Below are 144179 nucleotides of genomic sequence, written 5' to 3'. Positions count from 1 at the left end.
ATCATCCCCTTTGGTTTTGCTTTGTTCGCCCTAAGTTGGCAGGGCATGCCCAGACGTGGGTCCCTTGCTCACTTTGCCACTGGATTCAAGCTAGCCTGGCTGATGACGGCTGATTAGCCATAAACCGGTCCCAGGATGCTTGTTTCCAGTCCAGGGAAGGCATGGCTTGGCAGTTCGGGCTGGACTGTTCCCATGAGGCACAGGGTTAGACTGATTTGTATATGGCCATGTCTGAACTGGGGTGGCAGAGTGAGCTAAAGAATGATGATGGACTAAACCCAGATCAGTTGACTGGGGGTGAGTGCTTGCATTGTTCAACACTCCGTCCATCATCCCCTTTGGTTTTGCTTTGTTCGTCCTAAGTTGGTAGGGTATGCCCAGACGTGGGTCCCTTGCTCACTTTGCCATTGGATTCAAGCTAGCTTGGCTGATGACGGCTGATTAGCCAGAAACCAGTCCCAGGATGCTTGTTTCCAGTCCAGGGAAGGCATGGCTTGGCAGTTTGGGTTGGACAGTTCCCATGAGGCACAGGGTCAGACTGATTTGCATATGGCCATGTCTGAACTGGGGTGGCAGAGTGAGCTAAAGAATGATGATGGATTAAACCCAGATCAGTTGAATGGGGGTGAGTGCTTGCATTGTTCAACACTGCGTCCATCCTCCCCTTTGGTTTTGCTAAAAAGAATATAGACAGTACCTATCCTTCAGAATTCGGACGATTTCAATGAATAAATATCTCGGACTTGTAATAGGGTCCAGATGAGTATATCTATGATAAATTCAGAAAGAGGAAAGTACTCCCGCCGTCATCATGGGTTCTAGCGTCCCTACTCTACCCTACATACTCAGAATGAGTAGCAGTGTAAAATAAATTAACTACACATGAGAGCGGGTCTATGTAGCGATGAGAGGTACCATTGCATGGTGGTACTGATTGAATCCTTGGAGAAGGAAGTCTTTGGAGGGATTGGGGCCCAACAAATATTCTCACACCATGTGGTATCAGCACTAAAGCCAGCCCTCTCGGGGACATAGCTATAATTCCTGCAGCCTGTGCAGTGTCTCAGGCCCTGAGGTAAAAGCACTTCAGCAGCTGATTGTGGGACAGCTGGTAGGAAGGCATAGTCTATAAACATAAGGATTTAATTTTATTGTAATCAGTGTTTCTATAAAAAAATTATTTAAATGTTTCCAGTTGATAAACAAAAAAGGAGCCCACATAGAAATGCCTACATAACATGATCAATATGTTCTATTCCCAGAATCCTCTAGTGCCACACTGTGACCTGCCAGACAACTGCTCCAGGCTGGAACCTTGGATGATTTCTCCCCCATTCTTTGAAAAATAGTATTTTCTTAACAGTGATTTTCTGTGTGTCTGTGTGCATGTATATGTAATTTCTGTAGCTGGACCCTAGCCAATAGATAGCAGAGCACGGTACACGGTCAAAGACAAAATGTAAGTCTGGACACCTGTGCCAAATATTTGAGGGATATGTTTGCCAACATTTCACACAACACAGCGCAGTAATTGAAGTTGTTGTGCTGTATTGCATTAAATGGAATTTCAAAGATATGATGCATTAGAATTGGAATTGAAAGGTCTGACATGCAAGTTATGGAGTGAACCCTCACATAGGCTCTCTATTCACCCCCTATTCAACCTCTTCATCTCTTGGTTCCTTTATCTCTATCCGTTCCCTCCTCTCCCCTACCTAGCCATTTGTCTCTGCCACTCTCCCCCCACATAATTTCTCTGAGGTCCTCCAACCTCACCTTTTATGTCCCCTCTCCCTTTATAGGTCGAGCCTATCCCATTCCGCAGGAATGGATAGGGGAGAATTTTAGTGAGCAAAATAGTTCTCAAACCATCGGGCGGATTTCAAACAGTTCACGTGAAATCACGTGAACACAAGCACGCGCATTTCCCCACATCAAAGCCATCAGCCTCCCTCCCACAGGCTTCCCCAGCGTGCGCAGTGCGCGCTGGCCTCACTTCTCCTCCCCCCTAATTGCTTGAACTTTCACGGCTACCAGGCCGTGAGCTACATCAAAGGGTTCCGCTGCCCCGCCCCCTGCTTCACGGCCGCTTCTCATTTCTGCCCGTCATCACATCATCAGCCTCCCTCCCACAGGCAGCTTGTTTTTTAAAGAAGACTTGTTTAAACTTGTTTCCCTTGTTGTTCATTGTTTATTTATACACATGACATGCTTCTTTACATTACGGTGCCCGCTTTTGTATTTATGCATGACATGCTTATTTTCTTTTGCAGGGCGTAAAAATACCTTTGAACAATTCAGCGCGGCAGACATTTTACGAGCTCCGAGCATTCAGCTCAAAGCTCCATCTCCCCGTAGGGTGCCCTCCCTCCTACCACCAAAAACAGTCTGTCTATTTAACTCTCCTTACACGCCCCCCCCCGGCTGCCGGCTTAAGTAGTTCTAACGATTGCCTTTGTAATTTTCTTTTTCTTTTTGATTCCCACTGTTTATTTAATTTGTGCTGATCGATATCTTTTTTTGTAGGCATGGCAGTGGCAAGACTCGAAACCGGTTTCCAAGTACGAAAGTCGGCAGCTCTGTACTTTTCACCACGTCCTGTTATAGCGCATAGTTCTTTTTTTTTGGGGGGGGGGTGCAAATTCAGTTTATTCATGCGCTTGTTCGTACACTGGGAGCTGTGTATGTTGAGCCTCCCACCAAAACTCAAACCCGGTTCCCCAGCCTTTAAAGAGGACTACTCCAGCTGTTACGCCACATCCTTTAACTTTGTCCACACACTCCATATGAGTGCGTGCTTTTAAACTCTGTTGCCTGTTTTTTATGTTTTATTTTGCACTTTAATATGGTGCGAACTCGACCTGAAGGTTTCGGAGTGTTTTACATGAGGATCGAGTTGCATTACAGATGGGCACATACGGAGAAGATAAGTGATTTGTCCAGAATCAAAGGCTGTTGTCCCGCCAAGACTTGAAACTAGTTTGGAGAATAGGGTCTGTGTGTGTGCCGGGGGCGGGAGGAATGGGCTGCCTCATTGTTTATTTTGTAAGCAGAATCTGCTTGAGTTATGGTGAAAATACCATCTTTTGCGACCTCCCTCCTACCACCAAAAACAGTGTCTATTTAACTGTCCTTCCACCCCCGCTGTGTACACGACATGCTTATTTTCTTTTGCAGGGCGTTTAAATAACTTTGAACAATTCAGCGCGGCGGACATTTCACGTGCTCCGAACATTCACCAAAAACAGTCTATTTAACTCTCCTTTGTTAGGCCATCGATCTCACTTTTGGGAATGTTTTTTGAACGGTGTTCTTTAAATGGTTATCCTGGGTGCACGTAACGTGTATGTTACAGCACACTTCACCCGTAATTTAAAACGGAACCCCCATAATCACTGCGTTTTTAAACATAAATTTGCTTCTAGTAGTTCATCCCCTCCACTCCATCCATCCATCCATCCCCCCACTCCATCCCCTATCCATCCATCCCCCACTCCATCCCCCATCCATCCATCCCCCACTCCATTCATCCATCCACCTCACTCCATCCATCCATCCATCCATTCATCCCCTCCACTCCATCCATCCCACTCCATCCATCCCACTCCATCCATCCATCCCCCACTCCATCCCCCACTCCATCCATCCATCCCCCACTCCATCCATCCATCCACCCCCACTCCATCCATCCATTCACCCCCCACTCCATCCATCCATCCATTCACTCCTCCACTCCATCCATCCATCCACCCTGTCCATTCACCCCCCACTCCATCCATCCACCCACCCCACTCCATCCATCCATCCATCCATTCATCCCCCCCACTCCATCCATCCATCCCATCCATTCATCCCCCCCACTCCATCCATCCAACCACCTCACTCCATCCATCCATCCATCCCCCACTCCATCCATCCATTCCCCCCCACTCCATCCATCCATTCCCCCACTCCATCCATCCATCCATCCCCCCACTCCATCCATCCATCCCCCCACTCCATCCATCCATCCATCCATCCCCCCACTCCATCCATCCATCCATCCCCCCACTCCATCCATCCATCCCCCCACTCCATCCATCCATCCCCCCACTCCATCCATCCATCCCCCACTCCCTCCCCTGCCCCACACTCCATCCCCTGCCTCACACTCCATCCCTCGCCCCACACTCCATCCCTCGCCCCACACTCCATCCCTCGCCCCACACTCCATCCCTACCCCCACATTCCATCCCTACCCCCACACTCCATTCCTCGCCCACACTCCATCCCTCGCCCTCCCTCTATCTCTCGCCCTCCCTCCCTCTATCTCTCGCCCTCCCACCCTTTATCTCTCGCCCTCCATCCCTCTATCTCTCGCCCTCCCTCCCTCTATCTCTCGCCCTCCCTCCCTCTATCTCTCGCCCTCCCTCCCTCTATCTTTCACCCTCCCTGTATCGATCGCATCACCACAGCATCACTCAGCACCACCACAGTATCACACAGGGGCACCACAGTATCACTCAGGGGGCACCACAACATCACTATGCGCTACCACAGCATCACTGAACGCCACAGCACCACAACAGCATCAATCTGTGCAACCATTCAACAACAACTGGTTCAAATATGTTCTCTCAATGTTTCAAGCTTTATTACAAATGTCACAAAAAGATGTTAATATTTCACTTCTATTATTGGATTTTCATCACAATAAAATACACTGAACATAATCTTCACAAAAGTTATTTACAAAAGTTTAAGCTATTGCCATTTAAAAATTACAATAACTTTTATTTAAGTATTAATTTTTTTAAAAAATTAAAAGCAATTGTTATTTGTAATATCGATACATCTAAGTCACGTAAATACAACACATATTGCATTACAAATGCTATAGGTGTCACATTTGCGAAAGTTAAAAGTATTGGCATTGTAAATGACAAAGCTATTAATTTCGCTATTTTCAAAACCAACACATAAATTTAAAAAATTGTCATTTACAATACCAATAGCTCAAAGTTTCCTAATGCGAGACCTATTGCATTGCAAATGATTGTTCCTCTTTTTAACCTTCTCTCTGTCACCCTCATTATCTTTCTACATCTGTTTCTTGCTCTTTTCTCTGCTCTATATTCTTCTGTTGTCGTCTTTTTTCTTTTCACCATCTGTTCTTTCATTCAGCTGGCAGTCTCTCGCTTGCTTGCCTTACCCCTCTCACTGCTGACTCTCACTGTTCCAACCTCTCAGCATGTAGCCTTCGCTCCTTTCTCACCATAATTTCCCTCTCTTTTTCACACTCTCTTGTAGTCCTCCTCCCTGTGAGCTCTAAGTCTATGTTTAGCAACCGAGCGATGCGTCTGGCGCTAGCATTTATGGTACGCGGTTAGAATTGTGAAATCTGCCTCTTATGTTCGCTGTCAAATTCTGCTTGGAGTGTATATATTTACTTGTTTTTTCATCTTTAAATCTGTCCAGCTATTTGTGAATGTTTGCTCAACACTCCAATGTGTAATACAAACTAAAGAAAATAAACCAGCTATATAGAATATTTGAACTGTGCTGGAGGAGTGTGAATTGTTATGTTTTTTGTAGACTATGCTTGTTGACTATTATGGTTGGAACACTTTTGAGATTAGTGATGCTCAACCATATGGAACATCTGAACTGTGTGGGGTGTGTGCTCAGTGTTCTGTTTAAAGTATTCTGTGGATGTTTCTGCTGCTTTGCAATGGAATCAGTTGTTTTGTACATAGCAATTTCTTAATGCTGCATGCATCTGAACACCTATATTTATGCTTTTTCAGCAAAATCTGTTCTTCTATGGTAAGTGTATAAGGACAGCATCTGGGCAGCTTAGAGTACAATAAAAGGATGACTACAAAAAACAAATCCTGAAGGGGGTGTTTGGGACAGTCTCATAAAGGAGCATGTGAATTACCAGTTTATAGGATACGTAGACTCTGGGTGGCATGACAAGAATATATTACTATCTGGGTACTGCAATACGCAGTGGATTGCTTGAGGTGGGACATATTGGAATGGAAGAATACTCATGGATGTCTCATTACTTTTCACATAGTTACCGCTGTGCAAGGAGTTGACTGTCTCCCCATCTGTGGACGTCCAACCGTCAGTGGTGCATGAATACGCATCATGTGTCATTGATGAAAGCTCTCTTAAACTCATTGTGATCTGAAGACATAACCTAGTACACATGTCTTAACCATCTTTCATATCAAAATAACTGGCAGTGACTGTGCTAATCTCCCCAGCTGTAAACCACTCTACCTTCCCATTCAAACATAATTGTATCGTAGCAGGAATTATTGTACAATTTGGAAGTAAGTTGTCTGAATGTTTAAATTGGACATATGAGGCACATTTCTGAATCATCTGTAGGCCCACTTGAGACAAGCCAAGACAGTTTAATATATTTACAGGGGCATATAAACGCTGTCAGAGGCTTTCATCCACTAAATCCTCCTCCACCTCTGCCACCATGTAATTTATTCACTGATTCACAATATAAGACATGTGAATCAATCTTGGTAATGCCGCCTTTAGCCTTCATTCTTTCTACGTCAAAAAAGTGGGAACTGATAATGGCAAAATGTTCCTCTTTAACAGAAGTAATGAGATAATGAGCAACAGAACAACATGTATCTCCTCTACCACACCACCCAAAAGAACACTCAAAATGTACCAACTTCACACCCTTACACAACCAGCCTAGGATTAAGTGCACAAAGTCTTACAAACTATCACACACATATCCCAGCCTCATCATGTGTTTGGGTTGAGAAGGTGTTGGGCAATAAAGATGCATTTAAATTTGTTTTCGGCTTGTCACAAGTGCTATGTGTTCAAAAATAGAGGTCAAATGTTAGGCTGTATAGTCTGACAAATTTCAGCTTATTACTTTAAAATGTGGATTGATGTTTACAAAATTCTCTAACTTTGCAGTCAAAAATTAAATAGTTAAGTGGACTAGTTGGCAGTTTGTGGTAGTGGTAAAAGGCATGTGAAAACGGGCTGTAAGCAGTCAGTTTTTTTGTAGCACACAACAACTTATAAATACCTGTAAATGAAATCTGCAAATGTTTCAAAACATATCAGTAGTTAAGAAATCACAAATGGACCACTTGTTTGTAATTCAGAAGCGTGTTGGAAACAGAGTTTTAATAGGATCAAAACAATCAAGACAGTATACTTGTTGATGTTCAAATTATACATATTTGCTGAAACCACATTTCCACACACTATTGTTTGTGCGCTATATCGTTTTGTCACTAAAACTGCATGATGCCATTTCGCTGCCAATTCAATGCAAAATGTTCTGTATGTAAAACACCGTGCCTCCTTCTGACCTACAATAATGCTTCAACAATGTATACAGTTTCTAGTCTGTAGCACACTTCTGTGCATCAATGAGAATCTGGAGTTTACAGCTCACGGAAATGATACAGCCCTATCAGAATACTATTTCCCGTATACAGGTAAAATAAAGAGTGCTGATATCGGGCTAGACAGGGCCTTTAATAGCAATGTCAACTCCTATCTAGCCACTTTGGCCCACAATAATACCATAACACTCAGCAATCTGCATCCAATTATAGCTCATGCAGGCTAGTTAATTACTCCCTTTTCCTGCTTAATGCTCTTACCCTCACACAAGACCTGTCCACTATGGATCTGTCCATCACTCAGTACAGTACCAGCCCCATAATCCCGGATTTGTGAAGCACTGCAGATCACCCGCCAGGGTCTCAAAGAGCTGAAATGTTGGCATGGGGAGATTAAGTGATTTGCCCAGAATCACAGAATGTTGACGCTGATGACGAGTCTCAAACTTGGGTCCCACCGGTTCCGAAGTCGGCAGCTCCAGCCATTACGTCACAAGCAGTCATCACCAGCTGAACAGACATGGAATTCCTGAAGTGATCTGACATATAAAGCTGACCATTCGGAGGACTGCACTCTAGTCCAGCACTGCAGGTCCCAATTAGCTACAGTCTATGCGTGCTGCTTTACGTCTCACAATGGTACTCAGATCTTCCAGACCACTTCTCTCACCAAACATGCCTGCTCAGGACCTTGAACTGTAAATAAGCTTTCCTGTTTTCAGTTTCTATTTTTGGTAAATTCTGGTGGGGTTTTTTCAGTGATTTCAATACCTTAAAAAAACAGTGGTTATCAGTGCTTACACATTTGCGCGCCATTAAAAAGAAACAGAAACAGTGTTTTTCTGGTGTTAATGGAACATTTTGCTTTTATTATTGCTTGCTTTCTGCACTGATAGTGCATGGTATATAGACAGTGTATGTACAGTGTATATGAGGTCCAAATACACTTTTACAAATCAAACTTATCGCAGTACATCATACAATACTTCTTCAGTGACTCTTTGGTCATGCACGCTCACTCTTTCCTTCCCATGTAAACTTTTATCTGTAAAAAGGCACTCTCAACATTGGCACTTGCGAGTGGCAACGGAAAATAGCCAGTACACAATTTGCTAACTCTGGCTACTGGCATAGCTTCCCATGCCAATACTGGTGCACCTGAAGATTGTGATTCTCTGCGAAAGGTTCTGCAACTTATGCGTTGAGATGGGCGCATAGGCCTTCAGAGCTATTGAAGTGGTAAAAAATGAGGCACCACTTTTGAAACTCCGAGAACATCTCCTTTTACTGAAGGGGTCTATAACTTGTGCAGAGTACCACAGTGAGGCTTCATTGACTTCAAATGCCATGGTTGGTAAAGGGCTATTTCTCATACATTGTAAAATAAAAGTTCCTTCATTGCTCCTCAACATTTCTTTGCTTACCAAGTGGCAAGCACTCTAACATGGAACATGTTGCAGTGCCTAAGTCACTAAAAGTGTCACCCAGCTTACTCTCAAGGAGATGTTTCACATCTACACGAATTATGCTGGATAATTGGTATACAAGGGTGTTTTCAGACTATTATTTTTTTAGTATGTCCACTACAGCAGTCATGCTTTCCTGTAAAAATCTAAGAATGCAGTACAGTGTACTTTTTTTCAAATCACTATCAATATGTGACCTAAGATCCTCACATTTCTTGCCATTTGAATCATCACTCAGCAAAAGTTCTGTAAACGGTTGCCACATGGATAATATAGCATTCATGGCCTCTAGGACTGCGAACCACCAGCTAAGTGACACAGTTCGGATGACTCTTTCTTTGATGGCACACAAAGCACAAATTGAGAAATATTTGCATTTTAGTTTCTGGGCATAACACGACAGTGCACCAGAAAGGACTAAAACGTCAATAGCATTCGTCATTAACTCTGAAGATTGTAAAGATTCTTTCAGCATACCATCTAACAAGTTGCAAGGATCTCTTACAGGGAAGCACTTCAGCACAGGTATCAATTTCGACAGGTCATCACACAACTTTTTCATATATGTAGCTGAATCACTACAAATACAAACAATATCACTCCAATCTTTGTTGAACTTGGTAAGAACTTTTTTGCAGCATCATTCCATGTGGCACTGCATTCCATGCTTTCCAAAAGTCTGGTGTCATGTTTTCACCAGTATCCCGGTTGCTTTGTGACTGCACTCTTTTCACATATACCTGTCACTATACCTTGCATTGAATGTTTAAAGCCTGGGGTGTTTGGCAATTCCCCTACTATCAATACTGACTCACTAGAAAATGGTGGTGATGTATCAAAGGGTGTTTACCTACTCTCTGTGGGTAAATGCGATGCTACATATTGGAAACGATTCCTATGAAAGCCACATTTTTCCTATCAGTGAAAGACTCAAACGTACCCAAATATTCCACTATGATTTTGATATTTCCTGATTCTCTACAGTTTATAAAATAAATAAACAACACCTAAAACATGCTTCTAATCCCTCTATGTATAGACCAAAGACCACAAAACTGAAAAAAGGAAGGAGAAACAATATTTTAGTAACATCCATAAACAACAAAACTCAAGCAGAGTAAGTTTAGCCCAGTCTTTCTTACCGCTACCTAATATAACAAAGTTACATTGTATTGGCTCATTCAGGAAGAAATAAAAATGACTTTCACTCTCCTTCTCCTTTCTTTAAATGGCATTTAGTTTGTAGTTGTGCAGGTTTTTTTTCAGTGTTTATATGTTTACACTGTGGAGTGTTATTTCCCTTCTGGTGACTTTTATCAGTTATTATAGGTTTAAACCTAAAACTGGAGCGCCTAACTGTAAACAAAATATCAGACTAGATAACCCAGTGCAGTAACCATATAAATAAATTATGATGCTATGAAATACCGCAAAAAGACCTGCACAGTTGCTCAAAGCTGCATGTATACTGAAAAAACGTGAAGTGTACGAATGTCTCAACTAAATATAAACCTATTTTGACTTGCACTTATGTTGGTTGTCTATTTGCTTACTTATATACTATTGCACAACCTCCTCTGATGTGTGTGCAAAACTTACCTTTTGTCCTGAATTTTGACCTTCTATCCTGAATTTTTGTCCTGAATTTTGACCTTTTGTCCTGAATTTTTACACTCACCGTCCTGAATTTGCACCCATGCCAGTTGGTCACTCTACGCCTGAAGCTCTGCTTTTATTATACTTCGCACCCCAGGTTGTTGTAAACCAGAGGCAACATTGTGGAAGGCAAGACAGCTTTTGGTCCCCAGCAGGCCAGGTTCGACAAATTCCCTAAGCTGATACTCACTGGAAACCCCAACCCCAGCAGAAACGAGATCAGGCTGGCAGAAAGCAGAAGATGGGAAATGCATAACACGGACACAGCAACTAACCGTAAGGCCATTAAAAGCTCTCAGCCGGTTCTAGAGATACATGTAGGTGAAGGGGCTCTGACATGACCCTGCTGTGGTAGAAGCTACCAAACACGGTAGACACACTCCCAGGTGACGGCTTTCGGTGATGGAAGACTCAGCGTGTGACCTGCTCTCCGAAGTACACAAACTAAGTTCCTCAAATAACTCCCTCCAGACACAGTGACCTGGTGGGGTTCCCTGAAGTGGTGGAGGGTGCCCAACCAGAGCACTTCCTTACCCAGTAGATCCAAGTCTTGGACACCAGCGTGCAGACCACACGTCATCGATATCCCTTAGCCATTGCTTAATGTGGGCACTATATGGATTGTTGTTGTAAACATATTTTTGTTCGTACTGGGCCATGTACAGAACTGCCATCTCCGGCGCAAAAGGACATCCCATCGCTGGCCCCTTCACCTGCAGGAACAGCTTGTCCTCAAATTTGAAGAAATTTCTTTTCAATGCCAGCACTGCCAGCCTTCTAATTAATTCTGTTGGTACCCTGTGGGGACGAGGTCTCTTCTCCAGGTAGACTTCTATAGCCTCCAACCCTTCTTGTTGAGGGATTTGCGTATATAATGACGCGACATCCATTGTCACCAGAATCTGAGTCGTGGGATCTGGGAAGGATCCGTTATGGCCTTAGAAGAATTCCACGAATGGCTAAACAACCGGAGTCCTGACATAAAATTCAGTCTGACACACAACCGCAAGTCACTTCCATTTTTGGACGTCGAGATGAAATACACGCCGGAAGGGTTGATGTCCTCCTTGTACCTCAAAAAAACGGATAAAAATAATGCGCTGCATTATAAAAGCTATCACCAGAGAAATCTTAAAAACAATCTCCCCTATGGACAGTTCCTAAGGGTGAGACGAAATTGTGCAAAGCTGCAAGACTTTGAGACACATGGAGAAGCATTATGTAAAAAAATTACAAGACAGAGGATATCCTCGTAAGTTGGTAAAGCACTCTATGAAAAGAGCATGTTGGACTCCTAGAGAACATCTACTTGAGAAAAACAAAAAAAACACCCACAGACCGGATAGAATGTCTCTCCACGTTTGGACCCCACACGCATCCTGTTAAAAAAAATTATTCGCAACCATTGTCATTTGGTCGAAGATGCCATACCCAGTATTGGACCACCACTGTTTGCTCTTAAAAAAACCGAAGTATAGGGCAACAGATCACTTCCACTCGGCCTGTACCAAAAAAAGATAATCAAAGTACACTGTTTGGTCTCAGCCCAGTCAAAGGGCATCATAAGTGTGGAACTTGCTCTGTATGCAATATCACAATAGAAGGCACACCATTTACTGATGGCAGAAAATTCTGGCGCCATGATCAATTTACTAATTGCAAATCCAAATATGCAATTTATGCAATCTTATGTCCATGCCAAAAGATGTATATTGGAAAAACGACACAAGAAGTACGCCAGCGAATCATCCAGCATCGCGCAAGGATCAAGAATAAAGTATTAACGGCGCCACTGGTCTCCCACTTTCTAGAACTAAACCACAGTCCTAATGATTTCAAGTGGACAATCCTGGCAGTAATAAGGAGGTCGGCAGATGCGGGAGGAGATCCTGATGTACAACTAGCGCAAAAAGCTTTTTTGATCATGAAATTTGATACAGCTATGACTGGTTTGAACGAACTATCCGAAATAAGTAACCTGTGAGAATACACATACATGAACTCATGCCCCTGGAGGGCTATCAACCTTGAGTAGCCATGAGTACCATCAGAGATCGCACTCGAACATCGAATGAATACTAAATTACAACCACTCATTTCTGGCCGCCCAAAAGCATATCGTATATAATTTTAGGATTCAGAACAATTAGTTAACCCAAGGACTAAATTCCATGTATCGTTTTCCATGGCAATATGCGGTAAAGCTTGCACTAACAAACTCCAAATACCATCAGCCACTGCGAAGGTACCGGGACCGTCGCTCACACTGTTTATTTAAATAAACGCATTGGTGCATATGTCCCGACCACGTGATTTGCGTTTTTGTTTCAACTTGGACGACTAGGAACAAGATTGCAGCCGGAGAGCGGTACACTCGATGAAAGTAAGTTTAACATTGGCGAGCAGATTGAAAACCAAACAGTGTGTAGCAAGGAGGAACGGCTGGTGTAATATTATGCCCGCGGTATCTTATCATTGCAGAACTAAGAAAAGATAAAGGGCAAAGACCGTTGACCATGCGATTGCGCGGAAGCGGAGCCAGCGGTGCCGCTGCAAGAAACACGCCGGAGCCGCAGCTCTCTGAAGAAACACGCCGGAGCCGCAGCTCTCTGAAGCTCCGAGGTAGTTGTTTTTCCTAAAATATGCCTGAAGAGTGACTGACTGAGTTGGTGGAATATTACAAGGTATTCTATGTCATTTCCAGCACAGTGCGACCGTAACGTACAACACTGCATCTCCAGGCAGAAGTGACTATTTACAAAAAAGAATGGCCAAAGGTATGGATCAATGCTTACAATACCCTGTTCTGGCAAATAAATGTCATTAAAAAAATAAGATACTGAATGTCCCCCCACTTATTAAATTCCAGAGTCCCTGCCCTCCATTGCACTGTAGACAGCAGTTTTGGAGCAAAACAAGATAATACAGGTACTGTCACAAGCAATAGGAGTAAGAGTCTGGTTTTAGTTTAAAGATGTATTTAAAAGTCTCCCACTGACTGACACCAATTCATATTATTTTATGTTTGACAGAGTAGGCCACCTCGAGTCCATGTCCTGAGGAGAACCCTAAAAACAGAATCAGGGTTCGAAACGCGTTGACCTTATGCTGGAATATGAACTGTATTGGGTGCTACAGTAATGTAGTTTGAAAAAATTTCCCCTGCAAGCAGACTGTTATAAAATTGTTTTCCAGCATAATTAACAAGCTAGCCTGTATGAACTATTATTAGGCCGCTTGTTTGTGTATTTTACATTAGGACTGGTGCCCCACAAGTGAAATCAATTGAGGCATCTCTATCCCGCCCCCAATTTGTCTATGGTGTGTACATGAATGTTTTTTCATTTATGATTGTGTGTAATGTGTTTTTGTATTTATGGTGTAAAAAGTCTTGATAATTGTGCCCTGTTTTTGGTCATATGTAAATATTTCAAAAAATGTGTAAATGAGTAAAAAAATTACTACAATGATGATACTGCCCGCTTAGGATTATTGGCTAGGTGTGGTATATATAAAAAAGTATGAAATGTATCTATCTGGCCATCTCTTTTGTTTAATGAATTAGTGTGGTCTAGGCCAGGTAGCAACCAGACCCAAGCCTTCATTGGTTCCTACCCTAGGAGAATGGGGCGGGTCGGAGCCGGGTAGGCTACGGAACGGTGCCGAAAAGGCTCCAGCTTGACCTCACACGAGGCAGCCACCTGCGTAGAGAACTGAGAGGGGCTCGGGAAGGCACCCCAGCTTACACCCGCGGCACCGCTAGGGCCGGGGAGGAAAGCCTTTGGTGCCGGAAAGGCGTCGGCCCAGTCTCTGGCAAGGCTGCTGCCTGCCCAGAGGACCGAGGGGACACGGGGACAAGCGGCGAGTCCCGGCGACCTCCTGCGACACCACAGGGAGCCCCGCGGTGCTTTGCGGCAAGGCAGGGGTGCCATGGGTCTAAGGGGGGAACCCTGCAGGGCTGCACCTCGCTGACACCACACCCCCACAACCTAAAGCCAGACTCATCTGCGCCGAAGCCACCAGCGACTCCACGGAAGGCCCGGCGCAAGGTAAGGGATCTGCGGACGTCTCAGGGAGAGGAGGGGGGCCAAAGAAGCCTGCAGAGCCGTAGCGTAGGCTTTTATTTGGGCGGTAGTCGCCCAACACCAGGAAACGGCGGGTAGGGTGGCGACGGGCTAGGCCACACGTCCCGAGGGGAACCCGCACCCTCTGCCGAACGGGGCCAAGGCCTCGGAGACAAGCTGCAGGACCTACCAGCGGGCGAGTGAAGCCCTTGGGGCCGTTGCGAGGGGCAATGCCGCAGTCGGAATCTGCAGGTCCTGGCTTCTGAGGTAGGGGCCGGTCGCTGGGACGAGACCGACCTGGACAAGCGGGCCGACAGCAATTTCATCCGCTGCTCTTGCTGGGACTTCGGTTTGAGGTGCTGACAAGCGTCACAGTCCATAGAGTTATGGTGCTCACCCAAACACCACATACAGATAAGGTGAGGGTCCGCCGCCGACATCTGATGCACACAAGAAGTACACATCTTGAAGCCCGAAGGCATTCGCACACTGTTCCTCATTGCAAAAGTGTGAAAAGAAAGCCTCAAAACAGGGCCTCAAAACAGGTCAGGACACAATCTGGATCCGCGTTGCTCCCGGAAAAGAGAAAAAACTGACGTCAGCGGGTTGGGGCTTATGTGACCTTGCTGATGTCACGCCCGCGGACTACGTCAGGGCGGAGTCACGTGGTACCGCCCACCGGCGTGCAAAGATGCCGTGGCAAAGAAAATTTTATGGATCCAGTCTCACGCCTGAGGATAATTCTACGTTAAGGAATCTGCGGCTAGTTAGCTTTATCAGATCTACAGTTTATCTGCATTTCAAAACTACAAACAGACAAAAGATTGCTCTGGATCATTAATCACCAGAGTTATCTGGACATTTTTACTGTTGTCTTGCATTTGTGGCAGAGCCTGTCATGAAAATCATATAAACGATTTAAATGAAATATACATGGCATACACAAAGTATGTGTTTTGCTGGGCCCTCACAGTTTTTAAAAATATGAACAAATAGTCACACATTCTCGAAGCATGCATGAAGTCCTCTCTATCTTCCTTTCTATCTTTTCTGTGCAGCTCTCACCCTGTCTTTTCACCATGTTACATAATTCCACTACACAAATACACTACACCTCACACAATTCCACCTCATGCAACTCCACAATAATTCCAAATCAACCCACATAATTCCACACCACATACATCCACTCCACTCCAAAACACATAGAAAAAAGACGTTGTCATTTACAATGCCGATAGCCTCTCATTTATTATAACTTTTCAACATGCAGCACAGCAGCCACAATGCTCTACAGCATAGTTTACAGACACTGGTAGAGCCAAGCTCTGGCTAAATACTTATAAGGTCCCAAAGGAGAGACCAACTGGCTATGCCAATGCTGGTTTTAAATTGTTTCAACAGGAAATGATTTCTCCTCATCCACGTGAACAATGTGGTGTTGCACCACCCTACAACTGCAGGACAGGCTGACCGACCATTGTGTGGGAAAACTTTCACAGGTCCATCTCTATAGAGGAATAATCCAGCGGATGTGCCCAGTAGTCCTGTCCTGCGTCCGGCTGCTATGTTATCAGGTGTCCCTGGGTTTGAGGTTATGTCCTGGTCTAATTCATTGTGTATGGGGTGTGCTGGTCACAGCTAAAGCAGAAGTGCTGATGGTATAACCTCTGCTCTTTTCTTTTTAGAGTTAGTGATTATCCATAATGTCCTCTGAAGGAGACTTCAAAAGAGCGCCTGCTCTATTTGTGAGTTGGCTTTGAATCTACTCTGAGCTTGGAGTCAAGGTTGTGGAGTCGTTCGGCCTCCTTGGTGCCTTCTTGGCCTAAACGCTTTGGTCCTCAGCTTCAAGCTTCCTCTGGCATCGAATTCGTGTTTTCAGCATTAAAGTGTTCAAGTGGGCGCTGAAGAGATTTTGTTGGTCAGTGATCAAGGTATGGTACTCCCAGAGCCATTCTTTGCATTGGAGCAGGGGTCCCTTTTGAGGCGAGTCCCACTAGGAAGATCATCATGTGTAGGAGCTATTTAGCTATGTATATGTAGTAATCACACTTAAATCAGGAGCTTCAATAAATGCTTTATTTAAGTAGAGAATTATAAAGTGCATGCAGCTCAGTAAAGGACCAAGTGGGAATGAATAATAACATTCTAGTATTCACAGTTAAGTACAGACATTCTTGTGACATCCCCATACTTCTAGATTCCAACCCACCTTAAAGAGATATACAAGTTACTACACATCTCCTTTCTTAATCAAACAAAAATAAACAGAAAATAAAAAACGAAATAACCCAAGAAGAAATTTCAAAAACGAACAAACTCCTCAAATTTCTTTGGAGTTATTATACGTCTTCCAAACTTGCTGGATTTGTTTTTCACACTGTTCTCTTTAGTCACGACTCCATTCTGCAAACCAAGTTCCCCTACATTCACATGATCATCGGATTCAATCCTTTCGGAATCAATCCCCAGCTCACCTCCACTACTACACCTCTCCTGAGGAACTTCAATACTCACTCCAATCTCTGACCTTGGCGTAATCAACATGTCCCGTGGAACAAAATCCAACAAATGAGAAGCAGAATCCTGAACTCCAGAAAGGGAGCCAGAATCCGGAAAATCAGAATTCTTAGTCACATCTTTTCCCTTCTCAACAGAAGGCAAAACATCCATCCACCAATAATCTTTCTTCCCTTCCATAACACAAGTCTTCTTTCTAACAATAGAATCATCTGAATTGGAAATGCAACTCATATGATGGACACTATCATCATCCAGCTCAACAGGGCTTTGCATAACTTTAGTCACAATCCTAGGATCAGAAAACCTAGACTGTAACTTGCTCGACTTTTTTCCACATTTAACCCTGACACATTGTCCAACCTTTATACAAACTTCTTTGGTACCATGTTTGGCATCAAAATAAAGTTTATTTTTACATTGAGAGTTGATGATGGCTTCCTTCACCTGTTCACAATCCCAGTCGTACTTTTGACTTCTACCCATCCATCCAGGATTAATCCTGCAATGAGGAAGCCTTCCACGCATTAATCCAAAAGGACTCTCCCCAACTGTATTTGCTAACTGTAAGACACCTTTCAAAACTCTATTAACTCTCTCTACAACATAATTACCTCTAGGATGATACAGAGCAGTACATCTCTGTTCAATGCCTGTATTATCCATAAACTTTATCATCAAATCTGATTTAAATTGAACACCATTGTCCGTTAAAATGGAAGCTGAAAATCCCTCTCTCAAGAAACATCTTTCTAAGAAACCAATTACACTCTCAGTGTCTACCTTCATGACGATTTCAACCTCAATCCACCTAGAAAAAAGATCAACTAACACTAAAATATACTTGGTAACACCATCTTGCCAAACCATAGGTCCCATGATATCTAAGGCAACATGTTCCCATGGTAAATTAGTACAAGCAAGTGATGACATAGGGGTGTTGAGTGTCTTTTGCACTTTGTCTGAACATTCACAATTTACACAAGCAGGTACACATCTTTCGATCTCAAAGTCAATTCTTGGCCACCAGTACAATGTTTCATGTTTCTTTTTGTGCGAGACACGCCCGGATGTCCCTCATGGCCAATAGAAACAAACCTTGCTCGTATACCTCCTAGGCGGCACCATTTTTTCTCCCCTACAAATAAATTCACCATTAACACTTAATTCATCACGTACCTCCCAAAATGCTCTTAAGTCTAATTTAAGTTTGCAATTATTAGACCAACCATTCGTGATCCTGTTTTTAACATTCAACAAAATGTCATCCTTCTTATACTCTTCTTCCCAATCATCCTTACGTAAACCAGTAGTGTCAGTAAACACTCCAGCAACACACAAAAATCACACCACGGGTCAGGATCAATTTCCTTGAGAGGTAAAGAAAGTCTATTGAGAATATCGGCAATAACATTTTTAGCCCCAGGGGACATATTGTACTTCCTACACAAAATCTTGAAGTCTCATTGACATTCTAGCAATTCTTGCCGAAGCCCTCGAAAGACCCTCAGTAGTAAGCAGTTTAGTTAACGGTTTGTGATCAGAACGTAAAATAAATTTCTTTCCCCAAATACATTTCTTAAAATGCTCCATGGCCCACACACAAGACAAAATTTCTTGTTCTATCACGGAGTACTTCTCTTCCGTGGGAGAAAGAGAACGTTACGCAAAGGCTAGAACAACCTCTTTACCCTGCTCAGAGATTTGAGACAGAACACCACCCAAACCTGTGCCTCTGGCATCAGTAGTGACAAACGTGTTTGAGAGAGGATTACATCCTTGTAGTGTAGAAGCACAAGCAATAGCTTCCTTGATGTTATCAAACGACCTTTGACAAGCGTCATTCCATACAAAGGTAGCTTTGTTTTTTATCAGTAGCCGCATTTCGTAAGTTTTCTATGAGAAGTTGTTAACAAACTTCGAATAAAATCAGGCCAAACCAAGGAAAGATCTAAGTTCATCCTTTGATTTACAGGAAGGGGTGATGACGATGGCTTCCACCAGATTGCTTTTGGGTTTAATGCCTGTTCCACATATTTCGTGACCTAGGTATGTAACAGACTTTTCGGCAAATTTGCATTTGCTGCCCTCAGCAATCAAACCATTGTCTCTAAGAATAGTTAAAACTTCCCTAAGGATGGCATCATGCTGTAATCTATCTTTTCCTATTATCAATATGTCATCCTGAAAGAATACAACCTCACGAATGTGAACGAACAACTTCGACATCAGCCTCTGGAAAACTGCAGCGGCTGATGCCAACCCAAAAGGCATGCGTTTAAACCTGTAACAGCCAAATGGTGTACAAAACGTGGTAAAATGTCTGCTCCCTGTGTCTAACATTACTTGGCGGTACGCAGCAGAAAGGTCCAAAGTGGAAAACTACTTAGCATTTCGTGTTAAAGATAACATTTCATCAATTCTGGGAAGGGGAAACTGGTCAACCATATTGTTATTTAGATATCTTAAGTCCACACACAAATGAGCCTTCCCATTGGATTTTCGAGTAACGACCAATGGAGAAACCCATTTGGCTGCTTCCACAGGTTCAATGACGTTATTTTTTAACATTTTCTCCAATTCCCCTTTAACTTCCTCTCTAACTATAAAGGGAATATTTCTTGCTTTATGTATTTTCGGAACAGCCCCGGATTTGGTGAGTAAAACCCTTGAGTTTTCCCATACTGTTGGCAATAACTTCCAGAAACTCTTGTAGAACCCACTTTCTAGTATCCTCACCATAACAAGACACAAAAACTTGCTCCGTACTGTTCTGATCAAGGATGATGTTTAACAACTTTTGGTCTTTCCACCCTAGAACTGATGGTCCTTCCTTAGCTATATAGAGTTTCCCAATTGATTGCCTTTCCTTGAAACTAAATATTAAAGTTCTAAAACCCAACATGTCAATTTTTACCCCGTAAAACTCTCAGCAGAAATGTCATTTTGTTCTAACCACTCACCAATATTGTTAATGAAATGATTTTTCCACACATCTTGGGAAACAATGGTAAAGAGGACCCTGAGTCTGCAGCCAATGGAACTGTAATGCCCCCAAGAGAGACTAGACATAAGGGTTTTGAAGAAGAATTACTTGTGATATTTAGTACCACTTTTTTCTTTTGGACACACTTAACCTGCACTTCATCATCACTAGAGCTTGAGAGGCTTTCATTCTCCTCTTCTTGTACAGAGGCAACTTTTTTTTAAGACTTACGTCTGTGAACCCTAGAGAAATGCCCAATTAAGCCACATTCCAAACACGTTGCAGATTTTGCAGGACATCTCTCATACGCTGCAGAGTGTGAATAACTACCACATCTGTAACAAATCAAATTACCATATTTCTTTTGCTCAGTATAATCTCCCTTCCTTCATTCAACTTTCGCACCTCTGTAATTTTTATATGTAGACTTTTTTCTACAATCTTCCCCACAACTCCTTTAGAATCTTTTTTATCCTGAGAAAGTGTGGCTTTTGCACAACGTTCCGAGGTTCCGCTTTTTTTACCATTGCAATAATGTCCTTCAAACATCCTTCGCCTTCCACCCATAACTTATCCTGTAAGCTCTTGTTCTTAGTATACCCGACAACCTGGTAACGAATGAACTCGTCGTGTAGTTGTGCAAATCTACACTTACTCGCAATTTTTTTTAATGCAGACACATTCTTCAATTGTTTCATGTTTCTCCTGCTTCCTGTGAAAGAAAGTGTGCCTTGTAACAGCAATACACACTGAAGGAGAAAAGTGGTAATCGAGATCTAAAATGGCCATTTTAAAAACATCCATATCACCCTCACTTCTCTCATGCTTATGTAACTCATTAAATATGCACAACCCATCAGGACCTAAGGAATATAGCCACATCCTTTTTTTCCTTTCAGGTGAGAAAGGTCCACTGACATCTTCTAAGTTTGCAATGTAATTAAGAAAATATTCTTTCCAGTCTATCCACAACACCACAGGTTATCCAGGTGTTGGCAAAAATTATTTTGGAGAATTGATGTGCAAGTTTGACAAAGTGACATCTCCTGCAGCGTTTGTTCTTGATGAAGTTGCATCAGTAAATAACAATAATAATAGTAATAACAATTTCTCCAAAACGCAGAAAACCGCAAGGCGAACAGTACCACAATAGTTCCACAGGAGAATGCAGAAAATCCCAAAGAATACAGTACAAAAATAGTTCAAAAGGAGCATGTAGGGCTAAATCCTTCACCTATCAACTTCAAGTAAATAGTGATGCATGCACTTGTAAATATAAATGAAAAAAAAACAAGCAGTCAAATATAAATACCGTAATAGGAGGTTTCCCGAAATGCGAACTCTGTTAATAACGGCACTTTAGTAAAATAAAGCATGTAATCCAACTTGTCCTTGCACCACGGAGCGTTATTCGTCACAGGTAGAGAGAAAAAAATACCTTGAAAATGGCTTCCATGCGTGTAGAGCAGCGTAATTATGTAGAAGCGTACAGTTCTCTTTCTTGGTTTATGAATGTGTTCCCTTGACTTATGACCTGCAGTTGAGGGAATGCGCTGACAATAGATTCTCTGCAGTCACGGAGCAGCAGCGCAGCATTTGAAAAATGTTTATCGCCGTTGATTCTAAAAGTAGGTAAGTGTAATCATGTAATTAAACAAATACTTACTAAAAACACAAACGCAGTCTAAATCCACCATCTTCTCCCGTCAAGTGCAATGATTCCAGGGTAGACACATACGAACCGAAAGAGATGTATCCCGATCAGCTCAGCGTCGTCCCGCTTTCGTTCATTCAGTGAGAATCCATCAGGAAATGTGTGCTGATCTCGTTTTCTTCTAAATGGGTGCCCGCTCGTCGCCAAATTAAGTGTAGTAATCACACTTAAATCAGGAGCTTTAATACATGTTTTATTTAAGTAGAGAATTATAAAGTGCATGCAGCTCAGTAAAAGACCAGCTGTTAATGAATAATAACATTCTAGTATTCACAGTTAAGTACAGACATTCTTGTGACATCCCCATACCTCTAGATTCCAACCCACCTTCAAGAGATATAAAAGTTACTACAGTATACTAGACCATAAATGTAGTCTATGCAGACCAGGGTTTGCTTTTCATCAGACATTGCAAAACAAGTCAATATGTGCCACGGTGGGATATTTTTAATAAAATCTGCTGCCTATGGTCAAACCTGTATGCACTTTTAATGGCAAACACGATTTATTGTGCGTTTTAACTGAGCACTTTTGTGATTAATTATATTTAATCAAATAAAGTACTGTTTGTTGTTGTATGAACTGACTCAGCACGAGGCAGTGGGAGTTGTGCCCGGTCTTGCCAGTTTGTCTCCTGGGTTACCAGAGGACCCAGCACTTTCATCATCAGACTAGAGCCCTCGAGATCTTGGCAGATGGAGACTCAGGATTGTCCTGGCACTGGACCATGGAGTAATACGTCCACAGTATGCCCATTTGGTGCCAAATGGTCTTTTTAGACCTGAAAGAGTTGCATGCTGAACAGGCACTTTTCCAGGTAAGCAGAGGTTACAGAAAATTACAGGTTTAATCACAGAAGCTTGCTGTTGCAGGAGGATCAACATTTTAATGTTTTTTTCCACAAACACCCCCCCCCCTCCAAACAACAAGTCATTCTTTTGTGATCTGCCTCCAGTTCTGAAGCAGTCAAACAGTGATAAATGCTCAATGGTTTCTAGGGATTTGTCTTCCGATAGTAGGGATCTAAAAGGAAAATACTACTTACCAGTATGCATCTGTTCTTGACATGTAGAGCTGCAGAGTTACACACTGTGCATAGATCGCCACCTAGTGTTGGGCCCGGATGTTTGCAGTTTGTTGTTGTCCTAAAAAGTTCTTTGGAAGTCACGAGATAGGAGATTCCTCCTTTGGACCACATTGCGCATGGGCATCGACTCCATCCTCAGATTGTTTTTCGCCATTAGGCAAATGATGGAGCTTTGCAAGAAAATGAAGGATTTTTTTTTAAAAACATATTTTATTAATATTTTATCACCATACAGACCAAAATTTAAATCACATCACCCATATCTATCAAATATGTCTCCATAGTTCCTCCCAACTAATCCCTTGGTTCCCTTCCCTCCCGCTTCACTCAGTGTGGGCACATTCCAAAAATACATAGCCAGCTATAAGGACATCATTTGCTACACAGTTCGCATACCAATAATCACATGTACGTTTCCTCATATATTAACCCTCACCCTCTCTTTGTGAATCTAGCAGAGCCTGTACCAGTACCTCCCAAGCTCTCGCCAATTCCAGAACCTTTTCATTATCTGTTCGCTTGGCCTGTTGAAATCTAATGACGCTCTCACTGCTAGCCCATTTACATAGTTCTGCCCTCCATCGCTTACTTGATGGACCTTCTTTTGACTTCCAGTGCCAGGTTATCTCCCGTTTTGCCAATAGTAACCCCAAATCAACGAATTTGTTAGTTATTTTGGTTTTAGTAGTGTGTGGATACCAATGCAACAAGCATGTAGCCTTATCGTAGCCTAAATGTCTATCCGTTATGTCGTGCAGGAGTTCCCCTACCTCCACCCAGTATCGCCCCAAGATCGGGCAGTTCCAGAGCATATGCTCCAGTTCCACACCCTGTGCTAAACATCTAGGGCACGCTGCATCATGCACCTGGAAATATTTCCGGATCTTCCCTGGGGTCAAATAAGCTCGGTGTAATATGAAAAATTGCACTTGCTGGAATCGGGCATTCCGGTTCCCCTTCCATGTTCTCCTAAGAATGTGGCCCCATGCTGCATCTGGTATTGGCCAGCCTATATTCGCCTCCCATTTCAATGTAAGATCCTCTAATGGTCGCAGTCCTTCATGTAACATCCTAGACTGGAGACATGTCACTGCTCTAAAAGTCCCTGCGGTCATTACGATATATTGGCAAGCCATCGTAGTCACCGGTTCCGTCTGCCCTCCTTTCCAGTGTTCCCTAATTGCCGCTATTACCGCTGCATGAATCAGGAAGCCACCTTCTGGAATGCCATACCTCTACTGTATCGCCTGAAAGGGCAGCAGTCCCCTCTCGTCGTACAAATCCCCTACCATTTGGAGTCCTAGCTGTTACCATTCCATGGGGGAAGTCCAGTCCCCATCATGTGGTAGTGCTGTCAGCATTCCCAATGGGATTTCCGGTGCATGGGGGTACGCTACCCCGCCCTACGCTGACTCCTGTTCCAACACAACCTCAGGGTTCTCTCTTCCACTGTTAAGTCCCGCAAGTCAAGTTTTTGTTGTAAGACTATATACGATAAGACATGCCTTTGTATTACTGTGCCTCGCAGATGCTCAGGACCCCGAAATTCCGCCGCAACGCCCTGTGTAAGAACCTGCAGCTGCGCTGCTAAATAATAAAGCTCAAAGTCAGGAACCGCCATCCCGCCTTCCGTTTTCGGCCTCATCAATGTTGCCAGCGCTACACACCTCCGTCCATTCCCCCACAGAAACCCAATAGCCAACGTCCGGAGTTCTTTGAACATGCGCAGAGGGATTCAGATTGGCAGGGTTCTGAAGTAATAAAGCAGCCTAGGCAAAGCTACCATTTTAAGTAGGGCCACTCTCCCCACTACCGAGAGGGGGAGTGTCGACCAGAATGCCATGCTCCCCTTCAAGGCACTTATACAGCGCCCCACATTCCCTTCCAGCATATCTGTTGTGTCGTGATAAATTCGAACCCCCAGGTAGGTGAGACACGTCGGCTCCCATTTTATTTCCTTAGGCAGTGGCGGCGGATGCGCACACAGCCGTACCGGAAAGAGGCATGTCTTACCCCAGTTCACCCTCAGGCCAGACAGTTCTCCAAATCGTGATAGCATTGATATTGCTCCCTGTAATGCCTCCTCTGTGTCCTCCAAAAACAGGAGCAAATCATCTGCATATAATGATATATACTGTGGCACGCCATTTAACCATGGCCCCTCAAATATTTGTCCTCATCTTGCTTTTACTGCAAGGGGCTCAATCGCTAGAGCAAATAACAGCGGAGATAAGGAACACCCCTGTCTCGTCCCCCGCAGAACTGGATACTGTGTGGATATCACCACCCCCAATCTCACTCTAGCCTTCGCTGAAGAATACAATACCCTCGTCCAAGTCCCAAACTGCTCTCCCAAGCCGAATCACTCCAGCACCCTGTGGAGGAATGCCCATTCTAGGCTATCGAAAGCCTTTTCTATACCAACGGACAGGACCGCCGGTAATTGTAAATCACGATGGTTGCCTCGCAGAACCCTCACTAACCTGCGTATATTCGAAGATGTATTCCTAGTTGGAATAAACCCCGCCTGATCCATATGTACCAGCGTGGTCATATGAGGCAGTAATCGGGTTGCCAATATCCGGCTCAGAATTTTGTAGTCCGTTGTCAACATAGATAATGGTCTATAAGAGGTCACATCTGTATCGTCCCGTCCTGGTTTGAGGAGGGGAATAATCAGCGCCTCTCGCATCGACGCGGGCAAGTGGCCCAACTCCCTGGCTTCTGTAAACACCTCTAGCAATCGTGGTGCCAAAATGTCCACATATTGTGCATAAAATTCTATGGGTAGGCCGTCCAATCCTGGTGTCTTATTTCGGGCCATGTGTTTGATTGCGCTCCGGATCTCTGTCAGTGTTATATCTTTCCCCAATAGCCCAGCTTGTTCCTCTACTAGTCGCGGAAGCGGGACCTCTGCTAAGTACTCATCTATTTCTGTTTCTTCCACTCCCAAGCTACACTTGTACAGGGATTCATAATAGGTTAAGAACCGTGACAGCACCCTGTCCGGCAAATAAACCATATACCCAGTGGCTGTCTCTATGCTCATGACTGGGTCCCCTCTCGGAACTGGGTCCGACAACCGTGCCAGCAGCGTTCCTACCTTGTCCCCTTCCGCGTGGACCTTTACCATGTAGCTCTTGTGATCAAAGCTTCGCAATCGCTCGATCTCTGCCGCTGCCGCTTCCTTTGCCTCTAGTAGCTTCGCCTGCAGTATCGGTTGTTCTGGTCTTTGTTTCTCTATCTCCCTCAGGTTTCGCACTGCTTTTGCAACGTCATTTAACACCACTTTCCTCACCCCTGAGTATTTACTAATACAAAGCCCTCGTAGCACCACTTTCAAGGCATCCCATTCTACCGCTCTAGTAGAGGCTGTCCCTTGATTTTCTTCAAAATATCGTTCGATGCCCTCTCTCACCTCTGCTTGGAAAACATGGTCCTCCAGCGTCTCCGGACGGAGCCGCCAGGTAGGTATTGAAGATCTTGTCCGCAGCCAATTAAGAGACAACATCTGTGGATTATGGTCGGATATGGTCCTAGCTAGATACTCAGAGTGTACCGCCATATGGGCTATTGAGTGAGAGCATAGGATCGCGTCTATCCTAACATGGAGCTCATGTAAAGCCGAAAAAAAGGAATAATCCCTCTCACGAGGGTGGTGTCTGTGCCATACATCAGCTTGCCCCCATCTGTCCTGCCAATCTGCCCTGCTTTTGGCCAGCCAACGAACTGGAGAATCCACTAGTGGAGGATGTGACCTATCAAGAGCTACGTCCGTTATCGAGTTAAAGTCCCCCCCCCACTATCGCTGGGCCGGCCAGATAATGCGCCAGCTCTCCTGACATTCGATCCAGGAAGCGTGCTTGATCCACATTCGGTGCATATATACTACTGAATACAACATCTCTCCCATACAGCCTCCCTTCTACCGCTACATACCTGCCTTCCGGGTCTGAGATATGGTTCGTAGCCTGGAAAGGGACCCCTGCTCTCACCCAGATCAGCACTCCCCTGGCAAACGCCGAATACGACGTGCTACACACCTGGCCACGCTACCTGCGTTGCAGCGCCTGCACCTCTGCCTTGGTAAGATGGGTTTCTTCAAGTAGGGCTACCTGGATTCCCCTTCTCACCAGATAAGCATGGACTTTGTGGCGCCTCGTCATTGTGTTCAGACCCAGTATGTTCCATGTGATACATCGCAATTCAGGTAGCGTTCCCATTGTGATTGTCCCACAGCTCCCAATTCCTCATTCTACGCTTGCCCACACCAAGGCTACCCCCCACCAACAACCCCCCATTCAACAAACCCCCACCACCCCTCCAGAACAGGACCTAATATTAAACTAGGACTATAACAACTCACACAACTATACCCAGCAGTAGTCACTACTGGCTTGCCTTAAGGGCAATCGGGGGTTGCTCGGTCCCAACAGGCAGCTACGCCAGCCCACGGCTCCGCTGCTCTACGATCCCATATGTAATTCGCAATACCTGTTCCCTCTCGTATCGTTCCCGGGCGCAGTTTAATGCCTAAACTCACTATATCAGTGTACCAACTGCCTGCGTCCTCCCATGCAAGTTACTCATCCAGCATGCCTTCCGCAGTTCCAGGCGTGACATCCGGACCCTTAGTGCTATCCGTTTCCGATATCTCAGTGTCTGAACGTATCTGGTCTTCGTCCGAGTCAGTCCCTACTGCTGAATCATTCTTCTGCAAGCCGGTTATCGCTGACGTTGCTGCCAATGCTCCCTGTCTGTCTGCTGCTGCTTGTGATACCAATTGTTTCCACAGACTCCTGTTCCTCCTCCTCAGTCTCTATGATTTGCGCATCTGAGGTGCTTTTGTCGGTTCAGATTGTCGTTGCCCTCTGTGGTCCGTGCCCGCTCTGTAGGTCTCTAGCCATGCCCACGCTTCCTCAGGTGTGAAGAAGAACTGCGTTATGTCATCCACAATAACTCAGTTTTGCAGGGAAAATCAATGAGTACTGGATCCCTTCCTCCCTAAGCTCTTTCTTAACGGCCAGGAACGAAGCGCGGCGTCGCTGAATCTCCTGTGTATAATCCGGGAATATTGTTACTTTGCTGTTCCCTACTGTGAAGGGGCCGGCCGTGTGCGCTCTTTGGATCAACAGGTCTCTGTCTTTGTAATGGAGCAATCTGGCCACTACTGGTCTGGGAGGATGACCTGGCAACTGCTGCCTTGCTGGGACCCTGTGCGCCCTCTCAAGCGTGAAGGAGGAGGACAATCCCTCTGGTGCAACCACTGTTTGAAGCCAATGCTCTAGGTAGCCAATCATGTCACCCCCCTCCATTTTCCCCTGGGAGACCCACGACGCGTATGTTATTGCGTCTACTTCTACTTTCGGAGTCTTCCGCCTTCTTCTCCAACGCCACTATGCGGTCTAGAGCATCCACCATCCTGACCTCCAGGGCAGCGTGCGCCGGCGTCAAGTCTTGGAGGGCATTCTCATTTGACTTCACTCTGTCTGCCAGTTTTGAGTGGTCCGCACGAAAAATCCCCAGCCCAGTCGCCACTTGCGCAATGTCTTGTTGGAGGGCTTCTTTTGTCGCCGCTATGGCTTCTAGGATCCAGTCAAGCTGTTGCTGCAGCCCTGGTATTGTTTCCGCTGCCCCCTGCTCCGCCTTGCGAGTGTCGTCTGTGTCCGCGGCCCCATCTTTCTTGCCTTTAGGCTTCATCTCGGTCAAAGGACTGCTCCGCGACCTAGTACAGCCTGTTTGTTTCCCCCAGTGCCCGGCCTCTTCTTGCACCTCCGCCAAGTGGTCAGTATTCCGTTAGGCCCACAGTGCCCGTTCACAGCAGTCCCCGGAGGTCCAGTGGAGTACATAATCAGTGTCCGATTCCTTCTGGAGTGCTCACTGGGTCTATAGCCGCATCAGTGTGTTATTTCAGTGGCCAGTTCCAAGAGAGTGCTCCACTGTATGAACCCTCCTCGATCCAGCACCATCAGTGGGCTCAGATTCCCGTGCCCTGCAAGCATGTTCCGCTAGTCATGCGGTTCCCAGCTCAACATCTCCTCCTCCGGGTTGTCCGGTCCTCATTCATTCACAAAGTCCAGAGAATTGCACCCTATTCGTAACCTGCTGAGGGGCGAACAATTCACAGGGTGATTAAGAACCCTCTCGCCCAGTACGCTGCCCCTCTGGGCACCGTAGGATACCCCTCAGGCGCCGTTCATTCCAGTTATGGGATGCCCCGTCCTGATGTCTAAGTCATCCCCATTGGAGGGATGTGCCTTGTGCCGTGGTCGCCCTTCCAAGCCATCAACTCTGTGCCGCCCCCGGAGACCGCTGCCTTCCACCTCTTGCTCTCGCTCCGGGACATACAGCGCTGCGCGCCTGACTCCCGCCCCCACCTCCGCAGTGCAGGGTTCAGGCACACCGCGCCACACTCACCCGGGCTGTGCTGTCGGGCTCCTCAGCGGCTGCTCCGCCTTCTGTACGTGGCCCCCTTCATGCAATTCCGCGCTGCAGCACCACGCAGGGTCCTCTGGACTTCGCTTCCTCCTGCTGCCAGGTTAACGATCCCCGTTCCTTCAGCAGCACCACTGTAAGGCAGCACCCTGGGGCCAAGGTGACTTCTGTGGGAACAGCTTCGCCGTTACAGCGCTCCGTTAGTGCCTGCGAGCATTACGACCCCTAAGCTGCTTCTCAGCTGTCTTGTGTGTCATAGGTAGTCCATCCGCCCTGCTCCCATTTTGAGGACTTGGTTTCGGTTTGCTGGCCGCCCAGGGCTACGAAGTGCCGGAATCGCCGTTTGCTTTCCCCACGTCGCTCTTCAAGCAGGGCAGTTCTCCCGTCCACTCGTGCTCGTATGCCTTCACTGCACTAGGCACACGGGGTGCTCCTCGTATCGTAGGGCCATCACCGGCCGAGCTCCGCCGCCATTTTGCCGTTCAGTCCGATTTTGCTCCGCTGCACTAGATCGCTCATTCGGCCGTACAGATGGCTCTGGTCGCCCCGCATTCATACACCAGCGTCTTCCCTGCCTGGAGCGCTGGGTCTCGTCGTCGGGCATGCAGGATTATCAGGATATTTTCTGGGATCAGGCACGGAGCTCTGAGCTCACGCCGCCGCACCCATCGGCGCCCAAGCCACGCCCCAAGAAAAGGAAGGATGTCCATGTAATCTGTATCTAATTAAGATAATACTGGAACAGACAAGGGTAGCCGGGGAGGCGGTGGGCATGTGCAACCCTGCAGCTCTACATGCCAAGAACGGATGCATACTGGTAAGTAGCATTTTCTGTTCAAGGCATATGAGCTGCAGATTACACACTGTGCATAGATTGTATAGCAGTACCCACTCTTAGCGGCGACCACCCCTATCTGTTGCAGTAGTTTGAAATAATGTTTTGAGAACAGCCTGGCCCACATTAGCTTGTTGTTTGGTTTGCACATCTACACAATAGTGTTTTGTGAATGTGTGCGGTGTAGACCATGTAGCTGCTCTGCAGATGTTGTCTAGGGGAATGTTCCCTAAAAATGGCATTGAAGCCCCTATTTTCCTTGTAGAGCGGGCTTTAGGAGTAACAGATAGCGTATGTTTAGCTTTGTGGTAACAAATCTGTATGCATTTGACAATCCATCTAGCTATCCAAGATTTTGAAATGGGATTACCTTTGTGTGGTGGTGAGAGACACAAAAAGTTGTTTTGTCTTAAAAAAGGGTTGTGTTCTCTCGATATAGTATAGCAATGCTCTTGACATCTAGGGTATGAAGAGCTCTTTCTGCTACGGTCTGTGGCTGCGAGAAGAAAACGGCAGTTCCACAGATTGATTGAGGTGGAAGGGAGAAATGACTTTGGGCAGGAATTTTGGATTAGTGCGTAGATTGACCTTATTATGATGCGTTTGCAAGAAGGGTTCTTGAATAGTTAGTGCTTGTAGTTCACTAACTCTTCGCAGAGAAGTAATAGCTACTAGGAACACAACCTTCCATGTTAAAAATTGTAGTTCACATTTATGTAATGGTTCGAAGGGAGGTCCCATTAGCCGTGTGAGAACAATGTTTAAATGCCACACAGGTGAAGGTGGCACTCTGGGAGGAATTATTCTCTTAAGACCTCCCATAAAGGCTTTAATAGCAGGCACTCTGAACAGAGATAGATGCTGTCTGTTTTGCAGATATGCTGCTATTGCAGCAAGATGCAGTCCATTGGACGTGTAGGCTAGGTTAAATTTTTGTAGGTGCAGTAAGTATCCTATGATGTGTTGAATAGACACGTCTAACGGATTAATATTATAGTTGTTACAATATATTACAAAGCGTTTCCACTTGGCCGCATAACATGCTCTAGTGGTTGGGCGTCTAGCTTCTTTTATGACATTCATGAATTCTGGAGGAAGGTTCAGATATCCGAATTCTAAGACCTCAGGAACCAAGTAGCTAGGTTGAGCTGAGCTGGGTCAGGGTGCCTGATATCTCCATGGTTCTGTGTTAAAAGGTGTGGAGACCCGTATTATTTTTGGTGCGGTACCACAGACAGTTGTAGCAGTGTGGTGTACCATGGCTGTGTGGCCCACATTGGAGCAACTAGGATGAGGGTCAGAGAATGCTGCTGTAGTTTGCGTACAACTAGTGGCATGAGTGGTAGAGGTGGAAAAGCGTACGCAAATATGTTTGACCAGTTCATCCATATCGCATTGCCTTTGGACAGTAGGTGTGGATATCTGGCGACTAAGCTTGGGCATTTGGCGTTTTCGTGAGTGGCAAAGAGGTCTATCTGAGGTTGTCCCCACATCTGAAAGAATGGTTGAAGAACTTGCGTATGAAGTTCCCACACGTGGGTCTGTTGTGTCTGACGACTTAACAGATCTATGGTATTTTGTATTCATGGAACATGTTGGGCTAGAAGGAATATGTTTTGAGGTATAGCCCACCGCCATATGTCCTGAGCTAGTTGAGAAAGTAGCAGGGAGTGTGTTCCGCCCTGTTTCTGTATGTAATACATGGCTGTCATGTTGTCCGTGGGGACTAACACAGCTTTGTTTGATACTTGTTTTTGGAAAGCTTTCAGTGCTAGGAATATAGCCAGTAACTCCAGGTGATTGATATGGAGTAACTTTTGTTGTGGTGTCCACCAGCCTTGCATGGGGTGTTGCAGTAGGTGTGCTCCCCAGCCGGAGAGCGATGCGTCCGATGTCAAGACTATTTGGGGAACTTGCTCTAGGAACGGTCGCCCTTTGGAAAGGTTTTTGGTGTTCCACCACTGCAGAGAGTGATGAGTCCGATCGTCTACCAACGCTGGGTCTGTTAATTGACCTTGAGCCTGGTTCCATTGACGTGCTAAGCACTCTTGTAGAGGACGCATTTGAAGTCTAGCATGGGGGACTGTGAAAATGCAAGAGGCCATCATCCTTACGAGCTGCGTGAACACTCGTGCTGGAAGGGAGTGTTGTGGCTGAAATTTTGTGAGAAGAGTTTGCATGCTGGCTATCTTTGCTGGAGTGGGATAAGTTGAGGGTCCCTAGACAATGGTTATGCATGGGGTGATCAACGTAAGCTAAATAGACAGTATGTTCTTTGTCCAGCCGGACAGAATTTATTTAATCAATACTTTTTAGTCTGAAAAATATTTAAGCGGAGCGCGACCTGCGACCCACACATACAAACAAGAAAACACAATAGAAGGGAGGGGGTTCAGGCAAGAAGAGAAAAGGTCTGTTTTTCACTGATCAGCAAACTTGATTACGCATTAGTACCATTGTGCATTACATTCATAATATCAAGTGCCATATGGTACATAGGTGTCGACGTTTTGATCCCTTAACTCAAATACATGGGATCCTCTTCAGGACAGCAATAATGAACATGCCTGTCTAGTAGCAAAAAATATTGCTACCTTTACATAGAGGTAATATACATTTCAACAAATTACAAGAAGTATGGGAGAAAAAGAGAAAAAAAGAAATAAAGCTATTAAAAGCAATTGGGCAAGTACAGACCAAGTTTGGGCAAATGGTGTGACTTTATATACAGGCACACGGTGGGGGAGGGGAGGAAATGAGCGCTAGCCATACCATGTCGTGAAACTTCCGAGGAGAGACTGAATTTCTGAAAAGACAAGGCGCGTGAGTGGGGACCAGGCCGATAATTAAATAAGTGCGCTCATGAGTTTGTGTGAAATGAGAATCTTTAAAGCGAATTAGGAATAAGGAGATACAGATCGGGATTTAAATTGTGCAGAAGTGAGGTGAGAAGAGGGACGTTTAGCGTGATAAATACAATACGATCACATTCATGAGAATCATTAAAGCGATTAAGGAGATAGTCAGATGGTGTTTTATAAAAAATGCAAAGGCAAGGTGAGAGGAGTATGCCTAAACGATAAGCGCTGCAGGCGCGTAGAGCATATTGCCTGAACCATGGTGTTAAATGGCCATGGCCCGATGGCTATGCCGCCAGGACTAGCGTGCAGAGAAATCAAGCGCAACTGGGACGTTTGAGGCGTGATAGGGACCAATTGCTGGCAGGGTTGAGACGGCGTGGCGAGTGAACAAGGAAACAATTTGCGAGGTTGCCGAACGTCCGTGGGAATGGTTTATTTTGAGGCGAGGTAGGGGCTGGAAGATAACACGGGTGAGACGGCGCATGTGAGAGAGAAGGAGAACAATAGCAAGGTTACCGGAGGGCCGTGTAGATGCACTTCCAGTTGTGGCGAGGTTCGAACAGTGTGTGAGTCTGGCAACAGATAATGCCGGATGGTTTGATTTGGGCAAGTACCTGCAGGTGAAAATAGAGGTTACGCTAAAAGCCTGTGGTGATCTTAGTGTATCAAGGCTAAGTGACAGTGTGTGCTCACCCAGAGGTTTCAACAATCTGGAATTTATTACGTTTTACATGGCTGAAATTCCAATTTGTGATTGGCCGTTGCTGATAACAAAGACCACCTTGTAAGGGCAGCACTTCCTCCTGCAGTTTCCAGGGGCACCTTAAATGAGTTATGGGGACTTCCCACTCTTGTGGGCCATGCTAAATGTGGTGACGTTGTTGCATGTGATACTATTGAGGGTAAAACATTCACCTATGAGACAATCAAGTACGAAAGGAGACATTTTACCAATTGTAACTCTTCAAATATAATTTATGCCATTTTTTGTCCCTGTATGAAAATATATGTGGGACAAACACAAAAAGCCAAGCTACGGATCGGACAACCTCGCAGCAGGATCTGCTGCAGGACTCCGAATGCTCCACTAGTAGACCACTTCCAGGCTTTTGGACACAGTGCACAGGACTTCACCTGGACAATTATCACTGCAATTAAACCTCCGCCAAGAGGCGCAGACATCACACAATAACTGAACAAAGAGGAACTAAATTGGATATTGCGCACAAACATTATTCGCAATGGCCTCAATCGCCTTGAGGACTGGACTTCTCTACTGTAAATTCCTGACAGTCCTCCACCAGTTTATACAAATGCCAGTGAAGCTCCAACTCCTGGTCCCTGCAACCTGGCCTTACAGCAAAAGCAATCCTTTTATAGGTCTCCTTGACTGTATCCTAATCATTGCTTTTACCTTTTTATATGTCTCCTTGAATGTACCCCAATCATGGCTTTCACCTTTTGAAACCTTCGGTTACAACGCATATTACTGCAACTTGGCAATTGTGTAATACTGTTATTTTTGCTCATGATTATGATGGATTATGATTGCTATCTGGAAATCATGTAATTTTGCTATTATGCTTACGCTTAAGATTGACTATGTCTGTGACTCTTTGCCTGCATACTGTATATAGACATGTTTGTGTTTTATTAAAAGCTTGAATTTGTAATAAGACCGTTCCATGATATGTCATTACAGCAAGATTCCATTGTCAGGGCAAGAATAACATTAGAATCCGGATACAACAAATACTTATATCTTTTCTCCACTCAAGGAGTAACCGCTCTAGCAAGTTCCTTGAAAGCTTTCTTACCCTGGTACAGTATGCTGGGAAGCTACAGGTTTGCCTTCTGCAATGGCCTCAGGCTTGAGAGGAGGAAGCATGATTCCTCTCTTCCTTTAGCTGGACCCCATACATGTCTGCCCTCTTGATTAATCCAGTGTACATAGACAAGTCGTCCGAGGGGGTGAGGCCCTCAAGGCATATCTGTCAAAACCCTCCTGGGGGATTCAGCATCAAGATCTGCCATTCATTGTCGAACTGACCCGGTCTCTCCATTGTGGAGGTTTCGTTCTCTTTGTAGTCAAAGAGGGCTTCCTGCGCCACTTCGTGCAGCTCCGGCATGGAGGACGCCTCGATGTTGGGTAGGTCCATCATTCAAAACCCTTGGCTCAAAGGGTTTCGTGGGGATGCAGAACACCTTTAGGGAGTCCAACTCCTTTTGAGTTGCAGGAACGCCACCATTCTGGTCTAGAGTCAGTATCTTTTCTTCTTGACCTCTACCAAGTGTTTGGCATCAGTGGTAATCTATGTTGGAGGCCCAGTTGATGTAGGGACATTTCCTCCTTCTGGCTGTGGTACCTGTGAGGAAGACTGCAGTCGGTTCCTCTACGAGGTGCACTAGATAGTTGCCGAAGCGCTCTTCAAGAGCACATTGTACACCACCACGTCGTCCAGCAGCGAAGGCCTCGAAGTATCCATGTCCACACCTTCCTCTTTGGAGTCACATCAAGATCTTGCTAGTCTTCCTTCTGAGGTCTTTAGTCTACAAGGATGGTAGTGCCCCTCCTCAAAGAAACCCTGGTTTCTTCATGGGTCTCTGGTATGGTGGGAGGATTTAGAACCCAAATGGCCTTGCTAGGGTCCGAATCCCCTTCAGTGCTTTATCAAAATCCTTCTTCCTCTGAAGGAGTGTTGCCTTTTCAGCTTAGAGACATGTCCTTTTCCGTTAGACCTCGAACGTTTGCTGTTCAATTTTGTGTGTCGCAGAGTTTTTCCTTTAGGAGTCAAGTGCTTCTTGCCCATATGCTCCTTCTCCTTCACCCTTTCTCCAATAGTCTCCTGATGGGTATTGAAGGTTTACCTTCATCGGTGACCAATTAGAGTCAGAGTCCTTGGCCAGGTTGTTAAATTACACTGCTTAGTGTCGGCTTCTCTTAACACCTTCCTCTGAGCCTTCAGTCTTTAGATGTCAATTACCTTTTCTTCGATGTCTGTTGCCCCATCTCAAGTCAGTTTAGTGTTTTCCTCCTTGTCGCTGATCAGGCTGAGGTCTTGAAGGGAGGGTTGCTTTTTTCTGCCTCCACCATGATGTAAAGTGTTCAATGTTGTTTTTCCCTCACACCTCCAGTTTTTGGTTGGAAATCCAAGCAGGTCTCACACCCATTGGTGCAGAGTTCCCTCAGAAAGTAGAGGTTGCTGACCCCATGGGGATATTTCTGGGTGAAATTGTGGTGGGACGTGGGGTAGAACTCCATTTCCTCACGTGACTCCACTTCTGTACATTCTCCGTTTTCATGTTCTCCTACCAGTCATGTGTTTTTTAGTGGATGCCCGTTATAGTGTCACTTTGCACAGGAATTTCCACGGCACGTCAGGTATCACAAGTAGATAAACATACCACCAAATGGTGTTAGACGAGAACAACCCCAGAAGGGGGCTGGGAGGAGATTGAAGAGACAATTCTGGACCCAACCACTAAATGGGGGAATAATGGACAGCATGTGAATCCAGAAAAGATTCAGACTGCAAAACCTATTTTTTTCTCCTTCAGTGTCACACATTAATATTTAAAAGGGCTTCCTTACTATAGGAACTAAATATTGATACCCAGTAACCCATTGCTCAAAATTGTTTCAATAAACCCTGATGAAAGCCTTTATGAATAAAGTATGATGACAAACAGTGATGACAGCTTTTCAGCTAAGGGTTCGACAATAACATTACCAATGTATAGGCATGTTATGCAATACCACAGTTTATGCAGAGTCCACCAACAATGAAAACCCATGTAACTAAGTCTTTAACTGATAAACACGCTAAGTAATTATTAGTACACTATGTACCACTTCACCATACACAAATTTGCTGGCCAGTGACTACTACATTTGCTCTCGAAAAAGATGGGATGCAGGTATTGATCTCTCAAAAATTTGAAGCCACCCCTTCTAAAATGTTGCCCAGTATATTATGCTCCTGGTCATCAAGAAGACAGAATTAGACGAGCCATTAGAAAATGTTGCCTATTTTACAGAGTTGTACGTGATAAAGGTTTTACAGTTTACTGGAAGGCAGTGTGACTGTCTGTTGCCTCTTCCAATAGCATGGAATAGAATAAGTAGGAGCGAGGTATCCGAGAGAAACGTTCCTCAATCTGGGCTAAGTCAGACAAGTTGCCATTAAGCTCCTGCCCCAGAGGTTGCAAGAGGTAGGCGAACAAGAATGCAGTTTGGAAGCATTGTTAAGATGCTGTCCTCAAGGCACGGGTACATCTGTTCCATTTTGGTACATTCCCAAAGGAATGTTTTATGGGTTAGGATCATGGCTTTTAATAGGGATGTGCACATATATAAGGACTGTTGTACTTTCAGTAGGTTTATTGCTCATAACCATCTTCGGGGACGTGCCATCACCACAGCTTGGAAAAAGGAAAAAAAGCTGGAAATAGGAGAAAATGTTAAGTAATAGTGTCACAGGTATTTAGAAGACTGCTGACATCTAATCAGTGGGATTAGCCAACAATTATAGGAAGCTGGCTCTGTGTATACTATACCAAAGTGAGGTATAGTGTGCACAGAGTCCAGTGGAGCCCCAAAGGTAGGCAGAGGTTAAAGTAGATAGCACCTTACGCTCTATTTCTATATTTGTGGTAGTGTGGTCGAGCAGTAAGGCTGTATCAGAGGGTAGTGTTAGCCATTTGCTGTACACGCAATTGATATCACACACACTCAAAGACTGAACTTCAGACCAAATGTTTTTTGTATAATGTAGGAGGGTGGATACCGGACTATGGTTACCGCAGATTTTTTGCCTTGTGTTTAGCTGGTTTTCGACTTAGTTGGCCTGGGACCCTGCTAATCAGGGCCCCAGGCTATCTGCTCTCTTTAAAATGGACTCCATGTACCCTAGGTACATAACTAATTGGATTTTGGGTCACCTTATGAGCCCCTGTACAGTGTACTATAGGTACCCAGGGCATAGGTGCATCCAAGGCCTACCAGGGGCTGCAGCATATCTTTTGCCACCCCTGGCTGGCCATCCAAACTGACACAACTGGCTGATCACTCAGCTGGGGCAAGGTCGTGTAATCACCCCTTGCTCAGATATAGTATACCTATATCTAAACACATATATACCTATAAGTCACTCCTATGGCAGGCCTTAACAATCCTGGAGGCAGAGTGCTTGGTTTTATGTGAGGTGGTGCTCTAGCATGAGCTGAGCCTGTCTGCAGCTTTCAGAACCATTTCCCTATAGCTGTTCTGAGATACTGCCATACCATATACTCTTAAGTGCATTATAACCCTTGCGGTTATTGCTAACTTTGGTTTGGCTTTATCAAAACATGTCGTGTAAGGTGTCATACACTTGGGAATACTACCCCCTCGCCAGTTCTGGCGACGGGGGTAGAATTCCACCCTTCTAGAGGGCTAAGACATGTGGGTAACAGTAAACACGGTTAAATCTAACCAGAGCCTCAGCATCACAAAATGGATGCTGCTGCCACAGACACGGGTCTGGCCTCCTGCTGCTGACCGAAACTCCGGCAGGGGAGGCCTGGACAAATGGTATCCTGTCACAGGGAGGTGTTACACCACCCCAGACAGGAGATAGTGGATTGAGCCAGGCAGGGCGAGTGAAACTAGACACTGCCTGGGGCGCACAAGGCTCCCCATGCATAGCCCAGTTCAAACCGGTCCTGGGGCACTCCAGCCCCAGCTCTGGCGCGAAACTGGACAAAGGGAAAGGGGAGTAACCACCCCCTTCCTGGGTCCCATCCATAGGAGGGACCTAGCAGGTAATCCAGCCCCTTGATTTGGAATAAAGGTTGGAGCTGTGTCCATAGAGATTAGATTATCCTGACTGAAACTTTGATACAGAACTCTGGACCCTTCGACATCCCACTCGTTGTGAAAGACTGAAGAATCTCCCTTGTGGTCAAGGAGTGACCACCCTGTGCAAACAGGCACCATCCAGCGCCCAACGGTTTGCTTTGTTGCAGCTCCCGCCGGAGCTCGAGCGACAGAGATCGACAAGAACCGGATTCCCAGACATCCAACAGCCCGATCCACAGCAAAGCTGAGACCCGTGGAGGCGACATGGGACCGGCCATCTTGAAAAGACTGCGAAGTGCTGACAGTGCAGCTCCCGAGGCACCCTCGAAGCTGTGCATTGGGGTTTGAGAAGCCCGAGCAGCTCGTGCACCGAAGATCACCCCTCCACACTCACAGAGTGCTGCGTGGGGCCCTTTTGCATTTTCCTGCTCGACGCGTCTGTCCGGTCACTTGCCCGTTGGCTAGTGGCCTCTACGACGACGAAACTACGTAACTACTCTGCTAGTCTGGTTGCTCCAGACTGGCCCTCGCTCCCCTGAAAAGGAGCAACCTCTCTGACCTTGCTGGTCAGAGTAAGAAGCGATCTTCAAATCCTGGGTGGGTTGCCTTTGCCAAGGCCTGTTGATTCCGATCCGGAAGCAGACACTGCCGACAGCGAGAGCCTTCGTGGGACAGCTCGTGATCCACTCCTGATCATCGTCGATGCCCCCGAGTTCACCTGGCAGCAGAGTCAAGCTTCTAGACAACCACCTGATTGCGGCCGACATCGCCTGGTTCCTTCCTGGTCCCATCCTGGTCACTGGCTAGTGACCCAGACTCTGTCCCCTCTGCTTTCAGGTAGTCTACATCTTCGATCCACCCTTGGATCCACCCGGACTCTTCTCTCCTGGCCGCCTGCAGCATCTCCAGGCTCCATAGAACTCCATGATGAAACCCGACACACTTTGGCACCTATGCACCCGCTTCCTGTGGGTGAGGTAACAATCAAACACCGGTGCTCCTGTAGTGGTTTACACCTCTAGTGTCCTAGTTTAAAGTGGCTAAGTTCTAGTCCAGTCGGAAGACTTCCAAAACAGTAACATTGTAACTTTTACGCAGCATTGACTTTGCATTGGTGCATGCGTGTGCTTTTAGCGCTGCACCCGAATCCCGCGGGCTACTCCCGACCTAACTGCTGTTAGTCCAGTGAAGTCCCAGCGATTCCCAAGGCCCTAGGCCTTACCACTTTGAGAAGTGGTTCTTATACCACTTATTTAGTATATGGTTTAAGTGGCCACCGGCCCTATCCATAATTGTGCAACTTTTGTATGTTTAACTGTGCTTTTGTTTAAACGCTTGTGCCTCTGCCCTCATGAAGAGTACAGAGGATTATTCTAGTAATAAATACATATATTTTTATAATATATAACTTGTGTGGTGTCCTTTCATTTGATATTACAGGATTGCATATGGTAAATCAGCTGGCTTCACATGCTCTCTTGAGTAAAGCCTAAGACTGCTTAGTCCATGCTACCCCTAGGATAGCTTGTCTATAAGGTTGACTTTACAACCACCACCATAAGGGTTGTTTGGACTGATACAAGGTGCTCACTAGAATAGTGAACATCATACATCAGGCCAACTTCTCACATATAAAAATATTCTTCTAGTTATTTTATGTTCTATAACCAAGCAAGCCTAGCAGAGGTAAGCAATACATTCTTTACAGTAGTAATGCAGGTTGTAAACAGTTTGAATTGCAATTGTACATGGACTTTGATTCGATTACAGTAGAGCTGTACATATACTTTGTATTGGCTTTTTAGTAGAATGTTAAGTAGATTACTTTACAGATTACTTTTCTTACACAGTGCAGTATACCTGGATACTGTATTGGGACATTTCCTGTAAACAGGCAAGTAAAGGCGTTTTTGTTTAGTTACAGTTTTAAAGGGTTTCATAGACTCGGAGGTCCCCCAGGGTCAAGGATGCACTCTTCTTATACCCTCAGCGGCACTAGGGCAGCCGGGTGCAGAGTGTTAACCCAATGTTATCCAATGGGGGATATGGGGGCCTCCGGTTGGTGGTTGCTTAAGAGCAGGTCACCAGGTTGTGGGAGCAAAGCTCCTGGAATTAAGCTCAGGGCAAATGGGGGTTCAAGCCAGCACAAAAGGTACACCCTCATTGGCACTGGGGCAGCCGGGTGCATAGTGCAGTTTTTGCATTGGGCGCCCTGTAGCTTTCAAAGGGAAGTCTCCGGTTTGCAAATACACTGCAGGCTCAGGGAAGAAGGTCTTCTGGGTGCGATCACCACTTGGAGAGGTAAGTTGAGATGCTATGGGTTGGTTAGGCACCGTCGGCTGGAGGCTTGAGGCAGGTCAGGGGTCACTGGATCTCAGGTCAGGATCTCCGGGGAGACCTCCCCATGGTGTTGGACACCTCAAACTCGGGCCAGGGGCGGCGGGTGCAGACTTGCGGATCCTGCCGGAGCTGGAGTATGTTCGGTGAACAAATCCGGTGTGAATAGGAGACAAAGTCTTTGGTTTGGAAGACAGAGCAGGTTCTCGGGGTTCTTGAGGTTGCCGGCTGCAGGATACACCAGAGTTTTGCTACTGCAGGTTCGAGGTGGGAACAGGCCAGCAGGGCTGGGACAAGTCAGTGGGCGTTCTCCTCTGGTTAGCTTCGGGACAGCTGTTCGGTATTTTTCATCTTCTGATTTATGGTCTGTGGAAGCAAGGTTCAGGGGTGCCCCTAAATACTAGATTTAGGGGTGTTACAGGTAGGTAAAGGGTTGTGACCAATGGGTCCCTTCCCTGGGGTGGTTACACCCCCTATGCCACCTTCCAGTGGGAGAGAGGCATATGCGTCACCCTGGTTGGCTGGGTCCCCCCCATCTGCAAGATGGAGGGGACAGAATTGTGCTTCACCTCGCTTCCCCCACCTGAGTGGTGGAGTTGGCAGAGGGGGGCACACCGCTCTCACTTGTTTTTCCCGCCGGTTCTCCCGCCCAAAGTGGGGATCAGAACCAGTGGAGACCAGTTGCTGAAAGCAGCAAGTGGCCTGTGGAAGCTCACAAAGGCGGCAAGCCTTTGAAGCTTTCCCTTCGTGGACCCTGCCCATCCTGGCAGAGGAGGCTTGGCACCTCATGCCACGATGTGTATTGTTTCAGGCCCCCGAGAGCAGCAGGCTCTCGACCCAGGGGTCCAGAAACATGTCTGGTGGTGGCAGCTGAAACCAGCCACTCAGCCTGGACACTAGTGGTAGGTCGTTTTTTCAGGGGGCATCTCTAAGATGCCCTCTGTGTGCATTGTTCATTAAATCCCACACCGGCATCCGGGTGGGTTTAATGTGCGGAGAAGTTGGATACCATGTTCTCAGTTTTTAGTGTAGCCAATATGGTGCGATGGAGTTCATAATGACAAACTCCCAGCACCATATACTCTTAATGGCAGCACTGCACTTACATGTCTAAGAATGGACTTGGACACTGTATAGGGTATAGGGTTCATGCACCTGTACCCTCACCACTGGTATAGTACACCCAGCTAGAGGGGTGACTGGTCTATTCCAGGGCAGTGAGTTGTAGGCATGGCACACAGGGATGTGTGCCATGTCGACTTCACTTTGTTCTGCACCAAGATATGCAACCTGCAAAGGCAGTGTGTGTGATGGTACAGGGCCTCTGAGGGTGGCACAATAAGTACTGCAGCCCATAGAGTGCTTCCCTGGTCACAGTGCCCTGGGTACCATTTACCAGGGACTGACCTGTGGCCAGAGAGGCCAATTGGGTTTGGGTTTCAATGCAGTTTTAGGGAAAGAACATATGCCCTGTGTACCTGATTAGCAGGAGCCCAGGGCACACTCAGTCAAAGCACATCAGCAGTTAAGCAAAGAGAGCACTTTCTCTCAAAACCCCCCCACGAAAAAAAAATGAAGACTCTAGGGAAAGGTTAGTCTCATTCTCTAAGTAGAAGTACCTGGAATGTCCATCTGCATCATTGGCATGGGCAGTCCCATGTCTGTGTTCCACTACAAAGTCCATTCCTGTAGGGAAATGGACCACCTCAAAAGTTTAGAATTTTCTTCTTTCATCTGCATTAGCCACCTGAGAGGTCTGTGATAAGTGTGAACTAGGAAGTGAGTACCAAACAAGTACAGTCTCAGCTTCTTCAGGGACCAAACCACAGCAAAGGCCTCCCTCTCAATGGCACTCCAACGCTACTCCCTGAGAAGCTTTCTGCTTATAAAAGCAACAGGTTGGTCTTGGCCATCATCATTGCTTTTGGATAGGACCACTCCTATCCCTAGCTCATAGGCATCAGTCTGCACAATGAACTGCTTGGCATAGTCTGGAGCTTTGAGAATTGGTGCTGGGCACATTGCCTCTTTCAGGGTGTCAAAAGCCTGTTGACAACGTACTGTCCAGTTTACATTTTTAGGCATCTTCTTGGATGTGAGTTCTGTGAGGGGAGCCACAATTGACCCACATCCCTTCACAAACCTCCTGTAGTACCCAGTCAAGCAAGGAGCTGTCCAGGGTAGCCTAGATCTTGGGCTGTAAGGGTTGCACTTGACCTCCACCAACAAGGTGGTCCAAGTATACCACAGTTCCCTGCCTTATCTGGCATTTAGATGCCTTTATATTTCGACCTGCAGTTTGCAAGGCATTTAAAACCTTCCAAGGTGGATCAGGTGATCCTGCTAGGTGAAACTAAAGACAGCAATACCATCTAGATAAGCTGCACTAAAGAATTCCAATCCAGCAAGGACTTAATTCACCAACCTTTGGAAGGTGGCAGGGGCATTCTTTAAACCAAATGGCATAACATTAAAATGATAATGCCCATCAGTTGTGGAGAATGCAGTCTTTTCTTTTGCTCCTGGTGCCATGCCAATCTGCCAGTACCCTGAGGTGAAGTCAAAAGGTACTTAGAAATTTGGCTGCACCTAATTGGTCGATCAACTCATCTGCTCTTGGGATAGGGTGAGAATCTGTCTTGGTGACAGAGTTGAGCCCTCTATAGGCCACACAGAACCTCATTTCTCTCTCCCCCCCGTGGATGAGGTTTGGGGGCTAGAACCACTGGGCTGGCCCAGGGGCTCTCAGAGGGTTCAACAACCCGTAACTCCAGCATCTTGCTGACTTAAGCTCTGATGCTTTCTTTGACTTGATCAGACGGTCGATAGATTTTGTTTTTGACAGGTGAACTGTGACCAGTGTCCACATCATGGGTACACCAGTTTGTCAGACATGGGGTCATGGAAAAGAGCTTTGAATACTGCTGCAAGACTTCCTTACCATCAGTCTGCAGTTGGGCAGCGAGGGTGTCTGAAAAGACAACTCCATCCACTGTCCCATCTTTGGGGCTGTATGAGAGGAGGTCAGGGAGAGGGTCACTCTCCGTCTCCTGATCTTCATCAGTCACCCTCAGCATGGTGATGTCAGCCCTATCATGGAAAAGCTTACAACATAGATCACCCTTTTCAGTGTCCTACTTGTGCCCAGGTCCACCAAGCAGGTGACCTCACCAGTGCTTCTGGAGCTCCTGGCTGGCCTCAAAATTCTTGGATGCTTTTTCCATGTACCCAGACATTCTGGACCTAAGGCTAAGCATATATTCCACAATGTCTTGTTTTGGTTCTTGAAGAGGCTTCTCCAAACCATCTTGTACAAGACAGAGTGGTCCCCTGACAGGATGGCCAAACAGAAGTTCAAAGGGGGAAAACCCTACTCTCTTCTGAGGCACCTCTCTGTAGGCGAAAAGCAAGTATGGTAAGAGGACATCCCATCTACTTTTGAGTTTCTGGGAGCCCCAAAATCATGCCTTTCAATGTCTCGTTGAACCTTTCAACAAGACCATTGGTCTGTGGGTGATAGGGTGTAATAAACTTGTACTGCATGTACAGATGTGAAGTTGGAACCTCTTTCTGAAAGCACCTCCTTAGGAAACCCTACCCTAGTGAAGACACCAATGAGGGCCTTGGCTACTGCAGGAGCTGTAGTAGTCCTAAGGGGGAATTGCCTCAGGATACCAAGTGGCATGATTCACTACCACTAGTATGAATTTGTTTCCTGATGCTGTGGGAGGTTCGAGTGGACCCACCATGTCCACACCTATCCTTTCAAAGGGAACCCCAACCACTGGTAGTGGTATCACGGGGGCCATTGGGTGTCCACCTGTCTTGCCACTGGCATTAATTTCTGAGACACCTGGGACCAATAAAAGTGGCTAACTAGCCTTTTACAGGTTTTGGTTTGGCCCAGATGTCCAGCTAGGTGGATGTCATGAGCTAAAGTTAGTAAGAACTCCCTATTCTTCTGAGGCACTTCCACTCTCCTAGTGGCTCCAGGGCTGGGGTCTCTGGCCTCAGTGTACAGTAGCCCCTCCTCCCAATAAACTCTGTGGGTACCACTGACATCTCCCTTTTCCTGGAAGGCAGACTGCTGCCTCAGACTTTCAAGATTTGGACAGTCCTGCTGCCCAAGGCACAGCTCTTCCCTAGAGGGCACCCCCGGCCCATCTCAGAAATGCCACAGATCTGTTGGCTTTCGAAGGGCCTTGAAAACATGGCTGTTCAATAACTAACTCTTTCTGTTGGTGATAGCTTAAAGGACAGGTAACTAGCGCCAGGACACCCTTTGGTAACCGTTGCGCTCTACAAATAAACTGGGTGTGTTTGATTGGTTCAGATGCTCCGTCAATCACCACCCCCCTTTTGTACCACTACAAATAAACTTAACATTAACAAGAGTGCAACCTGGTACGGGTCAAGCTCCATGGACTCAGTTCCCTATGGGGTGTCCAAGTCCTCTCCCCGAAGAGAGTGATCCTTTTGCTGTATAGAAGCTGGTTTACCTACCTTTTCTCTTTGAAGTTTGGGCCATACTTTCAGGCTCAAACACTTCCTTTTCACCCTGTTTTCTGCTATGTGCTCTTGTTGTTACACACACCATATCTGGGATATCCAGTATTGCTGCATGGGTTTTCAATTCAACCTCAGCCCATGAGGAGGTTTCCAGGTTATTGCCAAGCAGACATGCAGCTGGAAGCTTTGGAGAGACCACTACCTGTTTCAGGCCAGTTACACCCCCCCCTCCTCAGTCTGTCACCATAGCCATTGCAAGGTTAATGGTAACACCCTCAGCATTGGTGGTTGAGGAAGTTCACCCAATCAGTTATAGCTAAGGAGAAACCAGTGTATCTCTCACCATAGTGACACTGGCACCTGTATCCCTCAGAGCTTCTATCCTAGTTCCATTAATCCAAGGGTCTTGCAAATATATATTTAAATAGGGTGGCCGCATAGCTAAAGTGGCAAACTCAACTACCCCTTCTGAAACTAGAACTGCTTAAGTGTGCAACCCGATTTGCTCTTTGCACACTGTTGATCCCATCTGGAGACTTGCTACACCAGGAGTAGCTGGAATAAGACTAGGAGGCTTCTTGTTAGAACAAGTAGCATCTTCAGTTAAGTTTCCAGAATTTCGACAGTTGTTACACCAGGTCTTGGCAGTATCAAAGATCTTTCTCCTGTATTTATTAGTAGGTTGGAAAGAGTGTTGGGACCCCCCGTGCACGTTTTTGGGGCCCTTTTGAAGACTCCTGCTTTTTATCTTGGGGATTTTCACCACCTTTCCCCTGGGGAGGTTTGTAACCCCTTTCTTTTGATCACCCCCAGTGGTTGTATTTGTCACCCTTGTCTTGACCCAATTGTCTGCCTTCTTTCCCAATTCTTGGGGAGAAATTAGACCCAGCTCTACCAAATGCTGATGTAACTTTATTAGTGCAATTACTTAAAATATGTTTTTTCATAAACAAATTGTCCATTGAAATCATGCACATTGTGTCCAGTTAACCAACCATCTAGTTTTTTAACTGAGAAGTCTACGAAGTCAATCCAGGATTGGTTTTGGGATTTGTGAGTCCCCCTGAATCCAATTCTATATTACTCAGTTTGGAGTCCTAATCCCTCAATCAGAATTCCCTACATGAGGTCATAAGACCCAGCATCTGCCCCAGAAAGGTTCAGGAGTATGTCTCTGCAGTTACCAGAGAACAGTTCCCAAAGGAGTGCCCCCCCCCGTGTGACTTCTTCACTTTTTTCATTTCACAGGCCCTCTCCGAGGGTATGAACCATTTTTTTATATCATCACTCTTCATATTTAGGGACAATCCCTTTGGGATTTTAGGATCATAAGATTGCTCTTTATCCTTATTAAGTAAATTACTACCACCATTGATGGGTCCTAGGCCCATCTCTGCTCTCGCTCTCTCTCTCTCTCTCTCTCTCTCTCTCTCTCTAGAACCATGAGTCTGGTCTCTAGGTCCAATCTTTTGGTCAACCTTGCTAGCAGGTTGTCGTCCTCATTGAGGTGGTCCTCCGTAGTACCTGATCCACCTGTGTGGGTTCCGACAGGTTGATTGATTCAGGGCCATTGGGGCCTTTCTTTCCCTATGAAGTGGGGGGTTGATAAGCATTCTCATCCTCTCCATCTTCTTCCTCATCGGATTGGTCTTCACCATTTTCAGATGGGTGGTCCTTAACATACCCAGCCAACAGCTCCTGGAGCTTTTGTTTGGTGGGATGGGACCCGATGGTAATGTTTTTAATGTTACATAGGGACCGTACCTCCTTGGAAGACAAGTGAAGGTAAGGGGTGAAGTCAAGCTCCTCAACCTGGTCCTCTAGGTCATTGTGGTCATTTTCACAAACAGCTGGCTTCTTGTTAAGGGTGTCGGGTGCAGGCTTGCCTTTTAGGGTCAGATCTTACCAGCTCCTGGTCGCAGGTGGGGGTAGGTGCTTCCAAATTTAGGCTGCAGGCGTCAGCTGGAGGCTTGACGCAGGTCAGGGATTACCAGATCTTGGGTCAGGATCGCCGGGGAGACCTCCCCATGGTGTTGGGCCACTCGAACTTGGGCTGGTGGTGTCCGGTGCAGAGTGGTGCAGACTCGCAGATCCTGCCGGAGCTGGAGTCTGTTTGTCTCCTGTGAACACTGGATTTGTTCACCAAAGTCTTTGGTTTGGAAGGCAGGGCAGGACCTCAGGGTTTTTGAGGTTGCTGACTGCAGGGCACACCGGAGTTTCGCTTCTGCAGGTTCGAGGTGGGGACAGGCCGTTAGTGCTGGGGGCCAAGTCAGTGGGCGTCCTCCTCTTGTTAGTTTCGGCATGGTTGTTTCGGTGATTCTTCTTCTGGTTTCTTGTCTGAGGAAGCATGGTTCAGGGGTGCCCCTAAATACTAGATTGAGGGGCGTTACAGGTAGGTAAAAGGTTGGCACCAATGGGTCCTTTCGGTACACCCCCTATGCCACCCTCCAGTGGGAGAGGGGCATATGCCTCACCCTGGTTGGCTGGGTCCCCCCATCTGCAAGATGGCGGGGACAGAGTTGTGCTTCACCTCGCCTCCCACACTGGAGTGGTGGAATTGGCAGAGGGGGCCCACCTCTCTTCCTCACTTGTTTTTCCTGCCAGTTCTCCCACCCAATGTGGGGTTCAGAACCAGTTACTGAAATCAGCAAGTGGCCTGGGGTAGCTCACAAAGGCGGCAAAGTCTTTAAAGCTTCCCCATCGTGGATCCTGTCCATCCTGGGGGAGGAGGCTTGGCACCTCGTGCCAGGATGTGCATTGTTTCAGGCCCCCCGAGAGCAGCAGACTCTCGACCCAGGGGTCCAGAAACCTGTCTAGTGGTGGCAGCTGAAAGCACCCACTCAGAGATGCCCCCTAAACAAGCATTAGAAATGCAATAGGTCTCGCAGCATTAGAGTTAGTGCTTTTAGAATTGTTTATGGGTTTTTTTGTAAATCTTTAGCATTTTTGTTTCCTGTAGCCAATGCTAAAGAATTAAAAAAAAAAGCCATAAACATTTCTAAAAGCTCTAACTCAAATTCTCCGAGACCTATTGCATTGGAAATGCAATAGGTCTCGCAGTAGGAAAGTTTGAGCTATAGGTGTTATTTATTTTTTTGTTTTTTATTTATGTGTTGTTTTTTCTAAATAGCTAAATTAATAGCTTTCTTCTTTACAAAGCCAATAGTTATAATTTTTGTAAATGTGACACCTCTAGCATTTGTAAAGCAACATGTTTTGTATTAACGGGACTTATATGTGACTTATATGTATTGATATTAAAAAAATCAATGGCTTTAAAAAACAATTAATAATTAATACGTAAATAAAATGGATTTTATTTTATATTGCCAATAGCTTAAAGTTTATTAAATATATTTAGTGAAGATGCTGTGGTTGCACTGAGTGAGGGTGAGGGTGAGTGAGGGTGAGTGAGGGTGAGTGAGGGTGAGTGAGGGTGAGTGAGGGTGAGTGAGGGTGAGTGAGGGTGAGTGAGGGTGAGTGAGGGTGAGTGAGGGTGAGTGAGGGTGAGTGAGTGAGGGTGAGGGTGAGTGAGTGAGGGTGAGTGAGGGAGGGTGAGTGAGGGTGAGTGAGTGAGGGTGAGTGAGGGTGAGTGAGTGAGGGTGAGTGAGTGAGGGTGAGTGAGTGAGGGTGAGTGAGTGAGGGTGAGTGAGTGAGGGTGAGTGAGTGAGGGTGAGTGAGTGAGGGTGAGTGAGTGAGGGTGAGTGAGTGAGTGAGTGAGGGTGAGTGAGTGAGGGTGAGTGAGTGAGGGTGAGTGAGTGAGGGTGAGTGAGTGAGGGTGAGTGAGTGAGGGTGAGTGAGTGAGGGTGAGTGAGTGAGGGTGAGTGAGTGAGGGTGAGTGAGTGAGGGTGAGTGAGTGAGGGTGAGTGAGGGTGAGTGAGGGTGAGTGAGGGTGAGTGAGGGTGAGTGAGGGTGAGTGAGGGTGAGTGAGGGTGAGTGAGGGTGAGTGAGGGTGAGTGAGGGTGAGTGAGGGTGAGTGAGGGTGAGTGAGGGTGAGTGAGGGTGAGTGAGTGAGGGTGAGTGAGTGAGGGTGAGTGAGTGAGGGTGAGTGAGTGAGGGTGAGTGAGTGAGGGTGAGTGAGTGAGGGTGAGTGAGTGAGGGTGAGTGAGTGAGGGTGAGTGAGGGTGAGTGAGTGAGTGAGGGTGAGTGAGTGAGGGTGAGTGAGTGAGGGTGAGTGAGTGAGGGTGAGTGAGTGAGGGTGAGTGAGTGAGGGTGAGTGAGTGAGAGTGAGGGTGAGTGAGTGAGGGTGAGTGAGGGTGAGTGAGTGAGGGTGAGTGAGTGAGGGTGAGAGTGAGTGAGGGTGAGTGAGTGAGGGTGAGTGAGGGTGAGTGAGTGAGGGTGAGTGAGGGTGAGTGAGTGAGGGTGAGTGAGTGAGGGTGAGTGAGTGAGGGTGAGTGAGGGTGAGTGAGTGAGGGTGAGTGAGTGAGGGTGAGTGAGTGAGGGTGAGTGAGTGAGGGTGAGTGAGTGAGGGTGAGTGAGTGAGGGTGAGTGAGTGAGGGTGAGTGAGTGAGGGTGAGTGAGTGAGGGTGAGTGAGTGAGGGTGAGTGAGTGAGGGTGAGTGAGTGAGGGTGAGTGAGTGAGGGTGAGTGAGTGAGGGTGAGTGAGTGAGGGTGAGTGAGTGAGGGTGAGTGAGGGTGAGTGAGGGAGGGTGAGGGGGTGAGGGAGGGTGAGGGGTTGAGGGTGAGTGAGGGTGTGAGGGGTTGAGTGAGGGTGAGGGTGTGAGGGGTTGAGTGAGAGTGAGGGTGAGTGAGGGGTTGAGGGTGAGTGAGGGTGAGGGGTTGAGGGTGGGTGAGGGGTTGAGGGTGGGTGAGGGGTTGAGGGTGGGTGAGGGTGAGTGAGGATGAGGGTGAGTGAGGGTGAAGGTGGGTGAGGGTGGGTGAGGGTGAGTGAGGGTGAGTGTGGGTGAGTGTGGGTGAGTGTGGGTGAGTGTGGGTGAGTGTGGGTGAGTGTGGGTGAGGGATTGAGGGTGAGGGGTTGAGGGTGAGTGAGGGTGAGGGGTTGAGGGTGAGTGAGGGTGAGGGGTTGAGGGTGAGTGAGGGTGAGGGGTTGAGGGTGAGTGAGGGTGAGGGGTTGAGGGTGAGTGAGGGTGAGTGAGGGTGAGGGGTTGAGGGTGAGGGGTTGAGGGTGAGTGGGGGTGAGTGAGGGTGAGGGGTTGAGGGTGAGTGAGGTTGAGGGTGAGTGGGGGTGAGTGAGGGTGAGGGGTTGAGGGTGAGTGAGGGTGAGGGTGAGTGAGGGTGGGTGAAGGTGAGTGAGGGTGGGTGAAGGTGAGTGAGGGTGGGTGAAGGTGAGTGAGGGTGAGTGTGGGTGAGTGTGGGTGAGTGTGGGTGAGTGAGGGTGAGTGAGGGTGAGTGAGGGTGAGGGGTTGAGGGTGAGTGAGGGTGAGTGAGGGTGAGGGGTTGAGGGTGAGTGGGGGTGAGTGAGGGTGAGGGGTTGAGGGTGAGTGAGGGTGAGTGAGGGTGAGTGAGGGTGAGTGAGGGTGAGTGAGGGTGAGTGAGGGTGAGTGAGGGTGGGTGAGGGTGAGGGTGAGTGAGGGTGAGTGTGAGTGAGCTACATCTAATGACTTCAGAGGACTGCTTATAGACTGTTTAAATTACAACCACTGTCGATAGTAAGTACTATTGACCCTGATAACACCCTAATATATGTCCAAAGTCACAGTTTGGTAGGACTGAGCCAGACCAATGTATATGTTTCTATAAGTGTAGTCAGGACCATACAAGGGTTAGTTGAATAGCCTTGGCGGAAAACCCTGCTTCATTTTTTCGTATGAAACGATCCAGAGCGCCGCCTCAAATTGACAGGCGAAAGTATGATCTAAACATTACTGACATCTCCATCCTGAGGCGTGGGGTCTATAGCGTGACAGCTCGGTCTACACTTCATGCCCTTGGACGAACGCGGATTGGCTGTTCCGTTCTATGTGTCAGGAGCTCAAGGCTGACAAAACTGATGCCGAACTCCTAAAGGAAGTTTTAGAAAAAATGCGCTTGAGATGAGTAGCAACCAAATCGAAGGCAGGCAGATTTCGCTTCATTTATATCCAGTATCGTTGTTGTCCTGAGCGGCACCCTCGGGGCAACAGAAGCCGCTGCCATTGCTAAATAAAACAATGCAAACAATAGTTTAAAATATGGCGCGCTGAAGGATCTTAAATACAGCCTTTAACCCCTTAATCCTCGCTAATTGTACAAAACACCCACTGTAACGCAAGAGTCGAAGAGCGTTCTGACGTACCTTGCCTCGTAGTTTTTGCAGATGCGTAAGAAGTAGACAGAGGACTAACGCTTCCCCAGGGTAGGGTAACGGGGCGGCCATTTCAGAAGAGAGCGTTTCCGGTCGAGAGGAATGGCAGCTTCTCGGATGGCCACCATACCCTGAAGATTTGCCGTTTGATGGAGAAAGTAAACACAAATTGAGACAGAACACTTTATTGGTCTAAATGGAGGGAGTCTCCCTTCCAATTAGAAAGCCTGCTTGTGCGTGAGCTTGAGGTCCTTTCTAAGCAAGTCTGGTGAAGATATAAAACACTTTATTGCATTTCGGGTTACGTTATTAAGTGGAGAGGTCATTGAGTCGGTACTTGTTTTTCTAGCCTCTCCAGTGCATGTTTTGTTTGCTTCTTTACTTTTGTAGCAGGTAGTAAGATCTGATAATGTACCCCGAAGGACGGCAATAAGAGACTATACAAAAATGCAAATTCAAAGAAATCGCCCAGCAAAACGTGTGCTCAAAGTCCTGAAACGCAAATAGATTTTCTGCTTGTGACAGGCCAGCTGTTTCTGTAATTCTTACACTATTACGTGATTATGCATGGAGTAAAAGTTTTGAACGCGACATGGCAGGCAGGGGAGGGGGCGGAGCGGGGGTGTGGGAGGAGTGCGGGAACAGACGGGGAGGAGAGTAGGAGGAGGAGAGTAGAGGAGGCACGGCCTAGCGGCCGTGCAATCAAGAAGTGAGGGGGTGGAGCTGGGGGAGGCAGGAGAGTAGGAGGAGGAGAGTAGAGGAGGCACGGCCTAGCGGCCGTGCAATCAAGAAGTGAGGGGGTGGAGCTGGGGGAGGCTGTGTGAGAGAATAGGCAAGGCAGGCGGCTGGGGGCATGTGCACGCGCATTTAAGCTCAATGCGCATGCGCATTGAGCTTAAATTTCTCGTGCACTGCAAGGAATCGCCACGATTCCTTGCAAGTTGGGGATAAAGAGTGGATAAGCCACCATAGACTCGCAAGCTCGATGCGCATGCGCATCGACAGGCGAGACCTAAAAACGACCTACCACTAGTGTCCAGGCTAAGATGCCCTCTGTGTGCATTTTTCATTAAATCCCACACTGGCATCAGTGTGGGTGTAATGTGCTGAGAAGTTTGATACTAAACTTCAGTTTTCAGTGTAGCCATTATGGTGCTGTGAAGTTCGTAATGACAAACTCCCAGCACTATATAATCTTAACGGCAGCACTGCACTTACAATATCCAAGAATGGACTTAGAAACTGTAGGGGTATAGGGCTCATGCACCTGTACCCTTAACACTGTTACAGTGCACCAGCTAGCCAAGGCAGGCGGTTGAAGGCATGGCACAGTCATGTGTGCCATGTTGACTCTTCACTTTGTTCTGCACCAAGACACGCAGCCTGCAAAGCCAGTGTGTGTGTGTGTAAAGGTACAGGACCTCTGAGGGTGGCACAAGAAGTGCTGCAGCCCATAGAGGTCTTCTCTGGTCACAGTGCCCTGGGTACCAGTGGTACAATTTTCCTGGGGCTCACCTGTGGCCAGAGATGCCAATTGGGGTTTGGGTTTCAATGCAGTTTTAGAGAAAGAACATAGGCCCTGGGTACCCGATTAGCAGGAGCCCAGGACACACTCCGTCAAAGCACATCAGCTGTTCAGCAAAAAGTGGGGGCAACCATGCAGAAAGAGGGCACTTTCTCACAACAATCCTCAGTGAAAGATTCAGAATCTACAATAGTAGATTACCACAACATAAAAAAACGAACACATGGGCTTGCGCAAACTGGGGGTTGGATTTGCTATTATTGAAGACTCGGAGTAAGGGTTTGATGCATCTTCATAACTTTACGTACAACTGACAAGAGCTGACCGCCACATTGATCTTAGGTACCAAGGACAGGAGGATTGGGTGAATGGTATGCCCTGTTGGGGATTCAAGCAAAGATCCGCCAGTGCGATTTTTGCACCAACAAAGATGAGATTTAGCTTGTTCAGTTTCAATAAGATTAGTAGACCAAAGGAAAATAAAAGCTTAAAGGAAAAGCAGGATTGAAGTGGAAGTTACTACATGCACAGCAAACCAGAAAACCTGAAGGCAACCAATATTTCAACTTTCCAAAGACTCATTTGTACTAAACAATAACAATTACAATTTATAAGCCTGGCTTTAATAAGCTAACACATGTACAGCATTTGTAGGTCTTATTTTATTAAAGCCAGGCTTTCTGGTTTTTGCAAACCTTTCATGCGAAAACAGACAAAGGAAAACAGATGCAGAAAAATAAGAAAAAAATCATGACGAGAAAATACAAGCATTTGAAATGCAATAGGTCTCGCATGTACGCGTGTTTGAGCTATTGACATTGCAAATAATGCCTTTTATTTTTGCTTTTAAAATATAAATAAATGGCATTGTCATTTACAATGCCAATAGCTTAAACTTGAGTGAACGCGAGACCTATTGCATTGCAAATGCTGGTTATTTAAAAGAGATGCTGAGCTTTTGTAACATTTCCACTTGTAACCACCAGATGGCAGAAGCATATAACCAATGGAAATCTAAGCAATGCTTGTACGTTTTTGTGTGCAGATGGTATGCATGCACTGGCATGGTATTTTGTATATTTGAGGCATATGAAAACATTGGTTTGTAAACATTTGGCCATTCTTGGTGGCTCACCGAGATCGTTGGTGGTTTCTCGCGAAATCCGCAGCACCTTCCTTCCAGCGAACCACCGGAAAATAAATGTTCACACACAAAAACCCGATATACAGTTCTGTAGAAAACAAGCACAGCTGTGAAAGTCCACGCTAATTTAAACAAGATGGCGTCGGACTGTCCACTGTCCGTACGTATGTGTGCATGTTAGCTTTGGCTGAATGGCGAGAGCAGCCATCTTTATGCATCGGTTCGCGTGCATGTTTGGCTTTATCGATTGCAAAAGGCACTAGCAATGGCGAGAACAGCACATACGTGCTGCTAACGCCAGTCGAGACCTAAAAACTACAGGAAATAAATGTAAACAGAAGGATAGCAGGAAAGATAAAGGGGGGGGGCAATGAGGAGGGGGGACAACCCGGGAAAAACCACACACAAGTTCAGACTAAACTTTTTTTTTTAAAGCAACAAAAAAGGGTTGCTTTCTGCATATAGGGCATGTAGGAGATATAGAATGTAATGTGTGATGATGCAGTTTACTTTTAGATGTGAAATAGTCCCTCCTGAATTGCATCGCAGCACTCCATAAGAGACGGAAAGATACATGTATAATGCAAGGTGAAATTGGAATGCTCCTACGGGCATAGCCAAAGCCCACTCCATGTACAAAATTGTAAGAATTGTGACCTGTAAATCATGCAGGCAGCTCAGCTATCAAAAAAGGCCTAAAAAGATACATGGAAGTAAAGACACAACCCGATACATTGCACAGGTAGAGGAAAATCGAAGCGTTTCAAGGACTATGGAAAAAAAATCCAAGACTGGGCAGTTCTGAGGCACTCATCTTAATGGAGTAGCTTTTGCAACCTTTGAAAGCTGAAAAAAGCAAACACACTCACAATAGGTCATAGCCACCAATGCAGACCACCTCGGTGAGGTGTTCGCTTGTGTTAGAAGGACTTCATTGTGACATCATGAATTTATCCTTTCAATAAATACAATTTTATTAGTTCTGGGACATTGAGCAAACACTTTTAACAGATGTAACCTTAAAAAAATGATAACTTACACCAGTCCCTTCCCACTGGCCTTCCGCAAAAAAGAAAACTTTTCACAGCTTTAAGTTGAACATACAACTGAGCTCCCAAAACCCCTGCCTAGCCCGAGAACCATCTTGGAGGAGGGAGATTTGCTACTAATATTTTTTTTACACTGCTCCCTTCAGTTTCTGGAAAGCTAGTAGTGCAGCTGCCACTGGTGGTTTTAACTACTTGGCGCTGTTGGTGATGCCCACTTTTAGGATACTGGGCCAGCACTGGAAGGAAAAGATGGGGGGGCTCAGAAAGGGGGTAAAAGAATTTGATTCTTCATATTTTACCCAGCTCTCAGATCTCCCCCTAATGTGCATTGAAAGTCTTTGTGCAAATGTATTGCTGGCACTGAGAGGGGAGCGGTTCACCATTCGCCGCTTCCCCCAGCCCACTCGCCTTAGTCTGTTGGTTCCCTTGGGTACCCCCTGGGTGTCTCCCTGGGTAGCCCCTAGGTATGAGGGCCTGGTCCAGCACAACCCTCAACAGCAGGCCCAGCCTGTCCAAGCCCCTCCCTCTGCCCCTCCCGCCAAGCGGTGACCTTGAAAAACGCAAAATAATGTCCAATGTCAATGAGTGACCCCCCCCTCCCGGCGGCGGGAGGAGCTGCAGGTCTTACATGATGCAACAGCTTCTGGTTTTCTCCTTTTTGAAGGTGGAGGAGATGATCTCAGAGCGACTAGGGAGATGTAGCAGCCGCTTGGACAAGCTGCGCACAGGGGTCTTGCGCACTGGGGGTGGGGCCTTGTTCATGCACAGCGTGGAGGCGCTCCGGAAGATGCTATGCACACTCTTCTCCGAGGTGAAGGCGGAGCTCTCCAGGTACAATTCAGCACCTAACTGCTTGGATGCAGCACAACCCTGTGGAAAGAAGAAAGGATAAGTCAGGACACTGCATCTTTAGACAGTGAAGGGGCGAGAGTGGCTACATGAGGGTTAAGGAACATCAGGAACCACGGACGCGGATTAACCAAAATGTGGGTGTCAGAGAAATGACATCAAAGATTTGCACATAAATAAAATCATGGAGTTGACCCCTTCTCCTGCTATTTGCCCCTAAAAGGCTGCTGTTCGTTGCAGAGGGGCTAATGGATGGAGGAATACAAACTACAGAAATACTCATGTGCTTCTGGAGTTCAGTTTGCTTGCTTTTTACAGCTGACTTCATGACCTTAGAGACCAGAGGTAGCAATGGGCAAACAAGAGTAAAAGTTGCCGTTTTCCAGCCACTCCACACATATGCTGGTCTTGCTCTTCCCCGCAAGCGACTCGGTTTCATATGTTGTTCCTATGTAAATCTGTTCATGATTTTTGGTTGCAGGTTTGGGCTCAAATTAATGTAATTTTTCACAATTGCATTCCTTTTTCCTACACTAACATTTTTCTAGGAAGTCTTTCTCCCTGCTGGGAGGATGTTGAACTTAACATTCAGATCATTGATTTACTGTTAGCTGTTGCGTTTCAACAGATCACAGCCAACTGGAAGAACTTTTCGAACATCTCCTTTAAAGCATGGTGGTATAACGTTTGTCATAATCATAGACTAGATACTGCTTTTGTCTTTCCAGCTCACATGGCAGCAAAACGCATGGACTTCTGGCTTCCTATTACGCTTTACCTTGATGTATGTGCTAAACGTCTGTTCCACCCGCTACCTTCACAGCAAGAGGTCTCCAAACCACCTTAAATGCCCCTCGCATTCCTTTTCTTCTTAGTTACCACTTATAGGTCCTTCCTTTTGCATAATCATATTTGTACAATTAATGTTTCTCCTTTATTTAGTTCCAATGCCCAGGATTAACTTTCATTATTATTTACAACTATACAGTTCTCACTGCTTACTAATGTTTTCAGCATTTTATATTCTTTTTGCACTTTGTATTGACACCTTGTTTTCCTCTCTTTTTACCAAATAAAATTCTTTTTGAACTAAAAAAAAAAAAAAAAAAAAAAAAGTGTAAAAGTTGCCAGTCACTTCTTCAGAAAAAACAGAGCTCTTAGGAGCACTTTCATGTGGACTGCATTGGGATAAAGAGAGTGTTCCACAATGCTAACATGGAGAGACAGGCTCTTGGATACATATGCATTTGGGAACTCAAATATGTAGCGGACCCGCCCTTGAGTGCAGATGTTGAATATCTCTAAGATCAACCATAAGTGCAGAACCAGGCACAAGAAAAAGATAGCATGCACCCAAGAGGATGGAGATGCAGAGGGTAATTTTGAACTTTAGTCACCGTCAGATGGCTTTACCAAGCAACCGTCTGCGGCCAGCAGACCCTCATCATTAACATTATTAGAATACCAAATTTATAAAGCGCATAGCTAACCAACAAGGGTTTGCCAGCACTATGCTCCTCAAGGTACCACAAGCCAAGTCATCGCTACACAGAAACAGGTCATGTGTCTACACCCTGGGACTATTTGCCAGCTAGCCACCTCTGCCATCCCAGTCTTAGAATTGACAACAACCATAACTGTGGAGGGGAACTTTTGCCAGCAGGTGGAGTGTGTTGGCCCTTAACAGACAGCCCATTACCCATGTTGCGGAAAGGCCTGCAATTGCCTTTTAGTAGGACTTCCTGCCCCGGTCTGCTGGTGGGACTCCATCACGGTCTGTGGGATACACTGGCCCCAAAGACCAGCCCTTGTCCTTGGCTAGGTTCTTCTGAACCAGATTGCCATGAGAATCACACTCCCTGGTCTCATACTGCCAACTAGACCATATTGCCTGCAGGTTGGACTGACTGAGATTTACTACAGCAACCTGCTGATAAGACATCCCTTTTGACTATCCTCGGCTGGCAGCAGAGGTTTCCGTCTCACCCAAAGTGCTCAATGGAAACTGCAAGTCCTGCCTCTCAGTTAAACTGTGTACCCATGGCTACCTTTGGGATCTCCCAAATGCTCTGCCATGACTCTCATAGGTATGCCCCGGGTCAATCTCTGCCAGATTCTCAGAGCACATTGCTACTTGCGAGACTCCCATGCATCCTGGTTTTACTTGCCTAAGGGACCCCTTTGCTTGTGGCTGCCGCTTAGAAAAACCTGTTAACCGCTTAGTGAAACGGCCCTAGGTCTTAATTTATACAAATAAAAAGGTGGAGTGGCCCAGTGTTTTTCTAAAGTGCCCACTGTTGCAGCATTCCAAGGATGCCAGATAGCAAGGCTGTCTAATTCTGATTCTACCACCACCATACTTGACTCCTATATCTCACGCTTGCAGGTTTGTTTTCATCTTTCTCCCTTTATCCCCGTTTAAAAAAAATCTTTCTCCTTCACTTTCCGGTCTTTATCTTGCTCTGGGTCAATGTCTAATGATGAAAAATCCCCAAAAATGAATGCCGGTGCCCAACAGCTGCAACCACCGGCACAAATTAAGCACTGGATCTCCCGCCCCTGCTCTTGTCTGCTTGTGGAAATCCCTGCCCCTGACTTTGGGTAGATTCCGGGCACACTCACCTGCTCGAAGGACACTGGAACCAGCTTCTGGTGGGAAAGCTCCATGAGCGTGCTCAAGTCAGTGCGAAGGTCAGACTTGCAGCCAATCAGCAGCATCCTGGTGCTGGGGCAGAAATCCAGCACCTCTGTTTTCCACTGCATAGGGAAAAACACACCAAATATTACAAATCAGAATTGGCGTGCTGTAAAATCAGAAAAACGCTAATCACACACCTTGAATGGCAAGGTCAGAGTCTCACCGTAAGTTCTTACACTAACATCACTATCGTTTGTGACCAGCAGAGGGTAAAGGACACAATAAGGAAACAATATGCATGCGGCCAGACAATCTAATCCCAACAGAAACATTGGAGATTAAAAGATATTGCCCACCTCTGCCAAAAAACTTGCCCTGGTATATGGTGGTCATTTTTGGCACACTTTGGGCTGCTATGGCATGATTGTGCTCACACTTTGTATTGAGTGGCCTGACAAAAAGGTGGACAAATATGCATAAGGTGGGCATCCATGCGCACGCACTCCCTTTCTTTGGTAGAATGCTGGCCCTGGCATAATGGTGTGAATTCCTGGCCTATTGTGGGCATCCATGGCACCATGATGCCCACCACTGGTAAAATATTTGCTCAGGCACAATAATGACAATTCCTAGCATACGATGGACATTCATGCCAGGATTATACTCTTCCTAAGCATGCCCTGCCCATAGCATGATATCGTCAATTAGTGACATATTGTGGCTATCCATGGCTCGAGTGTGCGAAATGTGAGCATGCAAGGCAAAATCTATCCATGTGTTGCAGTAGTGCATGCGAGTACTTGATGTAAATGGTAAATCGAGATTTAGGCACACCCGGACTGTTCCCCTAAACACCCAGCACGAAAACACTTAAAGCTTTGGTTGTGCCAAGGTGAAAGGTGGCAGGAGCCTTTAAGAAAAACACGTTGTGCCCTGTTAGATTTGTTGAGCCGCCACTGCTACCAGAACTGAAGTTAAACAAACAAGCCTAGATTGACTGAGCTACAGTTTCTGGGTCTGTCCTTTTCCTCCCTCCCACCACAGGCAGACGGGAGAGCTCAACAGTGGCCGATAGTAGCAGAATTCAGCGCAAGACTGATTTGGGCCACGTTTCGCCCACCCTCGGTGCAGTTGGGTGCACGCACTCCCCCGCCCTCCACTGAGGTCATAGCGCCCACTCACCTTCTTTAGCGCACTGTCCAGGGTGTCTGGCCGGCTGATGTCGAAGCACAGGAGGACGGCGTCGGAGTCGCTGTAACAGAGGGGCCGCACATTGTCGTAGTACGGAGAGCCTGGAAGAAACAAGGGAAGATTTGAGGTAGTTGGTACAGACCACTTGGCGCTACAAGGCAGTCTCGTGTCTGTGACTCTGATGTGGGACCAAAGTATAGCTTTTCTGTCCAGCACCGTGCCAAGGTCGCCGTGGGCCCGGGTGCAAGTGTGGAAAACCGTCCCTTTGACTGCAGTTAGGGTAGAACTACAGCAGTTATCCCCTCGGGACTCTGAGCCCCGGTGCCACTGCACCTGCTGCAGCGATGGTAGCTACGCCCTGCTGCGCCTGTGTAGGCGCTGCCCGACAGGGGCTCGGTTTTGCTATACAGACCTAGAGTGAATGAGCTCGGGTGACAAGACAGTACTTCGCGGTGGGAGCCAAACCCGGATTAAACGCTTCACGAGATAGCTCTGCTGTCCGGCCTACAGCCAATACGATCGGAATAACCAGACATATCCCTGACGTCGGAGACCTGGGCCCCTAGAACTAGGTTACCTGAGCGATAGCTCTGCTGCCCGACTCGTTGGCCTGTACAAGCCGTGTAACCTCAGAGCATCACTGCTGTCCGGCTCAGAGCTGCGAAACCTGAGTGTAGCTCCGCCGGCGGAAGTCTGCCTACTCCGTTCTCTGCCCAAGGCTGAAGGACCCACAGGCAGAGAGATGGCTCTGCTAAGCATGTACAGGACTATGGCTGTCCTTATGTAAACTGGTGCCCCATGACACTGCTTCAGACCGTGCAATGCTGGAAGGGGGCGCGTCAGACAATGAGCAATGCTTTCCTACAAAGTAGGGCGTGAGAAAGAGGAATAGCAACACGCGAGAAGATGCTGTGGTGTTCTACATGCACCTACGAAAACCTCCCTAGGGAGTACCGCTTTAAAAATAAGATAGCATTTTTTTTAAATGACGTTTCAAGGTGAAGGTGTAAAATGCAACTGTAGTTGAGATGTAAAAAATAAGGCAAGCAAAGGTACGGGTAGAATATTCGGAGTGCAAAGAACGAGCCCACCCAATAACAGTCAGGACAGGGGGCAGCCCGGGCTCGTGGAAACTGCGCAACCCAAATTCCACCGCCAACTCTCCAGTCCCCGTTTCCCTCTTTAGGTGACACCACCCCATCTATACCTTTCATATAGTTAGCAGTGTAACAGGATCTTAAGGGTTATATTTGTAACAGGATCTTAAGGGTTATATTTTTAGGGCTGCCACTGCCTGGGCCATGGGAGCGACCCCCACCCGCGTTCGTCTCCACCATTGCACCCCACCTCCCCCATCCAGACTCTCATCCCAGACAATCTGTGCTCTGAATGACAAACACCCCTAGAGCGTTGCCATGGAAACTGGATGGAGGAACGAGGGTACCACTGAGATGGAGAGGAGCGCAGAAGACGCAAACATACATCCCCGTCGCAAAACAGGCGTGTTCGGAGCCTTCATGCATGACCCCCCTTACAAGCTGTAACTCAAGGATGCACCCCACTACAACCCCCACCCCGGCCTTTTACGGCAAGGCCTCAGTTTCACATTCCGGACTCTGTTTCTCAGAGGAAGGAATGTCAGAGAGAGGGATGAGTGAGAACGGTGGTGGCGACAGGAGCACTAAGAAGCTCGTTTGTAGAAGGTTTTAGCTCCCAATTATCTCCCTTTGACACCAAACCTACAAATTCTGCCAAGAGGCGAGTCCGCTAAAAGTCTGCACTGTGCGAGTGCACAAAGAGACGCTCTTGCTGGGGCACTCACTCACTCATCCACTGGGACACTGTCACTCACCCATACACTCTCCCACATCCTCACCAGGACACTCGATTAACCATTCCCTAAAACACTTTCCAACTCCAGTGCGCAGCTGCTCACAAATCCACCTCCCACTCGTCACTCATTTAAACACAAAATAACTCAACACTCCCTCACACAATCACGTCCTCAAGCATTTAACAATTCACTCCCTTACTTGCACTCACTCAACCACACCTAACAAACATCTACGTATTGAAAGGACTTCCTCCTTTCCTCCCTCAATCGCCAACTGAAGTATTCGCCAATTCACTCATCCACTGCCTGACTCACCAAACTTTCACATCCGTGCTTAATTTGCAACTGTGGTTTCCGGTGCTCGGCATTAGCACCCATTTGTCAACACCGGCCTTTATGAAAGTCTGCCACATGTTGGCGCGGTTTGTCTAATTTAGAGATGAACACAACAGTTCTATATTAATGCATTAAACATTAAAAAAAAATTTAATATCAGCTGCCCAAGTCATTCTTATAGCTTGGGGGGCTGGAATAGTCGGAATGGTCACTTGTAGGAGAGTGATGGTTAGTAGCCTGTGTTGGTACGGTCATCGGCAGCGCTGGCGCGGCCAATGGGTAGTGTAAACTGCAGTGGCCTCCTGACAAGGGCCCACACACACACATATATATATATATATATATATATATATATATATATATATATATATATATATATATATATATATATATATATATATATATATATATATATATTAAAACAAATTAAACACTGTTTCACATAAAGGCTCAGCCACACATCCATCTATCATCCACTTACCAAGACACTCTACTATAACTTACAAACTGACTCTTTCAAACCAGTCGCTCACTCACCCAGTATCTCATTCAGCCAACCCGTTCATCTAAAATTTAACCACTCCCTCACTTCCTTACTTGTTCTGCCACTCTCCTTCCCGCTCCTCTAGCACCCACTCACTACATCATTCACTCACCCAGATGTCTGCTCATTCAATTCCTCACCCAATAATCCACCACAACCTCACACACCCAGTCACCCACTAACTCACTACAAGGAGCAAGTCTGCCCCCACCCCCAAGAAACCGACACACAGAGGTCAGTGTTGTGCACAAGACCTTACACTAGGGCACTCAATCCCCCCCACCTGGACAGGACTGTTACCCCGAGACCTACGATTCGGTCCCTACTATCAGACCCCCCCCCTCCAGCACAGAGCTCTCTGAGGCAGATACATTCTGCCCACTTTCAAGGGCTGATCTTCAGTCTAGATGGTGTGTGCTTCAGTCAGTCAACGACAACCAGTAATTCCATCTCCTGCCCTAGGTGAGGGGGTGTCTAGTGAAGAAGTACCCCAAGATACCAGGAGTGTTCCGCTCAGTCGATACCATCCAAAATCACTATTTCCCCAGAACCAGTCATGTAAGCCCAGTGAACAATTGTGTTTTGGTTTAGTTAATGTATTAAGTGATTTACTAACTCACCAAAAGGGTTTTTTGGTGCTACATAAGTGGCTGTGTAATCAGTATTACTTAAAGATGTGCATTCTCTAAGATTTCCTGAACAGGTTGAGAGGATTGTTAAAGTAACTGAACACGTAAGGCATTCCACAGCTCGGCTGGGGTCACTGCGAAATCTTGAACGAAGAATGTAGAAGCAAACTATGGGGATTTTCAAAAGAAACTTCCCATTGTTTTAAAACCACCTGGAAGGGAGCCAAAGATCATTTCTGGGCCATACAAGCAGGGATATTAGTATGAACAGCTGTATGTACAATAGTTAAAGCTGTAAAGAAGACTCTGCCCTGCACTGGTAGTGGATGTAGTTTGTTTCTGGCGGAGGTCCCTGGATAAAGATTTTTCAAATTCAGAAAGTACGCAAATTGCTACATTTGGAACCATACTAATATATTGTTCAGTTAGTTAAAACCATAACAATATTACATGCACTATTTAAAAAAAATTACCTAAAAGTTATTCTAAAAACATAAGATATACATAATTATTAAAATATTCTTCAGCTTTTCTCATTGAGCTGCTTTAGCTTTCAGTCCTTGTTCATGAATGCTTGAAAACTATCAATTTGCAGTTCATTTGGGAACTGGTAGAGTCCAGTCCTCTTATAATCGTGGTTCTACACGATTATATGCCTCTGTCCAAGAACACTCTCCGTAGAAATGTAATTTGTGCTGGTTGCAGTATCTTACAGTGGCATACAAGATGAACCAAATCTTCTTTTATTTCCACAAAGCCGGCATTTTTGGTTCTCCATATGCATCCATTCGCGGGGCATCTGCAAGAGTGAGGCACTTTCCAAACCGCAATGCAATTAATTGTCTTTTTATGTGAAAAGAAAAAGTGGAGTCCAAATAGGCCGCTTGTTCCAGTATTTTATAACTATTGATCACTGTCAAAAAATGAGTTCTTTTGGAAAATATGCCTTTATCAACCAGCAGCGAATGGAACTTTGAAGCCTTGTTTAGTGTTAACTTGAATGTTGGGTAGGGCATATGTTTATTCCAGAGATCAGTAGTTCAGGTAACCTTTAGCGCATGTTCCAAGATGATATTGGCTGGCGAGGTTTTATCCTGTTCCAATTCCTGCCATAAGGATTTGTTGAGACGATTTTCCTCTACATTTTGTTTTATCTGATACCACACTTATGTATGTGTAGTCTCTGCCCAATGTTTCGTTCAATAGCCCAAACTCTAAGTGCATTTGCGCTGGTGAGGGGGTCTTAGGGAGCTGTAGAAACTTTATATATAAAGACTCGTTATTAGTTGGTTTTGAGTTTCAGAATCCTTCCCATGCATAGCAGCACTGGTGTATGATAGTGTTGGCAGTGCTTTAGCAGAAATCCGCAATAACGGTCTTAATGAAGGTCTCTCCAGTTTCTTTTGCAAGTGCTTTATGGGCAAATGTTCGGGCCCCCGCTCGCTGCGTCATATTTTATTCTGGTCAACGAAATAACTTATCTACATAAAATCCCAAATACTTGTAGCACGATACATTCTCTAATAAGTTGGCTTTTAGCCTAATGTTATGATGAGAGGCTATTCAGTTTGTAATGAGCATTGATTTAGTTTTAGAAAAATTGAGTTCCAATTTATTTACAGACAGAAATTCAGAGAGTTAGGTTAATAGTCTTGTCAAGCCCACCTTAGTTAAAAAGAACTAGATCATCTGCGTAGGCAAGATGCAACAATTGTAGTTTGGCCAACTTCGGTGGATGTGAATTAATTCCATCAAGCTTTCTGAGATGAATAAATTAAATAGGTGCGGAGCCAGCACTCACCCCTGTTTTAGACCCATGGTGGTATACACCTTTCTGGATAATCTAGCTCCATTCCCAAGCTTCACACGAACCAAAGTATCTGTGTAAAACAGCAGTAGACCCCTCAATATTCTCTCCGGGATATTCCAGGATTTTAATTTAATCCACATAAATTTTCGGTCCACATTGTCAAAACCAGCTTTTAAATCTGTATAACACAGATGTAGATCCTGTTTCCTGGTTTTGCATTTTTCAGCACTCAGTGAAATTAACAGGATATTCGAGATAGTTCAGATGCCCTTTCTAAATCCGGTTTAATTTTTTGGTATTAAATTAAATTACATTCTCTTGACCAGTCTGCCAGATCCTTAAGGATAAGTGAGGCAAAATTCTTGGCTTCAACATCCTGTAAGGCAATTAGCCTACACATTTTAGGATTGGATCGTTCACCTCCTTTGTAAATAGGGGGTCATTATTGATCCCTGCCAACTTTCTGGAACTAGATTATTAATTTCTAGAAAGTTGAAAGATCAATCATTACCCCTATTTACAAAATAGGTGACAGATCCATTCCTAAAAATTATAGGCTAATTGCCTTACAGGACGTTGAAGCCAAGTATTTTGTATCAACCGAAGTCGCACAGTAAGTTCGTTTTGGTGCCACCCACAAAAGCAGGCAGTCATAGTTTATTCTTGATATTTTCAAAAGTTTGTAGACATCCACCACCGGATTGCCTTCCAGGTGTCCAATGCTTTGCGCGATGTCCCAGACGCCGATAAACCCCGGCAGTTGCCGAAAATTGTTGCAGAGGCTTATAAGACCATTGTCCACAATAGTTTGGGTGTTTTGCTAAAATAGCAGCTCAATCGCAAACTCAGACGGCTAAGTCTAATAAAGACGACCGTCCAGTTTTTCCTAAAAAGAATAGGAAAAATTAAAAACAGGGTAAGCAGCAAAAGAAACTAAGGTCGCGTCCTGTATCACCGATACCTGTGTCTACTGAGCGCACATATGATTTGCGTGACCGCGCGAGTATTAAGTCACCTGATCAATTTCAGGCTCCTGATCAACGTTCTCCTCATTCTTTACAGGAAACAACTGTCTCACAAACCGGTGGCGGAGGACGCGGCTGAGGCCGGGGTACCCCACAAGGACGTGAGCAGCTCCGCCAGACAGAAGGTAAAGGCAAGCAGGACGACTTTCAAGGTCAATAGCAACACCCTCAGTTTCAGAAAAAGAAAGTTGCTGCTTTAACCGCAAAGTATGCCACGGATAGTGAGAACACAGCTTCGGAACCCGACATGGGCGCTAACGCTGCTAGACAGCGCAGGTTACAGTAGTGCGGCAAGCACTGCATCCGTATCTGAAGGCGACAGCAACTGAAACATTCATCGCTGTAGAGACAGCGGACACTAGAGAGGCTCCCCCGACAGACTATATGACAGTCCTTTTAAGGCGTGGCTTGAGCGCCGATGGAGCGGGCGGCGTGAGCCGATAGCTCCGCGCTCGATCCCGCAAAACTCCGGAAAATCGGGGGGTTTTGGTGGCTGCCGACGACCGACGTTGGGTCGGAATATCTGCGTGATACCCGCGCCTGCGATTGCCTTCTGGAAGGGCCGGAGGACTGCGTTCTGCCTCGCGGACCCGGACCGAGTGGGCAGAAGGAGGAGCCCTCAAGATGGCGGCGCTCGCGGTCGGACGGGACCGCTTGGTCTGCTGAGCTCCAGGGCGGTGAAGGCCAACCGCCTCGGGGAGGAAAGCTGTGCTGCACGGGCGCCCGGGCTCGGGCGACTCCTGGAGTGTATTTGCAGACGAGCCGCAGACCGGCGGTTGGCAGACCCCATTGAGCGGCGCAAAATGGCGGCGGTCTGAGGCGCCGAGGAGGAAGACCACCGCGATCGGCCACTCGGCCGGGGGACCGGTAAGGAGGGGAGCCGGGGCGCTTATAGAGCGGAGGCTGGGCGCGGCGCCCGGCAGACACTGGCAAGGAGGACCCTGGAGCTCCTGGCGGCGGTGACTCGGCGGCGCCTAGTCAGCTGGTACCAACGGGACCTCGGCGAGGGAGCGGACAGATACTGCGGCGATAGGCGCACGGAGGGCCCTTAAATGCTGGTGCAGTGCGAGGACTGAGTTGGGTGCACTGTTCGGGGGCGAGATGAGAGGACATGTTAAGGTGACGGATGTGCAGCCCCCCTGCTGGTACACTGCCTGACTGACTGGGGCTGTAATATAACTGTGGCAACTGGCAGCCTCATCAGGAGCATTGAGGGAGGCATTGAAGACCTGTAGCCCGCTGAGATATGCTGGGGTGTGCGCGAGCAGCCGCCTGCGGAGACGACAGAGGGCTGCATTGTGCCCGGAGAACTGAGCTCTGGGGAGGCGATCTTTGGCAGCGGAGGTAGTGCAGTGCGTACGACCTGAGGCCCGCCTTCAGCAGCAAAGTGAGGGCTAGAATCCACGAGAGCAGGGGGCTACGCCGGGGGTGCCCGGGACGGGCTGTCTGGAGGGGGGGACTATGGGGGTCGCAGAGGTCAGGACCCCAGCCCACCGCAACAGCCTACGGAACAAATTGACGGCGCATTTGTTGGGACAGCAGCGAGGCCGTTTCTTCACGGCTCAGAAACTAACTGCTCTGCGGTTGCGGAGTGTGCACTGGCTTGGTGACCCTTTTCCTGGGTGGATCAGAGAGATCGTTGCTGCCCCGCTGCGCCTGATCGTGGCGGAAGGTGTCTACGGGCGGCTCCGTAGGGGGTATTCCCGCCGGGATGAAACCGAAGACCGCAGAAGTGGACGGCGCGGCTCGGGGCACTGCTCCAGAAGGTGCTGAAATGATGGAGGGCTCGGAGTCGGAAACGCGCCTGAACAAGCGCCTAGATCAGATTCTAGAGGCCATCACGGCAACCAAAGACTCCCTACATAACGACATTGCCCAGGTCGCGACAGGACTGGGCCTCCTGAAAGCTGATCACTCGAAGCTGGTGGATAGGGTGAAAGACACTGAATTGGTCGTGCGAGATCTGAAACCAGCGGTAGTGACTATTGAGCGGAAACTGGAGGATGCGCTGCAGAGACTGACTACATTGGAGAAGAGAGCGGAGGACGCGGAAAGCAGGAACCGGCGCAACAACGTCAGGGTAGTTGGCTTGCCGGAGAAAATTGAGGGGAAGGATATGATTTCCTACCTGGAGAACTGGTTCAAGTCTCAGGTAGCCCCTGAGGGGCTATCCTCCTTTACTCTTGGGCGGGCGCACTGAGGAAAATTGAATTTTGCCCTGCTATGTGTCCCCTACGTGTTCCCCATCATGTAGTATATGTGCAGGATCTCTATGCATTTTCCCTCCATGACCGAGAATAAAGACGCATTTACAGTTGCGTCCAACGTTAGTATGTCAGCTATCCAGTCCTCCGTGAAAGCCACGTGAATTAGGCTTTTAGGCCTATGTTGCCAACGTCTTTACATGGTGCACGTTAAATCATCGAGATGCACCCGTTTCTAAGGCCCCACAGGGCCCGGACACAAGATCCAGGCCTCAAACCTCCTGTAACGCTCCGAGAGATGCAGCCCCGCCCGCATCCCTGACCCTTCCCTTACTTCCTGCCAAGACAACGCGGTGCCCGGCTCGGCCTGGCCTGCTTGCCAAGAATATATTATGCCTACAGTTATCTGTTCAGCTCCCCGGATTCACATTCCTAGCTAACGAACAGCATAAACATATCCATCTACAGTCTAGTCTTTCTGTCTCCATGCAAGTGATTTACTGAATTAGTATCCATAGAAGATTCGTAGCCCACGCAATACATAAAGAAATATATGCATATACTAGCTTTTAGTGACAAGTAGCCTTTGCCCTGATGACTTTTAGAATCAAGCAACATGTACTCTAAACACAAGATATCAGATACGCTATAGGTACAGGTCGTTCTGACATCCCAGATTTCAGTCTCCTCTACTGGTGCTAGAAGTCAGCGCCCCCCAACCCTCCCCAGTTACACGTCATGACTCGTTTTGCGCGCACCAGTAGGTTAAAGGTTCCAGCTGCCCATGAAACCCCCTCCATGTGTTCACCCACTTATGACACTTCTGTGACGTCTACATCACACACCTCCGTGCACGCCTTGTGCACGCCTTCTTTTACGCCCATATGTTCTTATCTTTTCTTTTTCACTTGTTACGCCTACTGTATTCAATGCAACTGTACAGTTCTACTATATATATTGTATGATGTTAATGAAATGTTGAATGTCCCTTCCTGAACCTTAGTAAGTGATGGAACACGATGTCCATTGGCTCGAGCCACTTAATTAAAGCCCGTATGACTCAGATACCACGGACTCTGCCTCTCATTTATTGAGCTATCCTTTTCATTTAATGCATAGAAAAATAGTACCGGTAATTATTATTTACCACATAATGGCGCCCGAACAGGGACGTACCCCTTCCCCACACGCCGGCGATGTAACGCAGGCCCCCTGACCCCTTCTACAGCCGTGACGGACCCCTTCTGTGCACCTGCAGGTTTTCCTGCTCTTCTCCCTCAGGCCCACGGAGGAGACGGAGACTGCGGTCCAGCATCCAGACGAGGCGGTGAGGAATGCGGGGAGTCCCGACCGGAGCCCAAGCCGAGAGAGCAAGGTCCGAGGTATCCGGAGGCCCACCTGTTTCCGAAGCCCGAAGCGCATGCGTAGTGCGTAGCAGTAACCAGACGCCATAGCCGTCCAGTCCAGTCCAGTTTCCGAGGCCTTCAGTTTTGCTTCCCGGTGAGTACCATTGCTGGGAACGCATCTAGACGGGTTCATTAATTTGTGCCCGGTCCAGACGGGTCTAGGTACACAGATCCGGTCCGACGTGTTCACCTAGGTGGATACGGTATGACGTGTCTCTTTATGAGACTGGTATGTTCTGTACTGTCTTAGCAGTGCATCCAGTAATTCTGTTTTCTAGTATAGTTTCTCGAGATTTCCAGTATTATGTTTTCAATGTATTAGGTAGTATCTGTTCGAACTGTTTTTTTAATGTGTCCGATGTCGTGGTATGAGTGATTTGTTTGCTATGTCATTACTGTGTTCATTGTGTATTGTGTTCAAGTTAAAGTACGTTCAAATATGCCTCTGTTTTCAAAGTTACGTCAGATAGGAACCAGAAAAGGGATACTCGAAGAATCAGTTCCTGTCCCACCTAGGGACAGTCCCGGACATTTCATGTATCATAAACATGGCTTAGATGCCATACTGTACTTAGACTTATGGGTAGATTATACAAAAAATCTGGAAGAGAAATATAGATGGCCTGTTTCAGGAACCTGGGATGCTGAGTGCATCATGAGAGTAGAGGAAGCATTATGGAAAAAGAAAGCCAGACAATCCCAGAAAGATGCCATAGAATTGTGGCGTAAAGAATCGCACAAAAGAACAGAAAAAGAATTCAGGAAAGCAGAACTAAGTAGGGAATCATCAGAAAAGGCCCAAGAAAGGGAACTACTAGAAGAAGGTGAACGAGTTAGAGCGGAACAGTTAGACCGACAAAGAAATGCCCTTATTAAAGGCATGTATCCCCTTCTCGCCGAGGGCCTGCCTAAGGTGACCCCGGAAGCACCCTGTAATTTACCGCCACCATTGGTCCCGATTAAGCTACGTCATAAACCGACCGCAGCTGAAATTTCTTTCTTCCTATTTAGACGACACTGTCCCAGAATATACAAATCCGAATCCTCCTCCGCCTGCTCAACCTCACAACCCTGTTATTAACGCGATTACTGTTCCTCCAGCCACTGGTCCTGGAAATCCTTTTAATCCGCCAGTAACCCAGGACCAGCCTACATTACGTATGCCTACTTTACCTGTCACACTACCAACAGCGACGGCACACCCAGTATTAGTTGATGATTCTATTTCAGGAGGAGCGGGGGGAGGTATTCCTATCACCCCGCCTCAAGTAAAACGAATGAGGCTGAGAGACGCAGCATTACAACGCACGCCAAAAGTAGCTACATACGCAGCCCTCAAACAATACCTTACTGATTGTAGATATGACCCAGTGCCAGGCGAAGATCAGATGATATTATATTCCATACGTCTACGACGAGTTACAAACTATTTGACTTTCTTACCAGAAATGAGGGAACATTTAGACAACATATATCATTTCATCAGAACAGGGGAAAGACCAGAAAGTATTCACGAGGCTATGGCACACAGGAAGGTCGAGACTCAAAATATGATCTTGCAGTTTTTGATAAATTGTTTAATAAGAGAACAAGATCAGCCTGGTAAAAACCAAGACGAGATGAAAGTCCTGATAAAATGGAGTGACAACATAGCAGACGGAAAACACAGTAAACAAGGGTGTATAGAATCCATGTATAGAAAGATTCGTAAAGAAATTTTAGGCATACACGAAAGGGAGAAAGCAACGAGAGAAACCGAGAAAGAGAACGACACCTCAGACGAAGATGTAGACACAGACAACCCAGATAGAATAGCGTACGTAGGTAGGGCGAGACCTTTTGACAGACACACACGCCTAGAATGTAAGAAAACTTTTCTTCCTCCCGTACCAGAACAGTGTTCTCTTGAGCATTTATTCCACGCTACCGATAGAGTTTTGGAACAACGAATAGGTTACAGTGAGCTTAGTACCATGCATGAACAGGAACTAGCCCGATCAGCAGTTCAATGGACTAGTAATTCCAGCACATTTTCAGACGAAGTAGTGGCCCAAACGTTTCTGAAACTTTCCCCAGACGAACAGCGACTGGTGGGTATGTACATGATCCAACACCTCATTACACTGTACGAAAGTTAGCATTCTGACCCAGGTCCCCTATATAATGTATTGGACGAGTTACTCCTAAACAGATGGAAAGGCCTAGGTACCGATTTGATTAACGTCATTTTAGAACAACGTCACAAATACAGAACGTTCCTGACTCCACATTTTGTTCCTGTTCCACCCCCAGTAAGGAAGACATTTTACATAGACAGACAGAATACCTTGCGAGAAGTCCATCCTGTTCGGACAGGGGGAGGTGCGCTCGAACGAGTATTTGTTTACACCCCTTTAACGAAAATAGAACTATTGGAAATGAAAAAGTTAGTGCCCTGTCACGATAAAGATCCAGCAGGGTTCCACCGTGAATTAAAAGACATGCTCCGCATGGGAGAATACACGTATCCCGATATCATTAAAATGTTAAAGGTTCTGTTGCCTGCGGGCATATATGAAAAACTTAAAGAAAAAGAATGGGAGGTGGGAGAGAAAAAGATTGACTGGGCAGAATTAGAGAACGAAGATAAAACACGAGTTCCTGGTACTGGTCTCGGGGAAAAAGCTAAAGCATTGCCCGAGTTGTTAATACAAGTTTTCCAAGATTACTAACCACGAAAAAGGAAGACTGGGATGCCATCTCAGCCTGTAAACAGAAACAAGACGAAGACACTAGTGATTTTTATTCCAGATTTGAGAAATGTTTCATTATTAATAGCGGTCTGAAAACAAGTAGTGAATCGTATCCACATCTTTGTTACCAAATTAGTAGAGAATTCTTTAGCACAAGTTAAAAATCGAGTATTGAAAGTTGAGAGTACCTGGCAAGCTTATACCCCGTCCCAAATGTTACAAATGTTACAGTACCACCAGAACCGAATCAGAGAAGAGCAAGAACACGAAAGGAGAAGTATGAAAGACACGAAAATGAAAGTACTAGTTGCACAGTCTGTTCCGGTGGATAGTCAGAAGAGGGGTACTACTCAGACCAGTCATTCTGCAGCTCCTGTAAAAGGGACATGCAATTACTGTAAACAGCCAGGTCACTATATAAACGAATGTGCCGTTCTGAAACACAACATAGCTACTGGTAAGACGAAAGAAAGACCGCGTCCTCCTAGACAGGAACATGTTCCACAAAACACGCAACCACCGCAGAACGCACAGCAGACAGTAGCAGTACCGCAGCCTATAGCTGCCACACAACAAGTTACACAACAGATGTACCAGTACGCACAGTCAGATTATCCAGATTATCAGCAGTATTCATGAAACAGCCTAGAGAGGGAGGTTGGCTTGCCTCTTATCGAGGTTCCTGTAGATCAAGAGGGTCCCTATGTACACAGCCAGGTATTAGGGAAAGACAGAAAATTTCTGATTGATACAGGGGCAAGTAGAACTACCATCAGTCATGACGAGGTTCCAGGGGCCCCTCTCTCCGGCTCAAGAAATGTTTCCCTGGGATTTTCAGGAAAGCCTATTGTTAATGAGATATCGAAACCGGTTTCCCTAGAAGTTGGTCCATTGTCCCGAACTACAGACTTGTTACTTACGAAATCATGTCCAGAAAACTTACTTGGTATTAAAACATTGAAAGAACTAGGAGCAGTGATTTGTTGTTCTCCGGAAGGAGTGAGATTCTTTTTACGTGATTTTAAAGGACATTATGTGTTAAGAGATTTTGATCCAAGATTACTGAATGTACCACAGCATTTATGGGCGCAAGGTCCTACTGATGTAGGTTGTATGCACATTACACCATACCGTGTCACTCAAACAGGGAATTGTACTACCACGAATCCTACAATACAAGTTGCCACCTGAGGCTGTAGCAGCCTTATCGAAAATCATTAACGAGCTCATTGCTCAAGGAGTAGTTGTAGAAACTGACTCCAATGTATGTAATTCCCCTATCATTCCGATCCTTAAACGTACTGACCCAAATGCACCTCCAGTCTATCGATTAGTGATTGACCTTCGAGAACTTAATAAATGTTTCATACCCCAGTACCCAGTGGTTCCAGATATCTCTTCCCTATTGACTGCCATTGATTCCGAAGCTGCGTTCTTTACTGTTATCGATCTCAAGAACGCCTTCTTTAGTGTCCCCATCCATCCGGACAGCCAGTTCCTTTTCGGATTCTGTTTAAATGGACGAAGTTATAAATTTACACGTGCACCTCAAGGATTCACAGAAAGTCCTAGTATTTACAGTCAAGCACTGAAACGTCAACTAGATAGTATTCACATGCCAACTGGCACTGCCCTGCTCCAGTACGTTGATGACCTATTGATTACAGCCCGTACAGAACGTGACTGCGAACGTGCGTCACTGACAGTCTTGTATTTTCTGGCAGAAATGGGGCACAAGGTGTCCCCTTCGAAACTGCAATTCTGTGTCCAGCAAGTGGTATACCTTGGTCACTTACTGTCCAAGAGGGGTAGACAGCTGACACCTGACCGTATCCAGTTAATTGCACATTTTCCACAGCCCAAGACACAGAAGGAGGTACAAGCTTTTATCGGCCTCACTTCTTACTGCAGACAATGGATCCCTCAGTACGCATATCTAGCCAAGCCACTGATACAGTTGACAACACAGGAGGCAGCAACATCGACTGTCCTCCCTTGGACCCAGGAACATACACTTGTTTTCAATGAACTAGAGAAAGCTTTATGTCAAGCACCTGTTTTAGCGACGCCATGCTACAGAAAACCTTTTACGCTTTTTGTCACTGAACGCGATGGTACAGCATTATCTGTTCTCACACAAGATCAAGCAGGACAACACAAGCCTTGTGCTTATTTTTCTAGCACATTGGATCCAGTAGCCCAGGCTTTGCCTGCGTGCCTCAAATCAGTTGCAGCCACAGCTCTAGCTATCAGACAAAGTGATTCCATAGTGTTAGGACACCCTCTGATAGTACAGGTTCCACACTCCGTGGAAGTTCTTTTAAACAGAACACAGACTCAGCACTTGACCATAGCACGATTGACAGGATATGAACTGACACTGTTTCAACCACACATAGAGATCAGACGCTGCAACATATTAAACCCTGCTACACTGTTGCCCTCGATTACCTCAAACCCTGCAACACATGACTGTGTGGAAGTTATTAACACCATGACGAAGCCAAGACAAGACTTGACGGACATTGCATTACCTGACCCAGACTTGACACTTTATGTGGATGGTTCATGTATGAGAACAAGTATAGGAGAGTTAGTGGCAGCATATGCAGTGACTACTGAAACTGAAGTTATAGAAACACATCGTATTGACACCCTGTCTGCCCAAGCAGCAGAGCTCATCGCTCTGACCCAAGCCTGCATACGAGCCAAGAACCTGAAAGTAAACATATATACAGATTCACGTTATGCATTCGGAGTCGTTCACGACTTTGGAGTCCTCTGGCAAGAAAGAGGTTTTATGACCGCTCATGGAGCCAAGATTCAGCATGGCCCCCTCATTCAAGCTTTGTTAGAAGCAATACATTTACCTACAGCTATAGCCATCATGAAGTGCAAAGCACATACGAGAGTCACTGACACCATTTCCCAGGGTAACGACCTGGCAGATCGAACAGCCAAGCTTACAGCTCAGACTCCAGACATTCCAGCTGACACGACAAAGACAGACGTTTCAGTCCTGACGACTTGCATGACAGTCAAGGACCCCACACAAGATGTACTAGACATACAGACACACGCTACTCCAGACGAAATCAGGAAATGGACTGAACAAGGGGGGGTCCTGACAGATCAGGGATGGTTGACGAAGGGAAAAGCCACATGGTTTCTCCCCGACTCTATGGTTCAAGTCATCATTAATACAGCACATAGTCCAGCACACTTAGGAGAAAAAGCCATGTTAGACAGCATCCAGAATCTCTGGTTTAACAAGCATTTACGCGCAGCAGCGAAGCAGAAAGTGCGTACCTGCATGATCTGTTGTCAGTTCAATCCAGGTAAAGGTGTTCCCGTGGAACAAGGTGGATTTCATCCTCCTGACCATCCTTTTGAAGTCCTCCAGATGGATTATATACAGATGGACCGATGTCGAGGATTCAAGTATGTCCTTGTAGTTGTATGCGCTTTGTCCAGATGGACAGAAGCATATCCAGTCTCAGATTATACTGCCGTGACCACTGCCAAGCAGCTGGTTCGTGAGTTTTTCCCTCGATATGGTTTGCCCCGTGTCGTGTATTCAGATAATGGACAGCCATTCTCATCCGAACTTATGAAACAGGTATCACTTCTGTTAGGGTACCAGTGGAAATTCCACTGCGTACGACACCCCGAGGCAGCTGGCCTCGTCGAGCGACACAATCAAACTCTGAAAATACGATTAGCGAAGGTCTGTGCAGAAAAAGGTGTAGATTGGATGGTAGCCCTGCCGGTTGCCCTCTTCTATATGCGAATGGTCGCCCACTCTAGATCTGGTTTTTCACCATATGAAGTTGTTTTTGGTCGTCCCCCCAAACATGTGGGGTACACCTATGCCTCGTAAAATCACAGACGTTGACAGTAACATGCTGACAGATTACCTAGCTTCCTTGATGTCTGCACTACTCTCTTGTCGTTCACAGGTCGCGGCTGCCTTCCCGGACAACACCCAGGTGAAACCGCACGAGGTCGTTCCCGGAGATCTAGTCCTGGTTGGAAATTTTGATCGCTCAAGCCCTCTGGAGCCCCGCTGGAAGGAGCCAAAACTCGTTCTGATGACCACAAGGACCGCCGTAAAACTAGAAGGAAGAAAAGGCTGGCTCCATTCCAGTCATATCAAGCGTTTCCATGGACCGTGTCCAAAGACTTTTTTCAAGGACTGCCCCGATACTGACTCTAAACTTCCCCTGTTAGAGAAAACTCCGCAGCAGGAGTATAAAATCAAACTGAGGTCTAGTAAATCAGACAGCGTTTAATTGTTTAAGTCCCCCTCGGGTGAAGCGGTTAGACAGGTTTCTGACATGTATGAGATAGACCCACATAGTGAGAGAGATAGACGAAACTTCAAGAAAATGAAATATTGTAAATATCTCCGAAGCAGATGCATCGTTACATTATTGTTTATGTTTATTCTGAGTCTTACGATCACATGTATAAGTTGTATGTTACATGTATTTTTTCCTCCTCTCGGTTCACATTTACACTTTTCCTCTAATGATACTGTAGAGCACACATTTAGTGAACTACCCCCTCACGAGTTATCCTATCGACTTGCAATGCGCAACAATACTTTTATTCGTATGTTACACTATTCGCATCAGACCAGCAATGCCACTAATTGCTGGGTATGTGGTCAACTCCCCCCTTACCAGACAGTGAAGGGAGCTCTGCCACTCTTTCCCTATCCGTTTTCACACAATGGTTCGTGTGGAGCATGGTTTACATTGACGTCATCTTTAGACGATAAGTCCACAGTTTCCCTTCTGAATACAGTTATGAATAAAACCTGTTCCCCAAACAAGGACGGTCTTCCCCATAGGACAGGGATAGATCTAGAAAATGAAGTATATGATCTAGGTAATTTTTCCTCTAACCTCATGGTTTTGAATGTTCAGTCCGAGACTAATTCAGACTTGCCTTCTATAACTGTTCTACCAGTGAAAGGTGAATTATGTGTTAGAAAGAATGGTTCAGTGCACCTAGGACACAGTGATTGTACTACTGTGGTCGAATACAGTGACAATGGGAAGTCTACTTTCAAAGCTTCACGTCATTCCTATTTTATATGTGGTCAGACCGCTTATGTACGTTTACCCCTAGATTGGGATGGAACATGTTATATTGCATTCCTACTGCCACCAGTTTTTCTAGCCCCATCCGATTATCACCGAAATACCCATCTAGTACACGTCAGACATAGGAGGGAGATTGAGTCCCCAATTGTCGATCAGACTGAAACTGCATTGGAACAGTATACGGATTTCAATAAAGGTTTCTTTTTCTTCATTGGTCCTGTCCAGAATAGTAAATTAATACGCAGGTTAACCAGAACCCTTGAAGCAGTAGTGAATGAGACTACTTCCGCCCTAGGTAACTTAACAGAAGAGCAGTCTGCTATGAGATTTGTTGTTCTTCAGAACCGCCTTGTCCTTGACGTCATCCTGGCCGATAGGGGCGGAGCTTGTAGAGTCATCGGATCTAGTTGTTGTGTTTTCATTCCTAATAATGCACCGTCTGTGTATTCAGCAATAACTAGACTTCATAAAATAGCTCATCAGCTACACCAGAATCCAGGCACCTGGACTTGGTCCGGTTGGCTCTGGAGTGTAATATCTGCATGGGGATGGAGAGTACTGTCATTCCTGGGAGTAGTAGTAATGATCATATTCAGTTGTTGTCTCTGTTTACAATGTGGTCCAGCGATTTGCGGCTTGTGCGCCACAGCCTGTATTCCACGTCCACAATCCCATGCCCTAATGAAAAAAGACGAGCAAATGATGCTGTATGAACAGATAGATGGACTCATGAATATTGATGTTTCCTGAAGGGAACGTAGGGAACAAGGAGGGAATGAGGAAAATTGAATTTTGCCCTGCTATGTGTCCCCTACGTGTTCCCCATCATGTAGTATATGTGCAGGATCTCTATGCATTTTCCCTCCATGACCGAGAATAAAGACGCATTTACAGTTGCGTCCAACGTTAGTATGTCAGCTATCCAGTCCTCCGTGAAAGCCACGTGAATTAGGCTTTTAGGCCTATGTTGCCAACGTCTTTACATGGTGCACGTTAAATCATCGAGATGCACCCGTTTCTAAGGCCCCACAGGGCCCGGACACAAGATCCAAGCCTCAAACCTCCTGTAACGCTCCGAGAGATGCAGCCCCGCCCGCATCCCTGACCCTTCCCTTCCCTTACTTCCTGCCAAGACAACGCGGTGCCCGGCTCGGCCTGGCCTGCTTGCCAAGAATATATTATGCCTACAGTTATCTGTTCAGCTCCCCGGATTCACATTCCTAGCTAACGAACAGCATAAACATATCCATCTACAGTCTAGTCTTTCTGTCTCCATGCAAGTGATTTACTGAATTAGTATCCATAGAAGATTCGTAGCCCACGCAATACATAAAGAAATATATGCATATACTAGCTTTTAGTGACAAGTAGCCTTTGCCCTGATGACTTTTAGAATCAAGCAACATGTACTCTAAACACAAGATATCAGATACGCTATAGGTACAGGTCGTTCTGACATCCCAGATTTCAGTCTCCTCTACTGGTGCTAGAAGTCAGCGCCCCCCAACCCTCCCCAGTTACACGTCATGACTCGTTTTACGCGCACCAGTAGGTTAAAGGTTCCAGCTGCCCATGAAACCCCCTCCATGTGTTCACCCACTTATGACACTTCTGTGACGTCTACAGCACACACCTCCGTGCACGCCTTGTGCACGCCTTCTTTTACGCCCATATGTTCTTATCTTTTCTTTTTCACTTGTTACGCCTACTGTATTCAATGCAACTGTACAGTTCTACTATATATATTGTATGATGTTAATGAAATGTTGAATGTCCCTTCCTGAACCTTAGTAGGTGATGGAACACGATGTCCATTGGCTCGAGCCACTTAATTAAAGCCCGTATGACTCAGATACCACGGACTCTGCCTCTCATTTATTGAGCTATCCTTTTCATTTAATGCATAGAAAAATAGTACCGGTAATTATTATTTACCACAGCACAGGGTCCCGGCCGCGCCGCGCCGCCATTATTGGGACGTCCTCCTAGGCCTGTGGTGGCACGTGTCCTCCACTACAAGGACAGGGACTTATTGATCCAAAATGCGCGCTCCAAGGGGCCCTTTGAAGTGGAGAACAGTTCGGTCACAATATTCCCGGATTATACGCAGGATATTCAACGTCGCAGGGCATCGTACCTAGCGGTAAAAAAGGAACTGAGATCGGAAGGGATTCAATACTCACTGCTATTCCCGGCCAAGCTGCGAATCATCCTTGATGGCACGACACAGTTCTTTTTGTCACCTGACGACGCTTGGTCTTGGCTTGAGTCCTACAGGGCGGGAACAGACCGAAGGGACAAGCCGGCAGATGGTAGGCCCAAACAGGTGAGTGTGCGCCAGTCACAACGCATCCGCAAGAGGCACAGAACACAACAAGCCCTGCTGCGGGCGCAATTGGCGGCGGACAAGCAGGGAGCACTGGCAGCAACGGCGGCGATCACCGGGTCGCAGGTGGAGGACCGGAGCGGCAGCCTGGCGTCGGAAGACAAAGGACAATCTGGGACTGAACTGTCTGATGCGGATAGTAATGTGGGACCGGAGATGGCGCCTCGCACTGCGGATGATCTGTGATGGGCGGGGTCCCTGAGGTGCAATATGGCCTGGAGTCGCTTACTGAAGAGGCAGGAATGTGTGGTACCCTTTTGATTACTGTTGTCATATGCCACTGGGTGGGATCATGGAGCGGGGAGCGGAGGCGGGAGCTGCCGCCTATCGGCGAGTTGCAGCGTTCCTCTTTGCCCTTAAGGCAACCTGTGGTGGCTACTGCAGGGTAGACTTGTTTACATGATTATTGAGGTTTGGATGGGGACTGATGTGAGACTATTGGTTCCTGTTCTGGGGGTTTGGGTGTTGGGTGTTTTGCGGGATGTTGGGGGGGTGGGCGCGGTTGCAGCTGGTGTGAGCTGGAGAAACATGATGGAGATAATGTTGAGGGAGGATGACAATGGGAATATTACCTGAATTAAAGTGCATCACTTGGAATGTCAGGGGGCTGCACACTATGTCCAGACGCTATAAAGTTCATGCATATCTAGTGAGACGTGGGATTCAGATTGCAATGCTCCAGGAGACCCATCTCACCAAGTCAGAATGTGCAGCGCTGCAGCGACGCTGGCGGGGGCAGGTCTTTGGCACAACGTACTCTGCATATGCGAGAGGGGTGCTGATTTGGGTAAGGGCAGGAACTCCATTCCAGGTTATGGCCCAAATAACTGATCCGGAGGGTAGATATGTGGGTGTGAGAGGGAGACTGTATGGCAGGGAGGTGGTGCTCTGCTGCATTTACGCGCCAAATGTGGACCAGCCTCGATTTTTTGATGCCTTATCAGGTGTACTGGCACATTATTTGGCGGGTCCGATTATACTGGGAGGCGACTTTAACTCCATTTCGGATACCACCTTGGATAGGTCCCATCCACCGCTTGCTGAGTCTTTGGTGCGTAGGGTGGCACGGCGGAGAACGGAATGGCAGACTGAATGGGGGCTGATAGATGTGTGGCGAGCGCAGCACCCAGATGATAGGGATTATTCCTACTTTTCCGCGCTTCATGAACTGCATGTCCGGATTGACACAATCCTATGTGACCCTGCTATCGCCAACCTGGCATCTAGTACTGAATACTTAGCTAGAACCATATCTGATCATAATCCCCAGTTGCTTTCCCTCCATTGGCAGCAAGCGAGAACAGCGATTCCCAACTGGCGATTGAACCCGGATACACTGGAAGATCAGGTATTCCGGACTGAGGTGCGAGAGGGAGTAGAGACGTACTTTGCAGTTAATGAGGGATCGGCATCTTCTAGAGGCCTGGAATGGGATGCATTTAAAGTGGTGACGAGAGGCCTGTTTATTGGAAAGCATAGCGGGGTCAGGAAGGTGATCCTGGGTGAGGTCATGAGGGCGGAGGAAGCACTGAGGAAATTAGAGCAGCAAAGACCTGAGCAGGGCGTGGTGCAGGCGCAGCTTATTGAGGCTAAAGAGTTTGTGGCGGCGGAAACGGAAAGGTTACGCTGCTACGCCTATAAGCAATACACGGCGAGGGTCCATGATGAAGGTGACAAAGTAGGTACACTGCTGGCGAAGCTGGCGAACCCGGAACAGAGGGGGTGCTCGATTCTGAGCTTGAGGACGGAATCGGGGGATACGGTCTATTCCCAGATGGCGATCCTTAAGCGCTTTGAGGAGTATTATGGGACCCTGTACCGGAGTCGACTGGGGGTGGGTACCGAGGAGATAGAGGACTACCTGGCAGATACTCGGTTCCCGCAGTTAGAGGAAGAAGGCGCAAAGGCCCTGGGCGCTACGATTACGCTGGCTGAGATTAAGGGTGATATTGCTAAGATGGCGCGGAGGAAGACCCCCGGGGTGGATGGCTTCCCCATTGAATTTTACGCCGTGTATGCTGATGCCTTAGCGCCTCGGTTGCTGGTAGTTTATTATGAGGCACTGGAGCGAGGCTGTTTGCCCGGCTCTATGCGTGAGGCTTTGGTAGTGCCCCTGCTGAAGCCGGGTAAGGATAGCACGGACGTGACGGCATACAGGCCGCTGTCTATGTTGACGGTGGATTATAAAATCTTGAGCCGTATCTTGGCTACTAGATTGCTGCCCCATATGACGACACTGATTCACGAAGACCAGGCTGGTTTTATCCCTACCCGGAACACTTCGGCTAATATCCGTCGTTTGATACGTGTCATGGGGAGTGACTTGGACCCGGGTGATGGGCCAGTGGTATTGTCTGTTGATATAGAGAAGGCGTTTGATAGCCTGGAGTGGATCTATCTGGATGCTGTCCTGGAAAGGTTCGGCGTGGGCGCCGAGTTTCGGCGCTGGACGAAGGTATTATACGCCTCGGCCACAGCAAGGGTGCGATTGGGTTCAGTGATATCAACAGCGTACCCGGTTCAGCGAGGCACGCGTCAGGGTTGTTCCCTGTCGCCACTGTTGTTCGCGCTGGCCATCGAGCCCTTTGCGATTCGGGCCCGGACGGGAGCGATATATGGAGGGATCGCTTGCCGGGGTGAACATCATTATATATCGCTTTATGCGGACGATCTCTTGATGTACCTGGAGGACACGGAGGGGGCATTTGAAGAATGCAGTAGCTCTGCTGGATACATTCGGTACCATGTCGGGCCTCGGGGTGAACTGGCGTAAAACCTGTGTTTTCCGCTGAGGGCGGACACGCCCCAGCCACCACTGCCTGAGGCTCTGGTCTGGGAAGGATCCTGCTTTACGTATTTGGGAGTGAGGATCTACCATAGGGATGAAGATTTACTGGAGGGCAACGTCGGACGCAGCGTTAGAGCGCTGAGGGGCTCGGTGGCTTTTTGGGCCACACTCCCATTATCGGTGGTCGGCAGAGTGGCGCTGCTCAAGATGGTGGCCTTGCTGCGCCTTTTGTATTATTTCAGGACGTTACCAGTGTGGGTTCCGCCCCGGCTCTTTAAAGACTTACGTACCCTTATTATAGGGTTCATCTGGGGGACCGGGAGGAGAAGGGTGGCGTTGGACACCCTGTATCGGCCGAAAGCGGATGGGGGAATGGCAGTGCCAGATTTCGAACTGTATTATTTGGCGGCGCAGCTGCAGATCCTTACGCAACACGTCGCTAGGGAGTTCAGGGGCCCTGATCTGCGCAGGGGAACTGGGATACAGAGGCATGTACTGTCCTATATTGTCCTGCAACAACACCTTGATGCTGGAGGCCTGACGCTAGATGAAAAGACGTTGAGGTTGTGTTGGAATAGGAGTCAAAAGCGAGCAGGAGTGGGACACCCATATGCCCCGGAAATACCTCTGGGCATGCTGATAGCTTTGCCACATGGAGGGGACTGGTCGCTCCTCATGGAGTGGGAAGAGCTGGGGCTCCACATGTTGGACGACCTATACGCTGATGGCGAGTTGCTTCCATTCCGAGTGGTACAGGACCAGTTTGGAATCCCGGCTGGGAGTTTCCTATTACATATGGCAGTGACCGCGGCGATCAAAAAACATTGGAGGGTGGGGCTCTCTGAACCAGAGACCACGATGGCGTGCCAATATGTGGTGATGTCGGCGGGGACGTTCAAGGCGGTGACGTGTTTGCATTCCCGAATGCTTCATGAAGGCATGACCCCCCTGACAATGTTAAAAATGAAATGGGAGGAGAGCGTAGGGAAGCCCATACCGGACGCTACGTGGGGACAAATCCTGAGGAGGACGTGGAAGGGTTGTAGGAATGCCCGCTTCCAGCAAATACACTACTTTGTAATACATAGGGCCTATTTAACACCTGGCAAGATACAGAGGCATTTTCACGTGCAGGGGGCGGTGTGCCCGAGGTGCTTCTTAGCGGGGGCGGAACTGGATCATATGATGTGGGATTGCCCAAAGCTGGGCTTGTATTGGACAGAAGTGGGAGACCTACTGACAGGGGTGACGGACAGACAACTGACTTTTGACAAGGCTGCCTGCCTGCTGCTGTGGTTCCCACACACGAAGAAAACTAAGATCACCAGTAAATTCATAGACCTAGGACTCATCTTAGCTCAGAGAGAGATCACCTGGCACTGGGAGTCATCGGAGGGCCCGTCCAGTAGACGTTGGGCAACAGAATTGGAAAAATGGGCTAGAAGTGAAAGTATGGTCCGGCTTAGACAGGCGACTCGCAAAGATGATGAGAAGGGTCTAGAAACAGCGAGGGCTTGGGAAGGTCTAGTGGTGGCTCTGCAGGAGTACCGGTCACGGGAGGCAAACCGAGAAGATGAGACCTAAAGGGGGAATCCAGGTGATGCACGACTGTATGACTGTTGCTTTATCGGCTCCTGATTGACAAGTTTGACTCCTGCATTTGGCTCACACCGGCGTAAAAACCCAGGGAGCGGGTGGGGGGGGGGGGGGGTGATGGACGACTGTTGCCGGCAGAGTGTCATTGACAGCAGAGTGAGTCAAGAGCTAGTGATAGAGTGGTGGGCTCGCAGGCTAGATCCCAGTGGGTGGGGTGGCAGCTATAGGTCCGGCTCATTGCTCCTGCTTATGATCGGGGGAACCGAGTTTCTTGTTGGGGTTAGGGGTTGGATAGGTAGGGACTTAAATGCAGATCTTTTTAACAAGCCTACTTATATTGATGTCAAATGTATAATGTTGCTGGGATATGGTCACCTGGTTTTTGGGTGGATTTTTAGATATTGCCGCCCTACCTTCGGGATGTGGGCTAAACGGCTGTGTACGATAGTATTTGTGACTGACAACCAGCAATGAGTGGAAACTGATGGGATAGTTCAAATGTTTGCATAACTCTGACTCTGCAATAAAAATTGTTTTAACAAAAAAAATGACATAGTCCTTTTAATTGAAGGTGACATACAGCGTAAAATAAAAGGGATTTTTTGGGAAAATCTGACCTCTACATATGACATATTGTTGGCCGAGGCAGACTGGCCCTCACCTTTTGTTTTGGCCGCTCCGAGAGGGGAGGAGGGGATCCTCCCTAGTTTCGTACACACTGTGCCATAGGAGCAGAATTTTGCAGAGGAGTGGGCTAAGGTGCTTGCACCGGACTCAAGTCGGATGGGACAAACTTTCGCCAAGACATGAGATTCCATTGCGGTCTATGCCACAGCCTCACCCCAATATCCTATGCGGCGAGAAGCGAGAGCTCCTGTTGCAGAAATCCTTAATCAATTGGACAGAGGTGCTCATCTTTGGGTCAAATACCAGTTTGTGGGGTCCTAGCTGGTGGCCCACTGATATGGGACCACCACCTTGCCCGGCCACGAAGGTGAAGAATCTTGGGGTCATTATTGATAATCAACTCTCCTTCAAACCCCAAGTCAATGCTTTGAGCTCCTCCATACATTGGATCTTAAAAATTATTAGGAAGATCCTCCCCTTCCTACCAGAGGGAAGTAGAAAGACGGTGGTGACTGCTCTTATACTTTCGCGCATTGATTACTGTAATGGTCTCCTCATTGAGGCACAACAGGGGGTGCTCAATAAACTCCAGGTCCTACAGAATGCGGCGGCCCGCCTGATTGGGGGATTGCCCAAATTTTCCTCGGTTACCAAGGAGCTCGAGAAGTTGCACTGGCTCCCGGTGCGGAAGCGGATTCTGTTCAAGGCCCTCTGTATAGTCTTCAAGGCTCTACATGGTCTTGGTCCCCAGTTTTTTCAGGACCGCTTTCAATGGTACAGACCAGGGAGACAACTTAGGTCGGCCAACCTAGGGCTGGTCAAAACGACCCGGATCAGGAAGATGCGTTGGGGCGGAAGGAGTTTCTTTAAGGGAGCAGAGGTGGCATGGAATTCCCTCCCGCTTTCCCTTAAACAGAATGATAATCTGCTGGCATTCAGAAGGGATCTAAAAACATGGCTCTTTTCCTCTTAGGTCCTGTAGCTTTCCCCTATGGATTATCACTTCAGCGCCAGGACACCGACTGGTAACAGCGCGCTTTATAAGTGTTATAATAAATAAATAATAAATAAATAAAATAATATCAAGGTGTGATTGAAATATGTGCGCCACTAATGAATAAACCTCTTTTTACTGTAACCAAATCGGATGGGTCGTACCACATAGTATTGGATTACAGACATTTGAACTCTCATTGTCAGACCTGCGTTGTACAGAATACTCACAGTTCAGCCCTTGTGGATAGTCTTGTGAGTAAAAGGTTTAAGACCACACTTGACGTATCCAATGGCTTTTTGAGCCATAACCTGTCCTATCATAGTAGTCAATGGACAGCTTTCACTTCTGGCGGCAAACAAAGACAGTTCAAAAGATTGGCCATGGGCTATAAAAACAGCTCGGGCGTCTTTGCCGCACGTATTGTCTCTGTTAGAGAGGTTAGGCTCTGATGCGTACTCGTATGTTGAGGATATTTATCTTACAGATGACAAATTATGGTCGCATCTGTGTCGCGGTAACCGCATCATTGTTAGGTTTGCGGACTTTGGTTACAAATTTAACTTTGCACTACATAATTGTTGTTGTAAGTTAAACTTCTTCATTTTCCTCGCTTGAAAACAGTCTGTTTTTCACATCCCTAGACTTACACCACAACCTTAGTCTGTACACTGCGTGCAGAAGTCTTCAAGTTCACCATAACAATGTATGCGGTTATTCAGGTTGATAGGCCCACGCTCTAGACACAACACGCACACAGCTGCGACCAACTCAAATTCTAGTGCCTTTAATATTACACTACATGCATGCTTTGAGCACTTGGAGAAAAACGTTTTCCAGTGACCGAGAGCTTTGCTGATCCTGTGATTCACCTCTGCTGATCTTGGAGGTATGGGGTTCCCCATTCAAGCCTAAGAGACCTACTTTTATTATAAAACCTAGTTCCTAGCAGGGGAGGGTGGTTCATAAGGCGCTATAGGACCTGTTTCCACTATCATAATAATATGATTTCTCCCTTTGTGTTTTATGGAATTGTAACAATGCTGATTGTTTTATTTCTAATCATATGCCTGCTTATGTTAGCCAAAATACTGCATCTAAGAGCACGTCGTTAAAATAAACATTTTAAACTTTTCCGTGTCTGATTACTTACGTTGTGGACTGGTATGAGAATAAAACTAAAGAGTGTTCTTGATTCCCACCATTCCTGAGAGTAACCTAAGTCCCAGGTTCTGGGTTGTCTTATCATTGGTAGCTTCGCTGTAGGACAGAGAGCTAATGAGACACGCATGCTAGTCGGATAGGGGTTCTGGGTATGGAGGTGAGTTTTTTGGTACACCACACTAAGGTCCTGGTTTCCTGTGCATAGTTCTGTGCAGGAGCAGAATCCCCGCAACATTATGGTATAGAGTGTAGTGACGCAGCGTATAGTGGCATACAGTGGATTGGCATAGAGGGCAGGGGCGCAGAGTAGAGTTATACAGAGTAGAGTGCATCAGCCAAGAGTGCAGTGGTGTAGATTGCAGTTTTGCCGAGTGGCGTGGCTTAGGCTGGGGTGGTGTAGCGTAGAGTGCATTGCCACAGAGCAGAGTCGTGCAGAGTGTCGTGGCGCAAAGCAGAGTGCAGTGCAGTGGTGTAGAGTAGAGTGGATTATGCATAGTGTGGCAGCACACTGCCATTACAGACAACACATTTCAATTGAACCAACCATTATATTTGAACAGACATACAGTTTTACTAATAAAACAATACAGTGCGCACATAATGTGTGGAGACAGCATCAACTAGTGTATTGATTTAATCATATTAAAAGTATTTGTTCCCAACACACTTCCGAATTAACAAAAAATTTGCTACATTTGTGCTTTGCGAATTCTGATATATTCTAAAATACGGTCACAGTTCATTTAAATGTTGTTGTGTGCTAGGTTAAACTTTTCCTCTACCCCTAGTATCCTGCAAGATTATCCCATAAATCCACTTACTTTGAAGTAAGAGAAAGAAAAAGAAAACACCAAGCTCCCTCGGAAGACAGTCTGACATTTGACCTCGGTCTTTGAATGCACAGCAAATGTGACGACACAAGAACAATATTTAAAGGCCTGTTTACAGAAAGGAACACTCGTGGAAGAATACAAGGAGAGGTAGTCTGAAAAGGCGTTGCCCCTTGGGAGGTCCTAACTGAACCTGGATAGCCTAAAACAAATAAAGGCAGCAAATAGTAGGCCAGAAAACGCTAGTTACAAACCATAAAGTCAATGGTAGGCAATGGGCAGAATGCACACCCAGGGAAGCTTTCTGAATGTCCCCAAGATGTCTATAGCGAACCAGTCAGTGGTCTGGCAGGGTTCGACCTAAAAAGGGATACAGTTTGTGTTTTATTCTGAGAGCATGATTTATGCCAGGACAAGACAGGTCCTCTGAGCCCCATCAATAGTTTTTTAAAATAAGATCTTGTGGTAAATTGTGTCAAAATGCTGCTGAAAACTCCATGAGAACAAACAAGTTCGGTTCCCTGGCCCAGTCTGAAATCTCCTAGTTGAGTATTCAACGGATTGTCTTGATCAACAAATTCACAGAATTTCAAAAACGCCAGTTTCTTCAACAACAAGACTGGCTGATAATTGCTGGGGTCTGTGAGGTTTAGAAGAGCTTTTTTCAACAATGGTTTAATAACAACCATTTTCCAAATTTTAGGCAATATGTCAGTTTTAAGTGAATCGGAGAAAATAAGAAAGATTCCCTCCGTCATATCTAGAGAGAGTGCTTTCATAAATTTTGCAGTGCAGATGCCAATAGGGGAACCAGAAGGATGGCTTTGTATGCTGGTATCCCTTTTGATGGATTCTGAAATTGGGAAACAACATGTCAAAAACCAAATCAAGTTCATCCTATGGCATCAGTGAGGGAATATTACACGGTCTGGTTATTGGGTCTGTCCTAATTTCGTGTTAATTTTTCCTATTTTTATAGGGGAAAAAGGATGCAAGATGGTCACACAGACTGAATATGGAAGAAATTTGTACTTTGCTACATTATGGAGATTGTAGCTCTTTCGCTAGTCTACAAAGTTATGTAGAGAGATTGGAGCATTATGTAAACACTGAGAAGTAGACTTATTTAGAATGTTTGACCTGCTTGAAATATCCCTTAAATTATTTTAAGAATACAATTTTTAAACTCAGGTCATATGTTTAACACCACTTGCACTCAATCAGCCATAGTTGAAATTTCCAGTAGACAACTTACTTAGTAAAGCAAGCCTTATATTACCATTTGGTTGTTTTCACTTTGATCTGGACTGGTAAAAGTTAATTTAAGACCTGAAGAATAGAAATATTAAGTTCCGATTCTGGACCATCAGGTACTTAATGGTCAGGAAAGTTTTTCTGTAATTCTAGAACTTGCTTTAGGATCCTGAAGGCAGGATTTATTCTCCAGGGTCACTCTTCTACTGTGATTTCTAAAGAGATACTATAGATATCTGTAGGCACTTTAAACATGAACGATATAACTTAGATGGTCTGACCTTTTAAAAGGTATATGTTTATCAACTGTAAAGCATTTGATATTGGAAAATATTGGGTCAAAGAGGTGACCTGCAGAGTGAGCTGGCTCACCAGAAATCAATTTAAATTTGATAGTTGGGGCGTTCCCACCTCCAAGAGTCAGCGTTGGGCCACACAGAGCAAACATTATTGATGACATGCAAACACAAGGGACGGGGAAACTGCACCAGAGCATACAAAGGCCAACACCACAGAGGAATCCATTCATAGAAAAGCTACACAAGTTAAACAAAGCAGGCAATTATAGGACACATAGGCATAGGGGGCTAAGGGTCAGGGTCAATCTAATAGAGGAAACATGGGGCAAAACAACAAGGCATAAGGAGGCACAGAACAATCCCACCAATAACCAAAGAGTACAACTTTACCAACCAAAAGAGACTAGAGAGGCGTGTAACAATCCCACCATTATCCTAGCAAGCCATCGAGACGCTTGACAAAGTAAAATACTACATACAGAATAAGAACAAAGGGGTGTGCAACAATCCAATCCTAAACATACAGATCTATGGGATGCAGATACCTTAACAGTAAAAAGATAAGACAGAGAATGCAACTATCACACCATAAGCATACAGGGACACCTCAGTAGAGGAAGCCTATTCTCAGGACAGAGAAAGCAAAGATCCACATAACAAACACATAATAAAAACACAGGAGCCAGATACTGGCAACAAGAAGATACCCCCAGAGTGAGAACAAAGCAACATGTAAGAAACCAACCATAACAATACGGGTGGGGGGGGGGCAACGCTAACACATTAGCCAGAGTGAATCAATACAAACACAACAAAAGCTAAGGAGCATGCAACAATAACACCATAATTATACAGGCCAAGACATAATGAAAACCCAAAGTAAGAAGATCCCAACAGGAGAAGAAAGTGCTGTACAAAATCTTGCAATAAACATAGGTCTACACTTCATATAGAAAATATACATGGAACTTTAACAGAGTAAAACGATGCCCAAAGAACAAGACTTTGAAGAGCATTTAACAATCCAGCCATAAACATACAGACCAAGCGATACTTACAACCCAACAACAAACTTAGAAGATGCAAATGAACAAAAACAAAGGATGTGTAACAATCCCACTTAAATAAGAGAGCGAATGGACATGGAGGACCTAAGCTGGTAACAACTTAACAACAAAACGTGAGGAATACTTAGCAATGGTACCATAAGCGCATACAAAGAGGGGAAGTAAATACCAGAGGGAAAAATGCCCCAGGTACTAACCAAACTCAGCAAATTACGTTGGGCATCTGATCAAAATGGAGGCACCAAGACTAAGCAACATAAATCTTTCTAGCAGGCAAAAGGGCAGCAACAGAGAAACATCTCTCCCACAACTACTGCTTCCCCGAAAGAAAACAAGTAGAGGGGCCACATAGGAAGCAAGTTCTAAATCTAACTAGATAGTCCTGGACGGTGTACCTAGAGGAGAGTGGACACATTAACAAAAGCTCAATAGAGGCATCAGAACTCCCCTGAACCACCAGACCATAGGTGCTTACAGGATGAGCACATGGGTCAAGAGGGAAGCGGCTCAAAACGGATAGGCAGATGTGAGGGAATACAAAGAAGCAATTGCACGTCACAATCAAAAAACAAATGCTACTAAATAAAGGAAAGTTGATAGGGAGATCTTACGTAGATATCTACAGAAAAACAAGGACTTTCGGTCTGCACCAAGCACCTGCATATTTGATAGACGTTGGACAGCAGTGCAACATTCAGGAGAGGCAAGGGCACTCATGCAGTGCTCATCCACCCATTATTTTTCCAATCCATCTATTTTTCAGCCCAATCCACACATCTTTTGCACGTGTAGCCAATTATTTGCCAGTATCTGCCCAGCTTCGCACCATCCACCCATTTTCTTTCACCACCCACATATTGTTAACCACATCAACTCATCATTTGTCCCATCCACTCAATGGCTGCACCCTTGATCTCTTATTTGCCCCATCAATAGATTGTTGCCACCATTCACCAGTCCTTTGCCATTCTAGTCCCCCCCCCCAGTCAGGTGCTTCCATACAACCATTGATTGCTAAAAGTGTGTGCACTTGTACGAGGGACAATAAGGGAGTCCTTGGTAAAATATTTCACAAGACCCACGCTGACCTTAAACATCTCCAAATCACAGCTCACGTACATAGAGGCCAGTGGAGAGCCATGTTTAGCAGATTTGAAACAAAAACTATGAACGCAGAAAGGATTGCCATTTGCAATTCCCCTTCCTTAGAAACGTACACAAGGAAAGGGCACTGGCCGCAGCCCACCATGGAGGAATGCAGATGTGGAGCATGACCACCAGACTTCATTGATTGTGTGTAGAATGGAGGGGCACAGACAGCAGCCCCCCATCTGAAAGGGCTAAGCTGGACTTACCGGAGGTGTCCCAGAGGCTGAGCTCTACGCGCTGCTCTTCGGTCTCCAGGCAGGCTGTGTAGTTCTCAAACACTGTAGGGACATAGGTCTGGAAACAGAGAGACACACATAAAGCAATGACTGACACCACTGCAGCAACACACAGCCAACAAGAAAAGAACACAGAACCACATATAATATCAGCGCTGACACCTACCAGCCACCCCCAAAGGCAAACAGTGGAGATTAAATAATACAGAGAAAGCATTAGCGACCTTGAGAGGGAGCAGCATGTGCCAAGGAGAGACAGATTGACTACAAAGAGACAGTGATCCATCAAAGTTAGGCAGAAACCCACCAACAAAAGCTTTGTAAGACAACCCAGAAGTTAGGCCAATGCATATCAATCAACCAACTCCCAAAGGCAGGCAGTGGAAAGTAAGTAACACAGAAGCAGCAAATCCCAGGATAAAGAAACTCCCACAGAAGCACAAGTTCCACCATAGGCTGGTAGAGAGCCACCACAGAGATACAGACACAGTAGTCCACCACAAAGAACAGGGGACATCTATGGGGCATTTCTACTTCACTTGCATACCTCAACTGAAGGGACACCAGGATTGCCAAAGCTACTAGAGGACCACATTGCCACCAGATGAACAACCATCACCACTCTCCTAATACCATCACCAGAGGAAAGAGACCACCGTGGGAGCCAGAAGGTGAAACAAGTGTTTGCAATGTAATAATTCTTGCATTTACGAGAGTTTGAGCTATTGGCATTGTAAATTACAATGGTTTTTATTTGTGTGTTGGTTTTGACAACAAATAAAAGGCATTTTCTTTTACAATGGCAATAGGTTAAACTCTCGCAAATGAGACTTATTGCATTGCAAACGCTTGTTTGCAAAAGCGCCCCATGCTGTGCTTTCACTTTAATGGTATTGCAAACGCTTGTTTGCAAAAGCGCCCCATGCTGTGCTTTCACTTTAATGGTGGCCACGCCCCTTTAAACTAGCCAGATCTAGAGAAATGTGCACGGCCGCCATTAAAGTGAAAGCGCAGTATGGGGCGCTTTTACTAAAAATAAGCGCTTGTAAAGTTGACAAACAATCTTTTTGTGTAAAAGTGCCCCGTGCTGTGATTTCACTTTAATGGCAGCTACGCTCCTTTCTTTAGACGCAGCTCGCTGTAAGCTGAATATGGCAAGCAGCGTCCTCATTAAAGTGAAAGCACCATATGGGGTGCTTTCACCCCCCACCCCACCCCCCCAAAAAAAACAGCTATTCCGTACCACACCAGCTACACTGGCAACTAAAATAAAGTGCAGCTGCTATAGTTAAAGCGGACCGGCAGCCATTACTAATAAAAATATAAAAGCGGACAGCATGCTGTATTGTAGGAAAGCACGTCGTAGGTAGAATAGGGGGGGGGGGGGAATAGACTGCAGATAAAACAGACCATGTAACTAACAAGTAAAAAGTCCAGTCCTCACGGGAGGTTAAAAATGCAGACAAGACGGTACTAATGAGAGACTACTAAGCCTATTCATGAATCAAAAGCAAAGATTTAGAAAGGACAGCAACAGGAACCAATTTAAAAGATGGCGGAAAATTGGCAGAGCTCAAGTCCATGCCCTAATACAGCATGCCTCGCAGAGCAGCGCATTCGCGCTGTTCAGGCTCGACCTAAAAATAATCTGTTCTGCTTTTTTGTGTGGCTGGAACCTGTCACTAGCTGTCTGGGCCCTAGTATATCCTGGACAACTGGGCAAGGATGCAAAAAGGCCCTGCATGAGTAGAGTCGGCTGATCGCTGCGCAAAGCAAAGTCTCCAGTGCCAGACCGAAGCATGCATCTTAGCTACGGCAAATTGAGCCAAATAAAGAAAGTATATATAAGCTCAGAACAAATCAATATTTTAGACACAAAAACCAATGGGTTGTGCATGAATCCTGAAATTGTGATCTCTTTTGTGGTCTAGGCATTAGCCAATGTAGTTTTTTTGTTTTCAAATTGGTGCCGGATATGCAATGCAGGTCAGCTTTTTTGTCTCTGTATCCCTTTTGTATTCATCACTGTATCCTTAAAATATTTCATTTAGTGCTTCAGTGTCTTGGAATCACCAAATTACTTTACCAAAATCTGGTATGAGGGTCTTTCTGCAACTGGTGTGTAAATGTAGCATTACCATCTTAGGCCCAGTGTCATCAGTTGTTGCAGAAATTTGTGTGCATTATTCTTGTTCTCAATTTGGAAATCTGATTAAGTGTCCCTTTTTATTCAAGATTAAATGTTAAAGGTGTCATCTAATGTAAAGAAAAATGGTTATTGCTCCTCGGCCCTGCATCGCTAACAAACACCGGCAAAAGGCGTTCCAGAGTGTTCCTTTGTGTTATGCGTTCTACTTGGGTTTTCAAACCTATTGTAACATCTGTCACCAGACTGCCTATTTGAGGAAAAAAGCAGCAGCAGCATGTGGTGAAGAAGAGTCCTCGCTAGAATAGTGAGTGAGTGTGTTTTTCAGAGAAAGACATGTTGGAGGTCTGCACTAAAGGTGCCTTAATTTCACCCATGCAGGAGGGATGTTCTCAACCACTTCTTGGTGGAACCCTCGGACCCACTTACTGTGAAGTCTGTATATTTAGTTGGTTAGCACCTTCACCTATTTCTGGGTCGACCCCCACTGGTCCATATTGCAGTAGCACACCCACAGACTATTTTTGGATGAGGCCTGTATTGTAAATGCTGCATGAAGAGCACACGTCATCTCACATACTTCTGTAACCTATTGCAAGCGTAGCAGCAGCATCATCATCATCATCATCATCATCATCGTGTATGCCACAACCTGACACGGTCAAGTGTCTGTTACCCCTCACTTTAGTATAGATCACACTACACTACACACTCTCAAACTACACGGGAATCGGTCTGGGCAAATTAAGAGTGATACAGCGGAACAGTAGTGTAGTTGAACACTAGACAATAGCTTTATAACACAACGAGCCCAGTGGGAAGATATTTTACCTTGGAAGTAAGTTCAGAAGAAGCAGGTCTTTCATTGGAAACAGCTAAGAGATGTGTCCAGTCTAAGGTCATGAGATCCTCTCTGTATATAGGCAGACAACCAGCATGCATCCGAAGTTCCCAGGCAGACCTCTTCATCAGTCAAACCCACTTTTTTCCCTGATCTCCGTTCCATGGCTTTGGAATCTGGAAGGTCCCTTTCGAGGTTTCCCTTAATCACTAACGGTTGTGGAGCTCACCTAAAGAAGTTCGGTATTTTCGAATACCTCGACTTTGGACATTTCAATTGAGATGATGATAATGGCTAGAAGTGTATTATATTTTTAATAATGGTATAGGTCAATACATTTTCGTAAGGCGCAGTATATGCAGGTTATATTTGTATTCCACTTTTATTTTTATTCCATTTTTCTTTGAGTTGCGAGTGCTGAACCCTTTTTGGTTGCTTCTTTACTGTACTAAATTGCACGTCCTATTCCTTTCTTACTACCACACTTCTAACAGAGAAACGGTCCTCAACCAAATGGAGAGCAAGAGGATTTTACTCCTTGTGCGGGATTACCTTAGTTGTATTTGGCAGGAGACCTGGCCTAGCGCTTTCTAAACCCAGATCAGTAACAATAATTACTATACCTACAGAGCACACTATCATTTGTCTAGACTTTGGGCACTAATGGTAGGTGTTGAATGCTACACATTTTATCAACTGTGGAAGATGAAGAGGCTGGGTAAATCCGCAGGGATTTAAAATTGTAACCTTCAGGTTCCACGCAAATATCTAGAGTGGATGCCTTAAATGCCATCAAGATAAACGTTTAAAACAATTATAAAAGTGTGACCTCTAAAAAAGCTTTTGCATGAAAAATACATAATAAAAATATTTAGTTTGAAACAAAAGCTGTAAAGTTCTAATTTTGGCTATTCCAAAAGCTAAACATTACCCACGCTTGGGTCTTGCTACTTCAGTTATTAATATCAATAAGCTATCTTTTGACCTATTGTACCTGGGCTTCTGGTAGCTCATCTCCTAATGGTGTTATTTAATGCCCCCCGGGCTTTCTCAGCTATTCCACTGGTATTGAACAGGTTGGACCATAGAATAGCATGATGGTGGACGGCATGTATATATTTTATAACTTCAACCATGGAGCTTCAACTGATCCAGGACTGAGTCAGTGTGCGTGTGGCTCTGATAAGATGGAACTTGTTTCGAAAGAATCTTCAACAAAGAACACCACAAATGCTGGAAGTTTACCTCTTGTAGCTAGCTGCCTCTTAGTAAACTCCAAGCCAAGACTTTCAATATACCCTGGTGAAAAAGTAGCAACTATTTCAATAAAGTAAACATTTGCCAGGAAGTACGGCCTTACCTGCCTTCTTTCCGAGATTTTGTAGAGCACCATTAATTCTAGTTAACTAGGAACAAAAGCTAAGAGGATTGTGGGAGGCTGCTGACAGAACCTCTCACTTTCCATGGGGCATTGCTGGAGCAGAGGAAGTGCACAGTGGGAGGAAGAGCCTACAATAAATAGTCCTACAGATGGAGAGTTCTGAGGCAAAGTAGTGCCTCCGATTAGAACAATTTCAAAAAGGGGGTGTTGATGGACAGAGTATCTGAGTTAATCAGAACACTCCTACCCAGTCAACAGATCAGGGCTTGATCCATCACCGTTTTTTAGCTCACTGCACCATTCCAGTTCAGAACCTGGCTATATGCAAATTAGTCTGTCCCTGGCCCAGTGCATCATGGGAACAGGGCAGACCAAACTACCAAGCCAATTCTTCACTGGAAAGGAAACAAGCTTCCGGGGACCGGTTTCTGGCATTACAGCCGTCTTCGGCCCGGCTTGCTTGAATACCGATGGTGCAGTGAGCAAGGGGCTCATGTCTGAGCATACCCTTCCACACTTCTGGTGGCCATCACCACCCCCTTTTTGAATCGTTTTGGCCACCACAAGTGTGGAAGGGTATGCTCAGATGTGAGTCCCTTGCTCACTGCACCATCAGGATTCAAGCAAGCCGGGCCGAAGACGGCTGTAATGCCAGAAACCGGTCCCCGGAAGCTTGTTTCCTTTCCGGTAAAGAATTGGCTTGGTAGTTTGGTCTGCCCTGTTCCCATGATGCACTGGGCCAGGGTCAGACTAATTTGCATATAGCCAGGTTCTGAGCTGGGATGGTGTAGTGAGCTAAAAAACGGTGATGGATCAAGCCCTGATCTTTTGACTGGGTAGGAGTGTTCTGCTTAATTCAGATACTCTGTCCATCACCACCCCCTTTTTGATCCGATTAGAACAAGCACATCGTGATGTACTATAGACTAACAATACATTATTCGTTATTTAATTTTTTTATGGCTTTTCGCTTTCATTACTTTGTTTCTACTTCTTTCCCTTCCTTTTTGGGTTTCGCCTGCCGAAGGCTGCGCTCTGCGCAGCTTTTCAGCGCAGGTGAAATCCTATGTTGACCATAAGGACTTTGGGAACGTCCCCCGGCTCTCATTGGCTAGCTCCATAAATGGAGGCTAGCCATTGGGTGCCGGATCTGTCCGTCAAGGCCGGACCCGATTCGGGGGCGTTCCCGAGATTTTTTTCCTGGGCGGAGTTTCTCGTGTCCTCTCCCGCCCCCCTCCCGCCGTCCGTGTCCTCTCCCGCCCCCCTCCTTCCTGTCCCGCCCCCCTCCCGCCGTCCGTGTCCTCTCCCGCCGTTCGTGTCCTCTCCCGCCCCCTCCCGCCGTTCGTGTCCTCTCCCGCCCCCCTCCCGCCGTCCGTGTCCTCTCCCGCCCCCCTCCCGCCGTTCGTGTCCTCTCCCGCCCCCCTCCCACCCCCTGTGTCCTCGTAGGTGCTTGTTGTTCTCCTTCGCCTCAGCGGGAGGGGGAGGCGGCGGAGGAGGGCGCAGGGCCCTCCCAGGCCTCGCCTCCTCCAGGATCAGCATGGAGCGGATGGGAAGCCATGAGTTTCCAAGCCCTCCCCCACCATATGCCCTCCTCCCGCACACAGCACACCACTACCTCCTCGTCCCCCATCTTACCTCAGCCAGCGCCTGCCCGAGGGCCGCCCGCGGGGGAGCAGGCTCGGAATTAGAGCCGAGGGGGAGCGGCGCCAGGCCAGAGACTAGACCCCGGTGCTGCGGAGGGGGAGAAGGCCCAGGGCCGGCGCCGTGGGAGGTAGGGGACCGAGCGAGGCCCGTGGATTCACTCGGAAGGTTTTCAGCCCCTTTCAGCTTCCGCCACCGGAGAAGCGAAGGAGAGTCTTTATTTGTGCCGGGCGGGGGGGGAAGGGCGCCCCCCACCGCCGGGAAGCAGCATGGACGAGCAGGGCCGGCTGATGCAGGGCCGGGGGGTGGGCCTGCCAGGGCACCCCCAGCACCAGGGGCCCCCGGGCCTGCAAGGAATGAACCCCCACCAGGATAACGGGGAGCCTCCACGGAAGCAAGACATCGGGGACATTCTGCAGCAAATCATGACTATCACGGACCAGAGCCTGGACGAGGCGCAAGCCAAGTGAGTGATTACCCCGGGGTGACTCCCTGGTGCCCTCTTCAACCCCGATCCCCCTCCCACCCTCAAGTCCCTTACTGCACCTTCCTGTCCTCAGCAGACTCTCCTTACTGTACTCTCTAGTCCTCATTTGGTTCCCTCAACTGTACCCTCCAACCGTCACCACCAACTTCACCCTCTAATACTCATTCCCAACTATCACCCTGGTCCTACTCCATTGTGCAACCCTCTCGCAGGGGCACGCTCCAATCCCACCCCCATACTGAGTCATCCAACCTCGCCCTTCTTCCTCCGACGCCCCACTTGCACTTTGCCTACAGAACCCCCCTGCCGAACACCCCCTAAATCTTGGGTGACCGGCATGTCCAATTACCCCAACTCCTACTAAACCACCCTGCATCCCATGGATTGCGTAACTTCCACCGATCCACCCAACCGTAAATCGGACTATCCCCGTACCACTGCAGTGCCAGGGACAACAGGCCATTTCATGGGTCATCTTGCCCCGTTCGAGTTATAGTTCTTACTCTCTATCACACTCATTTAATTTACATTTCGCTGCTCCAGGTACCATTCTTCAGTTTCCAACTTGTTCACTTTGTGCCTCAAGTTTCTTTTGCCCTCTTACATTATCTTTTTCCCTCTTGTATTGTTTTCTTTTTCCTTCTTGTTTTATTGGGCTGTCAAATTTAAATGTGCACCTGTAAGATTAAAGTGTTTGTAATACATTTACATTTGCTCATGAAACTACGCAGTATTAGAAGACGCAATTTGACAGCACACGAGCCCCCCTCCCCCCCCAAAGAAGCATCCCCTGTAGACTTTTTTTTTGTCGTTCACCATTACGTCTAGTTTTGCTGTTGCTTGCCGATTACTGTTGTGCCACTGTGTCTGTTACATTCCTTTTTGAATTAATGTACTTTGTTTCTTACATTATTTACCCCGGCTTCGTGTTTCAGCTATACAAAAGGCTCCCCGAGATACCTTTAGAACAGAGTTGACACACACCATATGATACACTGCCTCTTAATTTGTACCCGCTTGTCAAAATTGTATTAAACGTGCATTTGAAATTGAAGTTTTTTCAAATCTATGACTAAGCTGTAGAGAAAGTGTTGACTTGTTGTCTATTTTCAGCAACAGATGATTATCAGAGTCCCTACCAGTAGATTTATTATTGGGCAACATTATGGTCGTCATTACAAGTTAAGCAGAAGAGATTGAGGTATATAGAGCAGCTGATAAATAAGGTTATTTATGCGTTGAAGTATTCACCACGTTTGGTAAGCTCCTTCAATTCAGCGTGGAAAAACACACTGAATTCCGCATGGCTTACTTTTTGTCTGTTTTGTTTTTTTAACAACCCTTTTCGTAATTCATATCCCTGTGCAAGCAATGTTCACACAGGATTCAGAATTTAGCCTTTAAGATTTGATAAGAGCCTATGAAGATAAATGAAATTTGGTATTGGCGTTTTGAACAGCGTAATCCATTGGCATTGTGCATGGTCAGCAAAGGGATGCTAATTTGAGTAATTAAGTAGCAATGTTGACCGAAAAAGTAATCAATAATTTAAAGCAGGGTTGGCTACTCTCAATGTGTGGTTGTTTGTATGATGATGGCTCAACCATTTTATATAGCTGGTCTTAATTAGTCAGGATAGGGAGTGCAGAGTGCAAGGGAGTGCATAGTGACTAGGGAGTGCAGAGTGACTAGGGAGTGCAGAGTGACTAGGGAGTGCAGAGTGACTAGGGAGTGCAGAGTGACTAGGGAGTGCAGAGTGACTAGGGAGGACTAGGGAGTGCAGAGTGACTAGGGAGTGCAGAGTGACTAGGGAGTGCAGAGTGACTAGGGAGTGCAGAGTGACTAGGGAGTGCAGAGTGACTAGGGAGTGCAGAGTGACTAGGGAGTGCAGAGTGACTAGGGAGTGCAGAGTGACTAGGGAGTGCAGAGTGACTAGGGAGTGCAGAGTGACTAGGGAGTGCAGAGTGACTAGGGAGTGCAGAGTGACTAGGGAGTGCAGAGTGACTAGGGAGTGCAGAGTGACTAGGGAGTGCAGAGTGACTAGGGAGTGCAGAGTGACTAGGGAGTGCAGAGTGACTAGGGAGTGCAGAGTGACTAGGGAGTGCAGAGTGCAGAGTGACTGGGGAGTGCAGAGTGCTAGGGAGTGACTAGGGAGTCCTAGGGAGTGACTAGGGAGTCCTAGGGAGTGCTAGGGAGTGCAGAGTGACTAGGGAGTGCAGAGTGCTAGGGAGTGACTAGGGAGTGACTAGGGAGTGCAGAGTGACTAGGGGGTGCTAGGGAGTGCAGAGTGACTGGGGGGGTGCTAGGGAGTGCAGAGTGACTAGGGAGTGCAGAGTGCTAGGGAGTGACTAGGGAGTCCTAGGGAGTGCAGAGTGACTAGGGAGTGCTAGGGAGTGCAGAGTGACTAGGGTGTGCAGAGTGACTAGGGAGTGCAGAGTGACTAGGGAGTGCAGAGTGACTAGGGAGTGCAGAGTGACTAGGGAGTGCAGAGTGCTAGGGACTGCAGAGTGACTAGGGACTGCAGAGTGACTAGGAAGTGCAGAGTGACTAGGGAGTGCTATGGAGTGCTAGAGAGTGCAGAGTGCTAGGGACTGCAGAGTGACTAGGGACTGCAGAGTGACTAGGAAGTGCAGAGTGACTAGGGAGTGCTATGGAGTGCTAGAGAGTGCAGAGTGATTGCAGAGATTAAGCTAATGGTAATGTAAATGACAATGCCATTTATTTATCTGTTTTCAAAACCAACACATAAATTCACATTTTGTCATTTACAATGCCAATAGCTCTAACTTTTCCAAAGGCGAAACCATTGCATTGTAAATGCTTGTTATGCTTTTTCGTTTGTTCTTCTATAAATATGTACTTTTTTGTATAAAAAGATTACTTTACAATAGTATACAGTCTTATGCTAACTTCGTGTTTTAAAACAATCTGATATTGTAACTTCTCCATTAACTTTTTGTGTAATATGTTTTTATCTGTTATTATATGATATGAGGGGTATTTATAAAGCGCACAGCTACTCAGAAAGTGTGTCCTGGCGCTAGAGAACCGTATTCACATGTACATCGACGCAGTGCCTGTTAGACAGTAAAAAAAGCAAGGTCAGCTGACGGATCTTTCATCCTGAATGTAGGAAATCCAACTCCTCTGTGATACCCTCAGAAGCACTGTGCTTCTATCAGCGTTTGAACTCAGCAGAGGGTCTGGACTCTACTCAGACGCTTTAATGTTCAATTGCAAAAGAACTAAAGCAGGTCACGAGGGCCAGTTAGCCTGTTTCTGGCATTTGCCACTGTCGCTGCATGGCCATGGGAGACTTGAGACCTGTTTCCCTTTCCCATCACTGCCGCAGCCACGAACCAGAAGTGCATGCACCAATGGCCATGAGACAATTACTACACTGTTTAAATTACTACATCCACTTTGATAATTTCCCCCGGCACTTGAAAAATACACTGAGGAGTTTTTATTAATTCTAAACCTGGAATTTGTTGAATTGGAAAAGTGTGTCAGAGCTGTGGAACAAACTATCACTATAGTCAAATTATCCATTTCAATTGTAACTTCAACATCGCTTCCATTTGTAAAATGGCTGCAGGAGTTTGTAAACTATAATTTCGTTTTCTGCTTTGGTGGTTTAGCCAAGTTTCAGAATCCCCACAAGTCTTAAATAATGTTCTAATGCAGGTTTTTAGGTCCGGCCTAGGGAGGCAGGTTCACCCGTATCGACACAATTATTTTTATTAAAAAAATAACACTTGATATACATACAAACATCCATCCATCTTGGGGTTTTGGACAACCGGCTTTATCCATATTTTGCTTCTGCCCACTACAACATACTGCATGGAGCAGTGAATCAGCCCAAAGTGCCCATTGGCTCCATACACTTTCAGCGACTGCATAAAGCATGTGCAAGTTGTTCACTGGCAACTAAAAATAGTTCTTTACAAGTCAGTGACAAAGCTGGTTAAATGTGTGTTTTTTTCATTTTTGTTTAATTAGTAGTTTAAAGGCAAGCAATTAATTTGCCCTGCACTTCTGATGCCCTGTGATTTATTTTCCGTTTTTAAAATAGCTTCCTGCGATTCGGGTAGGTAGTGATTTACTCCTCTCTCCTTGACAAATAATAATAGATGCATGGAGCAACTGAAAGGCATATTATGTAAAAACATCACTAGTAAACTAACTAGTTCAGTGACGGTTTGCAGTTGTGGCAGTATATTTTTTACTTTTTCGTTCTGTGGCACATGCTTGCGATCAAAAAAATAATAATGTAATAAGTGTTCCATTGTAGAAACCCCACTTACTTTAAAAGAGGAGCATAACTACAATGTTTTTCCATTAGGAGTTTTAAAGAGGGGAGGAAAATATGGTACACAATTTTATAATGGCCTATCAGACTTTATTTTTAATTGACGCCTGCGCAGCCACGAACACCGATACAATGCTAATTAAAGTGTATGATTTGTAATACCTCTCTGACGTCAGTAAGGTGAGACAACTCCTTTGCAAGCAAGAGGCGGTCCCTTTTGTCAGCATGGATGCTGATCATTTGACCAAACAGGGGCATCTTACCACTTTCCGAAAGATATTTCGGTTGACGAGTATGGTCAGAACATAAAATGCCCAAGTGACCAAGTAAAACACATTGAATGGAGACCCCCTAGCCTGCCCTGAATCCAATTAGTTCAAGAGTGTGCCTTTAGAGTGGACAAAGAGACCAGTACCAATGAAATAAAAGGCTTACTGAGACTAAGTATGGAGGGAGAACATGGCGCCGAGTATGCCCAGACGTCCTGTGGTCTCCATGCCAGTGGATTCAAGCTAGTCTGGCTGATGAGGGGGTGATAACCCGAAACCGGTCCCAGCATGCTTGTTTCCGGTCCAGGGAGGACCTTGCGTGGCAGTTCGGGCTGGCCTAATCCCATGAGGTACTGGGTCAAGATTGATTTGCATATGGCTGGGACTAAACTGGGATAGCATGGCGGGTAAAAGAACAATGGATTTAACCCAGATCTCGACTGGGGGTGAATATTTGATTTGCTCTGCATTCCGTCCATCATCTGTGTGTCTAATGAATAATGGCTAGGCAGATCGCCATTTGCGACCCACTGTGAATGGCTACAAACATACTGATGATGACCTGCAAGGAGCAGCAGACCACCATTCCTCTCTTTGTTTCTCAAACAGGAAACTTTCTTAAAAAATAATCTGTTGTTCCTTAAATGAACTGGTGCTGCATCAATGTTATTAGTTTGAGCTGTAAATGGTCCTCTAGACACTGCCAAACGCCCCCCTCCCCCAAGCTGCAGATAAGATTCACATATGTAACACATTGCTACTGACTCCTTTCAGTGGTGGCTCCTCGGCGAAGGTGGAGGAGCGTCACCCCAATGCTCAAAAGGAAAAATAAAATAACAGATTTTTATAATTTTATTTTCCTATTGAGTCAGTGGCTTACTGAGCAGGCCAGATTACGGAGGAGTGGTTTACACTCCTTAAGTGCGCATGACTGCTTGGCCGGCCCTCTTGGGCCGGTGAAACAGTCCTACGCACTTTGCATCTTCCCCACCAGGCTTGCTTTACACAGCCTGGCGAGGAACATGCAAAGCCTCCCATACCCAGTCCGCGCATCGATCTACAGCGCTCAGACCAATCACCCCACTCCCCCCCATCCAACAGCAGCTGCTACAGACTCCTTAGAGGTGTTGGTAACTGGTGTAGGAGAGTACGATCTGGTTCCGATGGTTACCCCCACTTTTTGCTGTGTTTCACTGGTTTATCGCCTTTAGTCTGGCTGTGTCCCTGCTAATCAGGACCACAGCCTAGCTGTATTCCCTCTAAATTGATTGCATGTACTTTAGGTACATACCAGATTGGTTACTGGGTTACCCTTGTGAGTTCCTAGTATATGATACCGTGGGTACCAAGGGCATAGGTACCCCAGAGGCCTACCAAGGGCTGAAGCATGTATTATGCCACCCCTGGGAAGCCATCCAAAATGGCACCACAGGTCCGCACTTGCAGCCTGGGTAAGGTGGTGTAAGCACCCCTTACTTAGATATAGTATACCTACCATTTAAACAGACACCTATTAACCTACAAGTCACTCCTATGGCAGGCCTGGACAATCCTGGTAGCAGAGTGCTTGGTTTTGTGTGAGTGGGTGCCCTAGCATGAGCTGAGCCCCTCTGCAGTTTTCAGAAACTCTTCCTTATAACGGTTCTGTGATATAGCCATACCATATACTCTTAAGTGCATTATAATCCTCGCGGTTAATGCAAACTTTGGTTTGGCTTTATCAAAACATGTTGTGTTTGGTGTCAAACACTTTGTAATACTACCCCCCCCCCCCCGCCAGCTCTGGCAGCGGGGGTAGCATTCCACCTTTCTAGAGGGAGAAGACATGACACACTGGTAAACCGGGTAATAGTTTAAAAGAGCCTCAGCATCACAAAATGGATGCTGCTGCCACAGACACCTGTCACCAGGTACGTCGCCCCCCCCACAGCCGCCACACGGTTCTCCTGTGCCGCTGTCCCACTGTGTCCGTGCTTGGTTGCCTGTGATTCCGTCCTTTTATGTTTCTGCCTCTAAGTGTTTTTTTCGCCACTGTTTATTGTTGATTGTCGCATTTGGTACCCTTGTGCCCTCTCCCCCCCGCCCCCTTTTGCCTTCTGTGACACCCCCCCTCCCGCTCCCCTCCCTCGCGATTTCCCGCCGCTGCCTCCCTTGCGGCCACGACACCCTGGTGCCCCCATTTGACGCCCGCTCCCGCCTCCCAGCTGCTCCTCACTCCCATAGACCCTCATATGGAGGCCGCGCAGCGGACGCACGCAGAGGGTGCGCAGGCCCACGCCTGGACCGCGCCCAGCGCCAGAACCCCTGGTCCCCGCCGAAACCGAGAAACCCGACTGAGATACGAAACCACCACCCTCCACATCGGCCGACCTGCCGCCTGCTACCAAGCCACCCTGAAGCGCACCCACGGACCCTTCACCTGCCAAATCTGCAAATTCACCTGCGTCCGAACCTGCAACCCACCGCCCGGACCAGGCAACAACAACCACCTCAAGTGCATCCTGCTCAACACCCGCTCCGTCCACAAGCACGCTGTCGAACTCTGGGACCTCCTCGACACAACAGCACCAGACGTCTCCTTCCTCACAGAAACCTGGATGACCGCCTCCTCAGCCCCCCGACATCGCCATAGCCATCCCGGACGGATACAAGATCTCCCGAAAAGAACCGCGCCAGATCCACACCGACCCAAGACCACCCTCAGAGGAACCCTCATCTACAGACCCCCGGGCCCACAAACACAATTCAGTGAAGCCCTCACAGACTTCATCAGCCCACTCACAGACAACTCCCCCCCCCCCCCCAAAAAAAATCCTGCCGAACCCTCGAGAAAACCTGACGCCGCGAACACACGACAAAACATGACAGCCCTCAAGAACGCCACCCGCAAACACCACCAGCTGATCCGCACCACCAAAAAGACATCGTTCAAAGAGCGGCTGGACAACAACACACACAACAGCAAGGAACTCTTCAGCATCGTAAAAGAGCTCTCCAATCCCAGCGCCAGCAGCAACATCACACCGTCGCAAGACCTCTGCAACTCCCTCGCCACGTTCTTTCACCGCAAGATCGCCGATATACACGACAGCTTCGGCACCCAGACTCTGCCCCCAGCCACCGAACCAACGCCCCCTACAACCATCCTCAGCGCTTGGACTCCCATCAGCACCGAAGACACCGCCCACGCTATGAACACCATCCAATCCGGCTCTCCTTCCGACCCATGCCCCCACCACATCTTCAACAAAGCAGACACCATCATCGCACCCCACCTACGGAACGTCATAAACAACTCCCTCGCGTCCGTCACCTTCCGAGAGAGCTGGAAGCACGCAGAAATCAACGCCCTACTGAAGAAACCCATAGCGGACCCTAAAGACCTAAAAAAAAAACTTCCGCCCCATCTCCCTTCCCTGCAAAAGTTATTGAAAAGATCGTCAATAAACAGCTGACCGCTTTCCTCGAGGCCAATGGCTCCCTCGACCCATCCCAGTCCAGAAATCGAGCCAACCACAGCACCGAGACCTCCCTCATCGCAGCCACCGACTACATCAGGACCCTGCTTGACAACGGGGAAACAACCGCCCTCATCCTCCTAGACCTCTCAGCCGCCTTTGATACAGTCTGCCATCGCACCCTAATAACCCGCCTCCACAACGCCGGGATCCAAGGTAAAGCCCTGGACTGGATCACCTTGTTCCTCTACGACAGAACCCAGAGAGTCCGCCTCCCCCCTTTCCGCTCCGCGGCCACCCAGATCTGCGGCGTACCCCAAGGCTCATCGCTCAGCCCAACCCTCTTCAATATCTACATGAGCCCCCTCACCACCATCGCACGCAAACACAACCTCAACATAATCTCATACGCCGACGACACCCAGCTGATACCCTCCCTCACCAAAGACCCAGCCACCGACAAACTCAAACTCCAGGAAGAAATGAAAAACGTCGCGGAATGGATGAAACTCAGCCGTCTGAAACTGAACTCAGACAAGACGGAAGTCCTCATCCTCGGACCATCCCCATCCGCCTGGGACGACTCCTGGTGGCCCACAGCACTGGCACCGCACCGACACCCACTGACCAAGCACGCAACCTGGGATTCATCCTGGACTCCTCTCACGATGACCAAGCAAGTCAACGCCATCTCATCCTCATGTTTCAACACCCTGCGCATGCTCCGTAAGATATTTCGGTGGATCCCTACCGGAACCAGAAAGACGGTCACCCAGGCCCTCGTCACCAGCAGACTAGACTACGGGAACACCCTATACGCAGGAACCAGTGTCAAACTTCAGAAAACACTCCCAACGCATATAGAACGCATCCGCACAGCCACATATCAGCCCACCTGAGAGACCTGCACTGGCTCCCCGTCAGCAAAAGGATCACATTCAGGCTCCTCACCCACGCATACAAAGCGCTCCACGACATAGGCCCTGAATACCTCAACAACCGCCTCACGTTCTACACTCCAACACGCAAACTCCGCTCCGCCAGCCTCGCCACCGTCCCACGGATCCGCAAAACCACCACCGGAGGAAGATCATTCTCCTACCCGGCGGCCAAGACGTGGAACTCCCTCCCCACTCACCTACGACTGATCCAGGACCACCTCACATTCAGGAAACCCCTCAAGATGTGGCTCTTCGAGCGGTAGCGGCACCCCGCCCCCCTCAGCGCCTTGAGACCCCTACGGGTGAGTAGCACGGTCTATAAATGGATTGATACGAGTCTGACCTCCTGCTGCTGGACAAAACTCCGGCAGGGGAGGCTTGGACAATAGGTTTCCTGTCAAGGGAGGTGCCAACACCTCCCCAGACAGGCTTTAGTGTATTCGGGAAGGGTGGGTTGCATTCAGTGAATGCTTTTCAGACACTGCCTGGGGCACACAAGGTGTCCCTTGCATTTACCAGTTCAAAACGGTTGCTGGGGCACTCAGCCCCAGCTCTGGCGCAAAACTGGACAAAGGGGAAGGGGTGTAACCACCCACTCCCCAGGTCCTCCCACAGGTGGGACCCTACAGTTAGTAGAACCCCTAAACTTAGTACAAGTATAGGAACCCAGCCATTAGGACTTTAGATTACCCTGGATGAAACTCTGAAGAAGTAATCTTGGACGTTCGACATTCCATATCGACTGGAAGACGGAAGAAATCTCCCTTGGGGTCAAGGAGTGACTCCCCTGTTCAAGCAGGCACCAAAGAAGCATCTTGCCGGACTGCATTTTCAAGGCTCCCAATGGATCCCAAAGAATCTGCGACACAGGACACAGACTTCCAGGCATCTCCAATGCTGACATGAATCCCCAGCGAAGCTGAGACCTGTAGCTATCACAAGAGATGTGGGGCAAGAACTCCTGGACATCCTGCAATTTTGCAAGTGCACCTACTTCCCGAAGCTGTGCATTGGGCTATTTGTTGCCCTCGCCCAAGCACCTTTTGCACCGAAGCTTAGAGGCCTGCACTCCACGAGTGTTCCGTGTGCCCGCTTTCTGCATTGCAGCTCGAGGCTCCTTCACGATCTCTAGTCCGTTGGCTAGTGGGTCCCCACGGAGGACACTCCTTTGTTTCTTGGGCTTTCCTGGTTGCTCCAGACATGCCCAAACTCCCCTCCAAAGGGTGAGTCCCTCAGACCTTGCTGGTCTGCCTCGAAGCCAATCTTGTAATCTTGCGTAGGTTGCTGTTGCCAAGGCTTGTTGGGTCCAATCGGGATACCGACGCTGCAGCACCCGACATAGGACAGCTCGAATCCAGCTCCTGGTTGTCGTCGACGCCTCCTGGACCTCGTGGCTGCTTCACCTACTTCACCTTAAAGCACCAGACATCGGCTGGCATCTTCCTGTCGCCATCCTGGTCACTGGCTAGTGACCCAGACTGTACCCTCTGCTTTCAGGTTCTTCAGATCTCCGATCCACCCTTGGATCCATCCGGACACTCTTCTCCTGGATGCCTGCTGCACTTCTTTGCAGCTCTCCATTGGAATCGACGACAAAACCTGACACAAAAAGACACCCATGTACCCGGCTTCCCTGGGTGAGGTAACACGAGTACTTAGGTGCTCCTGTGGGTCTTGACTCTTGAAGTGTCTAGTTCTAAAGGGGTTTCATCGCAGTCCACTCCTAAGTGTCCTTAAACTTTAAAACTCAGTCAATGGTGATTTGCGGCTGTGTTTAGACACTGCACGTGTCCCCCGTGGGTCTCCTGCGTCCCTACCTTGGGTGGTTCCTGGTTGCCCCAGTGGTTCTACAGGCCCTAGGCCTCACTTCTAACTCTAACATGGTTCTTACACCACTTGTTTAGTATATGGTTTGTGAGGCCCCTAGGGCAAAACGTATACTGTGCTAGTTTACTGTGTGCTATTTACGTTCTTGTATTGTACTTCTGCCTCTAGCCTCATAAAGAGACTAGAGGGGTTGTGTGTAAAATATATATATTTGGTGTGGTGCTCTTTCATTTGATCATTCAAGAGATTATAGACTGGTAAAACAAGCTGCTCTACATTCCTTAAAGACTTGGCCTGAAGGTTGCTCTCCACAGCTACCACTAGGATAGCTTTCTATAAAAGGTTGTCTAAACCTACCATCAATAAGGGTCATTTGGACTGGTGCAAGGTGCCCACTAGAATAGTGGACATCATATGCCAGGTCAACTTCTCACAACTGATCCCCGACTTTTTTTTCTTCACAACTGTACACCATTGATACGAATCATACGAAAGCGCAATTTAGCCCGCGAACACCACTTAACTGCTATTTGGCGAGAGCAAGTAAAACCATTTTGCGAATCCAATGTCGTTCCAACTCACAAATTGGGTCTAATATATACCAAAGGACATTTTGAGATTGCAAAACATGTGAATTTTCAAATTGCAGGGCTTGTGGCCACAAAACACCTTTCTACAGCTGGTCGTACGGTCTATATATTTTAGCTAAGCTATAGATAGAAATATCAAGAACAAAAAATAGCTTTGGATTTCAGGAGTGGAAGGCAGCCTCTCATACCTCTACTTTTACAATAAGTAAACGCAATGAATAATAATACAGAGAAATTTTGGAGCGCAACCAACCAAAGATACTAGTTTCAGTTCAAGAGAAGTAACTCTCCATGAAGAGAAAAGGTGTTAATTCTATTCCCCTGATCCTTTAACCAGGCTCCCAGAAACCTCACCCTACAGAAATCACCCCCTAATCATGCCACTGCCTGCCATCTGCATCAATTCCAGAAACCTCCGCTAGAGACCCCACTAGACCCACGCCCATACCGCTACCTCTCACCAAGCCTAACTGAATATTATATATATATATATATATATATATATATATATATATATATATATATATCTGCAATACCTCGCAGCGCTCCACCACTCGGGTGAAATACAAGGCATGGACCACTTTGTTGCAGCATACAGTTTATTTGCCCAATAAACAGCTAGTCATGACGCGTTTCGACCGTCCCTGCGGCCTTGGTCACTATATATATATATATACACATACATACATACATACATACATACACACACATACACTATGCAGAGATTTGCTCAATAAAACGCCCTGACAAGCCCCGCTGTGTCCCTTTTTCGAGAGGAGCTGGTGAGCTGTGAACAAGGGCGAGTTGGCCCGAAACGCGTAGCTGTTCTCTGTGAATAAAGTTACCATCTTGCTGTACCTGGCTGGTCCGTCTCCTTCGTTGCTGGCGTGGCGCGCTATGCGGAACTGAAGGAGCCGATATATATATATATATATATATATATATATCATGACAAGAAAGGTTCACCCTGAATGAGAACTTCCCCTGGGGAACTTGCAAAATCAGATTGGGAGGTATGAAATCATGTCCATCCCGGCTGAAGAGATGCCCTCGATAAAAGCTGTTGTTCCAAAAAGAACCACACGTTGTCTAGTCAATATTATACCTTCACCTAAATCTACTTTACACCTGGAAATCTTGATCTATACTGTAAACATTACCGTCAAGTGTAAATTTGGGTTTTTCAACTTAGCAAAACTAAAAAATAGTAGGTTAACTCCCAGTACCAGTGTACATCAACTTAAAGAGGCTATGAACCACAACCCCCCACTAGGTTACCTCTTTAAGTCTCAGTTCTCTAGAACTTACACCACTTTAGTAATACAGCACACAAACAAATAAACCCTGGGGATTTTGCTATAAAAAAATACCCAAGAAATGCAGTCTCTCACTGAAACGTTAAGTATTCTTTGCAACGCTCTTTACTTTCACAAAATATCAGACCCACACCTTAAGGCGGTTACTATATAAAAGATGGGTAATATTTATCAACAAATTCAATTTGAAGGAATCGAGACAAAGACAACTCAAGTCAGTGCTCAATAACAATGCACGATGATCTGCAATAAATTAAAACATCAGAGCTGAACACTACGCATCAGGCATAAATATGTGTCCAATCCAAAAGAGTAAAGGTTGGCCACTAGTCATGCTGAATGCACACCTCTTGGCATGGTATTGCTCTGGCATAATATGCAGAGATTATCAAGTTAACATAACAGACATTGGCACTCTCCCTAACATTTCCTGAAAGACAGCTTCTCTTCCAAAAGCTGGTGAGAGGATGTAGCCTTACAGCTAAAGCTGCCGACTTTGTAGCTGGGGAACTGGGTTTGAGTCTCAGTTCAGCATCCTGTGATCCTGGGCAAATCACCTAATCTCACCGCGCCTACCAAAAATGAATGTGTCCATGTGTAATGTAACTGGTGCTCATGTAAAGCGCTCCAATACCTTTGGGTAGAGTTTGCGCTATAAAAAAAAAGAACGTAAAAACAAAAAAAAAAGCTAACAACCCTGAATCTGACCAAAGGCCCTGGAGTTCATTACTGCTGGCACAGGCTATGTGAAACAACCACCTTCCTCTTCCTCTAGATGCAGAAAAATCCACCAATTCTTTTACCTATCCAAGTAGTTTAGTCTCTAACTGGCACCCAAACAAATACATCTAGCCGTGATCCAAATTTCAGGCTACACCTTACAAATGGCCAAATGAAAATAGATAAACAATGGACACCAGTATGTCTACACCCCGCTATCAGACGGGATAAGTAAGCCTTGTCACTGCACATGGAGATCATAACCACCCGGTCTTAGCCTGGCCTAGCAGTAAACCATGGGGGCTCCAAGGCACCAGAAGCCACAGAGGAAGGAGGGGACCATGAAGGTGGTCTGGTATTTGACCAAGAAGGGCCTATCAGGGTCTTGATGCAGACCACACAGGCTCTAATGTGGCATGACACAGACCATGAGGGCATATGGAGGCTCAAACGCAGACGATATGTTAACGAGCTGCACGATGGTAGCTTGAAGAGGAGGGCAGACAACACTAGGGTGATGTAGGTTTTCAGTAGCTTGGATTCACAACATATGTGAGGGAAAAGGGTTCTGACCAAGACCACGTGTGCATGAAGATGCCCAGGACTCAGATTTATTAGAACGTTTAGGTCTTAAGGTGGCTGGGAACAAAGCCATGTAGTCCAACGATAGCCCGGGGCATAACGGAGGACTCAACTCAGAACAAGGGGCAACAATGCAGCCTAAAATGGGACAGGGGAACATTAAGATGGCCTGAAATCAGAGTATGGGGCCCTAAGGCAGCATACACCCATGTTTTAACTAGCAATAGTGGTAAAGTTATCCTTTATCCAACCCCATGGATCTTAGTGCAGACTTGAGCCCAAATCAAGGGCATCGTAAGGTAGCGTGGAAAGACCATGGGACACAAAGGGGGCCTGGACCACGACTATGAGGACCTAAAGGGAGCTTTGAAACCTAGAATGTGGTCTTACGACGACCTTAGCACAGACCATGATGTTTTAAGGCTGCATTGAGCTTTTCATGACTTCCTTTGGTGGTCTGGAGCAATATTTCTGGAAAATTAACCAAGGCATGATTCAGACCATGGAAGAAATAAAATGGCCTGGACTAGGATGACGTGGGCCATAAGGCTGCCTGGACCCTGCAATAGTGTCATTAACACAGTCTAAGCTTAGACAACAGAAATTCAAAGTAGCCTGGTCCTGGGCCATAGATGCCTTCAGGTGTATAGTCTCAGATTAGTGGGACCTTAAGGCAGCCTTGACAGACTGGGGTCTCAAAAGTGTCCTAAATCCAGACCACATGGCTCTTAGGGCATTTTGGATCCAGATATTTGGTGTATTTTGGGACACTTGAAAAAGACCATAAAAGGACATGGGGTGGCCTGAACCCTGACTGTGGGAGTCTTAAGGTACCTTGGAGTAAGTAAGTCGAAACCCTAAATGGGATGGATTCAGACCATATGGGTATTTTGGCTGCTTAGAAAAAGTCCAAGATGGACTAACAGTGGCATCGATAAAGACCCCTGGAGTCTGCAGACAGCTTGGCCCCAGACTATTGGGTTTTCAGGCAGCCTAGATTCGCACCACAGAGAAGCTGGCCTGGATCAAAATCATGGGTGGGGCATTTGGTAGAATAGGAAAAGTCCTCAGGACTTGAGGTGGCAGAAATCCGACCACTGAACACAGTGTGCCCTAGACTACTGGTATTTTAATATATTTGCTCAGGAAGCACACATTCATTCTCATATGGTCTCTTGGTGCTACCTAGCGGGACAATTCATCCTAGGTAGCAATATAGAAATGGAAAACTAAGGGAAAATGTCATGGTGACAGAGTTGGAGGTTTAAGGTGGTCAGAGCCAACATCAAGAGGGTCTTAAGTTGGCCTAGACTCAGACCATAGAGATGTTAAACAGACCTGGGCTCAGACAATAGTGATCTGAAGGCGCCCTGGTGCTCTTAAAAATGACTTAGTTAGCAGGGGATTTTAAAAAAAAAAAGGGGGGGGGGCATTGATCATTGGGGCCTTAAGGGTGCCGGAACATAAGATGTGGACCTTAATGTGTCCAGGACCCAGACCACAAAGACCTTACAGCAATAAGGATGCTTGACTATTTGGCCTAAAGGCAGCTCACACTCAGATCTTGAAGTTCTTATGGTCTTAATCACTACAAATCTTTTACCATTACAACCAGGGAAGTTTCAACACATTACATTTACAAGGCATTTAGGAATTTCCGTGTGGGCAGACTGTGGTTGGTGGTATTTAGGGGCTGGGGAAGTTCTGGGGTCGCAAGAGGTTTTTAGGTTTCAGGGATGGGTAGTGGTAAGGGTTTTTTGGAGGTTCAGATATGGGTATAGGTAAGGGGTTTTAGGGTAGTAAGGAGGATTTGTAGGACTCAGGATAGGAAGGGATTTGTTGGGTTTAGGCGTGGGTAGTGGCATGGGGTTGTCAACGTTCATAGATGGGTGGTTTGTAGGGATAGCAAGGGCTTTGTAGGGCAATCGATGGCAAGAGTTTAGTGGACTAAGGTTCTTATAGGATCAATAGAAGGTTAGTGCTAAGTAGTAGTAAAACGTTTTATAGAAATATGTGTGTGTATATATATACACACACACACACGTGCATTAATGCATTGTAGTGATGCTGCAATGCGCGACTGTGGTATGTGCAGTAATGCTAACGTTGCTGAATGTATGTGATGCGCTGCAAGGGTAATTGTTGTGGTAAATGTGCTATGTCTTGTCTTGTGTGTGTTTGCATCGCAGTGACCTATATTCAGTCTTAAGGGAGCTTGGACTCAGATCAACACTGCCTTTTTGGCTTACATCCAAACCAGGGACACGCTGGCTATGCCACTGCTTACTGATGAGGCCTGGACTTGGCCCATTAGACATAAAGCAGCCTAGGTCTAGTTGATTGTGGTTTTAGAACAGGCAGGTTCAAGGTAGTCTGGGTGTTGGAGTAGGTCTCCATAAGGTAAAGGCTGTGTGGATTCAGAAGTTCTCAAGTGTTCTAGTTATGGTGTTAATGGCCCGGTTAAAGCTGTTTGGAAACACAGAATTGCAAAGGTTGTCTGACACAGAGGTGAAGCTGTTGGACGCTATGGAGAGCTGGTTAAAGAAGTCTGGCCCAGTTTCAGGGGTGGGAAATGTGGCCTGGTTTGAAAATATTTAAGGGGACTCAGAGAGGGGGTTAAGGAGACATGGATGCAGGAGTGGTTAGGAATAAAGAGGGGGTCAAGGTGGCCTGATCATGAGGGGCACAGAGACCTAGGTAAAGCGGTTTTGTTACAGGCGGGTTAAAGCCTAAAGGTAGTCTGATTCGGTGGTACAAGAGGAAGAGTTGAGGTGGTCGGGCTAAATGAGCATGGTTTAAAAGGTCACATCGCAGGTCAGGCTGAAGTGATCTGGTTGTTTGCAAAGGGGCTAAATGTGGGACTGTGTAAGGTGGCCGGCCTACTCATTGGGAGTAAAAGGGGGTTAAGCGGGAGGGTTACAGACAGATTACATGGGAGACTGATTAAGGATGTCTGCTACTACGGGGTTAAGGCGACCTGGTTAAAATGACGTTGTTACAGACGGGCTGAAATGGGGTCGGATTATGATGACGGGGCCAGAGGGTAGATGCCTGTGTAATATGTCCTGCATGCATACGCGTCCCTGCACACTTACCTCTGGATAGCAGTCCTTGGCCAGCACCTGTAGCATGGCCGTCTTCCCACAATGCACGTCTCCCACGAGGACCAGCTTACACCTGACCACGGCGGGGGCCTGGGGGCTGCGCCTTTCCTTCATACTCGGGATCTGCTGAGGGCTGGGCCCCTTGTGCTGAGGCTGGCCTCCTGGTGGTGGTACCCCAGACTCTGCGGGTCCCCAGGCTGCAGTAGACTGTGGCGGCGCTGGGATATCAGCTGGACCCGGGCTGTCCCGCTGCAGTGGCTCCTGTCTGAGGGATGTCCAGACTACGCCACTGGGGCAGCGCGCCGAGGGCCGCCCGGCTGCGGGAGCTTGGGCTCTGCTGAGGATGGCAAAGCTGGGGGCCGCGGGCAGCTGTGCAGCGGTCCGTCGGCCCTGGCTGTGGATGCCCGGCTCTGGAGGGGGCTGTGCTCGCGCTGCGGCGGTGCCTGGGCTGCAGCCTGCGCGTGCTCTGCTGCTGTTTGGCGGGCTCTCCTGGGGGAGGGGGCTCAGGCTCTGCTGACCTGCACGGAGGAATGTGGCGGCTGCGGCTGCAGGAGGATTCCCAAAAGGGCTCTAGCCAATCCCGAGGCAATGACAGGCGAGGCCCTCGGCCAATGAGAGAGGCGCGCCCCCCCCCCCTCACACCGGTTTGTCATTAATGCCTCGGTTGCATACCCAAAGACCAGAGGTGCCGCCATTCTTTTGTGTAGAAGTGTCGCGTGGCGCTAGCTGAGGTGTATCATTGTACCTACAGTAATGGAAAGAAGGGGGTAACTCACCGGTCAACGTGGGATCATAAATCCCCCATATTACGCGTCCTACAAGCCGAATGACCCCAAAAGTATTTTAGCCCCCAAAGAGCTCAGTTTCATTACCGCCTGCGGCCTTCAATGGTAACCCCCCCCCCTCCAAAAAGAGGTCTGTCGCATAGACGTTAGTGTTATCCCCCTACCAAAAGTCGTGCACACTATGGATGTCATGGACTTCATTCAATCGCATCACCGTCCTAAAACTGGTTCGTCTCAAATAGACTTCAATAGCAACACCCTCACAAAAGTGGCCCACTCCCAAAGGCTTCAGTGGAAACACACTCCCAGAAGTTCACCTCATAAATATCACAGCAACAACCTCGCACATACAGTGCACCAACACACCAACAGCTTCTGCAGGGGTTTTCCTTCCATCCGTGGACTGTAACGGAATGGCGCTCCCCCCCTCTTAAAAGTGGTACATCCATTCTCAGTACATTCCTGGAATCCCTGCCCCAAACATTTAACTTCACCGCCTTGGAGCGGGAACAGGTTGAGGAAGTGTGCGGGAGAAGAACAGTGTGTTTGCGTGGAGGGGGAGGGTATTGTATAACAGAGACGTTTTAAGACAGGGGAAAAGTGGGCCCTGGCCCAGCCTTTCAGCCTCCCCCCCTATAGCTCTAGTGACCTTAAATAATTCTTAAACAGATTCTTTTATTGTATTGTAATGTGGGTGATGTGTGAGAGTCTATTACAGACATTTTGCAGAGTAATGTGTTTATGTTTCATGCAGCATTTATATAAAACAGTTTCTTTTATATAACAATGGGGCCTCACATGAGAAATGGGAGGGAGCCACAGAGATTTTTTGCAGTAACATTAGTGACCTGATGTTGTGTTACAATATTGAAAACACGTCACTATCGCTGAATATTTTATACATATAGAATTTGAACTAGTGCACCTGTACACTGCCTGGCCAAAGAGGGCATGAAAGAGCTGAAATTGAATCATAAATTCAAAGCGGATTTAAACAATGCCCCCCAAAATCCTTAAGACGTCCCTGCAGAGAGCTTCAGTAGAGGTGTGTGCATACAATCGTGGGTGAGATTGTGCGTGAGAGGATGGGATTGTGTGTCTGCATGTGTGACTGGACTGGCTTAGTTTGAGTGTGGTTGTGAGTGAGAACGTGGCTGGGAGTGAGAGTGTGGGTTGAGTGCTTCACTGCCTCTTTATTTAATTTGGAGTTTTTTAGTGATATCCAAAGCTTCAAGACCTACTTGCTTTACAATAAAATACATCCAGACAAAAGGATGTTCTCTTTAGAATCACCTGTGTTTATATTTAATATATACGCACATCGTCCAAGGGAAACCGAGTTGGTTATGTTTTAGTGGACATAAATAAGAGGCTGCAGGTGACAGTAAAAGTCGCCATTAGATGTAGCTGCTGAGTGAACAGCCGGCAGAAGCTGAGCAGCAGATACGTCCTGAGGAACTAGCAGTCGATGTAAGGAGAGGAAAGACTGGGAGGTAAAAGTGCAAAATGGCAGTATAAACACCTCAAACTACTCGTTGATAATAACTAATTGTTTAATTTTGCAAATAATACACTGTTGTGTCCATTCCTCTGTTGATATTCCTCACTGCCCCAGGCTCTTTCTGAATATTTTCATGACCCCCGCCCATGGCCCAGTGAGGGCTCTTGCACTACATGCCGTCTCGGTGCAACCTCCCTCACTTTATATGCTCCCCATGACCCTGGCGGCCTTCCGCCTCCGGTGTGACCCTGGGCGCCATCTGCTCCTCTCACCTCTCCCTGACTCCAGGGCTCTCACCCGAAGGTGTGAGGATTCACAAACAGCCAGTTGTCGCTGCTGGCGGGTTCCTGGAGAGACCGACGGGGTGTAGCTGGTGGTGTGTGTGGGAGTGGTATAAATGCCAGTTGCCACTGGCCAGTACTTTTGCGGCGAACACACCTGCCTCTGCATGTCAGCAAAGACACAAAATGGAGAATCACAAAGATAGAGGGCTGCGCTGAAAGGGCCAATGAACGCATTTCATGTTCTTACCCTCGCGATACTTGTTTGATGCTGATGCATCTTCTCTGTTGCATTGTGTATCACCCAGCACTCTGAAATGACCTAAGGGAGACACAGAGCGCTCTATAAAATCTCTAAATAAACGAGGACATACTGGGGACACAGCACAAATCTTAAGATGGCCGATGTGCGACAGGAAGGGCAGAGCACAAGCTTGTGAATGGGGGAGTTCAAATTGAGATCACATTACAGGCCTGGAGAGGGATACTGCTGCCCAAATGACCGCGGGCCTAACACATTGCACATACCAACTGTTCAGATGGCACATACCGGAATTGGTGTAGATCTCCGACTACACAAAACAAACAACCAAACACCTGCAAAAAATGTTAACCTTACACACACCACCAATGATCTTACTGACACAAACAGAAAACATTCTGGTCCTGCAGAACCCTCAAGTCGAAGATGTGAAAATACCTTATTTGTATAACTAAGAAGAACAGTGCTTCTAGAGAAGACAATTAACACCACATACAAGGCGTATAAAGCATACATATAATACACGATTAAAAGAATAAAGAACATTGAAATACATCAATGTTAATCAGTAATCACCAGAAGAATGTTTGAAATATATTAGCAACTACTTACAATACAAGAAAAGATCCAAAGATTTTCATCAGGCGAAATCAAACATTTACTGTAGGCGGATTTAATAGTAAATAAAGTGCTTATTTGTGGGTTGCTATTAAATACTTAGAAATAACCCAGAAAATGAATTATCTTTGTAAATGATAAAAACCCAGACAGAAAAACAAGACCTGACTTAAATACAGTTTCGTGGTACCTCAATATTGACATCAGCTGCTTTACGACCGAGCAGCGCCGGTCATGCGGACCTAGGTACTGAGGTAACTTCCTCACGCCATCAAGATTAACAGTTGATAACACTGGTCCCGCTCGAGCAGTCTGCGGGGACCGTTAACAACTACTGAGGGGCGGACTACAACACAGGAACTCCTCCTGTTCCAGTTCCTGACCCCTCAGGTTGTATTCATTTAACTGTGCGGCCCATCTAGGGCTCCTTCCTAGTATATGAGCACTTTTAGGTCCTGATGAATTGCCGTGATGGCATGAAACATGTCGACCTGACCACTTAAGAGGGTTGAACGGGTTTCCCACACATAGCCTGGTTGATTCCCCATACCCCTCTCATTTTTAAACAAAGTAGTTAGCTACAAGAATAAAAATGCCCAGAGTAGACTATACTAACTTTTTTTAACCACACCCCATGCTCACTACTTGTTCACTTGGGTCCCTCATACTCACTCACACATCGGCCAGGAATAAAAGACCTACGCAAAAGAGTAGCACCTCGTGCTACCCGTCAGGCATTGCAGCGCCGGCCTGACGTAGGAGCAGGAAGCCGATGATGACACGAAACAATCGGTTGGTAATATGACAGTATCCGTAGAACCGACCTGTTGTGTGAGGTTTCCCTAATTCCGATAAGGGACAACTGTCCCTGTCTCCCACATACAACCACCCCTGGAGAGAGGTAGATAGATCACTCATACATATACACCCCCTAGGGGAACTTTGTGCATTGGTGTTGAACAGAACCTCAATATTGACAACCTGGATGAAAATAGGTTCTTCTATTCTTTAATCTATGTGTTTTCTCCGATTGGTATTGGACCAAACTTAAATTCCCTACATATTCTTCCTATGGAGTAACATGTATTAGCCTTCAGGTAAAGTTGCATCACACCACACCTTGCATACATACAGCTCAATTGCAATCTTTTTATCTGTAAACAATTGTACAAATCATCCTGAAATTTGTTTTATCTTGGCAACCTTTTTTAAACAAAGCTTCAAAATGTTACTATTATTACATGATATCACCTCATCAGAGTTCAAATTCATCTGTTTGAAGCTGTAGGAATAAATATTACCAAATGTATAAGTCCCATTCCTATCCCCTGAAAGTTCTCTCCATAGGATCTTTTTAAACAAATTTTCTATGCTACAAAACAGTTAAAAGAAATAACGAATGATCCGACAATAGTGTTGATAATTAATCCCAAATCAAACCTAGCTCAAGAAGAATCATTTAAATCGAACAAGAACTACTAATTCCAAGGTTTCGCTTCCACAGATCAGATTCAATACAAGGTAAGTAAGTAAGTTAAGAATTTGTATAGCGCACTACTCACCCAGAGGGTGTCAAGGCGCTTGAGGGAGCTGGGGTACGTTACTTATCGAATATCCAGGTTTTTAGTTGTTTTCTGAAGGAGAGGTGGTTCTGTGTAAGGCGGAGGTGGGTGGGGAGAGAATTCCAGGTCTTGGCCGCTAGGTAGGAGAAGGATCTGCCCCCCATGGTGGATCTTTGGATGCGTGGAATTGCGGCGAGGGCTTGGTTGGACGATCGTAGTTGGCGGGTGGGGGTGTAGAAGGACAGGCGCGTGTTGAGGTATTCGGGTCCTAGGTCGTAGAGGGCTTTGTGTGCGTGGGTGAGGAGACGGAACGTTATTCTCTTGTTGACGGGGAGCCAGTGGAGGTCTTTCAGGTGACCGGAAATGTGAGCTTGGCGGGGGACGTCTAGGATGAGTCTGGCTGAGGCGTTCTGGATGCGTTGGAGTTTTTTCTGTAGTTTGGCTGTGGTTCCGGCGTAAAAGGGTGTTTCCGTAGTCCAGTCGGCTTGTGACCAGTGCATGGGTGACCGTCTTTCTTGTTTCGGTGGGGATCCAGCGGAAGATTTTTTTGAGCATACGTAGGATGTTGAAGCAAGATGATGAGACGGCGTCGACTTGTCTGGTCATCGAGAGGGAGGAGTCCAGGATGAAGCCCAGGTTACGTGCGTGGTCCGTTGGTTTGGGTGCGTTTCCCAGGGCTGGTGGCCACCATGAGTCGTCCCAAGCGGAGGGGGATGGACCTAGGATGAGGACTTCCGTTTTGTCCGAGTTCAGTTTTAAACGGCTGTTCTTCATCCACTCGGCCACTTCTTTCATCCCCTCGTGTAGGTTGGTTTTGGCGGTGTTTGGGTCTTTGGTGAGGGAGAGGATCAGCTGGATGTCGTCTGCGTAGGAGATGATGTTGAGGTTGTGTTGGCGCGCGATGGATGCGAGGGGACTCATGTATACGTTGAAGAGGGTGGGACTGAGTGATGATCCTTGTGGAACGCCGCAGATGACTTCTGTGGCTTCCGAATTGAAAGGGGGGAGGCGGACTCTCTGGGTTCTTCCGGCGAGGAACGAGATGATCCAGTTCAATGCTTTTCCTTGTATTCCGATGTTGCTGAGTCGTTGTGTAAGGGTGCTATGACAGACTGTGTCGAAGGCTGCGGAGAGGTCAAGTAGGATGAGGGCAGCTGTTTCTCCGTTGTCCAGTAGAGTTCGAATGTCGTCTGTTGCTGCGATGAGGGCGGTCTCGGTGCTGTGTTTGGCTCAGAAGCCGGACTGTGAAGGGTCGAGTGATTTGTTGGATTCGAGGAAGGCGGTGAGCTGACTGTTGACTGTTTTCTCAATGACTTTGGCAGGGAATGGGAGGAGCGAAATGGGGCGGTAGTTCTTAAGTTCGGTGGGGTCTGCTGTGGGTTTTTTCAGGGAGGGGCTGAGTTCGGCATGTTTCCAGCTTTCCGGGAAGGTAGCGGAGTTGAGGGAGCAGTTGATGACGTCTCGGAGATGGGGTGCGATAATGGAGTCTGCTTTGTTGAAAATGTGGTGGGGACATGGGTCGGTTGGCGAACCTGAGTGGATGGAGTTCATCAAGTGGATGGTGTCTTTGGTGGTGATTGGGTTCCAGGCGCAAAGGGTGTTGGAGGGGGGTTTTAGATCGGAGGAGGGTGGGGTGGACTGGTCGCCAAAGCTGTTATGTATGTCAGCGATTTTGTTGTGGAAGAACGAGGCTAGAGAGTCGCAGAGGTTTTGGGAGGGAGTGATATCGTTGGTGCCGGCGGTGGGGTTGGTGAACTCTTTGACGATGTTGAATAGTTCCTTGCTGTTGTGGGCGTTGATGTCGAGTCGATCCTTGAATGCTGATTTCTTGGCGGATCTGATCAGTTGGTGGTGTTTGCGGGTGGCGTTCTTGAAGGTGATCAGGTTGTCAGTGGTTGGGTTTTTTCGCCAGGCTTTTTCGAGGGTGCGACAGGTCTTCTTGGATTTCTTAAGGTCATCATTGAACCAGGGGGCTTTTTTGCTACCTTGTTTGATTTGATGGTTTTTCAAGGGTGCTAATTCGTCAGCGCTGTGGGTGATCCATTGTGTGAGGTTGGTGGCTGCTTGGTTTGGGTCAGATGATTTGGCAGGAGGGTTTTGGTGAAGCGATGTGAAGAGCTGGTCGGTGGTGATTTTGTTCCAGTTTCTGCGGGGAATTGGTTGTGGGTGGTTGTAGGTCGTGGTCTTTATGTAGTTGAAGTGAACGCAGCTGTGGTCCGTCCAGTGGAGAGCAGTGGTGTGATTGAAGGAGATGTGCTTGCTGGAGGTGAAGTTTGGGTCGAGCGTGTGCCCGGCATAGTGGGTTGGGGTGTCAACAAGTTGTTTGAGTCCGAGATTGGCGAGATTGTCCAGAAGGGTGGTGGTGTTGCTGTCGTTATTCTTTTCCAGGTGGAAGTTGAGGTCTCCCAGTAGAATGTAGTCCTCGGAGAGGAGGGCGTGTGGGCTGATGAAGTCAGAGATGTCTTCGCTGAATTGTGTGCGGGGTCCTGGTGGCCTGTAGATGAGGGTGCCTCTGAGTGTAGTCTTGGGGTCGGTGTGGATCTGGAAGTGAAGGTGTTCGGCGGCTGCGAGGTTATCGTCAGAACTGGTCGTGATGCGGATGGTGTTCTTATGGACGATGGCGATGCCTCCTCCTGTTTGGTTGGTGCGGTCCTTTCGGATGATCTTGTAGCCGTCCGGGATGGCTATGGCGATGTCGGGCGTTGATGAGGCGTTCATCCAGGTTTCTGTAAGAAAGGCGACGTCCGGCGATGTGGTGGCGATGAGGTAAATTATTAAGAGAGTACACTGAGCTTGCCTCTATACTATACCATTCTACAGGGGTTACATTTGCTACATAGACTTTTAAAAGCTATCGCATATCTCTCTTACCCTGTGCATTAAAAAACTGCGTACGGCCAAGGCTTATAGACTTTGCTTTAGATAACTGTAATTTATCCTGAGGGGCCCACACAATATTGTTTGAAATACTCTCTCCCAGATAGGCATACTCTTTTGCAGCCTCTAATTTACACCATTACAGACCCATGACCTGTATGATTTCAGACCTCTAGCACCCATTATCATAATTTTAGTTTTTCTCTCATTAACAGAGCGATTACGTGCAAATGCAAAAGAGGCTAAAGGTGTGAAAGTACCTGAACCCGACTGTGCGGCAAATCCATATTAGCAGTACTATAGCACTATACAGAGCTCTGTTAATATAACATATTTATAGAAGTAGAGGCACTTTTATGGTGCTTCATATCCCCGTGTGCGGAGTTGAAGTACGTTCTCATATGGATCGCATGCTGCACCATGGGTAAGTGTGTGATTGGAATGCACACATAAGAAAGGGTTGAGTGAGGCTTACAGGCCTGGTGAAGGCTGCTGTATAGAAACTGACCACAGCAAAAGTCTGGGGTAGTCGAGGTACATAAGGTTTATGGTGTGTTTTTTGGGTGGGTGGGTGTTTTCTGCATAATGTAAAGATCTTGACGTATGTCAGTGTGTAGGTAAAGATTCGATCTCAGTCAAATCAGAACCAATACTTCCAATTTCGGGGACGGGAAGGGAGTTACCTGTAAAGTGTTATAGTCAGAAATGTAAACAAGAAGCAGGACAGTAGAAGCTTTGTAGAATGCGTCTGTAGAGGCTGAGGGTAGTGATAGGGTTAGAGCTTAGGAGACACAGATCAAGAAGGAGATTGCCTATATAGCCCTGGAACCTTTTCTATGCAGAGTCAGCCGGAAACAACTTGCCTAGCAACTTTTGTATGTTTTCAGGTTTCCGCTTGTCGTCTGCTCTCAGCTTTGCTCCCTCACATTTGTTTTGTTTTCTCTTTGGTTTCCTCATGTTGTGGTAGTTTTGTTGTTGTCACCCATTTTTGTACTGCTGTGCTCTTCCTGCTTCTCCTTTTCTTGAGAGTTGTAACCCCTTCACCCATGCGTTCTTCATCGCCTTCTGTTTTGGTTGTAGCAGGTAAGGTCCAAAACAATTGGTTTTATGCATGTTTATGTGGGGAGATGGTTCGGTTCAGAATTAATCGCATGGTCTGATATGTTTTGCAATATGCAGCCTGCATTGGTTATCCCATTCCGATCTGTGAGACTGTGCCCAGACTATCCATCACACTTCTGTGTCTGCGGCATCCCCTCTCCAGCTCCGGTCAAGTCCAGTCTGGATCTTCCATTCTCCACCGCACCACCTCTCTTCCCCTTTGAGTGTATCCTTGAAATGGGTTTCCATTTACCTTGCAGAGTTACATCAGGGGAGACGTTTGGGACCTGCATCAAAGACCTGCTGTGCAAACCTCCAAACCTAACAATGCTTTGCAGTGTTTCTGTGTGCATACACTTGGCTTGTATATCAGCATATACACACTGTGTTCTGTGTGTAATCACATCCTTTTGGGGTGCTCCCTTGCCTTTTTCTTTGGATTGGACAGCTGGTATTCTGACTCTGTACAATTATAATTGACTATTTGGGTTCTTATTGCATTTGTTTCTCATACAATGTGAAGGTAGATATTGAAAGACTCGTCATATGAGCGGTTGTAGTTGCATTTAAGTGGACTGTGTTTAGTTTTTCAGTAGCCGGTAAGCAAACATCCCTATGTTTTCTACTGGGGCAGCCTCCTTGAGAGAGTGGTGGGGAGAGAAAGTCATGTCTCTTCCTTGTGCGAGACTCAGGAGCAAGACAGACAAGCATTTGCAATACAATAGGTCTCGCATTTTTTTAAACTTTGAGCTATTGGCATTGTAAATGACAATGCCTTTTATTTATGTGTTTAAAAAACAACATATAAATAAAAGGCATTGTCATTTACAATACCAATGGGTCGAAATCTCGCAACTGCGAGACCTATTGCATTACAAATGCTTGTTTGAATAGGCATTAAGTTCTAGTGTGGCATGCGAGACGCATAGGGAGGCTCTGCTGATGTGTGTTTTTTCATTGATGCACAGAGAGTAAAGAGAAAGAGGCTTTAGTGCAGAGTACAAGGACAAGAGGTCCATTTCTGTAGTTTGCACAGTAAATAATGCGCTCTGCTTCACCTGTGGTTTGCATGGTAATGATATATTGGGCATCCTGCCTTCAAGTAATGAATTCATCTAATTCAGGAAGTTACTTTGAACTGTAAAGTTTTGAAACATAGTAGAGGATGTTGAACCATGCTCAAATCTTAAAACAGATCAAGTAGGAAGATGTAGCTTCTTCATTATAATCTACAGTTATGTTGATATCCATGCACATTGCAATCTGTGATAACTCGGTAATAACCCCTGGACAGAATCCATTCTGATAGTTCGTGAGCAGGTTGCAATGTTCTATGAATGCTGATGTTTGTTTGCATACAGATTTTTTAAATTTGTTATTGGTCTGCATTTTTGGGGTTAGGTGGTTCCAATCTGTTTTTATTAATTGTATAACTGTAGGAAGGTGGATATCTGACTATGGTTACCCCCAAACTTTTTTGCCTGGTGTTTAGCTGGTTTTTGACATAGTTGGCCTGGGATCCTGCTATTCAGGGCCCCAGGCTAATTGCTCTCTCCCTAAAATGGACTCTATGTACCTTAGGTACATACCCAATTGGAATTGGCTCACCTTATTGGCCCCTGAAACAGTGTACCCAGGTACCCAGGGCATAGGTGCTTCCAAGGCCTACCAGGGGCTGCAGCATGTATTGTGCCACCCCTGGCCTGGCCTCCATATTTGACACAACTGGCTGATTACTCAGCTGGGGTAAGTCGGTGTAACCACCCCTTACTTAGGTGTAGTATGCCTATACCTAACCTAAAATGGACACATATGTTCCTATCAGCCACTCCTATGGAAGGCCTCATCAATCCTGGAGGCAGAGTGCTTGGAAATATGTGAGATGGTGCTCTGGCATGAGCTGAGCCTGTCTGCAGCTTTCGGAACCATGTCCTTTAGCTGTTTCATGATATTGCCATACCATATACTCTTAAGTGCATTATGAACCTCGCGGTTAAATGCTATCTTGGGTTTGGCTTTATCAAAACATGTCGAGTAAGGTGTCATACGAATTGGAATACTACCCCCTCGCCAGTTCTGGCAACGGGGGTAGCATTCCACCCTTCTAGAGGGACACGACATGTACCTAGCCTGAACCCCGGTTAAAGTTAAACAGAGCCTTAGCATCCCAAAATGGATGCTGCCACCACAGACACAAGTCTGACCTCCTGCTGCTGGGAGTCCTTCCAGCGAGGGCAGCTTGGACAAAGGGTTTCCTGCCTGGGGAGGTGCTAGCACCACTCCAGACAGGATTTTGTGTATTGGGTAGGACAGGGCTGAATAGAATCAGACATGCCTGGGGCACACAAGGTGTCCCTGTGCATAGGCCAGTTCAAACCAGTGCTGGGGCTTTCCAGCCCCAGTCCTGGCGCGAAACTGGACAAAGGAAAGGGGGTGTAACCACCCCCCTTCCTGGTTCCACCCAGAGGAGGGACCTAGTAGGTGATCCGGCCCCCCAGATTCGAATAAGAGTGGGAGCTGTGTCCTGAGACTAGAGATCATCCTGAATCAACTTGAAATACAGAAGAAGACTGGACTTCGACATTCTGCTGCACAGAAGACGGAAGAGAATCTCCCTTGTGGCCAAGGAGTGACCAGCCTGTGAACACAGGCACCAACCAGCAACTCGACGTCTGCTTTGCCGCCGCCTCCCGCCGGAGCCCGAGCCCAGAGCCTGACAAGACCCAGACTCCCAGACTTCTCACCGCCCGATCCACAGTCCCTGCAAAGAAGGGACCCGTGGAGGCACCGAGAGACGTGGGACCGGACATCTTAGAAGACCCCCGAAACGATGACTGCACAGCATCAGGGGCACCCTCGACGCTGTGCTTTGGGGTTTGAGAAGCCCTAACCTCGAGCAGCCCTTGCACCAAAGATCAGCCCCCCAGCATCTCCACGATCTGCGTGGGGCCCTTTTGCACCATGCCACTCGACGCGCCATCCCGGCCACTTGCCACGTGGCTAGCGGCCATCTTGGCGACGAAACCTACAACTTTCACTGTGGGTCTGGTTGCTCCAGACTTGCCCTTGCTCCTGTAAAAAGGAGTACCTGCTCTGACCTTGCTGGTCCGAGTAACAAGCCTTTTTTGATTCCTGCGTGGCTTGCACTAGCCAAGGCTTGTTTGCTCCAATCACGTTGCCGACACCGCCAACAGCGAGGAGCCTGCGTGCGACAGCTCGTGACCGACTCCTGGACGTCTTCGACCCCTCGTGTCCACGTGGCTGCAGAGAGAAGCTACACAACATCACCTGTTTGCACCCGATATCGCCTGGTTCCAATCTGGTTCCACGGTAGTCACTGGCTAGTGACTTTGAACATTGTCCCCTCTGCTTTCAGGTCTTCACCTCTTCAGATCCACCCTTGGATCCACCGGAACTCTTCACATCGAGTCGCCTGCCGCATCTTCAGCTCCAAGCACCATCGACCTGCGTGACGAAACCCGACACTACTTCGACCCTATGCACCCGCTTCCTGTGGGTGAGGTAACTCAGCTCCGCTGGTGTTCCCACACTGGTACACACCTCTAGGGTCTGTGTCTAAAGTTTCATCCTTCTAGGTCACTCAGAAGGTTCCTTTTTAACTAACTTTGTAACTTTTACGCACCATTGACATTGCATTGGTAAAGCGTGCACTTTCCGCACTGCACCCGAGTCCTGCGGGCCTTTCCCGACTTCTTCACTGCTAGTCCCGAACAGCTCCAGCGATTCCCCAGGCCCTAGGCCTCTTCACTTTTCCCATAGTGGTCCTTATACCACTATTTTAGTATATGGTTTAGGTGGCCCCTAGGGCTCATCCATAATTGTGCATTTAAACTGTGTTTTGTTTTAACGCATTTGCTTCTGTGCTCATAAAGAGTATCAGGGTTATTTGTAGAAATAAATCTATATATATTTTCAATATATATCTGTGTGGTGTCCTTTCATTTGGTATTCAAGGGATTGTGTATGGAAAAACAGCTTGCTTCACATGCCTTTACAGAGTTTAGCCTAAGACTGCTTAGTCCATGCTACCCCTAGGATAGCTTGTCTATAAGGTTGACTTTACAACCTGCACCATAAGGGTTGCTTGGCATGGTACAAGGTGATCACTAGAACTAGTGAGCGTCATATACCAGGCCAACTTCTCACATTGGTGAGCAGCGGATTGGGATTTGAGCTTGCTGTTGTTTTACCATTACAGTCTTTGAAAATATCATTTGAAAGATCATACAGGTACCTGATAGGTACACTAAAACAAGACTAGATATACTTAAGTTCTACTGAACTTAGTTGTTGTAGAGGATAGGGAGTAGCACACCCTGACTACAACTACTAGATAGGTTTTGTAGGAAAACACAAGTGTAGGTAGATTGCAACACATCCACCACACTAGAGCAATGTCTGGAGCAGAGGGATCCACTGGAACCACCTCTGTTGAGAGTGACCCTCCAAGGGCACCATCCAAATTTGCTATCTTTCCATTTAAGGAACTGAGGCAACTGTGTTCCATGAGAGGAATCAAAACAGGCCCTACTCCTACAGCAGGACACCTCAGAGAGCTGTTAGACCAGTCTGAAGCTCTAAAGAACTCCAAACCAGGCCCCTCAGGGACTGGAGATGGAGGATCTCCCACTGAAGATGATAACCCTGATGCCCCTGCCCCTGTCATCCAGATAGATGAGGAAGACCAGACCCCTGGGAATACTCAGCCTGAGGAAGAAGAAGAGAAGGAGGAGGGAGAAGAAAGTGATTCTGATGATGGTAGAAATAGCCAGGTGTTAGTCAGCAGGCTTAACCAGGCTAACCTAAGCCTATTTGGGACTGAAGGTGGGTCCAACCCATTCAGACCCCCAAATGGACTTAACCAGGAGCATAGGAGGAGGAGGAATCACTCAGGTGAGTCCAATACTTCCCATGTTTCTAAAGGTTCTCATGGTAACTCCAGAAGGGAGTTCACTAGCCCTCAGAGAAGGGAACATGAGGCCAAAATGAGAGAGGCTGAACTTAGGATCCAGAGACAAGAATTAGAAGTTGCCCTGGCCAAAGAGAAACTTGCTAGAGCAAGGCAGCCTAGAGAGAGTGGATTAGATTCCACTGGTGGCAGCACTATCCCTAAGGATAAAGACAGGTCCTATGACAATAGAAACCTGAGTAAGATTGTGCCCCCCTACAAAGTTGGGGATGATATCCACAAGTGGATGACTGCACTTGAGAGAGCTTGCAAAGTACAGCAGGTCCCTCAGGAGCAGTGGGCAGCAATCTTGTGGCTCTCCTTTGAAGGTAGAGGCCGAGACAGACTCCTCACAGTTAGTGATGGGGATTCTAGAAACTACCTGGTCCTGAAGAGTGCTCTGATTGATGGGTTAGGCTTAACCACTAAACAGTACAGGTTAATGTTCAGAGACACCCAGAAGACACAGACTCAGGACTGGTCTGAATATGTTGAATGTGCCACTAAGGCTCTGGAGGGCTGGTTGCTGGGAAGTAAGGTTACTGACTATACAGGATTGTATAATTTAATTATGAGAGAGCAAATCTTAAGTAATTGTTAAAATCAGCTTCTACATCAGCACCTGGTTGACTCTGATCTGACCTCCCCACAAGAATTGGGTAGGAGGGCAGACAAATGGGTCAGAACCAGGATCAGGCCTAAGAACCAGGGTGGTGACCAAAAGAAAGAGACTACCAAGCCTCAAGAGAAGGGTGGGGATAAAAGTAAGGAAAAGACTTCCCCAGGGCCCCAAAACTCCAAGGATGGGGGTGGGTCCCAAGACACTTTTTCAACCCAGAAAAAGCCTTATTGTTATGCCTGTAAACAGGTTGGGCATTACAAAACAGACAGCTGTTGTCCCAAGAATGGCAATAAAGAGAATATACCTCCAAAGCCAGCTCCAACACCTCCTGTTACTGTCAGCAGTAATCCCCCAGGAAGTGGGAGCACACCCAGGAATCTGGGTGGGTTTACTTTTGGAGGACAGGTGGATTCTGGCCTAACCAGGTCCCCTACCTCAGATACTCTTGTCTATGAGACTGGCATGGGGTTTGCCAATTTCACTGCTTGCCCAAATACTTTGAGCAAGTATAGACAGGAGCCCCTCATCAATGGCTTGAAAGTTGAGGCCTTTAGAGACACAGGGGCTAGCATCACCATGTTGGCTGAATGTCTAGTCCCCTCAAGGCAACTTTTACCTGATGCCACATATCAGGTGACCAACATTGATGGAATAGAAACCAATCACCCCATGGCAGTAGTAAATCTTAGCTGGGGAGGTGTCACTGGCCCAAACAGAGTGGCAGTGTCATCAAACTTGCCTGTAGATTGTCTACTGGGGAATGATTTAGAAATCTCAGCCTGGGCTGAGGTTGAACAGGAAACCCATTCTAGAATGGTAAATCTCCATGGAAAGGTTAGTGGGGCTGTGATGGCTACAGCCCCAATCCAAGATGTCCTTCCTGAAAAGGTTGGTAGGGCTGAGCAAACCTCAGCCCCATCTTTAGCTAACTTCCCTCCTGAAAAGATTAGCAGGGCTGTGATGGTAACAGCCCATACCCAAACTGAGTCTCCTCCTGAAAAGGTTGGTGGGGCTGTGATGGCCACAGCCCAAACTCAAACTGATACATGTGTTGTGAAGCCTGAAAAGATGGATCACTCCACACAAACAGAGAGCATTGAGGAGGAAGAGAAATCTCCCTCCCACCAGACTTTAGGAAAGGATCAGCCTCCTCAGGGAACTGATCTTACCCCTGATGAAGGAACTGTCCCAGAGGTTGTTAGGCCTGGCCTGACAGAGCCTCTGATGAAAGTGGACCCTTCTCAGGTGGGACCCATTCTGGAGCAGGTATCCTGCCCCTCTCTACCTTGCCTTACTCAGCCCAGGGCTGCAGAGGACAAGAAGGACAGTGAGCCCCAAAGGGCCCCCTGTCAAATAAAGCACCCCCATCAACAGATTAGGGGCACCGAAACTAGTAGCCCTAGTGAGGTGAAAACTTTATAAACTCCTGAGGGAGACCCCTTAAAAGTAGTTAGGGACCTCCCACAGATGGATTCTGTTGGGCACAGCCAAACCTGGGACACCAGGGCTCCAAACCTGACCTGTCCCTCCAGTAAGCCAACAAGAGGGACCCAGCCTCCAGCTTTAGGTAGCCAGAGGATGACCCTGAGAGCACAGTGCAACTCAGTCTAAGAAAGAAAGGCACACATGGTGGAGAGTGATTGGAGGAAGCTGAGTCCTACAGAGGGATCTCACTTCAGTACTCCATCCCAACACCAGCCTTTAACTTTGCAAAGACACACCACAGGTAGAGATTCCCTATGGTGGAGACCCTCAGATAACCTTAGGGTGAGGGATTGCTTAGTGGACCATGAGACAGGGGGTAACCAAGCCAGAGCTGGTACTTCCTTATATGGCCACTTAGGCAATATAGGCTTACCTGGTCAAGGATAGCCTTATCTCCTTTCGTTTGGGGGGGGGGGGTTATGTAGGAAGGTGGATATCTGACTATGGTTACCCCCAAACTTTTTTGCCTGGTGTTTAGCTGGTTTTTGACATAGTTGGCCTGGGATCCTGCTATTCAGGGCCCCAGGCTAATTGCTCTCTCCTTAAAATGGACTCCATGTACCTTAGGTACATACCCAATTGGAATTGGCTCACCTTATTGGCCCCTGAAACAGTGTACCCAGGTACCCAGGGCATAGGTGCTTCCAAGGCCTACCAGGGGCTGCAGCATGTATTGTGCCACCCCTGGCCTGGCCTCCATATTTGACACAACTGGCTGATCACTCAGCTGGGGTAAGTCGGTGTAACCACCCCTTACTTAGGTGTGGTATGCCTATACCTAACCTAAAATGGACACATATGTTCCTATCAGGCACTCCTATGGAAGGCCTCATCAATCCTCGAGGCAGAGTGCTTGGAAATATGTGAGATGGTGCTCTGGCATGAGCTGAGCCTGTCTGCAGCTTTCGGAACCATGTCCTTTAGCTGTTTCATGATATTGCCATACCATATACTCTTAAGTGCATTATGAACCTCGCGGTTAAATGCTATCTTGGGTTTGGCTTTATCAAAACATGTCGAGTAAGGTGTCATACGAATTGGAATACTACCCCCTCGCCAGTTCTGGCGACGGGGGTAGCATTCCACCCTTCTAGAGGGACACGACATGTACCTAGCCTGAACCCCGGTTAAAGTTAAACAGAGCCTTAGCATCCCAAAATGGATGCTGCCACCACAGACACAAGTCTGACCTCCTGCTGCTGGGAGTCCTTCCAGCGAGGGCAGCTTGGACAAAGGGTTTCCTGCCTGGGGATGTGCTAGCACCACTCCAGACAGGATTGTGTGTATTGGGTAGGACAGGGCTGAATAGAATCAGACATGCCTGGGGCTCACAAGGTGTCCCTGTGCATAGGCCAGTTCAAACCGGTGCTGGGGCTTTCCAGCCCCAGTCCTGGCACGAAACTGGACAAAGGAAAGGGGGTGTAACCACCCCCCTTCCTGGTTCCACCCAGAGGAGGGACCTAGTAGGTGATCCGGCCCCCCAGATTCGAATAAGAGTGGGAGCTGTGTCCTGAGACTAGAGATCATCCTGAATCAACTTGAAATACAGAAGAAGACTGGACTTTGACATTCTGCTGCACAGAAGACGGAAGAGAATCTCCCTTGTGGCCAAGGAGTGACCACCCTGTGAACACAGGCACCAACCAGCAACTCGACGTCTGCTTTGCCGCCGCCTCCCGCCGGAGCCCGAGCCCAGAGCCTGACAAGACCCAGACTCCCAGACTTCTCACCGCCCGATCCACAGTCCCTGCAAAGAAGGGACCCGTGGAGGCACCGAGAGACGTGGGACCGGACATCTTGGAAGACCACCGAAACGCTGACTGCGCAGCATCAGAGGCACCCTCGACGCTGTGCTTTCGGGTTTGAGAAGCCCTAACCTCGAGCAGCCCTTGCACCAAAGATCAGCTCCCCAGCATCTCCACGATCTGCGTGGGGCCCTTTTGCACCGTGCCACTCGACGCACCATCCCGGCCACTTGCCACGTGGCTAGCGGCCATCTTGGCGACGAAACCTACAACTTTCACTGCGGGTCTGGTTGCTCCAGACTTGCCCTTGCTCCTGTAAAAAGGAGTACCTGCTCTGACCTTGCTGGTCCGAGTAACAAGCCTTTTTCGATTCCTGCGTGGCTTGCACTAGCCAAAGCTTGTTTGCTCCAATCAAGTTGCCGACACCGCCAAAAGCGAGAAGCCTGCGTGGGACAGCTCGTGACCGACTCCTGGACGTCTTTGACCCCTCGTGTCCACGTGGCTGCAGAGAGAAGCTACACGACATCACCTGTTTGCACCCGACATCGCCTGGTTCCAATCTGGTTCCACGGTAGTCACTGGCTAGTGACTTTGAACATTGTTCCCTCTGCTTTCAGGTCTTCACCTCTTCAGATCCACCCTTGGATCCACCGGAACTCTTCACATCGAGTCGCCTGCAGCATCTTCAGCTCCAAGCACCATCGACCTGCGTGACGAAACCCGACACTACTTCGACCCTATGCACCCGCTTCCTGTGGGTGAGGTAACTCAGCTCCGCCGGTGTTCCCACACTGGTACACACCTCTAGGGTCTGTGTCTAAAGTTTCATCCTTCTAGGTCACTCGGAAGGTTCCTTTTTAACTAACTTTGTAACTTTTACGCACCATTGACATTGCATTGGTAAAGCGTGCACTTTCCGCACTGCACCCGAGTCCTGCGGGCCTTTCCCGACTTCTTCACTGCTAGTCCCGAACAGCTCCAGCGATTCCCCAGGCCCTAGGCCTCTTCACTTTCCCCATAGTGGTTCTTATGCCACTATTTTAGTATATGGTTTAGGTGGCCCCTAGGGCTCATCCATAATTGTGCAACTTTTGTGTATTTAAACTGTGTTTTGTTTTAACGCATTTGCTTCTGTGCTCATAAAGAGTATCAGGGTTATTTGTAGAAATAAATCTATATATATTTTCAATATATATCTGTGTGGTGTCCTTTCATTTGGTATTCAAGGGATTGTGTATGGTAAAACAGCTTGCTTCACATGCCTTTACAGAGTTTAGCCTAAGACTGCTTAGTCCATGCTACCCCTAGGATAGCTTGTCTATAAGGTTGACTTTACAACCTGCACCATAAGGGTTGCTTGGCATGGTACAAGGTGATCACTAGAACTAGTGAGCATCATATACCAGGCCAACTTCTCACATTGGTGAGTAGCGGATTGGGATTTGAGCTTGCTGTTGTTTTACCATTACAGTCTTTGAAAATATCATTTGAAAGATCATACAGGTACCTGATAGGTACACTAAAACAAGACTAGATATACTTAAGTTCTACTGAACTTAGTTGTTGTAGAGGATAGGGAGTAGCACACCCTGACTACAACTACTAGATAGGTTTTGTAGGAAAACACAAGTGTAGGTAGATTGCAACACATCCACCACACTAGAGCAATGTCTGGAGCAGAGGGATCCACTGGAACCACCTCTGTTGAGAGTGACCCTCCAAGGGCACCATCCAAATTTGCTATCTTTCCATTTAAGGAACTGAGGCAACTGTGTTCCATGAGAGGAATCAAAACAGGTCCTACTCCTACAGCAGGACACCTCAGAGAGCTGTTAGACCAGTCTGAAGCTCTAAAGTACTCCAAACCAGGCCCCTCAGGGACTGGAGATGGAGGATCTCCCACTGAAGATGATAACCCTGATGCCCCTGCCCCTGTCATCCAGATAGATGAGGAAGACCAGACCCCTGGGAATACTCAGCCTGCGGAAGAAGAAGAGGAGGAGGAGGGAGAAGAAAGTGATTCTGATGATGGTAGAAATAGCCAGGTGTTAGTCAGCAGGCTTAACCAGGCTAACCTAAGCTTATTTGGGACTGAAGGTGGGTCCAACCCATTCAGACCCCCAAATGGACTTAACCAGGAGCATAGGAGGAGGAGGAATCACTCAGGTGAGTCCAATTCTTCCCATGTTTCTAAAGGTTCTCATGGTAACTCCAGAAGGGAGTTCACTAGCCCTCAGAGAAGGGAACATGAGGCCAAAATGAGAGAGGCTGAACTTAGGAACCAGAGACAAGAATTAGAAGTTGCCCTGGCCAAAGAGAAACTTGCTAGAGCAAGGCAGCCTAGAGAGAGTGGATTAGATTCCACTGGTGGCAGCACTATCCCTAAGGATAAAGACAGGTCCTATGACAATAGAAACCTGAGTAAGATTGTGCCCCCCTAAAAGGTTGGGGATGATATCCACAAGTGGATGACTGCACTTGAGAGAGCTTGCAAAGTACAGCAGGTCCCTCAGGAGCAGTGGGCAGCAATCTTGTGGCTCTCCTTTGAAGGTAGAGGCCGAGACAGACTCCTCACAGTTAGTGAAGGGGATTCTAGAAACTACCTGGTCCTGAAGAGTGCTCTGATTGATGGGTTAGGCTTAACCACTGAACAGTACAGGTTAATGTTCAGAGACACCCAGAAGACACAGACTCAGGACTGGTCTGAATTTGTTGAATGTGCCACTAAGGCTCTGGAGGGCTGGTTGCTGGGAAGTAAGGTTACTGACTATACAGGATTGTATAATTTAATTATGAGAGAGCAAATCTTAAGTAATTGTCAAAATCAGCTTCTACATCAGCACCTGGTTGACTCTGATCTGACCTCCCCACAAGAATTGGGTAGGGGGGCAGACAAATGGGTCAGAACCAGGATCAGGCCTAAGAAGCAGGGTGGTGACCAAAAGAAAGAGACTACCAAGCCTCAAGAGAAGGGTGGGGATAAAAGTAAGGAAAAGACTTCCCCAGGGCCCCAAAACTCCAAGGATGGGGGTGGGTCCCAAGACACTTCTTCAACCCAGAAAAAGCCTTATTGTTATGCCTGTAAACAGGTTGGGCATTACAAAACAGACAGCTGTTGTCCCAAGAATGGCAATAAAGAGAATATACCTCCAAAGCCAGCTCCAACACCTCCTGTTACTGTCAGCAGTAATCCCCCAGGAAGTGGGAGCACACCCAGGAATCTGGGTGCGTTTACTTTTGGAGGACAGGTGGATTCTGGCCTAACCAGGTCCCCTACCTCAGATACTCTTGTCTATGAGACTGGCATGGGGTTTGCCAATTTCACTGCTTGCCCAAATACTTTGAGCAAGTATAGACAGGAGCCCCTCATCAATGGCTTGAAAGTTGAGGCCTTTAGAGACACAGGGGCTAGCATCACCATGTTGGCTGAATGTCTAGTCCCCTCAAGGCAACGTTTACCTGATGCCACATATCAGGTGACCAACATTGATGGAATCGAAACCAATCACCCCATGGCAGTAGTAAATCTTAGCTGGGGAGGTGTCACTGGCCCAAAGAGAGTGGCAGTGTCATCAAACTTGCCTGTAGATTGTCTACTGGGGAATGATTTAGAAATCTCAGCCTGGGCTGAGGTTGAACAGGAAACCCATTCTAGAATGGTAAATCTCCATGGAAAGGTTAGTGGGGCTGTGATGGCTACAGCCCCAATCCAAGATGTCCTTCCTGAAAAGGTTGGTAGGGCTGAGCAAACCTCAGCCCCATATTTAGCTAACTTCCCTCCTGAAAAGATTAGCAGGGCTGTGATGGTAACAGCCCATGCCCAAACTGAGTCTCCTCCTGAAAAGGTTGGTGGGGCTGTGATGGCCACAGCCCAAACTCAAACTGATACATGTGTTGTGAAGCCTGAAAAGATGGATCACTCCACACAAACAGAGAGCATTGAGGAGGAAGAGAAATCTCCCTCCCACCAGACTTTAGGAAAGGATCAGCCTCCTCAGGGAACTGATCTTACCCCTGATGAAGGAACTGTCCCAGAGGTTGTTAGGCCTGGCCTGACAGAGCCTCTGATGACAGTGGACCCTTCTCAGGTGGGACCCAGTCTGGAGCAGGTATCCTGCCCCTCTCTACCTTGCCTTACTCAGCCCAGGGCTGCAGAGGACAAGAAGGACAGTGAGCCCCAAAGGGCCCCCTGTCAAATAAAGCACCCCCATCAACAGATTAGGGGCACCGAAACTAGTAGCCCTAATGAGGTGAAAACTTTAAAAACTCCTGAGGGAGCCCCCTTAAAAGTAGTTAGGGACCTCCCACAGATGGATTCTGTTGGGCACAGCCAAACCTGGGACCCCAGGGCCCCAAACCTGACCTGTCCCTCCAGTAAGCCAACAAGAGGGACCCAGCCTCCAGCTTTAGGTAGCCAGAGGTTGACCCTGAGAGCACAGTGCAACTCAGTCAAAGAAAGAAAGGCACATATGGTGGAGAGTGATTGGAGGAAGCTGAGTCCTACAGAGGGATCTCACTTCAGTACTCCATCCCAACACCAGCCTTTAACTTTGCAAAGACACACCACAGGTTGAGATTCCCTATGGCGGAGACCCTCAGATAACCTTAGGGTGAGGGATTGCTTAGTGGACCATGAGACAGGGGGTAACCAAGCCAGAGCTGGTACTTCCTTATATGGCCACTTAGGCAATATAGGCTTACCTGGTCAAGGATAGCCTTATCTCCTTTCGTTTGGGGGGGGGGTTATGTAGGAAGGTGGATATCTGACTATGGTTACCCCCAAACTTTTTTGCCTGGTGTTTAGCTGGTTTTTGACATAGTTGGCCTGGGATCCTGCTATTCAGGGCCCCAGGCTAATTGCTCTCTCCTTAAAATGGACTCCATGTACCTTAGGTACATACCCAATTGGAATTGGCTCACCTTATTGGCCCCTGAAACAGTGTACCCAGGTACCCAGGGCATAGGTGCTTCCAAGGCCTACCAGGGGCTGCAGCATGTATTGTGCCACCCCTGGCCTGGCCTCCATATTTGACACAACTGGCTGATCACTCAGCTGGGGTAAGTCGGTGTAACCACCCCTTACTTAGGTGTAGTATGCCTATACCTAACCTAAAATGGACACATATGTTCCTATCAGCCACTCCTATGGAAGGCCTCATCAATCCTGGAGGCAGAGTGCTTGGAAATATGTGAGATGGTGCTCTGCATGAGCTGAGCCTGTCTGCAGCTTTCGGAACCATGTCCTTTAGCTGTTTCATGATATTGCCATACCATATACTCTTAAGTGCATTATGAACCTCGCGGTTAAATGCTATCTTGGGTTTGGCTTTATCAAAACATGTCGAGTAAGGTGTCATACGAATTGGAATACTACCCCCTCGCCAGTTCTGGCGACGGGGGTAGCATTCCACCCTTCTAGAGGGACACAACATGTACCTAGCCTGAACCCCGGTTAAAGTTAAACAGAGCCTTAGCATCCCAAAATGGATGCTGCCACCACAGACACAAGTCTGACCTCCTGCTGCTGGGAGTCCTTCCAGCGAGGGCAGCTTGGACAAAGGGTTTCCTGCCTGGGGAGGTGCTAGCACCACTCCAGACAGGATTTTGTGTATTGGGTAGGACAGGGCTGAATAGAATCAGACATGCCTGGGGCACACAAGGTGTCCCTGTGCATAGGCCAGTTCAAACCGGTGCTGGGGCTTTCCAGCCCCAGTCCTGGCGCGAAACTGGACAAAGGAAAGGGGGTGTAACCACCCCCCTTCCTGGTTCCACCCAGAGGAGGGACCTAGTAGGTGATCCGGCCCCCCAGATTCGAATAAGAGTGGGAGCTGTGTCCTGAGACTAGAGATCATCCTGAATCAACTTGAAATACAGAAGAAGACTGGACTTCGACGTTCTGCTGCACAGAAGACGGAAGAGAATCTCCCTTGTGGCCAAGGTGTGACCACCCTGTGAACACAGGCACCAACCAGCAACTTGACGTCTGCTTTGCCGCCGCCTCCCGCCGGAGCCCGAGCCCAGAGCCTGACAAGACCCAGACTCCCAGACTTCTCACCGCCCGATCCACAGTCCCTGCAAAGAAGGGACCCGTGGAGGCACCGAGAGACGTGGGACCGGACATCTTAGAAGACCCCCGAAACGCTGACTGCGCAGCATCAGGGGCACCCTCGACGCTGTGCTTTGGGGTTTGAGAAGCCCTAACCTCGAGCAGCCCTTGCACCAAAGATCAGCCCCCCAGCATCTCCACGATCTGCGTGGGGCCCTTTTGCACCGTGCCACTCGACGCGCCATCCCGGCCACTTGCCACGTGGCTAGCGGCCATCTTGGCGACGAAACCTACAACTTTCACTGTGGGTCTGGTTGCTCCAGACTTGCCCTTGCTCCTGTAAAAGGAGTACCTGCTCTGACCTTGCTGGTCCGAGTAACAAGCCTTTTTCGATTCCTGCGTGGCTTGCACTAGCCAAGGCTTGTTTGCTCCAATCAAGTTGCCGACACCGCCAACAGCGAGAAGCCTGCGTGGGACAGCGCGAGACCGACTCCTGGACGTCTTCGACCCCTCGTGTCCACGTGGCTGCAGAGAGAAGCTACACAACATCACCTGTTTGCACCCGACATCGCCTTGTTCCAATCTGGTTCCACGGTAGTCACTGGCTAGTGACTTTGAACATTGTCCCCTCTGCTTTCAGGTCTTCACCTCTTCAGATCCACCCTTGAATCCACCGGAACTCTTCACATCGAGTCGCCTGCCGCATCTTCAGCTCCAAGCACCATCGACCTGCGTGACGAAACCCGACACTACTTCGACCCTATGCACCCGCTTCCTGTGGGTGAGGTAACTCAGCTCCGCCGGTGTTCCCACACTGGTACACACCTCTAGGGTCTGTGTCTAAAGTTTCATCCTTCTAGGTCACTCGGAAGGTTCCTTTTTAACTAACTTTGTAACTTTTACGCACCATTGACATTGCATTGGTAAAGCGTGCACTTTCCGCACTGCACCCGAGTCCTGCGGGCCTTTCCCGACTTCTTCACTGCTAGTCCCGAACAGCTCCAGCGATTCCCCAGGCCCTAGGCCTCTTCACTTTTCCCATAGTGGTTCTTATACCACTATTTTAGTATATGGTTTAGGTGGCCCCTAGGGCTCATCCATAATTGTGCAACTTTTGTGTATTTAAACTGTGTTTTGTTTTAACGCATTTGCTTCTGTGCTTATAAAGAGTATCAGGGTTATTTGTAGAAATAAATCTATATATACTTTCAATATATATCTGTGTGGTGTCCTTTCATTTGGTATTCAAGGGATTGTGTATGGTAAAACAGCTTGCTTCACATGCCTTTACAGAGTTTAGCCTAAGACTGCTTAGTCCATGCTACCCCTAGGATAGCTTGTCTATAAGGTTGACTTTACAACCTGCACCATAAGGGTTGCTTGGCATGGTACAAGGTGATCACTAGAACTAGTGAGCATCATATACCAGGCCAACTTCTCACATTGGTGAGCAGCGGATTGGGATTTGAGCTTGCTGTTGTTTTACCATTACAGTCTTTGAAAATATCATTTGAAAGATCATACAGGTACCTGATAGGTACACTAAAACAAGACTAGATATACTTAAGTTCTACTGAACTTAGTTGTTGTAGAGGATAGGGAGTAGCACACCCTGACTACAACTACTAGATAGGTTTTGTAGGAAAACACAAGTGTAGGTAGATTGCAACACATCCACCACACTAGAGCAATGTCTGGAGCAGAGGGATCCACTGGAACCACCTCTGTTGAGAGTGACCCTCCAAGGGCACCATCCAAATTTGCTATCTTTCCATTTAAGGAACTGAGGCAACTGTGTTCCATGAGAGGAATCAAAACAGGCCCTACTCCTACAGCAGGACACCTCAGAGAGCTGTTAGACCAGTCTGAAGCTCTAAAGAACTCCAAACCAGGCCCCTCAGGGACTGGAGATGGAGGATCTCCCACTGAAGATGATAACCCTGATGCCCCTGCCCCTGTCATCCAGATAGATGAGGAAGACCAGACCCCTGGGAATACTCAGCCTGAGGAAGAAGAAGAGAAGGAGGAGGGAGAAGAAAGTGATTCTGATGATGGTAGAAATAGCCAGGTGTTAGTCAGCAGGCTTAACCAGGCTAACCTAAGCTTATTTGGGACTGAAGGTGGGTCCAACCCATTCAGACCCCCAAATGGACTTAACCAGGAGCATAGGAGGAGGAGGAATCACTCAGGTGAGTCCAATACTTCCCATGTTTCTAAAGGTTCTCATGGTAACTCCAGAAGGGAGTTCACTAGCCCTCAGAGAAGGGAACATGAGGCCAAAATGAGAGAGGCTGAACTTAGGATCCAGAGACAAGAATTAGAAGTTGCCCTGGCCAAAGAGAAACTTGTTAGAGCAAGGCAGCCTAGAGAGAGTGGATTAGATTCCACTGGTGGCAGCACGATCCCTAAGGATAAAGACAGGTCCTATGACAATAGAAACCTGAGTAAGATTGTGCCCTCCTACAAAGTTGGGGATGATATCCACAAGTGGATGACTGCACTTGAGAGAGCTTGCAAAGTACATCAGGTCCCTCAGGAGCAGTGGGCAGCAATCTTGTGGCTCTCCTTTGAAGGTAGAGGCCGAGACAGACTCCTCACAGTTAGTGATGGGGATTCTAGAAACTACCTGGTCCTGAAGAGTGCTCTGATTGATGGGTTAGGCTTAACCACTGAACAGTACAGGTTAATGTTCAGAGACACCCAGAAGACACAGACTCAGGACTGGTCTGAATTTGTTGAATGTGCCACTAAGGCTCTGGAGGGCTGGTTGCTGGGAAGTAAGGTTACTGACTATACAGGATTGTATAATTTAATTATGAGAGAGCAAATCTTAAGTAATTGTCAAAATCAGCTTCTACATCAGCACCTGGTTGACTCTGATCTGACCTCCCCACAAGAATTGGGTAGGAGGGCAGACAAATGGGTCAGAACCAGGATCAGGCCTAAGAACCAGGGTGGTGACCAAAAGAAAGAGACTACCAAGCCTCAAGAGAAGGGTGGGGATAAAAGTAAGGAAAAGACTTCCCCAGGGCCCCAAAACTCCAAGGATGGGGGTGGGTCCCAAGACACTTTTTCATCCCAGAAAAAGCCTTATTGTTATGCCTGTAAACAGGTTGGGCATTACAAAACAGACAGCTGTTGTCCCAAGAATGGCAATAAAGCGAATATACCTCCAAAGCCAGCTCCAACACCTCCTGTTACTGTCAGCAGTAATCCCCCAGGAAGTGGGAGCACACCCAGGAATCTGGGTGGGTTTACGTTTGGAGGACAGGTGGATTCTGGCCTAACCAGGTCCCCTACCTCACATACTCTTGTCTATGAGACTGGCATGGGGTTTGCCAATTTCACTGCTTGCCCAAATACTTTGAGCAAGTATAGACAGGAGCCCCTCATCAATGGCTTGAAAGTTGAGGCCTTTAGAGACACAGGGGCTAGCATCACCATGTTGGCTGAATGTCTAGTCCCCTCAAGGCAACTTTTACCTGATGCCACATATCAGGTGACCAACATTGATGGAATAGAAACCAATCACCCCATGGCAGTAGTAAATCTTAGCTGGGGAGGTGTCACTGGCCCAAAGAGAGTGGCAGTGTCATCAAACTTGCCTGTAGATTGTCTACTGGGGAATGATTTAGACATCTCAGCCTGGGCTGAGGTTGAACAGGAAACCCATTCTAGAATGGTAAATCTCCATGGAAAGGTTAGTGGGGCTGTGATGGCTACAGCCCCAATCCAAGATGTCCTTCCTGAAAAGGTTGGTAGGGCTGAGCAAACCTCAGCCCCATCTTTAGCTAACTTCCCTCCTGAAAAGATTAGCAGGGCTGTGATGGTAACAGCCCATACCCAAACTGAGTCTCCTCCTGAAAAGGTTTGTGGGGCTGTGATGGCCACAGCCCAAACTCAAACTGATACATGTGTTGTGAAGCCTGAAAAGATGGATCACTCCACACAAACAGAGAGCATTGAGGAGGAAGAGAAATCTCCCTCCCACCAGACTTTAGGAAAGGATCAGCCTCCTCAGGGAACTGATCTTACCCCTGATGAAGGAACTGTCCCAGAGGTTGTTAGGCCTGGCCTGACAGAGCCTCTGATGACAGTGGACCCTTCTCAGGTGGGACCCAGTCTGGAGCAGGTATCCTGCCCCTCTCTACCTTGCCTTACTCCGCCCAGGGCTGCAGAGGACAAGAAGGACAGTGAGCCCCAAAGGGCCCCCTGTCAAATAAAGCACCCCCATCAACAGATTAGGGGCACCGAAACTAGTAGCCCTAGTGAGGTGAAAACTTTAAAAACTCCTGAGGGAGACCCCTTAAAAGTAGTTAGGGACCTCCCACAGATGGATTCTGTTGGGCACAG

At 47.2% G+C, this 144179-nt stretch overlaps 1 protein-coding gene across 1 annotated transcript; it reads right to left on the bottom strand.

Annotated features, from left to right (window-relative positions):
• Window positions 1-55555: 55555 nt before the first annotated feature.
• LOC144773326 (rho-related GTP-binding protein Rho6) lies at window positions 55556-116527 on the bottom strand. Its single transcript, XM_078658280.1, has 5 exons — window positions 115964-116527; window positions 92325-92412; window positions 60325-60434; window positions 59127-59261; window positions 55556-56525 (listed from the first exon to the last, which is right to left on the bottom strand). Exons 1-5 carry the CDS (start codon window positions 116084-116086, stop codon window positions 56280-56282), a joined length of 702 nt encoding a protein of 233 aa, XP_078514406.1. The 5' UTR covers window positions 116087-116527; the 3' UTR covers window positions 55556-56279.
• Between the last annotated feature and the right edge of the window lie 27652 nt (window positions 116528-144179).

This window comes from Lissotriton helveticus, chromosome 1_1 (genome assembly GCF_964261635.1).
Source record: "Lissotriton helveticus chromosome 1_1, aLisHel1.1, whole genome shotgun sequence".
In the NCBI taxonomy this organism is placed as follows: domain Eukaryota; kingdom Metazoa; phylum Chordata; class Amphibia; order Caudata; family Salamandridae; genus Lissotriton; species Lissotriton helveticus.
This window is presented reverse-complemented; position numbering and strand designations above follow the sequence as displayed.

What these genes read in the sequence shown, in the direction of transcription:
- LOC144773326 (XM_078658280.1), bottom strand. Translation starts at nt 116,086, where the DNA reads ATGAAGGAAAGGCGCAGCCCCCAGGCCCCCGCCGTGGTCAGGTGTAAG. An exon ending in CAGCCTCTGGGACACCTCCG is followed by an intron (nt 60,435 to 92,324) that starts GTAAGTCCAGCT and finishes TGTTTCTTCCAG; the next exon opens with GCTCTCCGTACTACGACAAT. An exon ending in TTCCAGTGTCCTTCGAGCAG is followed by an intron (nt 56,526 to 59,126) that starts GTGAGTGTGCCC and finishes TTCTTTCCACAG; the next exon opens with GGTTGTGCTGCATCCAAGCA.